Source organism: Sorex fumeus, unplaced genomic scaffold, assembly GCF_029834395.1.
Source record: "Sorex fumeus unplaced genomic scaffold, SorFum_2.1 ptg000034l, whole genome shotgun sequence".
NCBI classification, from domain to species: Eukaryota; Metazoa; Chordata; class Mammalia; order Eulipotyphla; family Soricidae; genus Sorex; species Sorex fumeus.
Window position 1 is genome coordinate 32,304,899 of NW_026606091.1, and position 132,758 is coordinate 32,437,656.

Below are 132,758 nucleotides of genomic sequence, written 5' to 3' on the forward strand. Positions count from 1 at the left end.
GCTAGAAGCAAGCAGTGTTGGACACGTGCCTTGACTACAAGGTTGTAAATTTAATCCCTGGTACCACCGCAGACGCAGATGCCAAAGGGGATCCTAGCAGCTGTGTGATTGGGGATGCCCAGAACTGTTCATGATACCAAGCCACCTGGTATGTGTGAGCCCCACCACAACCAAGGGGTATGATTCTCATATTTAACAAAAAGGGGTGTAAGCACCACAGCCAGGATGCCCAATCCCTGGTGAAAATGCATGTGACCAACATGGGGACTTCAGGTGGGCACATATAAAGCACGTCAGGGAAAGGAGCACAGGTCTCCGTGTGCACTGCAGCTGAGTGTGCGAGCACCATAACCCTCTGTGTGATCCCTGCAAGTGCCACGGTCAGGGGGATACTCACCCCCATGATCACAAAAGCAGCGGCAAAGTCAAGGGGGGAGCAATTGTCACTATCACCCTCTTCCTCCTCATAAACAAAACCAAAAATTACAAGTTGAACACTACTATAAACCTGTTACCTAAACTACAATTTTAAAAAAAAAATTGCAGAGGCCAGGGGCACTGAAGCTATAGTACAGTGGGTAGCACACTTGCCTTGTACATGGCCAAACTGGATTCGATCCCTGGCACCCCATATGGTCCCCCAAGCACTGTCGGGAGTGATTTCTGAGTGCAGAGCCAGGAGTAACTCCTGAGCATTTCTGGACAAATAAAATTTTTAAAAGTTTCTAGTCACACCTGGTGGTGCTCAGGGCTTACTCCTGGCTCTGTGCTCAGGGATCACACCTGGTGGGCTTGGGGGAATATGTGGGGTGCCAGGGAGCTGCATGCAAAACAAGCACCTTACTGCTATGCTACTCTCTCTCTCTCTCTCTCTCTCTCTCTCTCTCTCTCTCTCTCTCTCTCTCTCTCAAAGCAATTCACAGAGATAGTGCAAGGGTTAAGGTGCTTGTCAACCAACTTGATCTCCAGGACCTCATTGTCCATTGAGCACCAGTGGAACGTTCTGGCTTGGAGCTGGTGTTTCAGATGCTGATTCTACAATTTGGCAGAATCGGGACGTGTATCCTAGGACTTGTCTCCTCTTAGCTACGTGAATTGCATAAGAAACTTCATGCCCCTGAGCCTCAGGTTGCTCATCGGCGCTGATAGCATCTTTCATCATAGTGACGTCATCCCCAACGTGCTCTTAGCTCCCTCCCTGGCCCACTGGGTGTTAAGCGTCAGCGATTATTTACTATGGCTTTATGACGATGCACATCACAATACACACAACCTTTTCTCTATTTAGGGATTTTTTTGGGGGGGTGATGCCTGCCAAAGCAGTACTCGGGGCCCCAGGAGATGCTCGGCCAAGTGGGCCAGTGACTCAGAGCCAGAGTATGAGGATGTGGTGCTGCTTGGGCCCAACAGTGCTCAGGAGACCATGCGGTGCAGAGGATGGGGCATGAGCTGGGCACAAGCCTTGCCAACCTCTGTACTATCTCCCAGAGCCCCTAACTTGGGGATTTTCTCATGAGATGATTTACTGACATATTGCTAGTCCCTCCCGCACCCCCCCTTCCGTTTGTTATTGTCACAGTTGCTACTGTGATGACACAGCTCACTCGCTCAGCACTTCTGGTCTCACCGAGGGCTGCTCTCCTTTAGCCGTGATGCTGGCACACATGCTCAGTGTCAGTGCTCACTCTCAGTGCTAGCCAAGGTCACACTTCCTCTCTGTGACACTGGCACATCTTCTCAGCATGGTGCTCTCAGGGGGCATGCCCTTTTTGTGGTGTTCACACATGCCCCACACCCGGGGTGGTGGAGCAGGTGGAATCACTGGCAGCCGCAGGGACTGTGGAAGGCAGAGCAGCCAGATTCGAATGGCTGAACCGCTCAGAGGAGCATGTGGGGTAACAGGGATATGAACTCATGACCTACACTTGCAAGGCAAATGCTCTCAGTCCCTGAGCTATTCCTCCAGGCTGTAGGGATATATCTTTCTCTTGTTAATGTTAAATAAATCCAAACTTCCTACTGCTAGCTAAATACATACAGCTATTTTTCTATTTTCTTTATATAGTTACAGATATCTTAAAATAACAAGCATCTGCTTCCTCATGAGCCCTGGTATTGCCTGGCAGTTTTTCTCATCCAGGCCAAGAGAGAGCACTGAATGGTGGAGGGTCCTCAGGCTTCCATGTCTAATGGCTGGTTCCAGGTCAGCTGAAGGTGCCGTGTCTCACTATGCAGGCCAGAGGGAAAGGAAGGCTTGCGGGCGTGATAGTAGGAATCCCAGGAGGAAGCGAGAGCTAGTGTTAGGGCCAAATTCCTCCACCATGTTGACCAGCACTGTGTGCACAGTGCCCCTGACCACATGAGGCCACCTGTTCCCCCTGGGCTTGGTCACTAGCAAGCATTTGCACTCAGGTCGTCCCTCCTGACGGATGGTATCTTAGAGTGCAAACTTTTGGCTGGGCCAAACTTGGATACATGGCAAAAAAATTCAGGAAAGGGGGGAAAAGAGCCGAGTCCAGAGGGGTAGTCCAGTGGATAAAAAACTTGCTTTGCACGCTGCTGACCTAGGTTCAATCCCTGGCATTACTCATGGTCTCCCCTACCAAGTTCCATCACGGGTGATCCCTGAGCACAGAGCCAGGAGTAAGCCCTGAGCACTGCCAGGTGTGTCCTAGAAACACAAACCCCTGCCAGGAAAATTTTTTATAAGTCCAGCCCCGACTGGGGAGAGTTGACCCTGCTGGAGATCCCGGGGGCTCCTGATAACGTGCGCTGTGCCTCCAGGACTCAGCCCTCATGGGGCCCTCGGAATCTGAGCCTCTGAGTCTGTTACAGCCCCCACATCCCCAAGTGGCCCTGCACCCCCACCTGCCAACAGGCCGGCCTGCCCTTCCCTGGGACTGAGCCCCACCTCCCCAGCTCCAGGCCTCTGTGTGTGCCTCTGAGCTCAGCGCCCCCTTTTGGCAGGAGCCAGGGCCAGAGCTCACTGAATGCCAGGAGAGGAGAGCGAGCAGTGGGTGGAGCTGCCCAGAGAGCCGCTCCTGCAAGCAGAGACTCATCCTGAGGCCAGGTCTGCCGCCAATGCACAGCACAGGTTTGGCGAGTCCTGGGCCCAGATGCCCGGACCCTGACCCCAGGCGGCGGGCCTTCCCCGGTCCTTTCAGAAGGACAGAAAATGGCAGGGTACCCTCCGGACCAGCTGTCCAGGCTCAGCCCTTCACAAGCCCCACATGGGCTAGGCTCGGGAAGGACACCATGGTGGAGAGCCAGGCTTGCAGGCACGAGGCCTCGGGGTTGGACCTGGCACCACCATGCCAGTGGGATCCTTGCACACAACTGTCTGTGATGCCCACGTCTGAGTGTCATCTCACACACTGCAGTCAAACCTCAAGTGAGTGAAGCCGGTGATCTCTAGACATCATACCCGCCACGAAGGAAAGGCAGGAGGGCAGTATCTGCATTGCAAACCATAATGTCCAAAAGTAGAGAGTATGGGGAATATTGTCTGCCGTGGAAGCAGTGGGAGGGTAGGAAAAGGGGGGTATAGAGGGGATATTGGTGGTGGGGAATGTGCACTGGTGGAGGGATGGGTGTTTGATCATTGTGTGATTGTAACCCAAACATGAAAGCTTGTAACTATCTCACAGAGATTCAACAGCACTCCACTACAGCACTGTCCTCCCATTGTTCATCGATTTGCTCGAGCGGGCACCAGTAATGTCTCACAACAAATTGTGAGACTTTTTACTGTTTTTAGCATATCGAATACATCACGGGGAGCTTGCCAGGTTCTGCCGTGCGGGTGAGATGAGAGATACTCTCGGTAGCTTGCCGGGCTCTCCGAGAGGGACAGAGGAATCGAACCCGGGTCGGCTGTGTACAAGGCAAATGCCCTACCCGCTGTGCTATCGTGCCAGCCCAGTGAGTCAATAAAATTAAAAAATATATTAAAATTAAAAAATAAGTATCTGAAAAAAATTTTTTAAAGGCAAAAGGGAAAATATTCGAGGCAAAATAAAGCTGCTGTGACAATCATGATGTCTATCCCTGGTGTGAAGAATTATAAGACAGTGTTTCAGAGCTGAGTGTTTGGGTAGTCTTCTCAAAGCGAAAGCTGTTGAGCGGCAGAATATGGCTGACCTGCATACGTGAGACCTTGAGTTTGAACCCCAACATGACCCCCTATGGCAGAGTGTGGTCCCCAGATCCGATGGTGTGACCCCTGCACAATCTAGTGTGCAACTCCCAGCACATCAACGCAGGACAACAAGAACAAGGGGAAAGGGAGGAGAAATAAAGGACTGGGACGTGGCTTAGCAGAAGAGCATTTGCTTGCTTTGAATGTGTGAGGCCCTGGGTTTGATCCCTAGCACTGGAAATATTAATAATAATAATAACAATCACTGTAGCACTGTAGCACTGTCATCCTCTTGTTCATCGATTGCCTTGAGCAGACCCCAGTAACGTCTCCTTCGTCCTAGCCCTGAGATTTTAAAAAGTGCCACATTCAAGGCTCTTTCAGGGTCAGGAGAATGAGACCCATCACTGTCACTGGTTTTTGGCATATTGAATACGCCACGGGGAGTTTGCCAGACTCTGCCGTGTGGGCAGGATACTTTTGGTAGCCTGCCATGTTCTCTAGAGTAAGAACTAGATAATAAGAACTAGATAATAAGATGTCGTGCTTCTGGGAGCAGGGTTTTATAGTCTCTGGGTCTTGGCCATTGATGGGATTACACAGTGCCAGGGGCAGTTGGTGAGTGTAATGCTTACATACTGGAAGATGGGGGATCTGGGTGGAGGAAGCCCCAGTCCCAATCCGAGCAGGCTTGGAGATCTACACCCCGGGTCTCTCACACCTGGGTTCATCTGCCAGTTCCTTCATGCATGAGGCTCGTCCGAACGTGTGGAGAGTGGTCTTAAGTATGTCTGTGGCTGGAACCGGATGCTCACTTCGGCAGCACATATACTAAATAATAACAATAATAATAATAATACTAAAGAAGGGGCTGGAGAGATAGTACACTATCTCATTGGTTAAGGCCCTTGTCTTACACGCAGCTACCCCCACTTAGATCCATGGCATCGCTTATGGTCCCCTGAGCACTGCCATGAGTGATCCCTGAGTAAAGAGGCAGGAGTAAACCCTGAGCATCATCAGGTGTGGCCCTCTCCAAAACCTAAAGGAAGATGAAGAGAAAGAGGAGGAATATCCCTAGCACTTCATAGTCCCCGAGAACTGCTAGTAGGGATCCGCAAACCAAAAGCCAGGGAGTAAGTCCTGAGTACAGCAGGGTGTGGCCCCCAACCCCCAAAACAAGCAAACGAAATCCCCAAGTACATAAAAAATGAAAAACACAGAGAACATCCATGAGCTTTTGTCTCACCAACAGCACTGAAAGGCTTTAAAATTCATGGCTTGCTGCTTCTGTTCCCGGAGAACAAAGATTATTAAACTTGTTTATATGGGATTATTAAACTCACTTTAATACTCCTTTGCCTTTAGTTTAATTATTACTTTTACACTTTGGATTGCTTTAATAGATTCAGTAGATTAATAGATTACTTAAATAATACCACACCATCATTATAATGCTATAAAAGAAATGCAGAGATTTCCCCCAAAGAAGGGACAATGGCTATGTGATGAGACAGAAAGTTGGGGCAGGGACGTGGGGGTGGAGAGGACCATGGCCATGGGCAGGTGGCCTCCTGTCCACTGGATCCTCAGGTTGGGGCCACCTCCTGGTAACTCCCTTCCTAAAGCAGTCCCTTTCAAACTCGCAATGTTTCTGCAATAAAGACACAAAAGTAGAAGCCATCTGCCCGTTAGATTTGGGGGATCCTAGCCTCCTCAGGAAGCTGCCTATAGAGGAGAGGGACTAGAGAGAAGGCGCAGTGAATAGGGTGCTGGCCTTCCATGCGGCTGACCTGGCTTCATTCCCTGGCACCACAATGATCCCCTGAGCCCCATCCGGAGGGATCTCTGAGTAGCACTGTAGCACTGTCTTCCTCTTGTTCATCGATTTGCTCGAGCGGGCACCAGTAATGTCTTCTGGTGAAACTTGCTGTTACTGTTTTTGGCCTATCGAATACGCCACGGGGAGCTTGCCAGGCTCTGCCCTGTGGGTGGGATACTCTCGGTAGCTTGCCGGGCTCTTCAAGAGGGACGGAGGAATCGAACCCGGGTCGGCCACATGCAAGGCAAACACCCTACCTGCTGTGCTATCACTCTGAGTAAGAACCAGAAATAAGCCCCAAACACTGCCAGGTGTGGCCCCCAAACAAAAGCCTAAGGCTGGCTGTACAGGTAAGTTGGAGCGGAGTGGCAGAGAAGGGCATCACGGATGGCAATACAGAGCAAGGGGCGCAGCTCAGCAACTGCACGTGCCAAGCTCTCTGTTCTATCCCACCCTGTAGGGTGGGAACGGGGGAGTCCAAACCTTCCAAGATGGAGAAATACTTCAAAGTAGTAAATTGGAGAAAACACTTCAAAATGTTCTCTTTGAGGAATACCTCCAAAGAGAGCACGAGGCCCGAGTTCTAGCACCACATGCTCCCCAAACACCACCGAGAGTGACCCCTGAGCATCCAAGGGGTCACTGGGTGCCACTGGGTGTGACTCAAATCCCCCAACACACACACACACACACACACACACACACACACACACACACACACACACATCCCAAATGCATAGACAGGACCTAAGTTTACAGACACTGGAGAGGCCCAACACCATTTCCAAGGGACAGTCCTATAGGTCAGGGAGTTGCTGGCACCCACTTGCCCCAGGTCACGGAACCAGCATTGAGCAAAGCCAAAAGCAGCACTGGAGACGTCTAAGGAGTGCCCTTGCCCTGCGTCCAGCCAGCTCCCCAAGTAGGGCGGGAATGGGCTCTTCCACCCTGCCCGCTCCTTCTCCACCCAGTGGCTGCATTCCCATGTACTTCCACTCTGCCAAGTACAGTGGCCTGTGCTCAAACATTTGTAAGGACGGAGCCTCCAAGAAAGCAGCAGCGTTTCCTGGCATCTGCCTCTGCACTGGGGGAGGGGGTGTTGGTATCAAGCTGAGAAGGGGGTGGACCCCGCAGCCACGCAAGGCTCCTGAAGGCCTCAGTACATGGCTGACCAGTTCTGTAAACTTGAACACATTCCTTAACTTCGTATACACGAAGCATGTAGCCCAGTGCCAAGGACATGATCAAAGTGCAAAAACATATTTTTTTTAGTTTTGAGTTCTTATCTGTCTTCTGGGGAAACACCATAAAAAGAAAACTACCTGGGGTCAGAGACACAGTTCAGTGGGAAGGAGCCCACCAAGGTTCTATCCCCAGTATCCCCTATGGTCCCGTGAGCACCACCAGGAATGATTTCTGAGTGCAGAGCCAGGAGTAACCCCTGAGAAACACCGGATGTGACCCAAAAGCAAAATAGAAAAAAGCAAAAGGAAAAAAGAAAGAAAACAGAAATAACTGCAAACAGTTGATTTATGTCTTCTACTTCATTGTCTTTCTTCAAAGAATAAATCCATTCAAATCCACAAATCGTCGACTGCCATGTACCCACGTGCCCTGGGTACAACCTGGTTGTGTACCAAACCATCTCCACACAGCACTCGTCCATCTAAACTCTAGATGTGACTGACAACCATCAGCATTTCCAGGGGAAGGTGCTGTTGTGAAAAGCTGGGACAGGTGGGTCACATGCCAGAATCGCTCCAATTGCTCCAACCCCTGGAGTTTCCAGGCCAGAGAGTGAAAATAATCGGCTATCAAGGGCTCCTCCTACAGGCACCGAAGTGCAAAGACTGACATTCAAGAGGAGGGCATCTGGAAGGGCATTGCTGCGGGCAGAGAATGGGCTCCCTGCTTCCTTAGTGAACCCGAGGAACTGTTTCCAGGATGAACCCGAGGAACTGTAAGACTTGCTTGGAACCATGTCTCTTTCTGATGGATGGAACCTCAGCACCAGCAGCCTGCATTTTCCCCACAACAGCTTTTTTTTTTTAGTGAAACATCATGAGGTACATTTGTAGACTTACAAATTTTTGTGCTTGGGTTACAGTCATACAATGATCAAGTACCCCTCTACCAGTGCCCATTCTCCACCCCCACCAATCCCAGTATCCCTCCCACCCCCCCCCCCATCTCCCCATCCCACCTGCCTCTGTGGCAGGGCACTCCCCCCTGTTGTCTCTCTCCCCTTGGGTGCCGTGGTCTGCAAAAGAGACATTGGGTAGCAATCATGTTAGGTCCACAGTCCACCCTCAGCATGCATCTCCCACCCTGGGCGGATCCTCCCAACACCCTTCATTTAGTGCTCCCTTCTCTAGCTGAGCTGTCCTTACCCCCAGAGTGTGCGGCTGGCCACCAAGCCATGGAGTGAACCTCCTGGTATTTATCACAGCTATTCTTAGGTGTTAGTCTCCTACCCACAACAGCTTAGAAACAAAAGCTCAGAGGGGCTTCAAGGATTGGGCAGTTGGGGGGGGGGGGGTGGGCTGATCCTATGAGAAACAGCAGAAGAAATGGGACCACTCAGAGCAGAGAGGAAGAGCGGCTATGGAGACACCCTCACACACCCTCATGCAGGAGGGCGAGCAGTCCCAGCTACACGGCCCCACTGGTGGGGGTCAGTGACAAGTTTTATTTCACACGCGGGAAGAGCCCGTTACCCAGGATCTCTGCACACGCACAGTAAAAGTCCAGGTGTGGAGGCCTGGGTCGGAAAGCTTAAGCAGGGGTTTTGTCATAACCAAAGCTCGCTTAATCAAGCACACTGAGCTAGAGACTTGGTGGGGAAAAAAAATAATAAGTAGGTCTTTATTCACACCAGCTGACTGGGTCGGGGAGCTCGGTGAAACAAGCACCTGGAGCCATGAGCCAGGGATCAGAGGTCCCAAGAGCACTTTTAGAAAGCATATGCAGGGTCCAGGGTGGTCACCACTTTGCATGTTGCAGTGACCTGAGTTGGACCCCCTAGCACCGCATGAGCCCTGCTGGGTGACACTCTGGAGGTCCCCAGAATGATGGTGGCTGCCACGCTGTGAGCCCCAAGTACTAAACTGAGCTGTCCTCCCAGGTAGGTTTATGAGTGTCACCAGTGCCTGGGAGACAGCCCCCCACCCTCCGGCCAAATACTACTAATTTTTAAGACAAATGACATAAAAAATCAAACAAAAGGGTAGATTGTGCTACTCATCATCCTGTGCCCTAGTTCTGTTTTTTGTTGTTTTGGCTGTTTGGGTCACAGGCTCTTCACTCCTGGCTCTGCACTCAGGAATTATTCCTGGCGGTGCTCAGGGGACCATGTGGGATGCCGGGAATCGAATCCAAGAGGGCCTCATGCAAGGTATTACACCCATTGTACGATGGCTCTGGCCCCTGTACTCTAGTTCTGTATGACGGAGTCAGGGGCCGGTACACGGGGCCCCTGCTGGCTTTCTAACTTCCTGTGACTCTGGAATGATCTCGAGATACAGCACTTTTTTAAAAACCCTGCATGACATACTTCACCCCTAAGAGGTTCTGAGTTGCCCCAAAGGCAACCCGGCCTGTTTGGAGAGTGTACTGCCATCAGCCACACAAGACTCGGTGCAAGTATGAACAGGCAGCCGGGTTCATTTCGAAACCGTGATCAATCAGCTCGGAAGATTTACACTCGCGATTAGGGAGGCCTGTGTCGTGTTGACAGGTGTCTAATTTGGTTAGGCTGATCATAAATCTTCAATTATCTGGGCTCTCGTCATTAAAATCACCTATGGCTACACATTCTTACTACTGCTTCCTCAGGGGAGCTGGGGGCGGGCGGGGCGGGGGGGGGCATCTCAGAACCAGGCACTCACTCACTGCAGCGTGGCAGGTTGTTTAGGTCTTACTTCCTCCACTGTGATTTGCAATAAGAAACACATCTTGTTCCTTTTTTCTTTTTCCTTTTTTTCACTTTTCAGGGGGTTTGGGGTCACACCAAGCAGTGCTCTGGGAGTACTCTGGCTGTATGCTTGGAGGTCATGCCTAGCTGTGTTCAAAGGACACACCAGGGTAGGGGTTGAGGAGGGGGCAGAGGATGGGGGGGGGTGTTGAACCCTACATGCAAAGCATGTGCTTCAGACTGCTGAGTTCTCTCTCCAGGGGATTCATTTTTATCACTAAACCCCAACCCCCAGCAGGTACTCAGTAAATTGTCATAGTTCAAAGGAGGAAAAATTGTATGCGCGGTTATTATTTCCATGGGCCTGGGGGTAGATTTTTTTTTATTCTGAAGCAAAGATATTCAAAGAAATCTCAGAGATTTTACTTTAAAGTTAGGACCAATGTGCACCCACATATCCAGGTATTTAAAAAAACACTGGGGTATTTGATCATTGTATAATTGAAACCCAAGCACAAAAATTTGTAAGTCTACAACTGTACCTGATGGTGTCTCACTAATAAAAATTAAAAAATAAAAATAAATAAAAACACTGGGGTTTGTTTGTTTTTGCTTTTTTTGGGTAACACTCACACCCAGCGATGCTCAGGGTTTACTCCTGGATCTGCACTCAGGAATTACTCCTGGTGGTGCTTGGGGGACCATATGGGATGCTGGGGACTGAACTTGGGTCAGCTGTGTGCAAGGCAAATGCCCTACCTGCTATGCTATTGTTTCGGCCCTGAGCTATAGGTTTGACCTCTAAAGATCTCCTAACACCACTTAGTTTTGTTAGTTTCCAAAGATACAGTAGCACCATTTGATTTAGGACAAAGTTTAAAAGGCAGGCTTTTCCAGACAGCAAAACCAAGTGAATTATTCAACATATCTCCTTGCTTAAAAATCCCTGCCAGAACAACTTCCCAATCAGGACTAGAGAGAGTAGAGCGGGGAGGCTGTTTGCTTTGCACAGTTGACCCAGGTTGAATCCCTGGCACCTGATATGGTCCCCAGAATAGCGCCAGGAGTGATCCCTGAGTGCAGAGCCAGGAGAAACCCTTGAGTATCCGCTAGGTGTGGCCCAAAAACAAAGAGAAAGATCGACCTCCCAACTGTATCTCTGTTTCTTTCAGAAATCAGGGGCCCAGGGTACAGTTGGTGGGTAAAGGCACCACCTGACAGCGTGAGGCATGGGTTCAGTATCTGGGCTGCCCACATGGGCCCCGCAAAGCCCCCGGGGGCCTGCTGTCACTCAGCAGTGTGTTGTCTCTGGCACACAGCCCAGTGCAGGTGAGCACATGATGGGCAGCTCTGGGAACATGTGTGTGAGCACGACCCCGCCAACCCAACGAAGTGTGCACGACCCTTGGTCATCAAGAGGATGACAGTCTCCGAAGGAAAGGGGAGGAGATCTGCAGGGGACCTCCAAGCAATACTCCGGACTCATCACTAAATATACTCAGCCCCGTGTGCACCATGCGTAATGATGTAGCAGGCCTGGGGACTGCCAGGTCCACCCAAGGCTACACCTGGCAGTGCTCAGGGATCCGTGCAATGTCAGGGCTTGAGCTTTGGGCCTCTTGTACACGGGGTATGTGCTCCAGGTATTGAAGCTGTCTCCCTGGCCACCATGGTGGGGAAAATGGGGCACCAGGGGGACCTCTCAAAGGGTACTCCAGGAGCCTGGGAGCCCCTCCCAGTAATCCCAAGCCAACCAGACCGGAAGGCTGAATGCGAGGGTCCAAGGATGTGATGCTCAGTTTCCCAAGGGGCTGGAAATGACCAGGACCACACCTGTGGTGTTCAGAAGCCTCCAGGGCTACACCTGGCAAGGCTGGGGGTCTTGAGGTGCCAGGCATGGAGCTGGGGTTGGGTGCAGGCACAGCCCCAAGTCCCTGTACTACAATGGTTGGAGTCTATCACAAGTTTGTGGGGGAGGAGGGCATTTAGGACAGAGAAGGGACCACTATGATGATCACTGTCACTGTCACTGTCCTCCTGTTCATCGATTTGCTCAAGCGGGCCCAGTAACATCTCCACTGTGACAATTGTTACTGTGTTTGGCATATCGAATATGTCACAGGTAGCTTGCCAGGCTTTACCATGCGGGCAAGACACTCTCGGTAGCTTACCGGGCTCTCCGAGAGGAGTGGAGGAATCGAACTCAGGTCGGCCATGTTGGCCACTTGCAAAGCAAACACCCTGCCGGCTGTGCTATCGCTCCAGCCCACTATGATGATAATAGTTGGAAATGATCACACTGGACAAGAACTGAGTGCTAAAAGTAGGTAAAAGGATATAGATGATGACCTTCCAGTATCTGCATTGCAAACCACAATGCCCAAAAGGAGAGGGGTCGGGGGGAGTGCCTGCCACAGAGGCAGGCTGGTGGTGGGGAGGTGATGCGAAGAAACCTGGGACATTGGTGCTGGGACATGTACACTGGTGGAGGGACGGGTGTTGGAACACTGTATGACTGAATCCTGATCATGAGGTTTTGTAAGGGTTTCACAGTGATTCAATAAAAAAAAAATCTATGAAAAAAAATGAAAGATTTTGAAAGCAAAACAAAAAACCTGTGTTATCTTCCCAGCTTCCCTCTCAAAAAATGTCTATATACTTTTTAATAAAAGTTTGCATTTTTATTTTAAAATAAATTCTAAAAGAAGTTTAAGGCAGCAGTGCCTTGGCTATGCTATGACTAGGCCAAAGGTATACAACAGTTTCTCTGCGGTTAAGACCTCAGAAGTTTATTAAAATATACCGCTTTCAAATACACTGTTTGAACCACCCCAATAAATCGAAGCCGTGAAATCCCAAGGAGCCTCATCCTCCTGCGAAGCAGACACCTTGTGCTCGAGGCCATGGAATCCTGCAGTTGCCACCAGAGCCAAGCTGAGTTCCTAGGGTACTGTGGCCTCTGCGGCCTCCCCAGGGCCAGTCACCCCACCGGGCCCAGAAGCCGGCTGGATCCAGAGTACCTCGGCGAAGTTGTTGCCAAACCAGCAGGTGATGTGCACAGTGTCGACGGTGAAGTAGAAGAGGCGGTCCTGGCACAGCTTCCGGCGATACACGGACCTGGGGTCGGCCGCCAACACTGCCTCGATGGCCTGCCGGGCCTCCGCCGCCGACTGGAGGTACCTGAAGGGCGATGGCCCGCCACCTGCAATGAGACACACGCTCACTCGGCACCCGGCTCAATGCGTGCTGCTAAGAGGGCCAGAGTCCTCACGGAGATGCCACCAGGGCTGAGCTGTGCCCCCCGCACCCCGAATGTCATGGGCTGAACAGAAGACCACGCGGTGGTCTACCTTCGTCTCCCGATGTTCCTTTTCTCATCACCAAAATCTCACTTTCCTATGCCCTGTGTGAACTTGGAGTTTCTCGATGTGGCCTTCCCAGGGGACAGTGACAAGCAGGCAGCACATGGGGAGACCCTACACCCCCGAGCCTGGTTCAGAGTGGACAGAGGCTTACCCTGCCCACTGGCAAACGTCCCATATTTAAATCATCGTTCATGTTTTCTAACCTTAATAATAAAAAAAAAAATACTGTATTTTTAAACGCAGTCACCAAAACTGTAGAGCATGGGTGAAGGCATTTACCTTGTACGTGGCTGACCCTACTTTGATCCCCAGCACCACTTTGATCCCCTGAGCACCACTAGAAGTGATCCCTAAGCATAGCCGGGTGTGACCTAGAAACCGAAAAATAAATTCAAAAAATAAAAAAGCAGCTGTGACCTAGCTTTTAAAGGTGACAACCTAACTAACACACCCTGGCGACTGGGCCAGGCCCTTCCTGGTAGCCCAGAGCCACAAACAGTATCCCTGCTCCCAGCACCGGCAGCAGCAGGGGGAGAGCGGGCCCTTCCGACAGAGGGTCCTGTGTCAGGTAAGAGCCCCAGGTCACAAATGTGCAGCCATGAAGTAGAGCAGTCAAGCGGGAGCAGGCAGTAATAAGGTTCCTTTCCTACAAGGCTCAGAAATGACTCAAGCATTTTGTTCGGTTGGTTTTGTTCTTGGGCCACACCCAGCACTGCTCAGGGGTTACTCCTGGCTTGGCACTCAGAAATCGGTCCTGGTGGGCTCGGGGGACCATGTGGGACGCGGGGGACCAAACATGGGTCAGTTCGTTGCAAGGCAAACGCCCTATCCGCTGTACTAGTGCTCCAGTCCCTGAGGCATTACTTTAAAGACTCAAAGAATAAAAACCTTTCCACAACCATCCCTATTGGCAGTAGCAGGTCTGGCAGAAGCTCCCAAACTCCGTGGGGCTGCTCACGTGGCAAAGGCTCGCTTGCTTCACTGCCTGCATGGTTTCCTGACTCAGCCCAATGCCTCTTCTCTGCTCCCTTTCTGAACCCTTCTCTCCCACGGGGCCCACAGCATTTCTTCCAGTTCCTGTCCAGCACCAATTCCTCCTTATTTTGGATCCCTTGTTTTGGATCTTTCCTTGTTTCTAGATTTTTTTTTTTTTTTTTTTTTTGCTTTTTGGGTAAAACCCAGCGATGCACAGGGGTTACTCCTGGCTTTTGCACTCAGGAATTACTCCTGGCAGTGCTCAGGGGACCATATGAGTGCTGGGAATCGAACCTGGGTTGGCCACATCCAAGGCAAACACCCTACCCACTGTGCTATCACTCCAGCCCCTCTGGATTGAATTTCATGAACTGTTTCTTGCTCCTGTCCTGTCTCTAAATTCTGTTCTTAACTTCCTGTTTGATGGTTTGAATTCACAATTTCTATTTCTAACCTTCATTTAAAAAATCAGTAAGGCATATTATAACATCTCAGACACACCACACTGTAGTTTCCAAAACAGAACTTTCAGAAAAAAGGACAAACCGGAAAAGAGGAGTATACTCGGGGGAGCCCTTTGAGGTTCCACCCCCTCAAAAAACTTTAAGTCCCTTAAGAGCAGAAATCCTCCTCCCGCAGATGCCAGAGATGGAAGAATCTTCTTAAGCAAGACTTCGTCCAGAGAGGCCACTCCCACTGATGCTAACTGGGCAGTTCGATGTTCAGGCCTGGCAGAGCTAGGAGGCACCAAGGCTACCCTGGCAGTGCTAAGGGAGGCGGCGGAGCGGTCATCCAGTGTTAGGGGGTCAACCCTCGGCTGCGCACGAATGTCAGGCATGTGCTCTACTACCAAGCCGTCCCCCAGCCCTGTTAGCCTAACTTTTCTAATTAAAAGGCAATGTTAAAAATACATGCTTGAGGCTGGAGCAACAGCACAGTGGGTAGGGGGTTTGCCTTGCATGCGGCCAACCCAGGTTCGATTCCCAGCATCCCCTAAGGTCCCCCAGCACCTCCAGGAGTGATTCCTGAGTGCAGAGCCAGGAGTAACCCCTGAGCATCGTTGGGTGTGACCCAAAAAGAAAAAAATAAATGAAATAAATAAAAATATATGCTTGGTCTAACGGACACCCTCAGAGGAAATACGAACAGCACAACCCTTGAGTGGCAGGAGAAATCTGATGTCTCCTTGATAAAGGGGGGCGTGTTAATGAGACCGCTGTGTCCGCACACACCCCCCCTTCCTCCACTCTACCGTGCTACGTGGCATCTGCTGGGGGCTAAAAAAATTGGCTAGCAACCAGGCTCTGCACCTCTGCTAAGAACCACATGGCCAAAGGGGCCTTCTGTCTTCAGAGAAGGGGATGTCTCAGGTGCAGGATTCATGGGGGCAGTTTGTTTGTTTTAGAGCCATACTCTGCAGTGCTCAGGGCTTACTTCTGGCTCTCAGGAATCACTCCCATCAGGCTCAGGGAACCATATGGGCTACTGGGGATAAAACCTGGGTGGACCACGTGCACAGCGAATTGCCCTACCCACTAGATTACTGAGCCCGGACCCTGGGACGATTCATTCCTTGAGCTGTCGGTACCAAAAGTTATGCTATGAGCTACCTGACACTTAGGATCAGGACTGGAGACTTAGAACAGAAGTGAAGGTGCTCGTCCGGCAAGCAGCCTGTCCTGGTTTGATCCCTGGCAGCACCCGGTTCCCTGAGCCTTTCCATGGGGTCACCCCTTAAGTAGCAGCCGGCATAGCCCCAACCCATCCCCGCCCGCACATGGACTCTCTCTGTAGTCCAAAACCAATGGTAAAAGCTTATCTGCTAGAGCACAGAACAAGCACCCTCAGCGCCAGGCAGCCGTCTATAGACTGCCGCAGGCAAAGAGGAACCCCCACTCCTTCCTGGGGGGGTGGAGAGCCAGCAGTAGTGACAGGGTCGGGAAAAGATTCCTGAGTGAACAATATCAGCTGACAGCTGGGCCCGAGATCAGTACCTTCCAACTGCTCATGAAGGGCTCCTGGGTGCGCGGCGACGCCAAGAGCCTGCCCCATCACCCGGGCAGGGGCCCCCACTCACCTGCAGATCCAAGGTCCCGGAGTTGCATCTCTGCGTGAGGCGTGAACCGAACTTGCAAGGGAGCCACGGGGGCCTCCCTCACCCAGGCGGGCACGGCGCTGCACGGGGCTGCCCCGGTTGGTTCCCGGGGGGCCATCTCTGCTCTGATCCCCACTGGGGCCCAGGAGCCTGTCCCCTGGCCATCGCTGCCTTCCTCTGAAGCAGGCTGCTCCACGGCTGGCTCTGCCGACACACTCGGGCCCCAGTCGTGTCCCGATTCGGAGCCCAGCTCTGCGGCCACCTCCCAGCTTGGGGGTGAGGGCTGCGGGGCACAGGCTGTCTCGTTCGGCTTCCCGCCCTTCTCTCCTGCAGCCCCGTCCTCTGGGTACTGCGGCCTCCCCTCAGGGCCATCGTGGGGCCATAGTCCAGACAGTGCTGAGAGTCTGCCCTCAGAGCAGGGCACAGTTTCCAAATGGGGCTGGCGCTTCGGGGGGCTCGTGCTCCCGAGAGGTGCCGTCGGGCAGCTTTGGGGTGAGTCATAGTCTGCTATGTAGGGCTTTATGTCCAGGACAGGTGTGCCATGAATCATGTCGATCCCAGACAGGTACACGGCTCCATCTGCAATGGGAAAAACAGCCTTTTGGGAATGTGAACGAGGGGGACTGGGAGAGGGCCCCAGGCTCCAACACAGCATGGTCCCTCAAGCACCACTATATGGCCAAACACACCTTCCCCCACAAAAATAAAAGAAGAACCAAACAATGAAGAACAGTGGCAACAACTGTTCTTGCTGTCTCTCCAGCTTACTGACAACTGTGCCCTAGGCCGGGCCCCTACACAGGATGCGGGCACCTGGAAACCCTCCTATCCCGTACAGCTTCCTTACCCATTTACCTAGTTACCTACTGACCCCCATCAGTCCCCTCGACTAAGCAGAAAGGTCTGCCTGAGCCCCTTCTCCGTCTCCCGTGGAGCACTGGAGAGGGCAGCCTCATCCTTCCCACTCTGCTCCAGGCACATTCGAGTCCTTGCTGGATCTCTGTGGCACCACCAAAGGCATCACTGCAGCCAGTGGGTGCAGGGGTAGCCCATGAGACCCATTTCCCCAGGGGTGGGCGGCCCCTCCTCTCAGGCCAGGGTGACGGCACTCAACAGCTCTGCTGTCTATCACCTGGGCGCTCCCGTGTGCCTGCCTGTGCACACATGTGAGGGAGTGAGTACAGCCACGCTGCTGCATGGACTGTGGGCAAGGGCAAGGAGCTGCAGGTGGCCATGAGCAGCAAGGTGCTGGGGCCTCACTCCCATGACTGCCAGGAAGGGAATTCTACCAAGCCCGAGAGAACTCAGAAGCAGGACTGCCAGGGAAGGATTCACTCCAGCCGGCCCCCGAAGGTCAGCCTCGGTGAGACTGCTAGCAGAGGGCCTGGGGAAGCTCTTCGTTCGAACTCCTGGACAGAACAGCGTGTGCTGTCGGAACTAGCCAGTGCATGGTGACGCTCTGCACAGCACAGAAACTAAACACCCCACAGGCAGAGAGCATCAGGCAAGACTGCCTCCCACCACCACTGTTTGGCTCCTGTTGCTGGTGCAGAGTTTCTAACTTTGACTTAAGACTCAAAAACTGCACATGGTCCCACTCAAGTCTGTTTCCACTTAAGAAAAATAACTAGGGGCAGTTATTTAGTACAGAAGCACAGAAGATTAGGCACTCTCGCCTTCCTGCATCAGCTGCTTCCAAGCAGCCCCAGCGCCATCTTCAGCACTGCCTGTGGTTCCCTGAGCAACCGCCAGGGGTCACTCCTTAGCAGAGAGACAGGAATAGTCTGAGCACTCTGGATGTGGCTCAAACTAAGAAAAAATGATGAATAAAGGTATTTAATGTCTAAAATACACTTACGTTGAGTGAGCCTGCTCTGGGGTGGGGAGATGATTCTGGACTCTCCAAGAGTAAACTCTGCCTGAGAGTTTAAAGGACAGACAACACAGCACGGCGAAAGCTCGTGCAGTCTGACAGCCCCAGACTGACTTTCATTAGGCAAATGCTCTAACATCCAAGAGCCCGAGTTCCCACACCCATCAAAAACTGCTATAAAGCATCATACAAACACTAACCATTATCTGAAAGAGTGTTTATTTAGTGCATGGCAAGAGTGATGCATTTGCCATTTCCCCATTCCCCTGGACTCCCCTGTTAGAATGCCCAGGTCTTCTGTAAGGCAGGGACTTTCTGTTTTGTTCTGTTTCTTTTGTTCGGTTTTGGACCACACCCAGTTGTACTCAGTACTTATTCCTGACTCACTCCTGGCAGGTGTTTAAGGACCATATGAGATGCCAGGGAACAAACCCAGGTTAGCTGTGTGCAAGGCAAGAGCCCTACCTGCTGTACTAGTGATCCAGTCCCAATGAAGGCAGGGGTTTTTAAACCGGTTCGTTTAACTGCTGTACCCCCAGCATCCAAAACACTGCCTGGCACACAGCGCTCAACGGGTATGTGTGGGCTGCACAAGTGAGCATAAAATGTTCCAGGGTTAGGGGCTGGAGCAATAGCTCAGCAGGTAGGGCATTTGCCTTGCACATGGCCGACCAAGGTTTGATGCCCAGCATCCCATATGGTCCCCTGAGTACCGCCAGGGGTAATTCCTGAGTGCAGAGCCTGGAGTAACCCCTGTGCATCGCTGGGTGTGACCCAAAAAGCAAAAAAAAAAAAAAAAAAAAAGTTCCAGGATTATTGGTTCACCATCACAAATTGATAAACTCCAAACTGGATTGATGATGTACTTTTCTGGAAAACTGAATTGATGACAATGCAGCGAGGGGAGTTCAGGGAAAGGGCAAGCCAAATAACTGCTCTAAGCTATTTATCCCCCAATAATCCAAAAAGAACTCAAAGAATGTTTCTTTTATAAGACTGAAATAAATAAATAAATAAATAAAACTCCTGTGGTATCTCAGAAAAGGTAGGTCTTCCTCCTCCACCCTCTCTACCAACAAGCAGACTGGAGCCTGGACTGAGCTCCTGACTTCTAGTCTAAGAGCTGTTTCACCATCTGCTGCCAAAACATGCTGATTATGGGGTTGGAGTGATAGTACAGCATGCACGGCGATTGCCTTGCAAGCAGGCAACCCAGGTTCAATCCCTGGCATCCCAAATGGTTCCCTGAGCACTGCCAGGAGTGATTCCTGAGCATCGCCAGGTGTGGCCAAACTCCCATCCACCCACTCTCAAAACCAACAGACAAACAAAAAATCATGCTGATCTGGCTCAGACGGATTCAAGTGATCTGGTTCAGATGGATTCTGGAAAACCCAGCAAATTACAATGCAGCAAGAAGAGTTCTTCCAAATACATGGCTTATTTCAATGTAAAGCAATGGGATGCTTCCAAAACGGTATGGCCTGGCTCAGGAGCCAGTTTGTACATGAGCCTGTGGTTCAAGCCTTTGTGGGGTTTTAGACAGGGAGTTCCAGTCCAGCAGAAGTTCAGAATTGTCAGCGGCACTGGGCCTTAACACAAGCCTATCGACTCAATGCTGCTGGAAAATGCTGCCGTGGTAGCCCGTGCTTCCTGTCCCACATGTGGACAGTCTAAGGGCTACATTTGAAAGCCCACAGGAACTTAAAACAATTTTTCAGGAGGTGGGGGGGCCTGAGTAATAGCACAGTGGGTATGGCATTTGCCTTGTACATGGCTGACCCAGATCTGATCCCCCACACCCCATATGGTCCTCAAAGCTTTGCCAGGAATGATTTTTGAGTGGAGACAGAAGTAAGCCCTGATCAAAAAAAAAAAAAAAAAACTAGAACATGAGCTTCCATATGACCCAGCAATACCAATTCTGTACACTGCTGCCAGAATCTGGAAAAAATCCAAGTGCCCAAGAACAGACGAGTGGTTAAAGAAACTTTGGTACATCTGCACAATGGAATACTATGCAACTATTGGGAAACTTGAAGTCATGAAATTTGCTTATCAGTGGATGATCATGGATAATATCATGCTAAGCAAAATGAGTCAAAGAGAGACAGACATAGAATGAGTGCATCATTTGTAGAATATAAAATATCATAATATGAGACTAACACCCAGGTTCTGTAGAGACAGGGCCAAGAAGATTGCTCTACAGTTGGAAGCCTGGAAGCCTGTCTATGAGCTGGGAGAAAGGGCAGCTGGGATAGAGAAGGGATCACTAAGTCAACGGTGGTTGGAGGGATTGCTCGGGATGGGAGATGTGTGCTGAAAGAAAAGGACCAAACATGATGCCCTCTCATTATCTGTATTATAAACCATAATGCCCATAATTAGAGAGAAAGAGGGAAATTGCCACAGAAATGGGGGGAGGGGACACTGGGGACTTTGGTGATGGAAAATGTACACTGGTGAAGGGATGGGTGTTCGATCATTGTATGACTGAAACTCAAATATGAATGCTTTTTAAGTGTAGCTCACAATGATTCAATAAAAAAAAAAAAAAAGACGTAAGCCCTGAGCAGTCTGGTGAGGCCTCCAAACAAACAAAATAATTCAAATTATTAAGGAATTTATACCTCTGAATACATGCAATGATATAAACTAACTCTGAGCACCCAAGAGAGCTTTGTTTCAATGTGCCTGTATGCGACCATCCTTCTAATATTCCTTTGTTCGTTTCATTTTCTTCTATGTCTAAACGAATTGCAGCACAGGTTCTAATCTGAGTAAGAGCCAGTGGTAAATAGCAGGCAGACTTTATAAGACTACTTGTGGGTAGCCTTATAAAAATCACTAAGGCCAGAAACGCAACAGGTTACCTTCTACCTTTTCCAGCCTGGCCAGAGTCAGTCCAATTGCGTTGGGACGATGGGGGCTCCTTGTGGAAAACACTCCAGTCTTTGCACCATCCAGCCGAGGAGGCTGCACTTTGGCCTTACAGCTCAAATGACCATTCTTGTGAAAAACAAACAAAATCCTATTGAAAAAAACAAAACCAATGAGTGGAGAGGGGTGGGGGTGAGGGGGCAGGAAGCATAAGTCAGACTATCAAAATGATTTAAATGAAGACATTTTTTATTTTGCAAACATTACAAATAGGGGAAAAAAAGGCCTGAATAATATCAAAATTTCTATCAGTAGAAAAGAGTTAATATTTGGGGCGGAGTAATAGTATAGCGAGTAGGGCGTTTGCCTTGCACGAGGCCGACCAGAGTCTGATTCCAACATCCCATATGGTTCCCTGAACACCACCAGAAGTAATTTCTGAGTGCAGAGCAGGAGCAATCCCTGAGCACCATCAGGTGTGTCCCCTAGTCTCCCCGCTCCAAAAGTAATACCATTCCAATTTCTTATTTTGGGGTTACTCCTGGCTGTGCCCAGGACCTACTCCTGGCTCTGTGCTCAGGAATAACTCATGGCGTAGTCCAGGGAACGATACAGTGCCGGGGATTGAACCTAAATAAGCTGCTTGCAGGGTCCCCATTCCCATTCCTCAAAGAAGACCGGCTTATCTCTGAAGACAAGCAGTAATGAACAGGAGGAAATCAACAGGCCTTTGTCGCAAGAATGAAGCACAATGTTTACTAAGCACCTTCTCTATGCCAGGGAGCACACTGGGCGGTAAAACAAGCCCATGTTCTATCAGCAAGCCACATCCTCACTCAGCACTCAGCTAGATACTCACAGACATACTGCATTTCATCAGCATCACAACTGCAAGAAGTATAATTTCTCCCATTTGGGTCGGGGTGGGAGGGAGTGGGGGATGTGATCCAGGGATGGAACTCAGGCTTCACATATGTAAAGCAAGGCCATACTCCATTTTAAGGATGAAGACACTGAACCTCAGAAACGTTAAATGGGCCAGAGCGACAGGACAGGAGGCAGGGTGATTACCCTGCATGTGGCTGACCCAGGGCTTGATTTCTGGTTTCCCAATGATCCCCTGAGGCCTGCCAGGCTTGATCCCTGAGAAAAGAGCCAGGAGCAACCCCTAAGCAGCATCAGGTGTGGTCTAAAACAACAACAAACAGTGGACCAGAGAGATAGTACAGCAGTTAGGGCACTTGCCTTGCACAAGGCCAACCTGGATTCAATCCCCAGCATCCCATATGGTCCCCTAAGCACTGCCAGGAGTGATTCCTGAGTGCAGAGCCAGGGTTAAGGCCTGAGTACTACTAGGTATGGCTCCCTTTCTACCCCCTCCAAAAAAAAAAAAAAAAACACATGATCTCTTTCTAGAATTTTGAGTTTATTCTTTATAAAAGCGATGCTTTAATTCAATAGTACATAAACTTGGGTCAGAACATCAAGAAACTCATACGCCAAGAAAGGAAAAAACTTTTTAAGTTACAAAGAGCAATAGTCATGTACGGCATTTTTCTATTCTGCCCAAGTTCCCTCCCCCAAGAAATCATTAGTAATAAACTTTTAGAAAGCACTTTTAGGTCCTCACCAGTAAAATTAAGTGAATTCGGGCTGCAGATTTGGAGGTAAAGAAGAATGAACAGAGATCTTCAGGAAATAGTAACAGAAGTGCCACAAAGGCCTGAATGAGCAAAACTTATCTAAAGCTTCTCTGCCTCCTTTGTCTTTTTCAAAGAGTAAACTTAAGGGGCCAGAGAGAGATACAACAGTTAGGGCATTTGCGATCGAACCGACCAGGGTTTGATCCCCAGCATCTCACATAGTCCCCCAAGCACCACCAGGAGTAATTCCTGACTGCAGAGCCAAGAGGAACCCCTGAGCATCACCAGGTGTGGCCCAACAACAACAACAACGAAAGAGCAGACTTAATTCTTGTAGGCTATCGGGCAGAGTCTGTACAGATCAAGACAGTAAATATTTTAAGAGTTTTCAGGCTGACCAGTCTCTGTTGTAACAATCCAACCAGTTCTGCTGTCAGAACACAGGATATACACAAACAAATGGACACGGCTGTCTTCCCACACACTTGTTTATGAAAACAGGCGGTGGGTAATTCGATGCACCAGCAGCTGCTTGTACTCCCATGGCGCCAGAGGAAAGACTGATGACTCACAGGGGGGAATGGGGACTATCGACAGAACACAGGGCAGAAAAAACTCTATCACACCTAGAAAGACCACAAATGCCTCATCAGTGGTTCTGCAGCTCCCAAGCATCCATGAAAGTATCTGAGTCATGCAGACGACCAATCGCCTGCAGGAAGGCAGCAGAGGAGCTTCCCAGCAACAGCCAAGAGCAGTCCGCGTGGCACATTCCAAGACCACCTTTAAGTGGAATACTTTACAAGAGGCCACAACCAGGTGATCCTGGCTGTGTACTCCAGTGGGCTTGGGGGTCTATACGCAGTGCCAGGAACTGAACCTAGGTGGCCCACGTGCAAGGCAAGCACCCTACTTGCTGTACTATTGCTCTAGCCCCAACAAGAGGAAGTTCCGGCCCAAAGCACCCCTTCCAACTATAAAACAACTTACCAAACATGAGAAAATTGTTCTAATCCCATCAAGGAATGTTCAGGATTATTAAAAATGCTCTTTCTAATTCTCAAGCAAGCCCGTGAGTGGCTACAAATGGACGGCTGCCTTGGAGTACCATTCTTGACCGAGAAACAGGATTCCAAGTAGCCAATTGGTTCAGTTAATATATTCCCTACAGAAGAAAATTAGATAAAAAATAATTACTCAGTGGTCAAAGACATAGGAAAGCATATCTTCTTTAAAGCACTGATTTCAGTTTTTAAATCTTGCAGGTATTATGCAATTATAAAGTAAGATCCCTACAAGAGCATTGAACATCTTCATCCATTACAGACAGTGTTAGAGCCCTTTAAATGATATGCTGGAAAGAGTATGGGTAGAAAAATGAGTAGAAAAGAGGGAGCTTTAAGCAGAATTCTAGGCCTATAATTCAAATTCCATGCTATCACGATTGGTCTGTGACATTAACCAGGATTAGAAAAAAATTTAGAGGGAAATGTGCACCAATTAATGAGAATCATCACAGTATTCAGGGAACAATCTGGGTTGTCTCGGGGTGAAATATAAGGCAGAAAATGAAGAGTGGAGAAACAGTTGTATGGAATTTAAAAACTCTTTTCGTTTGAAAGCAACAGAACATATGAACCAAATGATTTAAGGGAGTTTATGGGACCGCTTACTAATAGAACTAAGGACAGATCTCTGGAGAAAAGGTGTCACCAAGTCTCTAGTGGTTTTCTCTGGGTGATGGCACTATTTGTTCTTCTACTAGCTTCCTCTAATTTCTAAATCTAATTAACACTGGACTGCGAAATTTAGGTCTAAAGGGTTTACTTTTCCATGTCAAGGAGATTGTACAATGGAGTAAGACTGCCTTCACTGAGACCAAACCTGAATCCCGGGCATTACATATCCCCAAGTAACACCAGGGGATCACTCCTGACCACAGAATCAGATACAGCCCCTGAGGAATGCCCCAAAATAAAAAAACACAAATAAAGAGTTCAGTATTTGGTGAAAAACAGAAGTGGGCTTTCAGTGGTTGGCCATGCAGGAATCTGGATTAAAATTGACCCTGGTGGTGTCCCCAGGTGACTATGAAGTGGGAAGGAAAAAGGCAGCAGCCTCGAGAAAAGAATCTACTGCTTTCTCTCTATTCACCTCTGCCACCAGGAGATCAGCTGGGTAGATCTAGGGCTGATAAGAATCAGCTACGAGCCTTGCTCCTTGCAGGAAATGAAAGTCAGTCCTAGACCTTATCCGGGCCTTTCAAGTTCTTCGCCTTTCTCTTAGAAAAAGGAGACGATGAACAGTAAAGTTAAAAAACAGTTTTCAGTCACTAGTTTTTGAGGAAGGGAGTTGGGGGGTGGGAGGGGAGAGAGACAGAGATAGAGACAGAGAATGTGTGCTCAAGAAAAATCATGGACTTCTTCAGGGTGGAGAGAGCTCGAGAGAAAGTGGACATCTCCAGAGAGGGAGTCCCAATACACATCCCAGCATCAGATATAAAAGTATGAAAATATTCATCTTAAGAGGGGAGATGCAGGCGACACATGCACTCAAGCAGACACATGGGCACAGGCAGTAGATGGGGTAGGGCAGTATGTGTGTGTGCGCTTCCTTGGTGCAAGTTGGCTTTCATAGGGTTTCGGCCAATCTGCCTTCCAGGGGGCTTTCTAGCCAGATAAGAGTCCACGGCTAGGGTGGTTGCATAGGAGGCAGAATTGGGAATAGACGGTATCCTCTTTGAGATTCCTTTTCTGGACTTGGTTCCTACTGGAGATTCTCTCAGAGGAAATGTCCAGCCTTCTCTGGTCTGTGCTGGCACCAGGTAAAGATCTTATCAGGTCTAGTTCCAATGCCCATAAGGTAGGTGAGGTTTTGCAGCCTTAGGGCTACAGGTTTTATTACATCCCAGGAATTCCTTGCATGAGGGGCCCTTCCCAATCTACCTGCCCGCCAAATTAAAAATGATGCACACCTAAAGCCTATGACGATATCCTAAACTATTACTTCAATTGTAAAATAAAAATGGTATATTCTGCTCTAAATGACGGCGTGAAAAATCTGATTCCACCCCATTCCCAGCTGAGTTCAAAACCATTTACCACCCACCATCCCGACCCCATTCCCTTTCTCCCTCACTTCCTAGCACGGCACACGCCAGCCGTGGCACTTATGCATCCCCCAAATTGGCCTAACAGGAGCCGTCCGCGGTCCAGCTCCCCTTAGGGTGCGAGCCTCAGGCCCTGGCCGGGCACGCGCGGTGACGTCACTCTGCAGGCCAGGTCACGTGGTGGCAGGCGCACGTGACCCGAGCCTGCGCACTGAGCGGGAGCCGGCGCGCGGCGCTTCCCGGTCTCGCGCCACACGTCCCGGTAATGCGGCGCGGCCGGCGGCTGTGCGGCGAGGGCGGCTCGGCGCGGCCGTTACCTGTCTCCAGCGCGGGCTTCACACACCCACACCCGGGGGTCGCTGTGGGCCGAGGCCCGGCCGCCTCCAGGCCGCGCATGGCTACGAGTCCCAGAGTGGCCCGCGCGGGCGTGCGCGCGCGTCCGGCACTTCCGCTTCCGGCCTCCCGCTGCGGCGCCTGCGCAGTCGCACCGCGCCCGTGTTTGCCCGCGTCTTCCCAGCGGGCGCGGCGGGGCCTCGTGGCTGCTGCCGCTGCCGCTGCCGACCTTGGCCGCTCGGAAGTTTCCGTACCCGGGAGGCGACCCAGACTAGCCTCGGTCCCCTTGCCGGACGAGGACCGCGGCGAGGGGGCGGCTGGGAGCCCACGAGCACCGCCCAGCCGGTGGCCCACAGGCGGGACGCGCGTCTGAGACAAAGGATGCGCCGCGCGGGGCCCCGTGGCCGGGCGCGCTCGCTCCGGGTCAGCGTGTGGCCGAGCCGCCAGTCCCCCCACCCCGCCCTCACAGCCTGTGGGGAAAAAGATGCGAGTGGCCCAGCCCCGGGTCAGAGAGTGGGAAAGTGGGGAGGGGAAATTGATTTGTTTCTGGGGGGGTAACTTGAAAAGGGGCGCCCAAACGTAAAAAAAAAAAAATACTACTTTTCCTCTGAGAAAACCTTTTGGGATCATTCTTAGTGGATTTTTGATAACCAGCAATACAAAAGCAATGACTTAGGGTCTGCCTTTGAGGCAGGCTTGGGTGGGGGTGGGATGGGTGTTGGAATATTCAATGTAAACGATTATTGTGAAGAACTTTAAAAAAAAATTGTTCCTGGTGGCCAGTCAGCCCTGCACGGATAAGAGCCTCTCCTATCCCCACACTTCACAGCCAGCTCTCCCCCCCACCCCAGAGAAGTCTCTCCTCAGACATGGTTGTTTCTGAGGGGATGGGTTTGGCCACACCTGGCTGCGTACCCCCAGGGGCGCTGGTGGTGCTCAGGGCGGGGGCTCTCCTGGGTGCTGAGGCGCCAACCCGGACGTGGCAGGAGAAGCTGTCCTCTGAACATCTCATTTGTCCGGGAGGAGGCAGGCGATCTCGAGACTTGAGCAGGGAAATGCAGCTTTTTGGAGGGAATTGCGGCTGATGGTGGCCAGGCCGCAGGGCCAATGGCAGCATTGTTTGCCCAAGCGCGCTGCAGCAGCGCGACAGTTGTTCCCGTGCGGGGCCGCGCCGCCGGGCCCGTCAGAGCCCCCCACTCGCCACCAGGTGGCGGTGCAGCGGGGAACAATTGAAGCAGCTGTTGCCCTTCCAGCGCCTTTATCCGCTGATCACTGCACAACATTCGTTACGGAGTGTGACAGTCGCTGAAGGAAAGAGGAGTGACGCAGGCTTAGCTATGTATATTTGGTTTTGGTGTGGGAGCCACACCCAACGGTGCTCAGAGGTCACTCCAAGCGGTGGTGGAAGCAACAAATGCAATACGGGGAATTGAACCCCAGTGCAGCGTTATGAAAGGAAGGGGCCTAAATCTCGCTACCGTCTTTCCAGCCCTCAAAGTGTTCCATTTTCAAAGGCCAAGGATGTTTTGAAGAAACAGTTTGGATCGTCAAAGATAAAAACTGGGTTTATTTTTATCTGACTTGGCTTCTACGCCAAATGCTAAGCCTTGTGTTTACCACCAACGGGAGCCAATTCAAACCATGCTGGTGACCAAAGCAAGTTAAGCCTGTGGAAACTAACCATGTTAATAAGTAATTTTGTCTTTAATGAGTGGGAGTATATTTTGCCTCAATTTCTGCTCTTGTGGGAATTAGCCAGGTGGAATTAGAGTTTCATTTTGTGGTGGTGTGGTGGGATTAAAAGATAGAGGAACAGCTGGGAGACAAGGGTTAGGGGACCAGAACTTGACCTGATCCAGATTCAATTCCCAGCACCATATGGACCTCCAGCGTTGTCAGGTACAACCCTGATGGGCCCAAGTATCCCTCTAACTCCAGTGCTGAAACAAAATGACCCAATTAGCTAAAAGTTGCAGATGAGGCCCTCAGAGCACTGTTTGGGATCTCCTGCCTGTCCCCTATGCCCCAGAAATATATATATGCATATATATGAGAGCAGACTGAGAACATAACTCAAGGGGCTGCAGCACGTGCTTTGTGAGGCCCCAAGTTTGGCCCCTGGCACTTCATGGACCCTGAGCACTGCCTGGGAGGCCCTCACCCTGCTCTGGTCTGGAGAGGCATCACATTGCAGAGAAGAGCATTGAACCAGTAGGCCAGGTATTTGGGGGGGGAGGTACTTGCAAGGTCCTTGAGGACTACTTGCAAAGGTCCTGTAAGAGAGAGAAAAAGAAAAGTTCATTCAGTCGCAAATGAAATGGGATGTGGACTGCCTGCCAGTCACCTGCGTGCAGGTGAAGGTGAGCAGCAGAGTACTTCGAAAGCTGGATTTTCCCCACTTGCAGTCTGATCCTTGAAGACTATTCTTAGGTGAAACTAAGGGAAGACAGGACCATACTTAGATTTTTAAGTCAGACTTCAAGATGACCCACCTAAAGGGCATTCCCTTTAAGCAGTAAATACAAGACTTAATTTTGTAGGGTTAGGGGCTGGAAGGGCAGCACTACTACATTCTGGTAGTTCTCAGGGCCTCTTTCAGCTTGGTGATCAGGAGACAATGTGGTGTTAGTAATCCAATCTGGAATTCCACTGCAAAGCCTATACTCGGCCTGTTGAGCTAGCCTTAGCTAAACCTGGGACTTAATGTGGCTTTCCTGAGTATTTTTTCTTATTTTGTCAAATTTGTGTATAAGGGACTTAAAAGATAATACAGAGGTTAACATTTGCCTTTCCTATGGCCAACTCAGGTTTGATCCCACAAGCACTAGACAGGAGTGATACATGAGCACAGAGCTAGGAGAAAGTCCTGAGCACTGCAGGATGTGAACCCCTAAGAAAACAAAACAAATTATATCTAAATGGGAACTGTTGGCAGAGCTGGAGAGGTAATACAGCAGATAAGGCACTTGCCTTGCAAGCAGCTGATCCAGGTTCAATCCTTTGCAACCTATTAGGTCCCCTGAGCCTGCCAAAAGTGATCCCTGAGCACAGAGTCAGGAGTAAACCCTGAACACAGTGGGATGTGGGCCACCCAAAAATAGAAACTATTGGCTTTACTCATTTGTATTTACTACTTTTAAGTTTGAAATTATTTTGTAATGTTTTTAATGTTTTCCATTGTCTTTTGAGATTTTATCTGTTCATGCATTGAAACATTACCCAGCATTATTGTGTTCATAATCTGTTGAGTCGATAATGTTTAGTACAGTTATTTCTGGCATTTGCCTAAATCTGAGTAGAACCAGGGATTCCTGAAATTCAGTAAAAAGCTAGTGTATGAGCTAGAAATACTTGTTCTGTTCAGATATTCATCCCAGAGAAAGTATAAACTAAGATATACACTTAATAAGACTACTTTGAATCAATCTGCTTGTATTTCCTCTTCAAAAAGTCCAGGTCATCACATGGAAACTGATGTATGTGGAACATTGTGTACAAGTTGTATGTTGGTTGACACACAGCTGATATCTTGAGTGTTTACCGTTTGTTGTCTAGGTGTCCATTTAAAAATTTCTGTGACATGAAACTCTTTTCTACAGGGTTGTTCAGAAACGACTCCAGGCTTCTTGTTTGGCAGTGCTCAAGGGACTGTGTGGTGCCAGGGATCAACTGCATGCTAAGCATGATCTCCAGTCCTCTGAGCCAGCTCCCAGCCCCACCCATTTTCTACATTTTAATTTATTGTTAACTTAAAGTTCATTCAGATGGTGCTCAACTCTACACTTGAACCACAAAATTAATCCACATTACCTGCCTTGCCAGATCTAGGTGGAAGTTGGAGGCTGATTTTAGGTTTCTATCTCCCATTCCTTCTGTAATATAAGAATTTATTTTTGTCCACCCAGAATTGTTACTTTAACCACTTAAAGGGATAGATTTTAGTCTGAAATATTCGAAAGCTTTTAAAAAGTATGTGAAAGTGTATATGGCAAAAATTAAAACCATGATTTTGAAATAAGACAAAGAGAAGTTGGTGCTATATTCGGTAGAAAGCTTGTATGTGGAAGGCTCTGGTTTGTAGCCCCAGCTACATACACACACGAGTATGTGTGTAAATAATCTGAAGAATGTTCCCCTTAAACATGATATTTTCCCCACTTTTCCTGCTCAGAATATATTGTTTGTTGAATGTAAAAAAAGCAGGTCAAGCCACAACTGAAGTTGTTTACTTAATTTTGTTTTGAGGCCACACCCAGTTGTTTTGAGAGCTTACAGGATCCATAGCTCAGGCTGGGTTCAAGAGACCATATGTGACGGAGATTGTACTCATCACTGCGTGCAAGGCAAGTGCCTTTATCTGCTGTGTGCTATCTTTTTTAAAGGTAAGCCCCATGCTTTTAAAGGTAAGATTGCTCTTTATGGAAAAGAATTACATGCTATTTAATTATGTAGCACCTTTTAAGTTATATGATTTGAGGTTTTTATTCTGTCAAGAATTCTTGATGGCTTGTGATTTATAAGACAACTCTTTCTGTAAGATCTAGGGATCCGCAAAAAAACAACAAAAAAAACCCCTAAAAACTAAATGTTTTTTGCAGGTGATCATCAGTCTACACTTTGAGAAACATTTCTATGGATGTGTTCTATGATTCACTGTCTAATTTGGGTGAAAGGTCTGTGTGAAAAATCAGCTTGACTTTTTTTCTGATTATTTTATATGCACTATCATAGATTCATGGATTTTTCAAATAGTAGTGAATACATTTACCATGAAAGGAAGGCAACACATTCGAGGAGTCATGTAGAACTTAAATTGTAACATCAAGGTTTCAAATCAAAACGAAAACTGTCTTAGAGGGTGGCAATGTGACTCAATACAGCACATACCTATATGTGTGAGGCCTGAGTTGTATCCCAGACACCACATGCACACCCTCTGCCCAGTAGCACCACCACCACTAGGTATAGCCATGGTGGCCCATGAGGATTTGGGGGCTTGAGCATCAGGTATTCAGGCCTACATTAATGTGAGTGGCCCCTGGCCCTTGTCACACCTATGGGCTTGGTCCCTGTGAAAAATATTTCCACGAAAATACTATAAGAACCAGAAATGCCACTCTTAGACATTTATGGAAAGAGTATAAAAATGTGTTTCAAAGATATTTATAACCCTATATTCATGGCAGCACTTTTTACAATAGCTAAAACATGGAAACAACCTAAATGTCTATCCATGGATAACTGGCTAAAGAAGCAGTGACATTTTAGACTCAATAGAATATAACTCTGCTACTATTAACAAATTTTGTCCCCATTTGGGATAAAAATGGATGGAAATTAGGTGATTAAGCCAAGTGAAATAAATTACTATTACCAGATGGTTTCACTTATATGTAGACTTTAAAGAAGGAAAATGGACTGGCAAAAAACAGTACATGGGACTGAAGCGATAGTACAGCAGGTAAGGCATTTACCTTGCACGCAGCCAACCCGGGTTCGATTCCCAGCCCCCTGAGCACCGCCAGGAGTAATTCCTGAGTGCAGAGCCTGGACTAACCCCTGCGCATTGCCAGGTATGACCCAAAAAGGGGAAAAAAAAAGTACAACTCCTAGACTCGATGAGCCCTGGGGGTTCAATCATTCAACTCTAGCTTCACATGAAAATTGAAGGAGCCCTGAGCACCACTGAGTGTGGCCGACTCCCCCAACACACACACACACACACACACACACACACACACACACACAAACACACACGCACACACACACACAAAATAATTTATCTGTGACTAGGTATTGCCCTCCACAAATGAATTTGAAGCCCCTGGTGAGCAGCAATTTTGACACCTTCCCTGGAGGTTCTAATACACTATGAGGGGTGAGAACCACTGTTTCACACCTAAGGACTGACTAGGACCCCCCATCTTGCTTTTTACTCTAGCCTCAGACCTAGGAGTAAGACCTCTATGGAGAGCACGTGCACCTGTGCCTTTTATTTGTGAAAATACACCCTTTGAGCCACCTATAACAATAGAAGTAAAACTAAAGACAGCCCCTCACATATCCCAGATTTTCCTGCCCGTCATAGTTAATACTTCTACCGTATTTTCATGTCATTTTAGATTGATTCTCACCATTATATATAAGTGTGCTAAAGCCCGCCACTCCAGGATCCAAGTCTTACTTCATTGCTCCAGTCAGCTACCATCTTAGGTATGCAAACTTCAGTCTAATAATAGAAGCATTTCCAGCTCACTAGCCCTGTTCCCCATGTACTCTCCCTACATTATCTGTGCGTTGCATGCACTTTGCATACAGAATGTGTCTAGAATTCACCCTTTTCTGTGACTTTCCAAAATGCTGTGATCCTCACCTCTACACAGTCTCTTCATTTTTCCCAGGCAAATGGGATTGACATTTGCTATTTTTATTTTGTTTTGTTTTATTCCCCCAGGGGACAAGATTAAATGCTTTGGTAGGCAAGGACTAGGTGTTATAGACCTTCTAACTCCCACAGTGCTTACCACACTTCATTCACAATGTAATGACAAATATTCAATGATGATTTAATGTACATTTTGCACAGATACAATGGTTAAAACCTAAAATTATAAAATCAAAATTTAAATATACAAACTTCACTCACCACCCCAAAAATATCTTTGAAGGAGTCCCAGACTAAGAATTGTTAAAATTAGCTGTATTAAAAAAAAGCCAACTCAAGCTAGAATAAAATATTAGTGCTATTATTAAAAAAGTGAACACAATTTACAAGGAAACTTATACTCTCCAGTTTCAAAAGTTTGTTCTTCACTTTTCTGCTCTTAAGAATTAATAGAAAAAAATCGAAGGAGGACCAGGAAGTTGTTTCAAGAGTCAGAGCACATGCCCAACATGTGCAAGACCTAGTCCGAGCTTGATCCCCAGCACCCTGAGCCCTCTCCCACCCAGTCCCCCGGGTGTAATATTATATATGTAAATATTTTATGTACATATTATATATATACACATATATAATGAAATAAGTCAGGGAAGATTTTTTTAAATTTGTTTGATTTTGTTTTGCTTTGGGGCCAGACCTGGCAGTACTTGGACTTACTCCTGTCTCTGTACTCAGGAATCACTCCTGTCAGGAAGCAGGGAACCAGATAGGGATGCTGGGGGTGGATCCCAGGTTTGCTGCCTGCAAGGCAAGCACCCTACTCATTGCATTATCTCTCTGGACCCTAAAGAGATGTTTTATAGGAGCTAAAGTCAATTCAGTATCCTTCTGATCTTTCTTTTCTATTCCCTCGGGTGGTGGGTGTGATTCAGTGGTAGAGTGCCTGCCTTGTGTCAGGCCCTGGTTTCAATTCCCAGCACTGCAAAAAAAAAATGATTTATTTTAATGGACTCAAATTCTTTCCCCCATTTCCTCCCTGTTGTTGCTGCTGCTGTGGTGTCTGGGCCACTTGGTTATAGTGCTCACATATATTTGGTGGCTCTCTCTCTCTCTCTCTCTCTCTTCCCCCCCCCCTCCTCCCTCCCTCCCTCCTGCACATCTGTGAGGCATGTAGTCTGTCATTCAGCAACTGTATCACTGTCATCCCGTTGATCATCGAATGACTCGAGCGGGCGCCAGTAACGTCTCTATACCTCCCAGCCGTGAGATTTTAGCAGCCTCTTCTTACTTGCCTTTTCCCAATGATTGGTGGCTCTTTCAGGGTCAGGGGATGAGACCTGTTGTCTTTACTGTATTTGGCATATCAAATACCCCACAGGGAGCTTGCCCATGCAGGCGGGATACTCTTAGTAGCTTGCCGGGCTCTCCAAGAGGCATATATTTATATATTTTTCCCTATGATTTGTAGCCTACTGTCTGAGCCCCATCAGATATGGTGTAGTAATTGTGGAAAATGGGTAGGAAGTACCTTATAATGTGTCACCAGCCACTTTGCAGTCCAGAAAGTGGCCTGGAGCGTGGTGGTGCTTGGGTTGTGGAGATTGGCTGCTGAGGCTGGGTCCCTTGGACTGGAGAGGGCTCTTACCCGCCCCACAGCCTGGAACAGCCATTCAGCAACATCTCCGAAAAAAAATAAATTTTGGGGTGTTTTTTTTTCTTTTTTTTTGAGGGAGTTGGTCTTTTGGTGATGCTGGGAATCCAACCCAGGTTCCCATACATGCAAGGCAAATGTCATCTGCTGAGTTCCATCCTCAGCCCTTAGCACATCTTAGCAGTGCTCTACTAGCAATCACACTCTTTGTTATGGCACCAGGGATCCCAAACAAAAAGAAACTCTACTTCCAAGCTGCCCCCTGGCGCCACCTTCTCTTCGTTCTCTTCTCTTCCCATCACTATCCTCACTCTAACATATGTGCACATACATATAAATACACTCACACACACACACACAACTATCAGGATATTGGTAAAGTCAGAAAGAAATGTGTTGGTCTTCCTTGCTGGCCTCTAAATGGAGAAAAAAATGGCTAAAATTAAATGTCAATGAATATGGTCAATACTTCTAATGTATAGCTTGTTTTTTTTTGGTGGGGGGGCCACACTGAGCCATTCTCAGGGGCTATACTCAGCTCATTAATTGGGGGTCATGGCAGAACTTGGAGGACCATTTGGTGCTGGCCACTGAACCCTAATCTCCCACACAAAAAGCATGCACTACAGCTCTTTGAGCCATTTCCTTGCCCTAGTTCTACAATACTTCTAAGAATATCACGCATATCACATATGTAGGTGTGTTTTAAGCTAAGATGGTTGAACATTGCTAAAACAAAACATAACTAAAGATGTCTTGTTCTGGATGAGATTCTTGAGGAGCGTTTGGACTTGCTGATGTCTCTGAGTCTTCAGCTTTGGGTTTTTCTTTTATTTCTGAAAGATAAGATAAAATAATAAATTCAATAAATGGTGCTGGAAACAATTGCCCGTTGAAAAGAAAACCCTAACTCACGGTAGTAAACTCATGCCTTGTATGTGTGAGACCCTGGGTTTGATTCCTGGCCTGTGTGATACCCAAAGCACATCTAGAAGTGAGCATGGCCAGGAGTGATCCCAAAGCACTGAACAGAGAATAACCTCCAACCACACTGATGGGTGTGGCCGCAAAACAAAACAACAAAAGAACCCATTGACTCACTCATGACACAAAAACAAATTTTGTATTAATTGAAGACTTACACAGTAACATCTCATAAGTATTGTAGAAATGTTAGATTTTTCTTAAAAACCTTAGAATGGGGATTAGAGCGTAGCACAGCAGGTAAGGCACTTGCCTTGCACGCGGCTGACCCAGGTTTGATTCCCAGCATCCCATATGGTCCCCTGAGCACTGCCAGGGGTAATTCTTGAGTGCAGAGCCAGGAGTGACCCCTGTGCATCGCCAGGTGTGACCAAAAAAAAAAAAAAAACTTTAGAATGATAAAGGCCTTTCTAAGCAAAACATAGACCAAAAACCATAAAGGAAAAGTTTGACAAGCTTGAATACCTAAAATTTTTAATTCTATATGACAAAAACAAAGTTAAACCATAAACAAATGGAAAAATATAACTAACATATAGTTAATGGTCTAAAAACTAAATATATATTCAATCAATCAAAATAGATATTTTAAATTAAAAATGGAATTGAGAAGGACTGGAGATGGAACCCAGAGGTAGAGCACTTGCCCTAGATTCAATCAAAGCAACTGTAAAAAATTAAGGAACTGGGGCTGGAGTAATAGCACAACAGTAGGACTTTTTCCGAGGTTCGATTCCCAGCATCCCGTATGGTTCCCCGAGCACTGCCAGAAGTAATGTGCAGAGCCAGGAGTAACCCCTGTGCATGGCCCAGTATGATCCAAAATGAAAAAAAAATTAATAAGGAACTAGGGGCCAGAGTGATAGTACAGCTTGTAGGGTGTTTGCCTTGCACGTGGCCGACCCAGGTTCAATCCCCAGCATCCCATATGGTCCCCCAAGCACTGCCAGCAGTAACTCCTGAGTACAGAGCCAGGAGTAATCCCTTAGCATTGCTGTGTGTGACCCTAAAAGAAAAAAAAATAAGGAACTAGCATTCACTAGGTAATCTTAAAAGAAAAATCCAAGTGAACCAAAGAGATGACTTAAAGGGTTGGGATGCAGATTTACATGAAGGAGCCATAGGTTCATCAGCCCAGAGCCAGTAATTCCCTGAACATGACTGGGAGGAACCCTTAGACATCAGACCCAACTGGGTGGGGCCCAAAAAAACCAAAGAGAAGATTGATTTAAGGTGGTCATAATAATCGTGAAAAGATGCTAAGTCATCAAAATGTAAAAATTCCAGCAATTAGAAGGCCTGGGGCTTAGTGGTAGAGATTTGCAAACATAAAGCTGTGGATTCAGCCTCCAGCACCACAAAAATTAATAGCTAAATAAACAAAATAAAACTTAAATTTTTATTTAATTAATTTGGTTTTGGGGTCATACCTGGTGGTGCTCAGGACTTTCTACTCAGAGATCACTCCTGGCAGGCTTACAGGACCATATGTGGTGCCAAGGGATTGAATATGAATTGACTATGTGCAAGACAAATGCTCTACCCACTGTATTACCACTTTGGCCTCAAAAAGAGTTTTGTTTAATTTTAGCAAAGATTTGTTAGTAAGGGATTGCTCCTAAGCAGTGCTCAGGGGATCAAGGGCTATAACTAAGGCAGGTGGTTTAATGTTTGGGCCCGGTGTTGGGGGTTCTCCAGAGCTATACCTGGCAGTGCTTATGTATTAGTGAGCACTACTATGTAGTGCCAGAATTGAACTTGACTTTGAACATGCAAGGCCTGTGTGCCTGCCCCCAAATTTCTCCCAGAACCAAGATTTTTTAAAAAATTGTGCTTATGTACAGTATTTATAAAATAACAACCAAAAAAAGGGAGGAGGATCACTGAGCGGTGCTCAGGGATTCCTGGTTCTGACCTGGGGGGTCACTCCTGGAAAATTTGAGGGCTTGAGCCTGGGTCTCTTGCATGTAGGGCATGCATCCAGCCCACGGAGCTCTCTCTCCGGTCCCCAAAATACTTTTTGCAGTCAAGTATTCTGTAAATGTATCTATTTTTAATGCCACCATTTCAATTCACCAGGGTTTATCCAAAGAAAATCATCAAACAAGTTTCCAGTATCCCACTTTTCTTATTTATAAAATAGGCATAATAATTACCTTCCCAGTAGTTTTTTAAAAATTGACTAGAATAATTATACAAAAGTTTTAATACAGTATCTAGCATATAGGAAATACCAGGCTCATTAAGTAACTGTTATTTCCAGTATGCTTATGGTACACTGTTAAATATAAAACTTGGGTGCTGGGGTGATAGTACAACAGAGCGGGCACTTGCCTTACACATAGTCAACCCAGGTTCCATCCCCAGAACCGGATATGATCTCCCAAGCCCATCAGGAGTTATCCCTAAGAATAGAGTCAGGAATAAGCCCTGAGCAACACCAGTTGTGTCCCCAAAACCAAAACAAAACAAAAATAAAATATTAAAACTTTGAAACTTGACAATAACCTTAACGTTCATTATACATAAACTAGCTAAATAAATGAATCTCCTCAAAACACAGTATTGCAGAATGGTGTCAAAAGGTGTCATTTTAAGATGGGCACAATCTAGATTGTATGTGGGAAAAATTAGGTTAAGAACTGAAAATAACTATTCTCATTTGTTAAAAAAGAAAAAAAAAACCTTAGCACTGGATAGGAGACATCATTACAGAGGAATTTTTATTCTATACTTAACTTACATTCTGTTTTAATTCATGATAATATTTTATATTATATTTATACATCACACTATTTTATAATAAGCAAAAGGTAGGTATTTCCTTTTGTTTGGCAAAACAAAATTGAGAACAAAATAGACACTAAGGGCTGGAGCTATAGTACAGTGGGGTTAGGGCATTTGTCTTGCATGTGGCTGACCCCAAGTTCAATTCCTGACTTCCTGAGTACTGCCAGTAGTAGTTCCTGAGTGCGGAGCCAGGAGTAACCCCTGAGCATCTCTGGGTATAGACCAAAAAGCAAAAGAGAGAGAGAGAGAGAGAGAGAGAGAGATTAATTCATTGCCCATATTAACCCTGGTGAATGGATTCAGATGTAAACCTTAGAATAAGATCTCTGTAATGATTACAACTGCTTTTCCAGTGGGATATTCCTCTGAGTACAAGTAGTACTTCTCAGACTGCATGAGCGTGCATGTGTGAATGCATGTTATATATATCTAGAGCCTGACACACGTGAGGCAAGTGCTCTGCCAATGACTTACTAGCGCCAAAGGTCTGTGATCCACTGTAATCTCATTGTTGTTAAGGGTTAGAGGGAGTCTGAGCAGTGGGGAGTAGGCTTCTCCCATATAAGCACGTGGAGCTGTTTTGGGACTGGAACTTGGGTCTCCTGCATGTAAAGCATGTGTTCCAGCCTGCGGAGTTGTCTCTCTGCCCTGTCGTTATCATTTATTAAAGATACTTCTTTAAAACCTTTATTAGTTGGACCCCATGTTTTTGTTATACTCATCTTTCAGGAGAAAGACTAAATAAACCATCAAAGGGATTTCTTTAGGAAACAGTGCCCCAGGGGCTGGAGAGAGAGCACAGGGTGAAAGCCCTTGTCTTTGGCTTGCTTGCAGCCAACCCTCGTTAGATTTCTGACTCCACATGTGGTCCCCCAGTACCACAAGGAATAATCCCTGAACACTGCTGTTTATGACTCAAACGCCCCCCCTCCCAGCACAAAAAGTAAAAAAAACACCCCACATAAATGCAACGAACTAAAAAAGAGAGAGAAAGAAATAGAAAACAGCCCCCTATTGAAGGCTATAGTCTGAAAGATTCAGCCCGATTTCTGTTTTGTTTTATATGTTTTGGTTTTGGGGTCATACCTAGTGACCAACTTACTCCTCCAGCTTATTCCTGACTCTGTGCTCATTGGGGTGCCATATGTGGTACCAGGGATCACACTAAGGTAGTCTACATGCATGACAAGTGCCTTAAACCCCTGTACTGTCTCTCAGTCCATTTCTTATGCTGCCTATTCTATTGTCAAAGATAAACATACGTTTTTGGTATGCTTCTGAAAACTTTTCAGGAACAAATATTTAAAGAATTTTTGGTCAATCCTACAAGAATAAGTTCCTTAGTTACAGGATCAGATTTAGCATCTTATTGTCTCCATCAGTACCCAGTACTGTGAATTTATTTGCCTTTAGTTCACCAGGAAACTTTAATTTTCAAGAAAAACCTCATTTATGAAAATTTCTTGTTAATCAAGACTTAACTGACCAGGGGCCGGAGCCATAGTACAGCGGGTAGGGCGTTTGCCTTGTACGCGGCTGACCAGGGTTCAATTCCTGGCATTCCATATGGCCCCCCCAGCACTGCCAGGAGTGATTCCTCAATGCAGAGCCAGGAGTAACCCCTGAACATCACTGCATGTGACCCAAAAAGTAAAAAAAAACAAAGCTTAATTATCCTTTAAAATATTTTGTACATTTTTCATCCTGATGTGTATATGCTTTAGTAGAAAGGTCTTCAGGTCCAGGTGTTTACTGGTATATTTGGTCCACTTTTCTTCACTACTAGACTTCCCCAAATGGATAAGTATGTACAAGTTTCTACTGTTTACACTTGGGTTTTTATTTTCTTTTATTATTTTGGAAATGTGCCAAGATAGCCATTGATTGAAAGACTTTTTTTTTTTAATTCTGGGCTGGAGCGATAGCACAGCGGGTAGGGCATTTGCCTTGCACTCAGCCGACCCAGGTTTGATTCCTGCATCCCTCTCGGAGAGCCCAGCAAGCTACCGAGAGTATCTCGCCCGCACGGCAAAGCCTGGCAAGCTACCGTGACGTATTCGATATGCCAAACACAGTAACAACAGGTCTCACAATGGAGACGTTACTGGGCCCGCTCAAGCAAATTGATGAACAACAGGAGGACAGGGACAATGACAGCATCTGAATCTAACTAAGGACATCAGTGGCATCAAACCCATGTAGGTACCTGGGTGATAATTTGGGATAGTCAAAGAAAGCTACAGCTCGCCTTCTGTGGGGCTTCACTTGTGTCTGTGCACCTGTAGGGAGCATCAGGTCCCAAGACACTGACTTATCCCCAGTAAACAGCAGCTACCCTGTGAAAGCATAAAGAATCTTAGATTTTCTCCTCCTATGTGTTAGGGTCTTGGCCTCCAGCCTACCTGTTTCTTGGTTTGCTTCCGGAAAGCATTCAGTAGGCACATCCTGATGTGTATATGCTTTAGTAGAAAGATCTTCAGGTCCAGGTGTTTCTTGATATAGTTCAGGGGAGCCATATTCAGGTCCTGATGTTTCATGATACATTTCAGGGGCACGGACTTCAGGCCCAGATTTTTCCCTGTACATTTCAGGGGCACAGACTGCAGGCCCAGGTGCCTCCTGGTACATTTCAGGAGCACAGACTTCAAGCCCAGGTGTTTCTTGGTATATTTCAGAGGCACAATTTTCAGGCCCATGTGTTTCTTGGTACTTTTCAGGGGCATAGACTTCAGGCCTAGGTGTTACCTGGTACATTTCAAGGGCACAATCTTCAGGCCCAGGTGTTTCTTGATCTATTTCAAGTGCATATTCTTCAGTCTTGGGTGTTTCTTGGATTGTTCTATCAGAGAGGGACTGAGGTCCAGAAGTTTCCTGGTACATTTTGTGAGAAGAGCATTCGGGTAGATCAGGTTCTGCGTAGGCTTTTCTAGAGAGGTCATTAGGCACAGCTATTTCTGGTTGTGTGTTTGGGAAGTAGCGTGCTGTCTCAGCTAGTTCCTGATCCTGCTCAACATTCCACTCCTCAGGTTCAACTCTTTCTTGCTGTAAGTCAGGATGGCAGCCTTCAGCTACATATAGGTCAGGGCATGTCTCAACAACGCATCTCTCTACATCTTGAACATCTTCAGATGTTTCAGGAAGAGGGGCCTTGGATATATCTACGTCTTGGCACGCTTGTGGAGAGAGATCTTCAGGTTTAGCTGTGTCATGGCACATTTTGAAAGGCGGGTCTTGAGGTACAGGTATTTCTTGACACATTTTAGGAGCTAGGTCCTCGGATTCAGCCAGATCTTGGCAAGTTTTAGAAGGCTGGTTTTGCACCACTATTTCTCGGTTCTCAGAAGAATCTTCCTGGCATGTAATGCTTTCTTGGCCTACTTCAGTCGAATATTTCTCAGGCACAGCTTCTGGGGGAGGTGGTACTGGAACAGGGGCTTCAGCGACATCCATAGGTGACTCAGTTTCTCTCTGTGTACGTGCTGCTGCTTTCTCAACCTTCTCCTTTAGTGGTGACTCCAGCACCACCTTTGGTTCTGTATTTTGTTTCTTTCTTCCTCTTCTTTCATTTTCCTTTCCAGTTTTCTGCCGCTTGCATTTTTTCTGCCCTCTGTGGAGAGATGAGAATTAGTGTTAGTAATGGGCAACAGAATTCAAATAAATGCTAGTAATAACAGTCTCAGGCCTCCTTTGCCTTATTTGTACAACCTGGAAAAAAATGCTTCATCTCTCTGGGCTGCCTCTATTTGTGCAATGAAGCCATCTGAGATGCTTGCAGTCATCCAGGGAAAACAAGTATTCTTCAGGGACTTTTTGTCTCTAAAGCCTTGCTCACCAGGAACGTTCTTTGTAGTTCACATGGAAGAGATAAGATACCTGCTTCAAGGTTGCCTATGAAAAACATCACTGATCTCATAAATGATTGGGGTTCTGATTCATATACAGGTTTGGTATGAATCTGATATGAGTCAGCCTCCCTGTGCTCTGGCAAAGAGACACATTTGTGTTCGTAAATCTGCAGTCTAGGCATGGCTCTGGGTCTGGGCAGCCAGCAGGACCGTGATGCAGACGGCTTGCTTAGCTCACACAGGATCTGGTGGAACGAATGCCAAGTAGCTGCAGTACACGTCAGATGAGATGTACTGGGAGCCGAGGCAAATCTGCAAAAACACTGCTGGAGTGAGAGGCTAGTGGAAAGGCCAAGTGTCCGTGTTCTACTTCCTTGGAACGAATGGCTAGACTGAAGATCTAGATGAAAGAATATGTACAGAAACCACAGCCAATGACAAATTGTTAGGTACTGCAAATATAACCAAATACAGATGGCTAATACAGATGGGCTGGGAGGGAGAAAAAGGTGCTATAAATAAGCATTGCATCACTTTTCTAAACCCATTGAAATTCTGAACCACTCGCTGCATTGGGAGCCTCCTCTGATACACTCAAAGGCGGAATTGCGGTCCTGCTAAAACTCCTCGAGGATTTATTACGAAGATCAGGCTGAAGGCAAGGCACATGGGCTGCTGACTCTCTATTTTGAAGGAAACTTATTTTTTCAGTAAGCTATCTGGAGATAACAAGAACAGTTCCCTATCTCTTTTCTGTACTCATAGTTCCTCAAAAATTAAAAAGTGTAATCCCTAAGCTGGCAGTGAGCCCCACTGGCTGGTATGGCTTTGTCTGTGGGAGACCAACATCAGGCCCAGGCACTGAGCCAGAAGGAGCTCCCAGTCCTGCAGAGTGACCCATAAACAAGCGTGTACTCCCTATTCTACCTTTGTTTTGTTTGAAAATATTCATATTTTTTAAAGATTGTCTCACTAGAATCAATTTAGTCGATAGAAATAAGGATATGTCTGTATGCCATAGGAAAGCTCAAATAAATATTAAAATAATGCAGAAGACAAATGAAATAATCCAAAATGATGCTTGTGGACCTCAGCACTCTGAAGTATAATTCCAAGTAACCAGGGTAACAAGATAAATTTTAAAGTTTTTGTTATATAATTTTTAAATTTGTTGTTGTTGTTGTTGTTTTGGGACCACTCTCAGCAGTTCTCAGGGCTTATTCCTGGCTCTGTACTCAGAAATTACTCTTGGTAGTATTCAGGGGAGATTATATGCAGTGTCAGTGTTCCGAACAATGGTCAGCTGTGTGCAAGAAAAGCATCTTACCCACTTTACTTTCCAGACCTGTTTACACTTTGTTTTGTTTTGGAGTCATACCCAGTGATGCTCAGGGCTTACTCCTGGCTCTGCATTCAGGAATTACTCCTGGCAGTGCTGGAGGGACCATATGGGATGCTGAGAATTGAACCTAGAACAGGCGCAGGCAAGTAAAGTGCCTTGCCCACTGTGCATCTATCTAACCCCTATTTATACATTTTAGAAGATAATGTAAATTCTTCTCTCACTTTTTTGGGGGGGCCTTTTTGGGGGGATTACACCCAGCAGTGGTCAGGGGTTACTTCCTGGCTCTGCATTCAGGAATTACTCCTGGTGGTGCTTGGGGGACCATATAAGATGCCGGGGATTGAACCCGAGCCCAGCCATGTGCAAGGAAAACTCCCTACCCTGGTACTATCTCTCCAGCCTATATGGTGAATTCTTTGGAAAACATTTATTACACTCAGTAGATCTAAATATTGTGTTACATAGATCTCTATATGAGGGAATCCAATAAAATGCCCCATGTTCTACCTGTTGGTTTTTCAAAAGATAGAAATATATATAGATGACCTAAAATTTAATCTGTACTGTGTCACTTAGCAACTGTGTGATTGTGAGTAATTCCCTTAAACACTCTATGCCTTGATTCTTTTATAGCTAACTTAAAAAGTATTTCCCCAGCCTCATGGTTGTTATAAGAATTGTATATAGGGGTTGGAACAATAATACAGTGATAAATAGTAAATTTTAAAAAGATATCCTGTGTGGATTAAAAAAGAAACATAAGTGAATAACTGGCCAAGTCATTGGAACTGGAGATTTTGTCCATAGAACTGAACATACAAGGGAAGAAGCCTCGGGGGGGGGCGCTTCACCAGTGGAGGGAAATGAACTCTCTGGTGATAGGTGTTGTGTTAAAATGATGTGTGCATGAAAAGTATGATTAACAGTACTTTAAATCATGGTATCTTAATAAAAATAGCGGGAAAAGGAAAAATGATAGAAAGATAAGTGTAGTGGACAGGTGTACTGTAGGTATGAAGTTAGAGTAGGATTGAAATATTTTCTGAGAATATGAAGGGAATTTTATTTCTTGAAATTGTACAATTGTGGATTATCTTAATTTCTGTTTTACAATTCAATGTTCGTAACACATCATTTTAACTCTATTAAAATACTGGCTGAAGCCATAGTAGAGCAGATAGGGCATTTGCCTTGCACACAATCAACCTGTGTTGGATCCCTGGCACCACATGTGGTCCCCCAGGCACCACCAGGAGTGATCCCTGAGCACTGCAAAGTATGTCCCCCCACAAAAAAAATGCTAAAACACATAAGTAAAAGCTAATATAATAAACCAAACTTTTTCTATCAAAAAAAGGGGGGGTACCAGAGCGGTAGTACAGTGGGAAGGACTTTTACCTTTCATGCAGCTGACACAGGTTCAATCCCCGCCATCCTATGTGGTCCCCCAAGCACCACCAGGAGCAATTTCTGAGTGCAGAACCAGGAGTAACCCCTGAGCATCACCAGATATGATTCAAAAAGCTCCCCATCCAGAAAAGAAAATAAAATACAGTGTTTCCTCTGTGACATTTACTTATTCTGCTTTCTCATGAAATCCTAACATCAATTTATATGTCCTTGTCCTTTACAAAAGTGGAGGATGGTGGGGTTAGCCCCAATGGCCGGATAGTACGGATCCAGGCTTCCCAGGTTGCCATTTTGGCTTCCATAGTACATTCTGCTGTTTCTCTGGGAAAGGTCTGTGGTTGCACTTTGTGGAGTGGCACAGTGAAAATGGCCCTCAATAGTACATTTCTCTCATGTCACCAGAGCAAGACCAACCTGTGGCCAAGACTCAGGAGCATGTCATCTGTTTCTGTGTCTTCCATAGTTGTGGTGTCCTGCACAGAAAGCTCAAGAGACACAGTCCTACTGGCACTATTAGACTTGCCCCACATTCCCTGGGCAAAGTCTATCCACCAGCTCAGAAACTTATCTGTGAGCCAAAAGGCCAATCTTTAAGTGGAGTTAGAAATGCAAAGGATCCCCACAGAGACAAGTGAGTGCTCTCTTCCTTATCCATGCTAGCACGAGAGAAACCAAGCAATGGTTGGAAGCTATTGAATAAAACTAGGAGAGTAGACCAGAGCGATAGTACAGTGGGTAGGACATTTGCCTTGCAAGTGGCCAACCCGGGCTCAATCCCTGGCATCCCATATGGTCCCCCAAGCACCACCAGGAGTGATTCCTGAGTGCAAAGCTAGGAAAAACCCCTAAACATCTCCAGTGAGACCAAAAACAAACTAGGGGAGCAATTTGGATTATATTCTACAACATCACTTGCTGTAGGGCCAGAGCATAGACATTTCAGTTATAAAGGTGACATTTACATTCTTGAAAAACCTCATCTTTTGCAAAATCCTCTAAAAATAGTTGAGATGGGGGAGGGAATAGAGCTTGGCCAAATGACTTAAATCCCATGCAACTTTTTAACATTAACAAAAATGAGCATTAGTCAGGAAGGCCACCGCTTGGATAATCCAGACAGGCAGTTTCATATAGCTTGAGATTGTGACGGTCAGTAAAATGCTGAGAAGCATTGGTTCAACACCAGCCTGCAGTCCATGGTTCCATGCAAATAAGGGCAGCGCTGAGAGCCTAGAAGCCTACCAGACATACCAGACCCAGTGGGGGGCTGTGCAAGGTGGGGGTTCTTCCCTGGGAGTGAACCCCAAATTCAGGCTCTGTGAACTACCCACATCAGCCAAACTGAAGCCTTATTTATTTCATCGCCATTATTTTGACTCCTTTGAACTAAGAAAAATCATATATCAATACAACTTTCTCATTACACAGACATCCACTCCTATTTACCAACTATATGTGAGCTCATTGAAAAATCCCTTGTGGCAGAAGAGACAGTTGTCCATTCCTGGAAGATAGATGCAGGCCTCTATAACCTTAAGGAGTGGTTTTTTTTTTTGGGGGGGGGGGAATGGAGCTATAGTACAATGGATAGGGCGCTTGCCTTGCAGCAACTGACCTGGGTTCAATCCCTAGCACCCCATATGGTCCCCTGAGAACCCCTAGGAGTGACCCCTGAGTGTAGAGCGAGGAGTAACTAGAGCATTTCAGGGTGTGGCCAAAAAATGAAAAAATTTGTTCAGGGGCCAGAGAGATAATGCAGCCTTAAAGCTGACCTAGGTTCTATCTCACACCTCACATGGTCTACCCTAAACTCTGCCAGGAGTGATCCCTAATCATGGAGCCAGGAGTAAGTCCTGAACACCACAGGGTATGGCCCAAAAGCTAAAAAAAAAAAAAAGATAAAGTGTGTTTAGTGATTCTTTAAGAGCAGTGAGTAGAACATCTGAGAATTCCTGTATGCAATTCTGGTTCTCATCCTAGTGGAGGAGAAGGGTTTTATTCTTGGTTTGGGAAGACCAGTGATGCTGCTATCTGCTATGCACAGGACAGCCTCCCACACAAAAAGGAATTCTCCTGGCCTATAGTATTCAGGCTGAGAAACCTGACTGAGTGGCTGGTGTACTGTTTGCTTTGTCCTGCCAACACGGCCACCCCTGCCCCCTTTCATCTCCAAGCACGCAGCCCCTCCCTCTGCTCTCATAGGCTCATTGCAGATGGGTGCAGGCCCACCCTGCATAGCTGGCCAGTGCACCAGTGCTCCAGCTCTGAGATGACAAATGGCCACGTGACCTGGACTGGAGACTGAGGTGCTCCCACACTCTCCATCACTGGTTTAGTCAACACTTGAGTTTACTCCACTGAGAGTTCATGATTTATTGGATAAGGCATTTCCTGGGAGAAATTCCTTATCAAACTGGGAGAATAAACCCAGAGATTTCCTCAGTGGTGCTTCCCACTTTCAACAAGATGCCTCCAAGTATAGGTTACTAAAGCCTGGAGCAGCTGAACACTAGGCTACAGCAATGTAATCTCATTGCTTGGTGCATTCTTGAATGAGACCACAGATACATTCTTTTCCTACACTAGCTCTCTGGCATTAGACAAATTTAACCCTTTGGGGGCTTGGCTTCCTTTCTTTTCTTCAAATAAGTCGATTAGCCCTAGTATGGGAACGTTGGAAAGATACTATTGAGCAAGTGAAAACTTTCAGGTCCTCTGGGCATTGAGCACAGGCTCCAGAAGTACCAGTTCTTTTTCCCCCAGCCTGTCGCCATGCCATACCTGAGTTGCAGTTGTGAAGTCTGCTGCTCTTGGGCTTCCGCTTTTCTCTTCCTGAGCTGTTCTCTGTTGCGCAAATTCCAACGTCCAGTAAATTCTGGTGGATCAAAGTGAACACATAGAGTAGTGAATTGTAGCAACTGTCAGCAAAATATCTTCCATCAAAGTGGTGGAATACAGATGCTGGATATTAGTTTTTCTCCTAGACGTTTAAGAACCAGAACAATGTACTACTTATCCTTTTACCTCTACAAAGAATGTCTAAGAACAGACATTCCATAAACTTTTTTTTATGAAAAGGTCAGTATTTGGAATCAGAAAGATGGTTCAAAAGACTGGCGTGGGGGCTTTGCATGCGGGGAGCCCAGGTTTGATCCCTGGAGCAAGATCCCCAGAGAGCCCACCCAGAGAAAAAGCAGATCGCCTTCCCAATATTTCAGTAGTCTCTGAACATTGCCAGGTGTGGCTAAAAAGTGAAAAAAAAAGAAAAAACCAGTATTTGCATGTAAGTGTGCTACCAACCTATTATGATTTTTTCAGAATATTTTTGTTGTACAATGAAAGCAAGCCAAACACCCTTAACATAATGATGTTTTGTTTTTTTTTGCTCTATTTTGGGGTCACACCTGAATGTGCTCAGGACATACTCCTCTAAGAAGTTCTACAGCACCTGTGCTTAGGGGTCATTTTGGTGGTACTCAGAGCATATGAAGTGCCAGTGTCAGCCTAATGCAAGGCAAGCACATTAACTACTGTATTATCTCTCTGGACCTTTATTTTATTCTTCAAAACCATCTGAATCCATGGGGCTGGAGCAATAGTACAGTGGGTAGGGCATTTGCCTTGCACATGGCTGACCTGGATTCGATTCCCAGAATCCCATGTGGTCCCCTGAGCACCACCAGGAGTAATTCCTGAGTAAAGAGCCAGGTGTAACCCCTGAGCACTGCCAGGTGTGACCCAAAAAGCAAAAAAAAAAAAAAAAACTGAACCCTATATTACACAAATTTGTTTTAATAGCATACCATAATTTTACCATTTATTAACCTGATGTATCAGAAATATTTTTCATGATGTTATTTTTATAACTACAACTTTAATGGCATGACAATCAAGTAAATGATTTTTACTTGATTTAGAAGTAAACAACCTATCATTTATGCAGTCCACTAGTTTGAGCATTTGTGTTGTTGCCTATTTTATTTTTTATTTTTTGCCTTTGTAGCTCAATCATAAGAATATTCATGCAATCAATTTTTTTCCTCTTGGATTTTTTTTCCATAGGATGGTGTTTCTTTGAAATTTCTTTGACATGTAAAAGGTATCATCAAAAAAAGTTTCCATGCAATTTTGAAAAAAGCCACTGAGTCTTCAATGTTTAACTTCTTAGAGGCTATAAAATTTCCCTGGGGCCCCAAATGCCAACATGCCCCTTGGACTACAGAACCTTTTTGGCAGTGGTCAGGATACATATAAGGCATTTGCTGTACATCCCTCATCCCTGTACAATTCTTAGGGCAGAAGTTTTGCGCTTGTTTTGTTAGTTCTTGGGACCAAATCTAGGGTGTTTATTTCACAGAACATAGGGTCTGCTACTGAATGTATCCCTGGCCATGACAGAGTTCCTTAATGGTGATCTTGGATACTTTTATTTTTACCGGTATCTAAATTACCATTTTCTTTCATTCTAAATATAGGTAATCATTTTAGCAGTATAATTCTTTGTCACCAAAAGAAATTATAGTTTTTCTTCCTAGCACAGTGCTATTGTTGCAGACACCTCAAAATGTCATTCACAAAAAAAATCATTCACTGGAGATTCTATAACTGACTCAATACAACAGTTATTGGATCACAATTGAATTTTGTTATCATGCATCTACACATACACACATAACACTATATCAGTTTTTCATTTTGAAAACTATCCTAACAATTTATTCCTTTGTATTCTTGTATACATCATCTTATATACTTAAAATATTTATTCTAAGGAGGAGTCCAGAGGCTCATCTGACTACCAAAGGGATTCACAACATAACAACATTTAGACACTATCTCGAGGCCTAGGGTTTTGCAAAACATTTTAAGAAAAGCTGTGTGAGCATAGATACAAAGACTCAGGGGAATGAGATTAGAGAATAATATAGTGATGTCCTCTCTCCAGGTCTCTTTCCCAAAGCTCTACCAAATATGCACCCCCATAGAAGTACACTATTCCGGGTATTTTCATTGTCTCTTATTTTAAACATTATCATTTATTCCTCGTATTTCATTCTCCCATTTAAGGTTCCTGAACATACTCAATTATGCCTCTTTTTCTTTTCAGATCCCTTTTTTAAAAGAGGAAATATTTATAGAGCCGTTTATTCCCAACAGCCCCCACCTTCCAAGACCTTCATTACCTGGAACATGGTTCTGTTCTTGCTGAGGAGCAGGTGTGTTCTGCAACGCCAGACGCGACTGGTCCTTTCCCAAATCCATCTTGCTTCTCTACCTTCCTGCTATTTGGTCTGACTTCTGCAAACAGGCTTTTTAAAAAAGATCAAAAGCAACTGACAGTTAAAAGCACACATTTGCACTTTACAAGTTCACTTGTCATTGCACTTCCCGCCTAAACGTTTTATCTGCTAGGACCACAGCTGCGGCTACTTCTGCTTTCCTTATCGCCTGGGACAGGTGTGAGGAGGGGGGATGGCCAGTGCTGGTGCAGGGTTCTCCTACTCCAGCACAGGTGCCAGACTTAGCATGCCCCAGGCTTCAAAACGGTTGTCATTTGGTCCTAGCTGCCAGCAAAGTGCTTGAGTCTGGCGATCCTTTTCACATCCGAGAGAGCATCGTGAAGAGAGAACTCAAGGTCTATCTAGGATCTAACTAACTCGCTTCCAGTCCCCAGGACAAGGCACCTCCCTTTCTGTGATCTCATGTTCGCCCTCCTCATTTGTGAAGTGGGCAAATGATTCTTGACCTTCCCACCTCACCCCCTTCTTGTCAAAGTGAGAAAAACAAATGAAAAAAATCTCAAATATGTGAAATTAATCTGGCACTATTTTCCGGCATATGGCATTTTCCCATCTGAATCATTTGCAAGACAATGTGCGCTTAGAGCTAAAGAACCAAAGAGCAGTCTGCGCACTGGATTGGCCACAAGTGACTCCAGAGAACTAGTAAAATTCGCTGTTACTCGTCCAGGAAAGTCCAATGAGCATTTCTTTTTCTTTCTTCTTCCTCCCCCCACCCTTTTTAGTAAAATAGTTTTATTCAGGTGACTGAGAGAAGAACAGGGAATTCCAAAAGAGAAGTACTACACACTCAAGATGGGATGTGGGCAGCTCTAGAGTGGAACATGCTAAGGAGATTTTCTTGATTAAAAGCATCACTACGCATGTCACAAAAATTAATTGAAGCCGACCTGGAGTAATAATACAGAGGGTGAGGCTGCTTGCCTTTTGCTAACCTGTGTTTGATCCCCAGCATCCCATATGGACGCCTAAGCACCAGCAGGAATGATTCCTGAATGCAGAGCCAGGTGTGGTTCCCCCCCACAAAAAAACTGATTCAAGTTAAAGAAATCACCTTATCACCAATGGGTTGCCACACTTAGGAAAATATGGAGCATTATGGTAGTTCAGCAGTGGGAAAGCATCCCTGAACACCCCAATTCAAACAGTTGGCCTAGGAGCAACTTGGTTAACAATATGGTGCTAAAGCCCATATCTTTAATATGGGACAATGCTGGTTTCTGCTTCCTGGTGTTATCTGGGGTTGATTGAATCAAATTATCCATAGAAGTAAAGCATTTTATACATGTCTGATACCTTTCTCTTTTTGGGGTCGGAGGTGTTGCCTGATATCTTTAAATGGCGAAGAATTAGATTATTTTTTATTAAAAACACATTTTAATAAGCCAAGTCATAATTTAAATCATTATTTCCTCAGTCAGTATAGCACTGGGGGTGGGGGTGGGGGTGGGGGTGGGGGCGGGGGGTTACTGGAATAAATTATCTGGGTCCTCTCTTTGTTCCCATAAAAAAGGTAGATTTCAAGGAAGATTTCTATTTATTTTTTTTCTGAAAAGGAGGCAATAGGCCAAATAAGTTTAAGAACCTCTAGTTCAAATGCATGGAAAAAAAAGAAAGTCTGAAGTGGGCCCTTTGTAAAGAGAAAACCTTGATAATGAACAGATTTCCCTAGTCCATGTACTCTTCAGGCTTTAGAATTAGGATGGCCCAGCAATCACCTCTTCCCTTCTTCCTGTTGTATATATTCAGAGAAACTGAGACCCAAGGAGGGAAAGGGGTTACCTGCCCCACGGTTTTTGCCTTCATGCCAATAGCATCTCTTACAGAGTAAAGCTGGGTCATCTCATGTTTGATCTCACACAGGAAGGAAAATGTCTGTGTGGTGTGAAGGTTTAAGTTTTTCAAACTCACCAAAAGGTGCTAAGAATTAAACATTCACGTGCTCAAAACCTAACCAAAACCACCAAAATTTAACTCAGCTTTACATAGGGTCAGATCCTAATGTTTTGGCTTTAATTTTCCCCCATCTTTCTCATAAGTCAGTCTCTAGCTAAAAATTGTGATAACTCCAGCAAGTCTCAGTTCAAAGAAGTTCTTCAGGGAATTGAAGGTGTCATTTGTAATTTATCACTTGGTAACTTAGGCTTTCAGATATGTTTCTCTAATCAAAAATAAATGAAAGCAACTGAAAGTTATAAAATAGAACTGTGAGGATTTAAACTGGCATTTTAAACTATTGATCCCTTAATTTGAGGTATTTTAATTCTTGCTGGTTAGGTAGTTTCTTAGACCAATGAAGAATTAAATTTCCAAATAACTCTAGGGAGCCTTACAAAAGACACAGAAGGTAATAGAATTACTTCTAGAATGTAGAATTCTCCAGGTATAGGAGAAGAGAGAATATAGAACAGAATTCACTTGGCGCTTTGAACACCGAATTCAGCTATACTGTGAGCCTTGGTGAGCGCCTCTCTGGGCCACACACTGCTGAGGGCTAAGGCTATGAAAACAGATGTTACCACCTTCTGGGCATTGTAGGTGCACGAGATAAGCCATCTTCACTTAAGGAAGGGACAGTGAGGGGATCTCTACCGTCACCACCTCCCATTGCCAGAGTGTGGAAGCACTATAAAAGAGGGGGTACTCAAGTAAACAGTCCATTAGGGCCCAAGATTGGGTGGAAGGAGCCTGTGGAGAGAGTCAAGAACAAACTAGATTGGAAGGCAGGCAAGGTGTCTGCTGTGATAAGCCTGCCAGAGCGGGGACTTGTCTGGGACAGAAATAGCAAGCACAGTAAGTCCACAAAGCCGTAACAGATTGTCCCTTCTCTCTACAGACAACCCTAGCGTCCTCCCCAGACTAGGAGCTGATGAGCCCCAAGGTCAGCTAATGTTAAGGAACGTGGCCTCCTGGGAGAGTTCTTTGCAGGTGTGCACAAAACCTCCCCCCAGGCCAGGCAGGCAGCCCCCCACTCCCCAGTCACCTTTCTGCCTCCACCCGGGAACCTGGTGGGAGGCCAGGCCCAGAGCAGTCCCCATGCACGCCCTGGCTTCTGAACGCAGGGCCAGCTTCTTGAGTGTGCAGCCAGGGGACTGGGCTTTGCGCACTAGAGGGTGATGCTGTTGTGACTTAATAATAGCCCCATCATCTGCCCAGAGCCCTTTCTTCTGTCATTCTCGGGCACTGTCAAATGTGCAGTTAGACAACAAAATAGCAAAAGCCTTTATGCCCTTGGGCCACAGGGCCCAAAGCTGCTTTTTTGTTGTTGTTGTTGTTTTCTCTTTCTTTCTCTTTATTTCCTTCTTTTTTTTTTCTTTTTTCTTTTTCCTAAGCATCCAAATTCTTTAATAAAGCAGGGTCCAGGTTAGTTTTCTGTAGCCATGGCTGGTCCTTCTGTGTTCCACATGCTTGAACTTGCAGCCCTTGGAGCACATGTAGGGGTTAATGTGACTGTGTGGGGTCCCAGGAACCTTGCCAAAATGCCTCTGAATCTCCTGGCCTTTGCAGGGGCCAGAGAGCAGGACAGTTCCCCAGCTTCTGGAGGAATCCAGGGCCAGCTGATCAAAGGTTGGGATTTGGCCTCCGGCCTTGAGGATGCAAGTGTGGGCCCGGGCAGTCACACAGGACAGTTTGGGCACCTCCTGGATGTGTCCATCAATGGGTCAGATTCATGTATGGTCTTCAGCACAGCCTGGTTGAATGTGGAGTTCCTGGCCCGAAACCGGTTGAGTTTGACCCACAGCCTTGGGTAGATGCCCTGGTACTTGGGATCCTTGCACTGCTACACCTTTAGGTCTTTGTGGTGGTGGTAATCAACTCCCACGGTGGCACCTGCACTTCTGCCAAGTCTGGAAAGGACTCTCACTCTCTTTCCCTCCCTTATGTCTCTCTTTTATTTCTCTTTCTCTCTTTCTCTCTCTCTCTCTCTCTCTCTCTCTCTCTCTCTCTCTCTCTCTCTCTCTCTTTCTCTCTCTCTTTCTCTCTCTCTCTCATATGCTGGTAGTTCCATGGATTGAACCCAGGGCCTCTTACATACAAAACAGTTAAAGAACAGCTATATCCCCAGCCCACAGCGCCTGCAGAGGTAATAAATAAATGAAACATGTAATGCCTCAGGTGGTAGTGAGTGCTTTGAAGAAAACAGGGCAGGCAGTGACAGGGTGGGGATTGGGGAGGAAGTTTATGGTAGGCACTATTTTAAATCTAGTCTTTAGGGAGGACTAGACCTGATAGGGAATGATTGGGCAGAACTGAAGGAGGGCAGGGGCCAGCCATACTTCTCTCCAGAGTGGTGTGTTCCAGGCAGAGGGGCAGCAGCAGGCCTGGAGAGAGGGTCTGAGAGCAGGTGGGTCTAGGGTGGAAGATTATTTCCCCTTGTCAAGATTTCTATTCTGAGCTGGATTGTCATGGGGTAGTTCTGGACAGCATGGATGAGATGTTCAATCTATTTTATTATATTTATTTCTATCCTTGGTATGGGGACCATGCCTGGCAGTGCTTAGGGCTTACTCTGTGTTCGGGGATTCAGTAACCACTCCTAGTGGGGCTCACAGGAGCATACATGGTGATAGGATGAAATCAGAATTAGCTGTCTGAAAGGCAGGCACCTTAACCCCTGGATTGCCTCTCTGCTTCCCACCTTCCTTTATTTTAAAAAGATGATTCTGTCTATAGTCTGGAGAAGAGACAGGGGAGGAGGAGAAGGAAATGGGGAAACCAGCTAGAAGGATCGTGCAGTCATTTAGCTCAGAGATAACCATGACTCGGACTGTACAATAAGTTGCTGGTAAACCAGATGTGCAGTAAGCTATATACTTAGGTATACCCTATTGACAGATAAGGTACACCCTACCATGCTGAGCAGAGTCCCACGACACTTGATTTGACATGCCCATACCTAGAGTATGCAGGACACAAGAACACTGCCTGGACATGTACAAAAATGAGCAAAGGGATTAATGGGGAATAGGACAGGGAAAGGAGGAGGGGCGCTGGAAGGCAGTAAAGTGTACTGCAAACCACAGTGCCAAAAGTTAAAATACATATTTTTAAAAGTGCCTCAGGGTCAGGTTCAGTAGGTAGGGCATTTGCCTTGCATGTGGCTGACCCAGATTCAATCCCCAGCATCCCATATAGTCACTCGAGCACCACCAGGAATTAGTCCTGAGTCTTGAGCCATGAGTAACCTCTGAGCATTCCAAAACCAAAAATAAAATACAATTTTTTAAAAACTGCCTGTCATAGAGGCAGATGGGGGGTAGGAAGGAAACCGGGGGGGTGGGGGTATTGATGGAGGGAAGTGGGCATTGGTGAAGGGATGGGTGTTGGAACATCATGTGTCTAAAACCCAATCATGAATAACTACTTTATAGTCCACAATTACTAATTTTTTTAAAGGAGTAAAAGTGTTCTGGGGACATGACTCAGTGATACTGCACTTGCCTTGCTGTGTGAGACCTTGGGTTTAATCCAAATACAAAAACATGAAAAAGAACAAATGGTATGTCTGTGGAATTTGAGGGGAATCACTAAATTCTTTTTTCCCTTTGTTTTGTTTTTGTTTTGGGCTACACCTGGCTCTGTCCTCAGGGATCACTCCCAGCAATGCTTGGGGGTGGCTGCGGAAGGACCTTATGTGGTGGAGGTCTGCAAGGCAGGCATCTTACCAGCTCTACTGTCTCTCCAGCTCCATCACTAAATTCGTTCTAACCCTCATTTTCCTTTCCTTGTAACAGGGAATGGGAATGCTTCGCGGAGACTCTGGGAAGATACAGGAGCACAGGGAAGCTGTACTCACAGCATAGAAAACCCTGGGAAGAGACTCATGCCCTGATTGGGGTGAGGTAAACTGGGCGTCTGAGAGTCTGTTCCAAAGATGCCCCTGGCTACCTTCCCAGAGTGCATTTGGGTGAAAGGGGCAGAAGGGCGGGTATTGAATTGTACGACTGTATATTCTCACGAGTGGTGCTTCTTTGCTAAAACACCTTTTGAAAGCACTTGAATTCTAGGAGTGGCTCAGGCTTAGCTTCCTTCCTTCCATGGCACAGAGAGTTTCTGGTTTCCCTCGTGCTGGGTCTGTTAACGTGTGATAAAAGTGCTCTGTCTCTGCACAAAACAGATGCCCTGGCACATGTCCAGATAGCATGTTCTAGAACTGTGGCATTGCTGTCACCTCTCCATCTAGTTTGTTCCAGACTCACCCCTGCATTCTCTGCCACCAAGATGACTTCTGTCATTCAATGCATGGCTACCTAGCCCCTCTGGGTAAATTGAAGCGAGGTGGTATACCTCTGGCAGAAGAACTCTGCTGCCACCTCAAGCCACCATCCCCTCTCTGGCCTGAACTGTCACTTTAGCACTGTCCTCCCATTGTTCATCAATTTGCTCGAGCGGGCACCAGTAACGTCTCCATTGCGAAACTTCTTGTTACTGCTTTTTTGGCATATCAAATACATCACAGGTAGCTTGCCAGGCTTTGCTGTGTGAGCAGGACACTCTTGGTAGTTTGCCAGGCTCTCCGAGAGGGACGGAGGAATCGAACCCAGGTCATGCGAGGCAAATGCCCTACCCACTGTGCTATCGCTCCAGCCCCCTTACTGCTCTTGTCTGGTGTCCCCTGCACCCTCCCACCCTCACCCTCCACTGCCCGTTGCCATCACAAAGCCTTTGATGACAGTGATGCTGCTGCCAAAGATGACGTGCTACAAACACATTATAGGGCCTAGCATTTCCCCTATATGACACCTTTAGTTCTTCCCCCCCCAGAATGGTTGAAAATTCTTTCCCCATTTTTTTTTTTGGATGAGGAAACTGATTTAAGGGGGTGAGGCTGGGGCCAGAGTGGTAGTGAGGTAGGTAAAGTGCTTGACTGTCATGCTGCTGGCCTCTGTTAGTCTCTGGGAACCCCATACAGTTCCTCGAGCTCCCCAGGAGTGACTCTTGAGTGCAGAGCCAGGAGTAACCCCTGAGCATCACCAGGTATGGCCCCAAATTTAAAAAAAATTAAAAAGAAATCAAAACACAGGCATTGAACCTGGCCCCACGTTGCATGCCTCTAAGTGGTGGTTTGGATCTAAGCAGCCATACACTGAAACACCCTGTCTCTTACCATACTATTTTCAAATCGAATAAAATCAGGCCACAATTTATTTTCCTTTTCTGGTCGCCTCTCCTTTGTGTTCTCCCTTTTCCTGCAATGTATTGACTACTCTGTGCCCCAAACTATGCAAGGTACTGGGCAAAGTACAAGGCAGATATAGACAACAGTATACCCAGCAAATTCCAGAAACACAGAGGAGGGATGAGGGCTCTATGAGCCAGAGAGTAAGGACGTCAAAGAAATCTCATAACACAAGAGTTTGAACTCAGCTTTGAAAGATGAATTGGCATTATGATGCAGCAAGGCCGAGAGGAACAAACAGGCTGAAAGATACTATATACGTTTATTAAGGTACACTCTGTGAACCTTGGTCACTCGTTAAAACTCTTCCAACCTGGTGCCTCTCATTTTGGGGGGTGGGGGGTAGCGGGGGAGGGGAGAAGGAGGAAGGCGGAGTAAAGAAAACACAGTAAAGGGGGAAACAGATAATCATAACAGACCCTGAGTAGACCTATGGAACTGAGTTTGCTAAGGGGAGTGAGAGGGGATCTGGAGACTGTGGAAGGGCACTGACATTCTGAAGGAGGGGTGGGGAGAGTAGGCTTAGCAACATTACCTGAAATAATATTATTGACAGTTGTAAGTCACAGTGCCAAAATTTTTAAGAAAGAAATGTTATTAAAAGTGATGCGATTGGGGGCTGGAGTGATAGCATAGCGGGTAGGGCATTTGCCTTGCACGCGGCCGACCCGGGTTCAATTCCCAGCATCCCATATGGTCCCCTGAGCTACCGCCAGGAATAATTCCTGAGCTCAGAGCCAGGAGCAACCCCTGTGCATCGCCAGGTGTGATCCAAAAAAAAAAAAAAACAAGTGACACGATTACAAAAGAAAAAAAAAACTATTTCTTGAAAGCAGAACACTGCAGTGTGCTGTCTCTCATTAAGACTGTCCAGGTGCTTTTAAAAACATATTTGTGGGATTGGGGTGATAGTACAGTGGGGAGGGCATTTTGCCTTGCATTTGGCTGACCCGGGTTTGATCCCCGGCATCCCATATGGTTCCCCCAAGTACTGCCAAGAGTAATTCCTGTCTGCAGAGCCAGGAGCAACCTCTGAGCATCGCTGAATATGGCCCCAAAACAAAACAAAACAAACAGAAAAAAGAGTAAAAGAGTATTGTGAGGAATTGGGGGCACACCTGACAGTGCTCAGGGCCTATTCCTGGCTCTGTGCTCAGAGTTATCCCTGGCAGTGATTGGGGTAACTGTGGTGCCATAGATTGATCATATGTGCTTTACCCACTGTACTATCTCTCTGGCCCCCCGAGTCTTAGTAAATGAAGTAGAACCACCAAAAAATAAAGCTAAGCCAGGCACAAGTATAAATCAATAACATCAATACTATTGTAAATTATGAACAATAGAAAAAGATTTGGAAGGAAACCAAAAAAGGCTAAGCAAGCCATTTGCTTTATGTTACAGATCAGGGAGATGCAGAGAGAGGCAATATTCCCCAGACTTATGGGTCATGGAAGCTGAGTCCAGATCTCAGAGTTCTACCGTTGTCCCTTCACCTGACTGGTATTTCAAACATTTCTTCCCTTTTTGTATCGGGGGTAGAGGTGGGTCATGCTTGGTGGTGCCAGTCAGAGTCAGCCTGTGCCCATATGTGCCATTTTGTGTCACTCAGTGTCCATGCCTGCTGGTGCTAGCCTTGCCTTGCCAACCTGTGCTGGACAATGCCACCTGCACCAACTTGTTCCAGAATGTGCCAACCTGTGTCAAGTGGTGCTAGTCTGTGCCAGGAGGTGCCAACCTGTACCATTCTGTGCCTTCTTGAGCCACCCTTGCCAGGTGGTACTAGAAGTTGTCTGTAGGTGCCAATCTGTGCTTGTCTATGAACACCTATGTCAGACAGTGCCAGCCTGTTCCAGGTGATGCCAAGAAGTGCCATTCTTGTCCTTGCCAACCTGTGCCAAGTAGTGCCATCTGTGCCAGTCAGTGCCAACTTGTGCCAGCCTTGTCATGAGGAGCCAGTCTGTGCTAGGAATTGCCAGTCGGTATTTTTTGGTTGTTGGGCCACACCCAGTTGTGCTCAGGACTTAGTCCTGGCTCTGCTCATTCCTGGATGTGCTCAGGGGACCATATGCTATGCTGGGGAATAAGCCTGGGTTGGCTTCTTTGTTCAAGGCAAGCATCTTATCCACTGTACTAACTGTCTAGCCTGTAGCATTTTATGTCTAAGACAAGAGTAGGACAGAGAATATTTTCTTTTTTTTTAGTTTCAGAGTTGTTCACAGTAATTGGTTACATTCAATATTTCAACACCAATCCCATCACCATTACACCTTTCCACCATTATTTCAAGTTTTCCCACTACCACCCAAGCCAGCCCAAAGCTAAATAATTTATTTTGTATTAGAGAATATATTTTTACCTTTTTTTTTATGGGTCACACTCAATGATGCTAGGGGTCAAACCCAGGCAAAGCGTGCCCTCAAGCCCATTGCAATTATTGTACTCTTATCAGTCCTCACCTGTTCTTTTGACAGAAATAACATCAAGAAGTTTAGTCAAGGAAGTTTCATCAGGAGCTAAGTCAAGAGGAGCATACGGTCCAAGGAAAGGATCCTGGGTTGTGTTTCCTGAGAATCATTGGTGTGATCCCAACACTTGTTGCTGTTGATACCAGACTTAGAATGAATGTCTTGAGTCTATTTTATGAATCTATAGCACTCTAGGTAGTTGTAAGTATGCAGTTCAAATTTTATTGAGGCTCTAATATGAACTTTTGATGCAAAGGAACTCATTTCCTAGGTGCTTCACTACAATTTTCCCCCATATCCTGTGGTGCTCCAGACTTATTCCTGGCATGGTTCAAGGGACTACATGCAGTGCCAGGAATCGAACCAGTATCAGCTGCGCTCAAGACAGACCTTAACCAACCCCTGTACACTCTCTCCAGCCCTCATTACATTTGTATACTGCTCAGGTCAAAAGGAAACTACCCTACCTGGGCTAGACCTCACATAACCAATGAAGTTACATACCTAGCCTTGCTTTCTAGAGCTACACCTACATTTGTAGGTATAGAAACTGTACCTGTGTTCTTTCTAGCCAAGATTTCAAACTGCTGACCTGTGGGTGTTTTAAGAATGCCTTTTGGTCTTATTTCATAGCATTTAAAAATCTCTAATTCGTTTCCAACATTAAAACATCATGAGCTTTGGGGACTGGAGTGATAGCACAGTAGGTAGGGAGTTTGCCTTGCACACAACTGACCCAGGTTCGATTCCCAGCATCCAATATGGTCCCTCAAGCTCCGCCAAGAGTAATTCCTGAGCACAAGGGCCAGTAGTAACCCCTGTGCATTGCTGGGTGTGACCCAGAAAGAAAAAAAGCATCATGAGCCTTTTTGTGTGCTTTCTGTTTCTGTTTTTGGGTCACACCTGTTTTAGAAGCTGCTCCCAGTTCTGTGCTTGGAGATGACTCCTGGGGACTGGGCAGTGCTGGTCTTCCAACTCACCTTCCTGCACACAAAGTATGTGCTCATCAGTTCTTTGAGCCATCTCTTCAGCCCTAATACTTTTTTTTTTTAACAAATTGTTTCTGTCTTCTGAAAGAGTGAAAACAATCCATGTGTCACGGCCTCTCCAATGGATTCTCATTTTTCTGGTTTGTCTTTGTTTAGGGGCCACATCCAGTGGTGCTCAGGGGGTACTCTCAGTTCCATGCTCCAGGGCTGTTCCTTACTGTCTGGGGTTGGGGTGGGGAACCAAACGTGGGCCTCCAGCATGTAAAATACACACTTAGTTCTTTGAATAGTTGTGTATTGAATAATTTCTGTTCTCCCCTCACCCCCCCCCCACAACACGCACACCCAGATGGACTCAGAGATCACTCTTGGAGGTGCCTGGGGAACCATATGCAGTGCCAGGAATTGAGCCAGAGTGGCTGCATGCAAGGCAAATGCCCTACCCACTATAGTATCTTTCCAGCCCCTGACCTTCCCTCTGGGGGTGGCACTTAAAATAGGCTCAAGTCTCTCTGGATGAACTTTGTCTCTGCTTCTGGGAGATTTCCACACACACACCTGACCCTTAAGCTTTACATCCGTATTTCCCCTACACAGTCGTAGGATGGGGATGTGAGCTCCCCTCTTCTGGCTCTGATTCGCATGAGGAGATAACCCAGCTCCCTCTCAGCTCTTAGACTCTCTAAAAAATGTATGGATACACATTTAACAAGTCCTGAGAGTAGATCTCTTTCATTTACTTTTTATGGCTAACCATTTTCCCTCTGTCAGAAACAACAGCCTGGCGGAGGCAGGGTTGATATTAAATGTTATCACATGTGGTTAGCTATCCCACTTTTTTTTTATTGTTTAACAGCTCTTCAGGCTCTAAGATTTGGATTCCTTAATTTAATAATCTAAAAAGAATTATATATACATGAGGTTGTAAGGATTTGGTGAAACAGCGTAGAGACTTTTAACTATTACATGTTAGGTATCAGTCTAACATATTATCAGTTAGATTGATATTAACATTGGAAAGCTATGTATGTGTCGGCACAAACTGGAACTCTCTGGAAGTCTGGCATGGGATGGCATCACCTGGCAAAGCTGGCACCAACTGGCACCAGTAACACTGGTCAGCACAGACTGATATGTGTGGCACAGGTTTGCATAGACTGGGACATTTGGCATAGGTTGGCATGGAATGTCATTGTATGGCATGACCTGGCAAGGTTGGCATGGTCTATCACCGACTGGCACAGTTCAGCATGTACTGGCACAGCACTGAATTATGTCCATCCAAGTAAACCTAAATTTCCCTTTGTGGTGGCTGGCTTATAATCCAGAAGATACAGCACAAACAACCCAACTCCACTTTCTGCTACTTGTCCACTCAAGTAACATATGAATCAGCTAGAACTCTCTAGTCTCTGTATTTCCCCTAATTCTTCGCTGCTTGGAGTTTTTACTACTCTGAAATAGAATATGTACCAGAATCTAAAATGGTGCTTTAGTTCCATTGATTTGGAAGCTGCGACTTCCTACTTTGAGCAGCTGCTGTCCACTGGAGCTAGGATTGGAGAGTTAGAATAACCTAGCTCAGCCCCAGCTCGCTGAGAAGGGCCACTGCAGCCCCTCACTGCCTTCCTAATGTTCCCATCCGGTGCCTGGCAGAGGGCTGCTAGAACTGCTGCCCCTCGGTGGACAGAGATGGCAACTGCACCGAGCTTACCTGTCACCCAGGTCAGGCTCTGGGCCCTAGCCCAGTCCTTCAGGCAGAGCCTGCCTTGCTCCCTGATTCTGACACTCTGTTCCTCCCACCCCGCTAAACCTTCTTCTGGGTGAGCTAGCACTGGGGACGTTTGCATACCAAACACTTAGCTAATTGATATTCTGTCGCAATCTGCTCAACAAATGTTAGGCTTTTTTGTATTTGGAGTTTTTTTTTTCCTTTTCTCATGACACTTTGGTTATATTTTTAGCCAGGTTGGGAAGGGAAAAGGAGTGACTTTAGCAGGCAGGAAATGGATTGCCAGGTCTCTCTGCCTGGCATTCTCAACGAGCACCTTCCACAGATGGAGCCCTGGAGGGGGCCAGCTCTGGCTCTACTGGCATATGCACAGCCTGGCCAAATGTGTCATCATGAGGACCAAGACACCCCTGGTACTTGTTACCCATCCTGGTGCACACCCTCGGCTCGGTTCAAGGAAGCCAGCCGGGCTCTGCTAGGAAAGATACCTGTGTGGGAGTCCTATTAGCATAGTCTGACGCTCCCTGGGAAAAAAGGAGGTAGCAGGCTCGGTTCTGCCCTGTGTGAGGAGCCACACCGCCCCATCAGCAATAAGCCCCGCCTTATCCTTACACTTCAGTGCTGGAATGTTCTCGGCAATCAAGAAATTAAAACCAACCCAGATGGACAGACCATTCCCCAAGACTGCCAGCAGCCTCCCGAATTCCCCATAACTCTCCTCTCCAAAAGGCCTCAGACTTCACAGGGAAAATAAACATGGGATGTTATTCTTTACTACTGCTAGATACCCTTTATCATTAAAACTGGGCGCTGCGTCTCACTGCTCAGGAAATAAGAGCGAACAGAAGCGGTTATCACCCTGAAAAGCATGTGGGACAGCGGACAGGGCCTGGGCTCTTGAATCAGAAGATAGTGGGGGTATCTGTTTGCACAGAGCTGCTATCAGCGCGGTCGGTACTCAGTTCAGAAGGATGCACAGCTCTTTGTTCTCATGCAAGGAGGCCGGGGAGGGTCTCACCAGACACTAACAGCCTGGTCCATCCAACCAAGGCTGACTTTGTTTTCTAGTAAACCCTACACCTCCGCTGACCTGCAGAAAGCCCCCTCTGTAACTCACTACCAAATATGGCACCCAAATGAACTGTGTCTTCATGTCCTCTACAGAGAAACGGAGTGAACATTCATCAACTCAGTCAATGTAGTTTCCCCTTAATGGGAATGAAATTAAGGCCAGTACTACAGGATGTCAGTTGTGCTTTCTAGTCTGATATAGAAATTATGTATGTCCTTGTCTCACAGAAGAAGGAAATAAATGCTCAGGTAATAGAGCAGTGTGTTTTGGGGCACAGAAGTGGAAAGAAGATTGGGGACCAGGCAATGAGGATGGAATGAGTAATATGTTTCCAACTTCTGGTAAGGGATTCTGGGCCGGGCTGGAGAGCTACTTATTTTGGAAACTACTTGCAAGCTAATAATTATGCTTTATAGGGTTATCTGAATTTGGGGCACTGTAAACACTGAAATTCACAGAATTTCAGAGCTTGGAGAAGACTTTTAAAGTTATGTAGTCAGAAAACATTTTTTATTTTAAAATTTGCTAAAGAAACCCCAGAAGGGGCTGGAGAGATAATATAGAAGGTAAAGTGCTAGCTTTGGAAGGGGCCAACCCAAGTTTGATCCCCATCATCCCATAAAATCCTCCAAATATCATCAGGAATAATTCCTGAGTGCAGAGCCAGGAGTAACCCCTGAGCATCACCAGATATAGCCCCCCCCCAAAACCAGAAACCCCAGATGAGATTTTTTTTTTTTTGCTTTTTGGGTCACACCCGGCAATGCACAGGGGTTACTCCTGGCTCATGCACTCAGGAATTACCCCTAGTGGTGCCCGGGGGACCATATGGGATGCTGGGAATCGAACCCGGGTTGGCTGCGTGCAAGGCAAACACCCTACCCGCTGTGCTATCACTCCAACCCCCCAGATGAGATTTTTAAATAAACCCATATGTCACAGTTCTGATGATTACTTCACAATCTGAAGAAAGTCATTTTGTTTTTATGGCCTTTGCTCAAAATATGAGCCAGTCACTTCACCTCTCTGGATATTGGTTTCCTTCTACATTAAAAAGGGGGGAAAAGAGATGGGGTCCAAGCAATAATATAGCAGGTAGATTGCTTACCTTGCTTGTGGCCAACTCAGGTTCAATCCCTGGCACCCCATATAATCTCCCGAGCCCTGCCAGGAGTGATCCCTAAGCACAAAACCAGGCATAAGCCCTGAGCACCACCAGGTGTGTGGGCCCCTCCCCACCAAAACGTGAGGAGGTGGTGAGATAGTAAAACGGGTAAGGTGCTTTCCTTGCACGTGGCTGACCCAAATTTGATCCCGTAGGACCCCAGAGTTCCCTGTGCACCACCGGGAGTGACCCATAAACGCAAAGACAGAAGTAAAACCTGGGCACTGCTGGGTGTGGCTCAAAACTAAAAAATGAAAGAAATCCACTGCTGCTCTGTCTCGCCTGTGCCCCAGGACACGTACTAAGTGAAAGATGCTGAGACAAGTGGAAACCCGTGGGAGTCAATAGACATGGGGTACTTTGCAAAACTAAAAGAGTTGTCGGTGGGGTGCTGTGGCTTTATACATCAGTACCAGAAAGGCCAACACTTTTAACTATGACCTGAACTAGACTAAAACACTAGATCCCTAGCCAGCGACACCCCCATGGCTTCCAGCCTTTCCTCTGTTTAAAGGGGTTTCTGCCCCTTACTCATAAGCCTCCCCATAACGACCCCCACAGGTGGGTTCCCTATGAGAGAATTCTCCAAGGGGGTTGAGGGATTGTCTCTGTTTCTTCTCACACAACAATGGTGACCAACAGGGAGTCTCTAAGTGGCAACAGCTGTGGGCCTCTTCCTTTACCCCTTCATCCTCCTTAACGGCCAGTGCCACTAGGCCAAGGTGAAGCCCACGGGCGTGACAGCTGGAGCCAGCTCCACGTGGGCTCCTCCTCCTCATCTTAGCTCTTCGGCACAGCAGAACCCCACACAGGCCCTGAGTGTGGTGCGTTCTGACAGGCCTGCAGCAAGCATTATGAGTCAGACTCTGTGTTGGCTGCCAGTGCCAGAGGGGGTGGGGGGAAACATGAGTCACAGGGGCTGCCGGCCCTTGACACCTCACAGGCTAGGGGGAGAAAGAGACCCAGCAGGAAGGTCACATACAAGATGTGTGAAGTGACGGTCAGAGCCCCCCCGCAGGGTTGGGACGCAGCCCAGGGATCTCGTCAATCTGAGAGGACTCCTCAGAGAGGAGGCTTAGAATGAACCTTAACGGGATCTAGAAATGCCACAGGGGTTCAAAAGGAGGGGAGCAAAAAGCACAGGATGAAAGGACTCCTTGGCAGGTCCCATCACAGGATGGCAGGAATGGGTGCACAGGAAGAGCTGAGATGAGAGGTCACTGGGGGCCGAGGGGAGGCTCTGAGGTCATAGGGAGCCCCTTGGAGGACTTCAGGGAGGAGAGCATCAAGGCAGGATGTTCTTACAGCAAAGAAGATCAATTAACTGGGGGACAGGGGGAGATATTGAAGGAAGAGGCAGATTCCAAAGAGATTGGGGAGGTGGAATCTTTAGATCTTATGAGAAATTCCAAGAGCTGATGGCACAGGAAATTAAAAGAGAAAGCAAGGACCCTGCAAATTGAGTGAGGGCCTACAGGTGAGACGATGCTATATCTTATTCCAAGTCACAGACTGGAATTTCAACTTTTTTACTGCGTGGCCAAGGTAGCCTAGAGAATACATCTCAATGGGAGGTCAAAAGCTTCTGTTGATAATGGTTTGTTATAGCGATGGAGGTGGACCCGGCAGATCTGGAGAGTTGATTCCCATTCTTGCACCTTTCTACCCCATGTCTTAGCTCCATGTCAACTACCCCATGTCAACTACTCCATGTCAACTACTCCATTTCTACCCCATGTCAATTAATTGTCTGAAGAAAATGCTTTTCAGGCTAGAGATTGAACACAATCAGCTGTGGTGCATTCTTTGAAGGCAAGGGGTCTGGGTTTGATGCTGGCACCACATATGGTCCTTTAAGCCCCACCAGGAGTGAGTCTGTGCACTGCCCAGGATGGCCCAGAAACAGAAACAAAAGAACCACATAACTCAGAAAAAAAGGGGTGGGGGGAGTACATGGCATAACTCAGGCTGCCTATGGCAAATAATTAGATCCTGCACAGGGGGAATCTCCTGCAAGATATTTGAGTTGGGTCTTGTGAGTTTTGAGGAAAATTGTGGGTGCACAGAACTCGAGCGTTTGGTGGCTGAGAACCGTTCCCCTGGCCGGTCCATGGCGAGGGACAGATGAAGGACTGGGGGAACGGAGAAACGGCCTGGGCCCCAGGCTAGTCAGTAGTCAGTTTGTTTCTCTCTCCTCCCCACCCCAGCATAGTCCAATCTCTCTCTTACACCACAACCTTAGTCATAGTTTTGGTCATAGTCCCAGTCATCATTGTTCCCTCATCCTCTTTCTCATAGTCCTCCTCTTTCTAGTCTAGTCCTTATCTTCTTAGTACTAGTCTAGTCCCCTCTTACCCCTTACAGCCTAGTTATATATAGAAATCATAGATCATAGTTATATATAGAAATCATACACAAAGGTGGGGTTAAACATTGTCTTAACAATTAACAGATGTAAAGCCGCTCCTTCAGGGGAAGTTCTAGGAGATTAACTCAAGGACAAAATATTATCTGAGGGTTCAGCACTCTAGACTACTAGAAGATCCACTCAAGGACGGGATTCCATGCAGGGTGTGTTGCTTTCTCCTTTCCTCAGCTAGTAATCCATTTAAACATAGTGAATTTATTTCTTTATTATAATATTTCTAGTCATTTTGTATGAACACAGAGCTGTACTAAGCTTAAAGTTTGGCTCTTCCTGGGGACATCTCACTATATATCCCAGACTACAGTGTTCAGGCCAGGTTAGTCTTTCCTAATCTCAGCAGGATCCTTATTCAGTTACTTCCTTTTGGGTCATGACCATTTGTTCCATGGCCATGCTCTTAACTTATACTTATGGTGCTTACCTTGTCCCCTTTCGATGCGAGGGTAGCTTACAGCTTTCCCTGGGTCCATCCAGTCCCTTCGTTGGGACCTTCCTTATGGGGGTGTTAGGAAGTAAGGGCAACTGAGGCTTAAGTCAGGTAAATATGACAGATGCTCAGGAGTAAATATTATGTGGAATCAGTTAACTCCCATGTTACAAAACCATAGCATCAACTGTATTCCTGTGTCTATCCAAAAAGAATATTGCTAAACCATGCAAATGACATAAAGGAAAGAGAAAAGCAATATAGAATTGTTAGTGCTTGATGGAACGGGGTGTGCCTCAGGAGCACTGTTGTGGGAGAAGCTCAATAAACATAAGCTCCCTGCGGGAGAAGCAAGGATAACCGAATGTTGTCCAACAGGATCTTTAAAGAAATAAGAAGAAAAATAAGTATACTCATTTAATAAATATACCAGGTATAACCCTTTTTGGGATGGAGTGATAGCACAGCGGTAGGGCATTTGCCTTGCGTGCAGCCAGCCCGGTCAACTCGGGTTCGATTCCTCCACCTCTCTCAGAGAGCCCGGCAAGCTACCAAGAGTATCTCGCCCGCACAGCAAAGCATGGCAAGCTACCCGTGATGTATTCAATATGCCAAACACAGTAACAATAAGTCTCACGATGGAGACGTTACTGGGCCCGCTCGAGCAAATCGATGAACAACGGGAGGGCAGTGCAGTGCTACAGCCCTTTTTAAGAAGAGTATCTAGAATAACATAGAGTGGAACTATACAGTAGAACTTTTTGCAACAATCAAAGTGCTCATCTGTACGAGGCAACACTGCTCACCTACAACCAATGAATACTTGAGTCATGTTCTATAGCATACGTGTAACTGAGGAGCTTCCTAAGACTCAGTTTAAGTGCACTCAACTCGCTGGTTGTGACATTGCTCCTGGCTGCCATATTGAACCATGCAGCCCTGAGTCCACTTTGCACGCCCAGATTCTGTTCCATGGGTTCATTTCTTGTTTAATTTCCTTGCACCCCTGGCCTGTCTCTGTTGCCTTCTGACTAGTCCCTCCAGGTGGATGTATTAATTAGTTCCCACCTAGCTTCCAACACGGCTCTGGTTCCGGGGATCTTCTCTTTCACCGAAGAACCATCATCAAGCCTCCCTGATGTGTGCAGGTATATCAGCCTCCGTCAAGTAGCTGCAGGAAATCCACTGCTCTACCATTAGCTACTTGGCCAGACCTTATGAGCTGCCTCCTTTTAACCACTTTGGTTGTTTGTTTTGTTTTGCTTTGCTTTTTGGGTCACACCTGGCAATGCTCAGGGCTTACTCCTGGCTCTGCACTCAGGAATTACTCCTGGCAGTGCACAGGTGCCTATATGGGATGTCGGGGATCAAACCCAGCTCAGCTGCATGCAAGGCAAATGCCCTACATACAGTATTATTGCTCTGGTCCCCACTTTGCTTTCTTTCATGACTCTTTAATCAGCATCTGAGTAATCTGGAACATTCTTTCCTTCCTATTGCATTTGAGTTAAAGGACAGAAAAGCTGGGACAAAAATATGTGCGCATGGAGGTGCAGAGGAGTGGTTATAACAGGTTCGATGAATACTTTGGTTCTTTATTTTGAGGGATTGATACCTAGTGAGTTTGAGTCCTGCTTTCAGAGATCGTTCCTGGAAGGGCTTAGGGGATCATATGTGGTGTGACTCTATCCCTGACACCACATATGATCCCCTAAGCCCTTCCAGGAACAATCTCTGAGTACAGATTCAGGAGTAAGCCCTGAACACTACCAAGTAGGGGTGGCCCAAAATCTGAACACAAATAAATCTGGTGTGACCTCTTATTGTCTAGTTCTCACTCTCAGATAACGTGACAGGCTACCGAGAGAGCCCTGCTTGCACAGCAGAGTCTGGCAGGCTCCCCGTGGCGTTTTTTTTTTTTTATTAGTGAAACACCATGAGGTACACCGTGGCGTATTTGATATGCCAAAACCCAGTAACAATGATGGGTCTCATTCCCCTGACCCTGACAGAGCCTCCACTTGCTAAAATCTCAGAGCTAGGATGAATGGAGACGTTACTGGTGCCTGCTCGAGGAAATTGATGAACAGTGGGATGACAGTGATGCAGTGACAGTGAGCTCGAAGTGTGGGTGTGTGACGCATGTGTTCGGTGGCCAAGAGCAGCATCCCCACTTCAGCCAGTCGATAGTGGATGGATGAGATAGCAACAGATGAATGAAGAAATGGGGCCATAGGCTGGTTGGTAGTGAGTGACCATTTATTCAATCTCACAGTGTAGTTATATAGAAATTGTGAAGGGTGGGGGTTCACATAGCTGTGGTTGGACTTACCATAACAATAAACAGATGTAAAGTCCTTCCTTCAGAGTAGTTCTTCTAGGAGATTAACTCAAGGATGAAATCTCATCTAGTGTTTCAGCATTCTAGATTACTAGGAGATCCTACAAGGGTGGGATTCCATCTAAGGGCGTATTGCATCCTCCTTTCCTTGGCTAGTGATCCATTTATCACTGTATCACTATCATCCTGTTGTTCGTCAGTTGCCTTGAGCAGGCCCCAGTAACGTCTCCTTCGTCCTAGCCCTGAGATTTTAAAAAGTGCCACATTCAAGGCTCTTTCAGGGTCAGGAGAATGAGACCCATCATTGTTACTGGTTTTTGGCATATTGAATACACCACGGGGAGTTGTAATCCATTTAAGCCATCATTAAATTTACTCCTTAGAAATATTTCTAGTCATTTTGTATGAACACAATTGGAGACATACTAAGCTTAAAGAGTGGCTATTCCTGGGGGCATCTCACTATATATCCTAGACTACAGTCCTCAGGCCAGGTTAGTCGTTCCTAACCCCAAAAGGGTCCTTATTCAGTTACTTCTTTTTGGGTCATGACAGAGTTTGTTCCATGACCGTGTTCTTAACTTATACTTCTTACGGCATTTAGCCTGTCCCTTTTCTATGCTTACAGCATGCCCTGGGTCCATCCAGTCTCTTCGTCAGGACTCTCCTTTTGGGGATGTTAGGAAGTAAGGGCAACTGAGGCTTAAGTCAGGTAAATGTGATGGATGCCCAGGAGTAAATATTATTTGGAGTCAACTAATTCCCATGTTACAAAAGCATAGCATCAACTGTCTTCCCTTGTCTATACAAAAAATACATCACTAAACCATGCAAAGGACATAAAGAGAAAAGCAATATAGGATTAGGAGTACCTGGTGAAACTGGTGTGCCTCAGGAGCACTGTTGTGGGAGTAACTCAATAAACCTAAGCTCTCTGTGGGAGGAGCAAGGACAATGCCCAAGGAGCAATGTTATCCCACAGTCTAGGTCTAGGTCAGAGAAAGTATGGAGTATAAGGCACTTGTGTCTTGCAAGCAGCTGTTTACAGCTGACCCTGTTTACCACATATGGTCTCCTGTGCACAGATCCAGGAATAGTTCCTGAGCCCCACCAGATATTCACACACGCACAAATTAGGACTATAATTAAGTGGCAGAATATATGCCTTGCCTGTATGAAGTGTGGCGTTCAATTCCAAAAAGCATGATCTAAAGAGAGGCACCAGAGAGCTAGCCCAGTAAGCTGAGTGCATGCATGCCTTACCTGCGGGAGGCCCCAACTCCAGCCCCAAAAATATGTAGTCCCTTGAACACCACCAGGAGCACTAAATTGACTTTGACCAAACTTCCAAAACAAACAAACAAACAAACAAACAAGGCCATGAGAGCTGGTACAGGGGTTAAGGGACATGCCTTGCATGCAATCAACCCCAGTTCATCCTGGCACGACATATAGTCCCCTGAGCTCACCAGGAGTGATCCCAGAGCACTGGTCAGGAGTAAGACCTGAGCACAACGCTAGGAGTAAGCCATGAGCACAGAGGCAGGAGTAAGACCTGAAGCCAGAGCTTCCATGAGCACAGACAGAGATAGAAGCCCTGAGCACAGAATGAGTAATCCATGAGCACAGAGGCAGGAGTAAGTCCTGACACCAAAGCTAGGGAATAATCCATGAGCACAGACAGAGATAAAAGTAAGCCCTGAGCACAGAGCGAGGAGTCAGCCCTGAGCACAGAGTCAGGAGTCAGCCCTGAGCACAGCCGAGTATGACCCTAAACAAAGAAGAGAATGTTGTTGAGTGACGACAGTGGTGAAAGAACCTGTAAGCCTATCATAGAGTCTTGGACCACTGAGCTTTGGGGTCGTACTCCATGAGGTCAGGGTCTCTGCCCTCAACCTCTGAAGTGAGGTCCCGACAGAGCAGACATGCTGGAAGGCTTCCAAAGCCAGGTCAGGGGACACTCAAGCAACTCTCAGTTCTGTCTGAAGGAAACATTTCCCATGGTCAGCGCTGGGATTCGGGCAGTCGAACCTGCAATGGAAGAGATTGGTTAGAGAGCGTGGAAGGACAATGTCAAACACGCCCCCAAAGACAAGACAGCCTGCTCAAATATTGATCGTCTCCACGGTGATGGGCAGCTGAATCCAAACGTGTAGCAGGGCCCTCCACAATTGACCCTGTTTGGCTTACAGGTTCTATATTGAGTGTCTGACACTTCTCCTTCTAGCCCAGCATTCTGATTCAATACCCTTGGCTCCTCGCAAGTGGGAAACAGGTTTCAAGCACAGAACCTCTAGCACGGAGCAGAATGTGAATATAATTTTAGCTCCTGAGCAAAAGAAAAAAAAAGGGTCTCACAATAGCGTCAGTACAGGGCGCACATTAACATTTGAATATGTCGTATAATAAGCATGCTAATTACGCTGAGAAGAATACTCGGAGAAAAAAATGAGCGGGGATCGTTAGAGGAGAAAGGGGCTAGCAATTTATGGCACGGCTGCTGCTTGGTATTCAGAAGTACACAGTGGCTCTCATCACAGGTAAAATGTCATTACAGTGATTAGAAAATGCGATGCAAGTGGTAGGAAATGATGAGAATTTTATTGAAGATAAGTTCATTGCTTTTTTTTTAACTACATTCAGATTTAGCACTAACAAGGCACAGCACAGTCCAGGTTTGGTTGTTTGGGTCCTTTGAGCAGTTTTGGTGTGAACCCATGGCTAATTGGAACTTTGTAGACATTGCCATGCAGGCAGAGTTCAAGGGATCTGAAGGGCTGAGATGGGGAAGGGGCATGGAGACATGAGAACCATCCTGGGCTGGAATGGAAGCTTTTAGGGAGTTGGAGGGGGGGGTGCTAGTGCCCCACTGGGATGCCCGATCAGGAATTCTCCGTTCTGGTCTGAGAAAAGCAGTGGGATGCCAATATTCCTTCAGGGGCTTCAGGATGAGATCAATATTACTTACATAGTAATAGTAAGATGTAATTAGGCTTTTTCATGTTAAGAAAGGACCCTTTATTGGAATAAAAAAAAATTCCTCCACATACCCTGTTGTGTCCGTTGTGTGCATTTAAGGGCTCTGCCTCCCACACCTGCAGGGAAGCCCTGCTGGCCCTTCAGCGGCTCTTTGATCTGCCTAAGTATTACTCTGGGTGACTGTCAGGCGGGTCCCTGCCTGTACTTTTTACCTTCCAGCTTTTTTAATTTCTCCAAATCAGAAGGGCTGGAGAGATAGATAGTACAGCAGGTAAGGCACTTGCTTTGCATGCAGTTGGCCTGGGTTCAATCCCCTGGCACCCCATCTGATTTCCCAAGAACCGCCAAGAGTGATCCCAGAATCAGGGATAAGCCCTGAGCACTGCTCGGTGTGACCCCCCAAACAGAACCAATTCAGAGCAAATACAAAAAGCAAATACTATCAAAACCACGTTTTAATAGTGGGTGTCCAGTCTGGAGCCTTTGGCCCATTCCAGCTTTTTTTTTTTTTTGGCTTTTTGGGTCACACCTGGTGATGCACAGGGGTTACTCCTGGCTCTGCACTCAGAAGTTACTCCTGGCAGTGCTCAGGGGACCATATGGGATACTGGGAATCGAACTCGGGTTGGGCCGCATGCAAGGCAAACACCCTACCCGCTGTGCTATCTCTCCAGCCCCCCCATTCCAGCTTTGAATGCAGTGTAGTAAAACCTTTCTTAATAATCAACCAGACCCATCCCATGACCCCTTTCCATTTCCTCTGATTTGCTTGATTTCCCTGATCTCTCAAACATCGAAGTTCCCTCTTGTTGGAGAGAGTCCCTAGCCTGTCCCTGACCTTTTACTGGGCTCTCCTCAATAAGCCAAATGTTTTTATTAGCATTTGTGAGACTCACAAGGGGCAGCTGAGACATAAAATTAAAAAAGACTTCTCAGTTTTGCATGGACAGGGTTCCCTGAGTGCCCATGTGACAAGGGCCCCTGGGCCCCAGCTTGTGCCCATCCGTCATTGACCTGGGTCAGGAGCACCATCAGCAGTGTCACCACATCTGTCAGGGTTGTGGGGAAGTGGGTAGCTCCTTCCAGGGGCTTCTCCCTGTTCCCAGGACTGCCGTTCCTCTGGTTCACGAACAGCTGGCTGTCTTGCTCAGCTGTGGGCTGTGAACCTTTGCAGTATATTCTTTACTCAGCATTCAAAGCTAAATTATAATGTTCTGTAAGAGAGCATGGACGGAATCCCTCCTCCCCCCTTTGATGTCCCCTAGACTGCCTGGCACAGATGGCACAATCTGGCACATGTTGGCCAGATACTGACATGGGTTGGCATAGTCTGGCACATGTTGACACTACCTGAAATAGGCTGCTACAAGTGGCATATACAGGCATCACCTGGGACAGAATAGCCCTGACTGGCACAGGTTGGAACTGCCTGGCACAGAATGGAATGTGCAGTCACAGGTTAACACATATTGGTATTGTCTGGCATGTATTGGCATGAGTTGGCACTAGCTGGTGCTAATTTGAATGCTGGCACAGACTGGGAAGGCTCACATAAGTTGTTGGTGCCTGGCATCAACTGGCTCTGATGGGCACAGGTTCACGCCACTTTTCACATGTTGGCACAGACTGGCACAGGATGACATCGCCCAACACAAGCACTGGTTGATGTTGGTTGTCGTTGGCACTGTCTGGCACAGATTGACCCAATCTGGCACTGGATGGCACCACCTAGCACAAGTTGGTACAGCCTGACACAGGATGGAAGATGAAATCATACCCTTTACTGCTAGGTGGGTGGGTCTGGAAAGTACTGTGTTGAGTGAAGTTGGGAGAGGAACAGACACAGGATGATCTTCTCATATATGTGGGATATACAGAAACGAAGTAGGGGAATAACAAATACTCAAAGCAACAGAAACTTGAATCTGGAGTACTAGTACAATTGGTAGGGGGCTTGCCTTGCATGCAGCTGTGCCTGGCCCCATCCCCAGCAGCACATATGGTCCTCCAGCCCCTCTAGCCCACCAGGAGTGATCCCTGAGCACAGAGGCAGGAGTAAGCCCTGAGCACCACTGGGTGTACCCCTTTCCACCCTCTCCTACCCCATCCCTGCAAAGTAAAAAAAAAATAGAAGAAGTAAAGAAATGGGAAAGGAGCTTCAAGGAAGAGAACAGTTTGCCCTGGAGTGAAAGAGGACCTCTGCTCTCTGAAAGGTACATGTTTGTTTTTCGTTTCGTTTTGTTTTGTTTTAGTTTTTATTAGTGAAACACCTTGAGGTACAGTTGAAAGTAGACTATAGACCAAACATGATTGCCACTCAATGCTCTTTTGTTTTTGGTTTTTGCTTGTTTTCAGGATCACTCCATCACTCCCAGCGATGCTCCAGGGCCTATGCAGTAGAGGAAGGGTGGGAAGGAATGGAAGCTGAGTGTCAGCACACTGAGCATCTCCAGAGCCTCCCAGCCTCTGCCCTTCTGCCTAGTTAAAGGGCCGGGTGTCCCAAGTCCAGCACTGCTCCAAGCCCATTTCTTCTGCCATTTGTCCACTGACTTTCCATTTCCTAATGTTGCCCAGAACTGGTAGGGGTGTGTAGCAGAAACAAACAGAAGAACGGAAAAAGAAGGTTTAGAAATAGACTTAATGGGTCAGAGCCATAATACAATGGGTTGGGCATTTGCCTCGCATGTGGCTGACCCAGGTTTGATCCCCAGCATCCCAGTAGGTCCCCCACACCAGGAGGAAGTAATTCCTGCATGCAGAGCCAGGAGTAACCCCTGAACACCTAAGCATCAGTGTGTGTGATCCTTGAAAAAAGAAAGAAATATGAGAAGAAATATAAGAAGAAACAGGAATTAGTAGTAGGTTAAAAAAAAAAGATATAGTAGATTAAAAAAAATAAGATTAATGGAGAAAACGGTGATTTAATAAATGGTCTTGGAGGCCTGAGCGATAGTACAGCAGATAAGGCCCTTGCCTTGGGCGCTGCTGAGCCGGGTTTGATCACCGGCATTCCATATGGCCCCGCAAGCACTGCCAGGAGTCATTTCTGATTGCTGAGCCAGAAGTAACCCCTGAGCATCGCCCCCAAAGGTGTGGCCCCCAAACAAAAACAAAACCAAAACAATGGTCTTGGGACAACTAGTCAGTAAAAATAAAGAAAATGAGAAAATTTCCTCAAATACTGCATTAAAATACAAGTCTATGTAGATCAAAAATTTTGCATAAAAGAGTGAAACTAGAAGTGCCAGAGGGAAATACCTAATCTTGGGTGGGAAAGAAGTCAGGACAGGAAAGGAGATTGAGGGCTTGTCCTTAATAGCTATCCTTCCCCCTTCCCTTCCCTTTGTAGTTGTGGTTGTTGCTGTCTGGGGTTCACATACTTGCCAGTGGTACTCACTGGGACTTGCATACTGGGGGCACAGTGCACCAGGCAGGCAGTCTGCTTAGTTATTAGTTATAAGCTCAGCCCCAGGGGGGCTGGGGTGATAGCACAGCGGGTAGGGCGTTTGCCTTGCATGCGGCCGACTTGGGTTCTATTCCCAGCATCCCGTATGGTCCCCTGATCCCCTGAGCACCGCCAGGAGTAATTCCTGAGTGCAGAGACAGGAGTAACCCCTGTGCATCGCTGAGTGGGACCCAAAAAGCAAAAAAAAAAAAAAAAAAAAAAAAAACCTCAGCCCCAGTAGTTACTAGTTATAAACTGGAAAAAAAAATCTTATATATACCTGTGTGTGTGTGTGTGTGTGTGTGTGTGTGTGTGTGCCATGTCAGGGCTAGAGCAATAGTACAACAGGTAGGATTTCATGATTGCACGTGGCCAATCTGGGTTCAATCACCGGCATCCCATATGGTCCCCCAGCACTGCCAGGAATAATTCCTGAGAACAGAGGCAGGAGTAACCCCTGAGTATCTCTGGGTGTAAGAGCCACCCCCCCCCCCAAAAAAAGCATGCAGTGTCCATACTTCAGGGCTGAAGAGGTAGCACAGCAGATAGAACACTTGCCTTGTACACAGCCTACATGGATTTAATCCCTGTCACTACAGAGGGCCCCCTGAGACCCACAGGGAGTGATCCCTGAGCACAGAGCCAGGAGTAAGCCCTGTGCACAGCTTGGTATAGGTCCCAAACTTTTCCCAAAATAAATAAATAGCATTAAAAATAATGATAAAACGGACAATTTTAGTAGTTCAGTATATTTGCATATATATAAATATATAAATATATATGCCTATATACATATTTTCCATCCCTCTCAGAGCCCGGCAAGCTGCTGAGAGTATCCTGCCTGCATGGCAGAGCCTAGCAGGCTACCCGTGGCGTATTCAATATGCCAAAAACAGTAACAATAACGGGTCTCATTCCCCTGACCCTGAAAGAGCCTCCAACATGGCAGAGTTGGGAAGGAAGAGAGGAGAGGCTGTTAAAATCTCAGGGCTGGGACACATGGAGACGTTACTGGTGCCCGCTCGAGCAAGTGGATGAATAACGGGATGACAGTGCTACGGTGCTACAGCGCAGTGTATTTGCAGAACTGTGTGTTCATCACCACAGTCAAATCCAGAGCATTTCTATTCCCCTGAAGAACACTCCACTACTCCCACTTAGCAGTCACCCCTCTCACTCCCAGGCCTTGCCACTAATAATCCCCTTTCTGTCCCTATAGCTTTGGCACTGGTATTTGTTTCAGACAGTTCCTGTCACTTCCTATAAAGGGCATCGCATAGCACTGGGGGATTTGGGGGTAGGGGGCTTGGGTATGGTTCCCATCACTCTGAGCAACACTCGGCAGGGTCCTTTGTGACGATACATCACGATCACGATCATCCTGTTGTTCGTCGATTGCCTCAAGCAGGCACCAATAATGTCTCCTTCGCCCTAGCCCTGAGATTTTAAAAAGTGCATATTCGAGACTCTTTCAGGGTTAGGAGAATGAGACCCAACATTGTTACTGGTATTTGGCATACTGGGTACACCATGGGGAGTTTGCCAGACTCTGCTGTGTGGGCAGGTTACATTCGGTAGCCTGCCAGGTTGTCCAAAGTATATGATACATAGCCCAATGCTTTATTCCTCTTTTGGGCCAAATACCCATTGTGTGTAAGTGCTCACTTCTTGCTTCCTTCTGTGAACAGGAAGCCAGTTCTGTAGGCTAGAGATCTGAAGCTGGTGTAACTGGATTAACATCAGTGTTAACACAAGTTGTGCTCCTTGTTGGAGGCTCGGGGGCACATCCAGGTTCTTCCTTTCTCCAGATGGCAGTGACCATTGGCCTGCGTGGAGGCAGTGACTCCCTTCCTCCTGCAGAGCCAGCCCCAGCAGCAAGAGCCCGGCACACCCCAAGACCATGGAGCCAATCCCTCTTGGAATCAGATCTCTTTCTTCCTTTCTGTTCTGCTTCCTACGCAGCTCAGGAAGGAGTTTGGTGACTTCTTTTTCCCTTCAGTGTTGGAGCTGGAAGCCCTAGCCCTGCGGGCTCATGTACCCCTGAACATAATTCTGGTCTGACTTCTTTCCTTTTTTTTTTTTTGTTTGCTTGTTTGTTTTGGGCCACACCTGGTGATGCTCAGGGGTTACTCCGATACCCCTGGCTCTGCACTCAGGAATCACTCCTGGCAGTGCTCGGGGACCACATGGGATGCTGGGAATCGAACCCAGGTCGACTGCGTGCTGTGCTGTCAATCTTGTCCCTCCTTTTTTTTTTTTTTTTGGAACTGTGGGATGGGGATGGGGTCTCCCAAGCAGGAGGCCTGGGGAGGCAATTGGTAGGCTCCCAGCCTGCCAGGTCTAAGGTTCAATGCCTGAGCCCAGGGATATGGTTCTACTCTGACCTTCAGTGCCCTGATACCTGGGTCACCTTGTGGAAGGCCTCTAGGGCTGCTCCTGGCAATGATGCCTGGGGACCCTGTGTGTGGTACTGGGAATCAAACCTGGGTTTGGCACACAAAGGCCAATGCCCTCCAGGCTATGTTATCTCCTGACCCTCTTCTTTTGTTTGTTTTTTTGTTTGAGGATTTGGGGGCCACACCCAGTCTTACTCAGGGATCATTCCTGGCAGTACTCAGGAGATCATAGTCAAGGACTGAACCAGGGATTGGCTGTGTGCAGGGCCAGCTCTTCACCTCTGTTCTATCTCTCCAGCCCTTCTTATTCAACTTTCTGAAGAACTGCCAAGCTGTTTCCTAAAGAACTGATACTGTTTTACATTCCCAACAGCACTTCATGGTCGCTGTTTGTCATTTTTATGGGCACACACGCTCTAGGGGCATGAAGTAGCACCTATTGTTGATTTTCATTATCTAATGACTAATAATGTTAAGCATCTTTTCCTGTGCTAAGTGACCATTTGCATATTTTCCTTGGAAAACTACTGATTCAAATTCTTTGCCCATTTTAAACTGGGCTACTAATCTTTTCATCATCGACTTCGGAAAGTTCTTCATGTATTCTGAATACAGATCACATTATTAGCTTTATGATTTGCAAATACTTTCTCCTGTCCTATTTTCTATCTGTTTGGTGTTTGTGTGGGAGGGGCTGCTCCAAAGCAGTACTCAGGGGGCTCTGGTGAGGGGGACCCACTCTGAGTCGACCAAGTTGGCTGTTTAATGCTAGGGCCTGAGGATGCAGGGCACCTTGGGCCCTGGTGTTCTTTGGTGCCTACGAGATCAGACCTGGCAATGCTGAGGGGACCATGTGGTATAAAGGGATGGAAGTGGGGCTGTCCACATACCAGATCAGCACTTTAAACTCTGGATTCCCTCTCTCTCTCTCTCTCTCTCTCCCACCCACCCCTCCCCCTTCATTTTTCGTTTCTCTTTCTTGATGGTGTCCTCTGAAGCATAAAGACTTTTAATTTGGGGGCTGGAGTGATAGCACAGCAGGTACGGACGGCGTTTGCCTTGCATATGGCAGACCCAGGTTCGATTCCCAGCATCCCATATGGTCCTCTGAGCACCCCAGGAGTAATTCCTGAGTGCAGAGCCAGGAGTAACCCCTGTGCATTGCCAGGTGTGACCCAAAAAACAAACAAACAAACAAAAAAGACTTTCATTTTGATTAGGTAAAATTTATCTCTTTCTTCCTTAAATTTTGTTTGTTCTGCTTCTGGTGTCTTAAGAACGTTTTGCCTAATCTAAGGTCATGAAGATTTACTCTTTTATTTTCTGCTTAGTTTTCGCTCTTATATTTAAGTCTACGACCCATTTTGAGTTCATTTTTATATTTGGTGTTAGGTAGAGGTTCAAATTTATTCTTCTGCATGTAGATATAGAATAATCCCAAGACAGCTTGTTAAGAAGCATTTTCTTTTCACACTGAATTGGCACCCTTAGGTTTTCAAGCAAGGTTTTCCACCTTGTCATTAGTTGAAAACAAACTGATAAAGATATTTTTATTTATTTCCCAAGCACCAAGAGCTCAGCTAGATCTCTCCACAGCTCCTCCTGATGATCTTTAAAAGATAATAAGTGGTTTAGGCAGGAGTGAGAGGTTAGCATTGTGGTAGTGGGAGTATAAGACAGCCTCTAACAGGCAATTTGCTAGACATAACCGGATTCCAAGCTGAATAAACTGAACCCTGATTCAGGATCTTTACTTCTAGGAATTCCTTTCAAGGAGTTAATTACATAAAAATGCTCTATATTGTCCTGGACAATTGGGTAAAGCTAGATGTCTCTGTAGGAGACCAGGTAAACCAATGAGGCTTCAGTGAAATATCATGCATTCTTTAAAATGATAAAGTGATAAGCGATAAGGTAATTTAAAGGGCCAGAAATATGGTTTAAGGGGCTGGAGCAATAGTACAGTGGGTAGGGCATTTGCCTTGCATGCGGCCGACCGGGGTTCAATCCCCAGGATCCCATATGGTCCCCAAGCACTGCCAGGAATAGTTCCTGAGTGGAGAGCCAGGAGTAACCCCTGAGCGGTGCTGGTGTGACCCCAAAGGCAAAACAATAAATAGATTATTTAAGGCACAAGGATGAAGCTACTTGACTTGCATTCAGCCAACAGTGATTAGATCCAATGGTACCACGTGGTCCCCAGTACCACAGGAAGTGACCCTCAGCCCCCAGCACAGAGCCAGTAGTAGCCCCTGCATACTGCTGGTATGGTCCGCCTCCCACCCCATCCCCCAAAACAATGAATAGGGGTTGGACCTACAATACAAAAGTGGGTAGGGCACTTGCCTTGCATGCATCCAACCCAGATTCAATTCCTGGCATCCCGTATGGCACCCTGAGCAGCACTGGGTGTGGTCCCAAAACAAAACGAAAAGTCAAACCAAAACTGAAGTGGGACCAGAGAGATGGCCCTAAGGGGCAGAGTGTCCTTTGCACGCAGGAGGCCCAGATTTGATCCCCAGAATCACAGGGTTTCCTGAGCACTGAGCTGAGGGTAGCTGCCACACATTGCTAGGTGTGTTCCAGAATCTCCTCCAAGGAAGCTAAAATGATAAATTAGGGGCTGGAGAGATAGCTGGTAGGGTGCTTGCCTTGCACATGGTCCACCGAGGTTCTGCCCTCAGCATCCCAGAATTCCACATGGTTCCCTGAGCACCACCAGGAGAGATTCCTGAATGCAGTGCCAGGAGTAACCCTTAGTACTGCCGGGTGTGGCCAAAGAAGAGAGAGAGAGAGAGAGAGAGAGAGAGAGAGAGAGAGAGAGAGAGAGAGAGAGAGAGAGATTAGGCTTATATTTGTTGGTTTGGAGCAATTTCTATATATCTGTGATGCTTAGTGAATACTGCTTAGTGAATAAAAACATTTCAAGGCATTGTTTTCAGTGGCATTCCATTTGTATAGTTTTATATATGCCTTTATAGTCACAGAGATAGCTCAGAAAATAGTCACCTGAATGTTTACAATGACTTTGGGTAATAATTTGGTTGGTTTTAATTTTCCTTATTTTTATTTTTTGCATTGCATGAATTTGCTTACATGAATATGTATTTCTATTTAGAAAAAGAAAAACTATTTTTATTTTGTAGAAGACTGTTCTCAAGAAATATGTGTTGTAGAACACTATTCAATGGCATAGAAATAAGTTTATAATATAACATATTGCTAAGTGAAAGCAGGCTATAGTACCATCTTTGGAAAAAATATTGAATGTATCACGTTTCCTAGGAACAATGGAATTTTTTCATTACCTACTATTTCTGAAATAAGGATGTCTCTTGTAATCGATATATTTAATGGCGCTAAATACCACCCCCAACCCCCCACCCCACCCCCAGCTCCCTGGAAAGCTGTTATTAATGTGATGCTGCTTCTGGCAATCTGAGACCTGAGAAAGCGCGTATGTGGGTGGGGAAAAGACTGGAGGAACAGACACCAGCCCGAGAGCAGAGCTCGGTCCCCACCCGTAGACCGAGTCTGTGCTAAGTGCCCTGAGCAGTTTTCTATCACACAGGCACAGCAGAAAACAAGAAACCAGGCCACCGGCTTCTGGTCTTCAGGGAAGTCAAGTATGAGGGATTAGGGGGTTCCTCTTCATCCAAAGAGAAGAGCAGCCAGTTTGGGGACATACGCATCTCCTCAGGCACATGGGGTCCATAGAGAGGGTCGTGGTCTGCCATAGGCACCTCCTCAGGTGCCCACCCAGGCGCCTCTGGCCGGGCAGGGGCTGGCGAGGCGAGTGGGTGGCAGATGGTGGCAGAGCTGTGAGCAGGCGGGGTCTCTGGGGTGGCGCTTCACTCAGTGGACAGGGAAATCCCCGCGCGGCAGCAGAGGTCCAGATGGCGGGGACGCTGGCTAATGGGGAGAGAGGCATGCAACACTGGAGGGGCTCAGGTGCGGGGCGTGGTTTGAAACAGAAAGTGGGTGCGTTCCTCTTGTCGGTTTGAGGTAACTCTTCCTCTTCGGTCAGAGGGCCAGGGTAACTGGAGGCGAGGAAGGACAGTGAGCACAAGGGGTGATGATTCACTGTAGGGTTTCCATAGTCCTCCCCACCCCCCACGCCCCACCTCCAGCCACAGGGAGCTCCAGCCTCTGCTGAGGGTAGGGAGAGTCTTGGGCTTGGAGTGCCAGTGCCTGCGCCAAGTAGGAGCTCCCCCACTTAATCACATCTGATCCTCACAATAGTCCCCAGAGACAGCCTGGGCCCACAGAGGTGGCATGGTCTGACCTCACGCAGAGGCCGAGTCCCTTCTCTAAAAAAGGAAATGCACTCATGATCATAATGGGCCCCTGGATTAAAAATAAATAGCACTATAGCACTGTAGCACTGTCCTCCCATTGTTCGTCGATTTGCTCCAGTGGGCCCAGTTAACATTGTGAGACTTGTTACTGTGGCTGGAGGCGATAGCACAGCGCGTAAGGCATTTGCCTTGCACATGGCCGACCCAGTCGGCCCAGGTTCGATTCCTCCGCCCCTCTCAGAGAGCCCAGCAAGCTACTGAAGGCAAAGCCTGGCAAGCTACCTGGGATGCCAAAAATAAATACATAAATAAAAATAAGCTTAAAAGAAAAAATCAGTACTCATCCAACATTTTAAAAAATGTGTACCAGAAGCGGGCAGGGTGCTTTAAAAAAATGTGTACCAGAAGCAGGCAGGGTGCTTGACTTGCATACACAGCTGAACCAGGTTCAATCCCCAGCATCCCATATGGTCCACGGAGCCCACCAGGAGTAAGCCATGAGCACTGCAGGGTGTGGCCCCCCAAACAAAAAGTACTGTGTGTGGGAGTGGAGGAGAAGCATCAAGAATATACACCTGTACACTAGGTTGGGGACTAGGTTTCAGAACTAAGGACTTAATTTGTTGTTCCCATTGTAATTGCAGGGCACACACCCAGGAGTACTCACCGAGACTCTAGGGCCATACCCTGTAGGGCTGGAACCAGGCGTAGCGTGCCAGGGGCGAAACTCATGGTCTCACACATACATGGCATATGCTCTACATTTTCTCAGTATGTGTGTGTGGTGCCCGGGGCGTCCTCCTGGCTCTGCACTCAGGGATCACTGCTGGTGGGGCTCAGGGAACCATATGGGGTGCTGGGGTCGGAACCCAGGTCAGCCACATACAAAGCAAGCCCAAGCCCTCTACCCACTGTGCTATCTCTCCTGCCTGTATTCTGCCGTTTGAGACACATCCCTGGAGCAAGGAATTTAATATTTGGGAGGGAAGGGAAAGGTAGCCACTCCAGGGGCCCTGTGATGCCAAACATTGAGGCTGGGAGTTTATTTTTTATATTTTATCTTCTTTTTGGGGGGGGCGGGGAGAGGAAGCACACCCAGTGATGTTCAGGAGTTACTCCTGGCTCTGCACTCAGGAGTCACTCCTGGTGGCGCTCAGGGGACCATAGGGTGTGCTGGTCATCGAACCCAGGTCAGCTACGTGCAAGGTAAACGCCCTACCCCCTGTACCATCTCTCCAGCCCCCTTATTTTATCATTCTACTCCGCTTACTGCCACTCCCACGATGCACATGTGTATACACACAGAGACAGCATGTCGGTCTCATTAAAGCAGAGAAAAGTTGTTTTCAGAAGCAGCTGTGAGGACTAGTGGATCAAAGTAAAGACAGTGAATTCCAGTGAGACCTTAATGACAGAGAAATCCAGGTTCTTACTAGCTATGTGAGTTCCACTTGGTTTCCCTGAGCCTGTTTCCTAAACAATGAAGGGATTAGAGCCTTGTCCCAGTGAGCTGTTGCTAGGATTAACTGAGATACAACGTACAAGAAAGGTCCAAGCTCTGTGCTTGGAATGGGGCCTGCAGAGTGAGGGCTGCTGTCGTAAACCTGCCTCTGCCTACAGCCGGCTCTTCTTGCTGCTGGAAGGCCGAGCAGGCAGGCAGCAGTCCCAGCACGCAGGAAGGACCTGTGGGTTTCCGAGGCCACAGGCTGGGCACTCTTGCTGGGCCTTCCCTCCCACACACCTGCCACGCCATCGTCCTTTTCTGCCATCTGGAGACTATTCGGACCTCCACTACCTGCAACTCCCTCCCTGTGTCTCAGCAATCACATCTGCCCAGAGAGTGGTTATGATGTTGCTTTCAATGTGAGCATCCAATTGCCAAGCTCCTGTGTTTGAAGGAAGGTCCAGGCTCCCACTCTCCATCCATGTCCTCCAGAAATATCTGAGTTCACAATTCAGTTGAAAATTCCTTTTTGGAGTTGTTTTGGGGGCCATACCCACTGGTGCTCAGGGCTTACTCCTGGCTCTGCACTCAGGAATTGCTCCTGGCAGGAATTGCCCTCCCTTTTGTACTCTCTCTGGCTCTGAAAATTCCTTTCTTGTTTTTAAGAGTTTTTTTTTTTTTTTGTAACAAGTAATTATCACTTTATTTTTAAATTGATTTCATTATTTAAAAATTGATTTATTTAATGGGACTAGAGCAATAGCACAGCGGGTAGGGCGTTTGCCTTGCACACAGCCTACCTGGGTTCAATTCCCAGCATCCCATATGGTCCCCTGAGCACCACTAGGAGTGATTTCTGAGTGCAAAGACAGGAGTAACCTCTGAGCATCGCCAGGTGTGACCCAAAATGCAAAAAAAAAAAAAAATTGATTTGATATAAGGGGCTGGGAAGATAGTTCGGGGGTCAGTGGTGTATGCTGTGCATGTTTGTCAATCCCTGGCACATGATCTCCCCCCTGCACTGTGGGTGAGGCCCTGGTGGTCTCCCAGCACCACTGTAGTGGTTCTTGTGGACCCCCGGCTCCAAATACGGCTGCATCAACAGGCCCTAGCACTAAACCATCCTGTCTGGTGGGCTAAGTACTGCCCAGAGTAGCCCTCAGGTTCCCTGGGCACTAGTTGGGAGGACTGCCTCTGGAAAACAAAACAAAGTTGATTTAAGTATCAGTGAAAGTTGAATTTACCCTCAATTCCTGGCTGATGAATACTGATGGGAGCGATCACTGAACGATCTCCGGAGTGTGCAAGACATCCGGAGTTGAGGCTTTAGCTCCTTCATGCTGTCCGACTGCCTAAACGGATGTGTACAGACACACATCATGCTGTGGACACCCCGGGAGCAGAGGGACAGTGGAGGCACGTGAGCGGGAGAGAGGAGGAGGAAAGGCAGCACTGAGTGTTGAGAGTACAGTAACATGAGGCCGGGAGGAAGCAATGGTGGCTGGCCACACACTCTGTGTTAGATGGTGTACGCTGCCCTGGGCTTAATCCCCAACACCCCGGCCCTAGAATACCCATTTCCTCACCCTGTGTTAGGCATCAATCTTAAGCACTTACTGTGCTGAAAAGGCACCCACTCTGCTAACCTGGTTCCAAAGCCACTTTAATCAGTGCCGATGTGGGAGCTGTTTCCTGTCATCTTCAGATTTATGAGAGGGTGTCCATTTGTAGCCACAAAGTTTGACCTGCTGGGGCTGAGGCAGTGGAGGTGGGGAGCAGATTCAAGGCATGAATAGCAGCCTCAGAGCAATCTGCCAGGTTACTGGGGAGCTTACAGGATTACACCCTCATTCCGATTAACAGGCCATGTTAAGACTCAAAGGATGCCCAAAACGAACACTCAATACAGTGAGTGTTCAATATAGTGTCAAGCACTCAATATATATGGTGCTTGGGGGACTATATGGGATGCCGGGGATTGAACCCCGGTCGGCCACGTGCAAGGCAAACACCCTACCCACTGTGCTATCTCTCCGGCCCCACACTCAATATATTTAAAAAATTTTTTTTTATTAGTGAAACACCATGAGGTACAGTTGTAGACTTACAAACTTTCATGCTTGGGTTTTAATCATACAATGATCAAGTATCCCTCCCTCCACCAGTGCCCATTCTCCACCACCAATGATCCTAGTAGCCCTCCCACCCCCACACCCCATCCCCCCACCCCATCCTGCCTCTGTGTCGGGGACTTCCTTTTTGCTCACCCTTTCCTTCAGGGTCTTGTAGTCTGCAATAGACATATTGAGTGGCCATACACTCAATGTTTTTATTACTCATTGGGCAAACATTTCTCATCAATGGAAGAGAATCACCCACAGTTCAGGCTTCCTAACAATTTTTCACTTTTCCTTATTCTTTCCCAACCCTCACTCAAATAAATCCCTAAATCTATGGACATAGCAATACTGGCATATTAGGTGTGATGTTTTCTTTTTTCTCCCACGCAGATGCATACCCAGAATGATGCTAAAGGACAGCAACATTCAGAACCAGGGCACTGGGACAACAGCCCCTTCAGACTTGGGGACCACAGTCCAAAGGAAGAGGTTGGCAGGGCAGCGGGACACACCCTGTTCTGCCTGTGTTATTCATGCCTCTGGCCATGAAGCCCGACAAAGCCGCATGTCACTGAAACACACACTCTTTGTTCACAGAGGTGCATGCCAGCACCGGCTGTGTGCAAGGGGACAGTCCCTGGTCTGTAGTCCCCATTCCTCGCGCTCTCTTTACTTTCTTTTTATGTGCTGCCTATTGTGGCTGTGTGTATCAATGACTTCAAGCTTAGTTTTAGGAAACACAAAGCCCCTGAGAACACGGGCCAACAGTGGTCTGCTTTCTCTTGGAGCTGCCAGGTAACACCTCAAATACTGAGCTACTCAACCCTCATCTCCATCAGCAACTTTTGTGCCTGCAAGGTGAGGTCTGCTTACTGTTTGGCATAGGGTGGGTGGAGGAGAGGCACTCTACGGGGTTCCTCCTGGCAGTGCTCGGGGGGACCATATAGGATAGCAGGGATTGAACCTGGGTTGGCAGCATGCAAGGCCAATGCCCTCCCCGTTGTACTATTGCTTCAGCCACACACACACACACACACACACACACACACCACCCCAACATTTCTAAAGCAGGTGCTATTCCATGGCTCAGTTCGGGCAGAGCAGGGGTGGAGACAGCCCCTGCTCAGCCACGCAGTTTCAGGATCCTGAGCTTCACAGCCTCCTCTGTAAAACCATGAAAAGGCAGTCTGCATGACACAGTTATCCAAGGACTACAGGAGAAAGAACATTATCAAGTCCTAAAAGTGTGCTCCATTAGGACTGCAGTGACAGTACAATGGGTCAGACGCTTGGCTTGCTGTGGGCAACCTAGGTAGTACCAGGTGTGGTCCAAAAACCAAAAATAAATGTGTGCTCCATCACTGCCTTTTTGTTTATCTGTTTTTTTTTGGAGGGAGGGGGGAATCAAACCTGGTTCTATCCTCAGAGATCACTCCTGGCTGAGCGGGGGCACTCTACAAGTAGCTGAACTGGGGGACCCAAGCCAGGTCAACCACATGCAAGGCAATCACCATCCCCCTAGAATTCTCTCTCTCTCTAGCCCCCACCCCTGCTTTTCTAGCTCTTGTCCCTGAGCTTACCGGGTTTTGAAGAAAACCTTCATCTCTGGCCCCTGAAGCTCTAAAAACTTTATGAAGGCTGTGAAGCCCTGAAAGCCCCTCTTTTCCCAGAGAAGGGTGCTAAAACCAACACTGAAATTACAATTCAGGAAACACACCACAAAGCTTTTAAACCTTCTCCATCAGCTGTTTAAAAACTTTGAAAGTCCAATTCATTTGATATGTTAAAAATCGATGAGGGTTTTTTCTTGTTTTTTTTTTTTTCCCCTGCTACCCAATTTTACTTGGGTAACAATGGGAGGCACGTGTTGCTGAACTTCATGGGAGGCCTTAGGGTCAAAGCACAGAAGCGTTTCTCCGCTCATGTTCGCTCTTGATCTTTGGAGCGGCCGCCTGTGCTGGAAATCCTGGAGGCATCCTATTTGAGTCGGGACGGCGGTTTTCCAGGCTGAATATACATACACAGCGACACAGACCTTCTCCCCACTTCCCCAGGATGAATATATATATAACGATCCGTACCCCCAGGGCTCTCCCCCATCCGCTCCGACTACGGCACCTGGCTCTTCCTGGCTGAGGCCCCCAGAGCTCCATCGGGACCCAAGGCTACCTGCTGAGCTCCGCCGGAACCAAACCACCCCGAATTTACACCTCTGGGCGGAGGGGAAAAGTAGGGGAACCACCACCACGCTACAGTACACGGAGGCTCCAGCAGAAACGCTAATTGCTGCCTTGGCGCGCTGCGAGACAGCTCCAGGAGGTGCTGGGGCGGGGAGGGTCCCCTGCCTCCCCCATGGCTCTGCACGTGGCCGGGCTGCATGGCGTCACGCGGCACGACCCCGGCCCTCGGGGAGACGGCCCGCTAGGGGCACGTCCTCGATCCCTCGCGGTGGTGGTTGGGGGCCCACCCTGATGTTGGCTCCGGGCTATGGGGCGTGCGTGGGGGGCGGGGGGCGGGAGCGGAAAGTAACCCTGAGCCGCGAGTCCCGCGCGCTCGGTGCCCATCTCCCGCCCGGAACCGGCCGGGCCAGGCCGACCTCTCCACTGCCCCCTGCCCAGGCCCAAGCGAAGCCTGCCCCAGCCCCCAGCCCCCCAGCCCGGGCGAGCCAGCAGGCTGGAGGCGCGCCCCGGCGGCAGCGAGGCGGGGCCCGGGGGTCGCAGGGAGGGCTGGGGTGGGGGGAGGAAGGGGGCTGGGCGGGAGGTTCTTACATCAGCCGGCCCACGTGCAGGCGGGCCGGCCGGCGCGGGGCGGGGCGGGGCGCGAGGGGCGGGGCGGGCGGCGCGCGGCGGCCGGGCCCCCGGGGCTGCGCCTTTTCCGCGGCGCTCGCCTCGCCCCGCCCCGCCCGCGCCTTCTCCCCGCCCCGTCCCGGGTGCCGCCGCGGTGGCGGCCGAGAGCCGAGCGGCGCCGCGCGGGCCCGCGTGTGGGAGAGAGAGCGAGCCTGGGCCGGCCGCCCGCCTCGCCGCGTCGCCGCGTCGGGCGCAGTGCGGGCCCGCGGCCGGGGGCGGCAGTAGAGAGCCGGCGCCGCGCTCCTGCCCCCTTCCTTTTCCCTCCATGGTTTCTCTCCGCTCCCGCGAGTAACTTGGCTCCGGGGGCTCCGCTCCGCCCGCCCGGGACCGCGCCGCCGCCGCCGCCGCCGCCAGCCCCGCGCGCGCGACCCCCGCGCCCCGCGCCGCCGCCGCCGGCTCTCGCTGCGCCGGCCGGGCCGCGCCGGCCCCTCCGCCCCCGCCGCCGAAAGTTAGTTGGGAGAGGGGGGGACGAGGGCACCATGGACATGAAGAGGAGGATCCACCTGGAGCTGCGGAACCGGACCCCGGCCGCGGTAAGCGGAGCGCCGACCGCCCCCCCCGCCTCGCCGCCGCTCGGGGGTCGCCGCCGCCGCCGGCGCCCGCGCCCCTCGGGTGACTTGCATGTCATGGTGGCCACCTGCGGGGGGCCCGGCGCCCCCGGCCCCCGGCGCGGGGCACGGCGCGGCTCGCGGGCTCGGACGGGGACGGCGGGCGGGGAAAAGCGGGCGCGGAGGGGGGAGCGAGCGCGCGGGATTAACTCTTTGGCCCCCGCGGCCGTCCCGGGGCCGGCGGTGGCGGCGGCCGGGAGCGCGGGGGTGGGGGTGGGGGGCGGCGGGCGGCCAAGTTGGCGCGGCGCGGCGGGCCGCGGGGCTGCCCCGAGCGGCGGGCGCGGCGCGGGGTTGTGTAACGCCGGGAGCCATGTTTGCCGGGGATGCGCGGCCGGGCCGGGCTGGGCCGGGCCGGGCCGGGCCGGGCCTGGCCGGGGGGGGGGGGGCTCGCTCGGCGCCGAGCTCCGCGCGCCTCGGGTCGGCTCCGCGCGGGCGGCGGGTCGGGCCCCGGCGGGCGCCAAAACGCGCACCGGCTTTTTTCTCTTTTTTTTTTTCCCCCTTGAAATAATATTTCCGAGCTGGGGGACTGCGGAGAGCGAGGGGGTCGGGGAGGACGTAGCCCCCCGCGGAGAGCCGGGGGGTCTCGGGGCGGGCGCGGCCGGGGCGGGGGAGGGGCGAGCCCGGGCGGCGGAGGTGGCGCAACCGCCGCCCCTCCCGAGGCCAAGTTTGAAAAAAGGACGCGCTTCCCGCCATTTTTCAAGCCTAAAAATACAACTTTCTCCCTCCCTCCCTCCCCCACACGCCGCCGCCGCGGCCGCCATCCGTCTCCCCCCACGCGGGCCCCGCGCGGCCTGGCCCCGCCGCCGCCTCCCGCGCCCGGCCCGGTCGGACCCCGCGTCCCTGCGGCCGGGCTCCTGCGCAAGCGGGCAGCGCGGGGCCGGCTGGCCCGGCCCGGCCCGGCCCCGGCGCGCCTCAGCCCCGCGACGCAGCGCCATGTTGGCGGGCGGGCGGGCGCGCGTGCGTCTCCCTCCGCCGCCTCAGGAGCGCGGGCCCGCGGGCGCGGCGCGGCCCGGCCCGGCTTAAAAGGGCGACGCGGGCGGCCGCTTCCGCGCGGGGCCGGCCTGGCGGGCGGGCGGGCGGGCGGCCCTGGGCGGCGCACGTGCTGCGGCGCGGCGGCCCTTTAAGAGTCGCCGCCTTCTCCTTTCCCGCCGCCTGGCGCGGCCCGACGGGCTCCGCGTTGCCCGCCCGGGTGAGTGGCCATGGCCAGCCCGGCCCCGGGCCAGTCGCGTGCCGTCAGGTGGCCGCGGAATTAAGTTGCGGACTCGTGTGTGTGGGGGGGTTGGGGGGGGCTTCGGCGGGCGACCCGCAGCGTTTCCGACCCGGCGTGGCCCCCCACCGCGTGGCCGTCCTGAGCGTGTCGTCGGGCGCCCGGGGCCGCCTTCCAGGTTGCCCGGGCACCCCAGGCCGGCCCCCCCCACCCCCACCCATTCATCCCCTGGCGGTCAGACATTTTGTGTCGGCCACGTGCTAGGACCTGCACGCCGCGCCCCCGCCCCGGGAGCTTGCACCCCGACCCTGGCTGCGCGGGGGCGTGGGGCACCGGCCCACGGGTTCGGTACCTCGGGACCCAGAATTTTGACCTCCTGGAGGGGGGGGGCGGGGGGGGGAGGTGTGCGGTTCCCGCTCCCCCGGGCTTTTTGTGTGCACGTCGGAGCGAACACGCGGCGCCGCTCGGGAGGCGCGCGGCCGCTCGCAGGTACAGCACCCCCCGGGACGCGGCGCTGCTGCCCGGGTCTGCGGCGGCGACGGGGCTGGGGGGTGGGGGCGGTGATGGGGGTAGGAGGGGAGGATCCAGAGGACGCACACTGCCCATTCTCCCAAGAAACGGGCTTAGTGGAGTCAGGAGGATGCGACCTAAAATTGAAGTGCTTCTCACGGGGTGAGGGTGGAGGTGGGTTGAAGATTTTGAAGGACGTTAAAAAGGTAAATGCAGTGCAGGGCACAGAATAAAAAAGGCCAAAGAAAGAGCCCTAAGATGCCGCTTTCAAAAAGCCAAAGTCGCTCACGTGGCTGCTGGTAGGCCACTGCACGGGGCCCCTGGGCCCCAGGAGGCAGCGGGTCCTTTGGGGGAAACAGGGCGGATCCCTGCTGGGGTATTTTTTTGGGGGGGTTGATTTTGCTTTTTGGGTCACATCAGAAATGCTCAAAGGTTACTTCTGGCTCTGCACTCAGGGATTACTCCTGATGCTGCTGGGGCCGGGGGGGGGGGGGGGGACACGCCGTATGGAATGCTGGGGATCGAAACGGATCGATCTCGTGGAAGGCAAATGCCCTATCGGCAGTACCGTCGCTCCGGCCCCCCTTGCGGTGTTGAATGCGCTGGTGAACCATGGAGGGAGAGCCTGAGCACAGAGGGTTCTTCTGTTGCCCCCTCCCCAGGTGTCAAGTAGGGAGCATGGTCAGACCTTTATTAAGGCCTGGTGAATTTTTGCTGCATGTTTTATGGTCTTTTGTTTTCTTGGAGTTTGAGGAAGACCCTGGCTGCCTTAACTTTGGGGGAGCTTCCATGGGCTCTGAGCACGTGCTTTGCATGGAGGCCGCCCAGGGGGATGGATCCCTGGCGCCACGTGGTCCCCTAGCACCAGCTGCAGGGTGTGGTCCCAAAACTCCAAAAGAGGGGGGAGCACATGGGTCTTTCATAGGTTTAGTTTACAGTATATTTAAATCTTTATTTCTTAATAAACACAGATAATGCTCATCTCCCTAAGGGGAAGGCTGGTGAAGAAATACTTAATTGAATTCCATTTTTCCATGAGAGGAATGTTGTCATGGTGGGGGAAAAATTTCTTTAATCTGTCATTTTAAAAATAATGTTGAATAATGGACACTTTATGGGCCTGAGAAAGTACAGTGTGTGGCTTACGGGGTTCAAGAGCTCTGCCCTTGTGAGCCTCAAGAAAAGTAGGGAGTGTTTAATGCATTGTACAGTCTGCTTCATTGAGAATAAAATGGTGCTTGAACATACCACTTACACAGAGAAACGGATGCTGCTTTCAGCAGTGGGTGAGGGGGGACTGATGCCAGTGGCTTACTTTGCTACTCATCAGACTTTATTGCTTTCCAGAATTGGGGGAAATGACCTGTTGTTCCTTATGCTGGACTCTGATTGCATGGACGTTTGAGCATCTCATTAACTCCTTATCTAGGAGCTACTGGCCTGGGTAGTAATTAGCTCTGATTTTTGTTGTTCATTAGAAAGCCAGGCAGTTGGTGTGATACATAATCTATTGAAACATTTTTGGACTGTATATGCTGGACATATATGTTCCATGGAGGAATCTTAGTCCAACTTTACTGGGAAAATAATTTTTTTTTCTTTTAGAGGCTGAAATGATAGTACAGCCGGTAGGCTGCATACTCTGAATGACCAACTTGAGGTGCCATCTCCCCAGCACCACCAGGAAAGATTTGTTTAACTTAAATCTTAAAGTTTTTTTCTCAACTTTTGCGCTTAGGTTTATAGTGTTTTTTTTTTAATTTTTTTAAATTTTTTTTTTTTTTAGGTTTTTAATTGATCACATAGCAACTGGTTGCATTAAATTTTTCAGGGCCAGAGCGATAGTATAGTGGGCAGGGCCTTGTATGCGCTGGCCCCGGATTCCTGGTATCCCGTTATGGTCCCTTGAGTGCAGAGCCAGGAGTAACCCCACAGTATCACTGGGGGTTGACCCAAAAGCCAAAATAACAATAATTTTCATCAAAGTGACAGATAACAGAAATACTAGAATTAGAGTAAAAAAACCTACACATACAGGCCCATCATATACTTAAACATCCTAATATTTCAGGCAGAATGATTTTTTTTCTAAACTCAGATTATGAGTACTATCTTGTTATAGACAGGCATGCAAATAGCAAACATCTTTTTGTGCCTATTTTATACCCTTGTTGATAATAACTGTGTAGAACATAATTTGACCAGCCCCGGTGACTTTTACTGCCATAAATCCTGAAGGGGGCAGAATAATTTTATTTAGTGGTAGAGCACTTTATATGAAGTGCTGCATTTTCTTCCTTGGCATCAGGTGAACCTATAATTACCTCTTGGTATACCCCTGGTGGCTCCCAGCACCACTAGGGAGGGTGGGGGGAGGAGAAAGTATTTAAATGGAAATTCTGCCAAATCGATTTTCGAAATAGTTCCTGTCTTTTCCTACCCACCAATAAGATGTGGATGTTCCCCTCATGCCAACAAGTTCTGTCACCTAAGCACTTCGGAGAACTTTTAAATAATAGTAGGGTGCGGGACCAGAGCGATAGTCCAGCAGGTAGGTGTTTCCTTGCATGCGGCCAACCCGGGTTTGATCCCCAGCAGCCCCTATGGTCCCCCAGCACGGCCAGGAGTAATTCCTGAGCATTTCTGGGTGTGACCCAAAAAGAAAGAAAATAGGGTGTGAGGTTTGCTCATTGGTCTACTGAGAAGGATAGGGATTGACAAAGGATAGTGGAAGTTCTTTGAGGGAAAGGGGCTGGGCTACACCACTGCTGAATTCTGACTTTCTCCTGCCTCTGCTCAGGGGTCTTTCCTGGTGGGGCTCATATGTAGTGCTGGGATCCAGCTGGGCTCAGTCGCATGTGGCGTAGGCTCCAGCCCCAGGTGTTTTTCTTTTTAAATATTCCTATGTCACCACCATCATGCATTACCTGCTTTTTGAATTCATGTACTGACTCAAAAAATTATCTTTAATTCCTCCATATGCCCTTTCTGCTCTTAAGACAAACCTCTGGTAAGGTAGGTTTTTGGGTGTGGTTTTTTTTTCCTTGTTGGGTCACACCCAGCGATGCACAGGTTACTCCTGGTTCATGCACTCAGCAGTTACTACTGGCCGTGCTCAGGGGACCATATGGGACGCTGGGAATCAAACCCGGGTTGGCTGGCTGAGTGCAAGGCAAACACCCTACCCGCTGTGCTATCACTCCAGCCCTTGGTAAAGTAGGTTTTTTGTTTGTTTGTTTTGGGACCACATGATCCGAGTGGTGCTTTTTGTGTACAAGGCCTGCTCCCCTTTTCCTGTGCCTTAACATATGGAACCACCATCCTCCGCATGTGCTCTCCCTTTTGAGCTATGTTGTGATGGGGGCTTAATCTTTCCTTTGAAAAGAAATAGCGTAGAGGGCCAGAGTGATAATACAGGACACTCTATTAATTAAGATTAATTAATTAAGGACAGCGTACTTACCCTTGCGTGCGGCTGATCCGGGCTTGATCCCCAGCATCCCATGCGGTCCCTGAGCCCAACCAGGAGTGATGCCTGAATGCAGAGCCAGGAGTAGCCCCCAACTCTGTTGGGTGTGGCCCCCCAAAACAAACAGGCTTTCGGTTTTTAGATTTTTATTTTAAATTCGTGTTGGAAAAGGAGCTCGTTTATCGGAAAATGAGAAATGAACTGTGGATTTGTCCCCCAAGACTAAAAGCTTTCTTCAAGCAGAAGGCTCGCTCAGTCTCTTGGGCCCAGGGGCACCCTGAGACAGCTGTGCTCACACTCAAATGCCTGCTTAACTTTCCCCTTCCCCCTTTCTATGTGCACCCTATTCCACAGTTCAGTCTTTTCTTTGTAAGGTTTCTGCATTCCTTCACTCAGGAAGGATGTGGGAGAGGAGAGTTGAGACACCCCTACCACCTGACTCCAGACCTTTCCACCAGGGGCCAGTTGAGCATGTTAATGGGCTGGAGGGCTAGATGGCTGGCTTTCCTGGATGTCTTCCTCGGCCGGACCCTTCCTTCCTCTGCTTTCTGCTGTGGCTGTTGGCTGGGGCTCCGTTCTGAGGGCAGTGCATTTCTTTATCCCAGCCCTTCTGGAGAAGAGGCATGTCTTCTGCACAGAGCCAAGCAGTCCTCTGCCCTACTCATCCCAGTAAATTCTGTTGTCTCCTCAAGGAGAAAATGAAAAGTCTCTTGTGAGCTGTCCCTAAACTTTCTGCTTTCCCACTTAATTATAAACTCACCTATACCGGTATCCCTCCTTGCCTTTGCCATGGGAAGAGCTGCCTCGCCTCCAGCAAGAATAGCTTATTACTGTAGTTGTGCAACTTTTTCTTCTTATATACACACGCATAATTTTCTGTTTATTTTTGGCTTATTTTGTGGTTGGAGGGGAGGAGTAGAGATTCAGTGTGATTTGGTTGGTCTTCAGTGTTTCTTTGAGGTGTTTTATTTATTTTGGCCCTGGTGCCACACCTGGCAGTGCTTGGGAACCGTGTGGGATACCAGGGAGGGAGCCCGGTGGATCATATGCAAGGGAAGCTGTATTATGTCTCTGGCCCTTTAGATTTTTTTTCCCTTACCTGGGTAAACAGCAGGAAAAAGATAATAAATTCAAATAGCTAGAATTTCTTTATGTCAGGATAGATCACAAAATCAAGTCAAATATATTGGAAGATAATTTTTTGTGGCATTAGAAGATGTCATTTCAGATAATTTCTTCAGCCATTAAATGTGTTTAAAATAGAAAAATGGTAATAAAAAGTAAAAAATTAAAAAAATAAAATAGGGAAATGGTCATGGATAATGTGTGTTCAGTAATTATAAGAGGGATCCTTATTTTTTAATATTCCTGTGCTATCTCTGGCCCCCAATACTGTAAGGTTTTTGATAACTGGTCAAAGTGTAATTCTTTAATCATTATGTAGTGAAGCAAGGTAGTTTTTATTTCGACTTAGGTATGAGGGAAGAGAAGGAAAGAAAGTCTGTATTCAAGAGAACACAGGCTTCTCCTGGAATGACAAAAGCAAAAAGACATGAGATGCATGTTCAAGGAGAGCATGGCTGGAAGAGCAAGCCCTAAGTTGGAAGAAATGTCCAACAGGTGTTTTGACCCAGTGATCTTCAAGTTACAATGTCTTAATGGCAGCAGGCTAAGTCTTTCAATTCCTTCTCACTTGGCCTTTGGCGTACAAGTGTCAGTGTCATGCTGTAAGATTCTGTGTCTGATGTAGTTCGGGAGACTACCCAGTGGGTATTCACTGTCATGTAAAACAACACATGGGCTGGGCAATGGCAGTTCGTCTTTTTATTGGTCTTGGGGTGGGTGGCTTTTGGGACCGAGTGAAGCCAGTATTAGCTCAAGCACTACATCTGGCCTGTGCACAGGGGTTCTGGGAGCACCGTGTATGTGGAAGGGCCTTCTGCATGGGGAAGGTGTGCTCACTGCTCTGGGCTCACTCTCGCACCCTGGCCCCCCTAGTACCAATGCATGCTTGTAAAATTTGGATAGAAGTAAACGTAAAAATGCTCATTGTTCCTCTACTCCCTTCTGCCAGAAGTTACCCCTTCAGCATTTGCTACGTTCATGTGCTGCTCTAAGCAACTCCTTGATACTCTGGGATGCCCCTATTTTGCAGATAGGAGACTAAGGCACAGGTGAGGTGACTTGGTAACACACAGGTTAAGTGGTAGGGCCAGGATTTGATCCTAGGCGTATGTCTCCAGAGTGAGGGGAGCTCAGCTGATCTCAAGTTTCTAGACGTCTCCAGGGTCCTATTCCAGTAGGAAAGGAAGCAGCAAAGGGTGTAAGAAATCTGTGCTTCCCTAGCCAGGGCTTTTGAAAAAGCGGTGGACACAGAGTAGTGAGAAGTCCTAAGAAGAGGGGGTAAGATGAGAAGGGGCCAGAGAGAGAGTCCAGCCGGCTAAGGTGCTTTCCTTGCACCGGTTTGATACCCCACATTCCCATATGATCCCCGAGCATCGTCAGCTGTGGTCCAAAAACAAAAGAAGTGGGTAAGATAAGGTTGTGGTGTTGTAGGTACCATTGGTTCTACATCTGTTTACTCTTCTGTAAATAAATGGGAGATAGGTACGTGATACAAAGAATGAGTAAGTTCCTCATAAATGACAGCAATTACTAGGGTAATGTTCTCGAAATTTATATGGGAGGATGAAGACATTACTCACTCCTAATCTCATTTTAGAAGGATCAGCATCTTCCCACAAACATGCTTAATTCATGCTGCTAAATATTGACAGCTGCTCTGTACAAATGTCTCTGATAGTTAAAGCTAATTTACGTCACTATAAGTTGATCAGCCATGTTATTAAAACGCCAAGTTTCCTAGTCACGCAATCTATACAGTAGCATCGCACTGTAGCGCTGTCCTCCTGTTGTTCATTGACTTGCTCGAGCGGGCCCAGGAACGTCTCCATTGTGAGACTTGTTATTGTGTTTGGCATATCGAATACAGGTAGCTTGCTGGGCTCTCCAAGAGGGGCGGAGGAATTGAACCTGGCTCGGCCGGCTGGGCGCGCGCAAGGCAAACGCCCTACCTGCCTGGTGTGATATCGCTCCAGCCCAATCTATACAGTAGACTGTTAAATAATGACTGTAGAATCTTCAGTAGGGGCCAGAGTTTATGCAGGAGGTAACACACTGAGCTTGCATGAGATCAACCCCAGTTTGATCCTTGAAACCACAAGGACTGTCTGGTGTGACCCAGTATCCCTTCCCCAGTCTAAAGGCGAATTTTGAATTTTGGTGCCACAAAAGGAGATTTTGTGCCCTGAAAATAATTAATGTTCTTTTGCCTAGATTCCCTAAAAATTTTCCTCACATACAACCTAAATCTGTTTTTGGGGGTCCAAATTCTGTGTTGGGGGTCAGAGCAGTGGTACAGCAGTTAGCGTGCTTGCCTTGTTTGTACACAGCTGACCTGGGTTTGATCCCTGGCACCCCTTGAGCATTGCCAGGTGGGGCCCCAAAACAATAAAAATGCTGTGCTGGAGGTCTATCCAGGGATCTATCTAGGATGCAAGACCAAATGCCCTAACTTCCTTCCCCAGTACTATTTTTCTGGCCCCTCATGCTTGTTTTCAATTAAAACATATTGCATCTTTTTTTGTGTGTGTGCTTTTGGGGTCACACCCGGCGATGCAAAGGGGTTACTCTTGGCTCTTCACTCAGAAATTACTCCTGGTGGTGTGCTAGGGGACCATATGGGATGCTGGGAATCGAACCCGGATTGGCCGTCTGCAAGGCAGTCACCCTACCCGCTGTGCTATCGGTCCAGCCCCAAAACCTATTGCATCTTGAGATTGATTCCTAGTGTGGAAATACTAGTGAAGACTACTGAAATCAGAAATGTGTGGTGCAGAAGAAATCTATTGCTAGTCTTAATGATCTTAATTTAAAAAAGTTTTCCTTGCATCCATATCCTGACCTTTGAAGGCTGACTCAGTTTGAAGGAAAGGAGTATGTTTACCCCTCGGTTGTTTTGAATTTGAACCACACCCAGCAGTGCCTAGGGCCCCAATAGCAGGGTTCAGGGGAACCAGGGAGTGAACCAGAATCTCATGCATCCAAAGAATCTGTTTCAGCCCACTGAACTCTAGCTCTCCAGTCCCTTTACTTGACATTTGTAAGTAGATGAAGCCACTTCAAATGGATGACAGAAGGAACAGAGAGAATATAGTTTGTACACTTGTGTTTAGATATAATTTGGGTCCATTCCATCCATATATTCTAAGGCTTAATCGTTTTTCATTTTATAACTGATCTGTGTCTAGAAGTTAACTTGATACAGTTTTTTTCTTATGTATTTATGATTGGAATTTTACTTTGTTTTCTGTGTTATTAAGATTTTGCACCTTTTTTGTTTTGTTATCCACAGGTTCGAGAACTTGTCTTGGACAATTGCAAATCAAAAGATGGAAAAATTGAGGGCTTGACGGATGAATTTGTGAATTTAGAGTTACTCAGTTTAATAAACGTATGCTTGAGTTCAGTTTCAGATCTCCCCAAACTACCTAAATTGAAAAAGGTAAGTGCTGTAACAGCCGAAGAGAATTATCCTGGGATGGGAAGAGAAGAATATACAGTTTTAAAACCAGTGAGGAAGCATTTTTAGTATAACAAACCACGTGGCCTTCAGTACTGGGCAGATCTGGGGCTGAATTCCGGTTCTGTCAGTTCCCTACAGGGTGATCTCTCTACAGGCCTAGTTTATCTCCCAAAGATACAATTTCCTCCCCTGTAAACTGGTGAATGCTGAATGACCGTGTAGGATTACTGTGATGTTTGGAAATTACCCATGTTGGATGCTCATAGATGATTCTTGTGGTTTCTGGACCATACCTGGTAGTACTGTTTCCTCAGCCCCTAGAATCTGTATCTTATATGTACTCACTCAGTACCATTTTTATTACATAGGAAAGGTTATGTAGTCACTGCCAAATTCTCCACTGTTTCCCTTTGCTTGGGAACTTAACTTGAATCTTTGTTTAGGTGAGGACACACCCAGCAGTTCTTGGGAGCACTCCTTATCGTGCTCAGGAGACCCTGTGGTGCTGGGGATTGAATCAGGGTTGACTGCGTGCAAGCAAGGCTAGTGCCTTCCTGTATTCTCTCCAGCCCTGTAATCATACTTAATCAAAGGGTAGGCAGGCTATTATATAGGCATCTAGTCATATTGCTGGGGGGAGGGTATTAAAAAAATTTTTTTAATTACACAAAAAGTATATTTAAAACCCGAAGTGCTTTGGGAGGATGCGCCCCACCCAGAGATTCTGCAAAAATTTTATCATGAATGTCACAATTTTCTGAAATCATGTACTGATTTCATTTGGGATTAACTATACCTCTGTTTTGGTAACCTTGTTATCTTAAAGACTGAGGTTCCCAGATTTAATTGGTATACTGCCCCCAATCAGAAAAAAAAACACCAGAAAGTACCTTCTAATTGCCCCAGTGCTCCTACTTTGCCTTCCTCCAACCCCCCCACCCCCGGCCTAACTAGAGTCCCCAGGATTGGCAAAGGGCATGTTATCTTTCCAGGAGGCAAATACTTCTCTGAGATAACAGAAACAGATGGCAAAGCTGTTGAAAGATGGTGACAGATGTGTATATCTCATGTGTGAAAGTCTGAGCAAAAAAAAGTGGCCTCTTTATTTTGATTGCTAAAATGTCAGTTAATACTTGTCTTTGATTATAAAGTTGTTTATAAACAGACAGTAACTACTTCAGTGGAACATGCCATTGAAAGGAAAAACTTGAAGTGTGCAATTTTTTCTGAATTAAATATTTGGGGCTGATGGTACAGCAGCCGGTAGGATACTTGATTTACCCATGACCTGCCCAGGAGTGATCCCTAAGTGCAGAGAATCAGGAGTAAGACCTGAGCACTGCTAGGTGACCCTGCTTCTTTCCTTTTTTTTTTTCCCTCTCACTAATTGGGTCACACCTGGTTGTTCTTAGGGACAATTTCTCACTCAGAGCCCAGAGGAACACGTGGTTTTGGGAATCCAGTTCTGGGCTCCATGCAAGGCATTGTTCTGGCCCATTAAGGATTTTCCTCCTTCTGAATTTTGGGGTTTTGGTCCACACCCGGTAGTGCTCCAAGAACACCCCTTGCTCTGTCTCAGCTAACTCGTGGGATGCTCAGGGAACCTCACAGTGGTAGGATTGAACCCAAATGTGTACTTGATTCTTCGATCTCTCTGTCTCTCTCCTCTTTCCTCTGTCATCTCTCTCCTCTCTCCCCTCTCTCTCCCCTTCTGAAGTATTTGTACAGCATCTCAGCAGTGATGTTTTTGCAGTGTGTGTGTGTGTGTGTGTGTTGGAGATTGCACAAATTTGCAGTGTGTGTATGTGCTGCCACTGAAACACACCCTTGGCCCCTTTGTTGCTTTTTGCTTTTTGAATAAATTCTTTCCATAAATATATATATAATCTTTTTTGAGTTCTATTCTGCATCATGGATTATTTTAATTGCATGCCAAAAAACTAGAATAGTGGAGCTGCCTGGACTGCAGAGTCTAGCTGGTCTGGCATCAGATCATAGACTTACCTTTGTAACAGCTGTGTCATCTGGAGCAAGTGGCATAGTCACTTCAGTTCATTTTCCTCATCCAAATGGGGTTAAAAATTCTACTTTAGCCCATAGGATTATTGTGAGATTCCGTGGGTTTATAAATTGTGCTTCAAACAGTGCCTAGTATTTAAGCACTGTAAGGGTTACATAGACTTGGTTACTATTGTTGTTGCCTCTTAAAATAGAGAATTGAAACCAGCCACTGTTGCCCAAGTTTTCTCAACTGCAGAATAAAGTCTGAATTAGATAGTTTGAACTATCCAGGCTCCGGTTTCTTTACTCTTAGGGTTCGAACATTCTTGATTTAAGACTCTTTTCTTCATTGGCGCACACTTGCTCTGCTACTTGACGTGCAGCTAAGAAATTAGAGCAGGTTCTTATAAAGGCTAGTGCCAGGTTTATACACGACGTGGCCTCAGGGGACTAGGTTTCATCAATCCTGAAGTTATTGCTCCACTTCTTTTCCAGAGACTACCCTCCAACACACATACACACACACCTTTGAAATAACATTCTCCAGTGACTTTCATATGTTGGTACTGTACAGAACCAGATTAGGTTCTGTGGACATATTTCAAGCTTTGCTTGGCATGCAGAATAAACTGCTTTAGAATGCATGGGCCATTTACCCTTCCTGGCAAGTATGGAGTATTAAACGATTCAAAGAATTTTAATCTGCTCTGACCTACTTTTTAGGTTAGGACATGTGTTCAGTGATGTTAGAGGCCAGTTCTCTAGCAAACTGTTATGATTAGTTAGTTAAGAAAGCACAGCTCGGCCAGCTGGGTATCCTAGGGGAAAGAACAATTCAGATAGAAAGGGGAACACCAAGTGGAGGGTGTTTGGAGGATCCTCCCAGGAGGGGAGATGCAGGTTGAAAGTAGACTGGACTGAACATGTTCACCACTCAATGCCTCTTTGGCTGATCACAGCGCCCAGGAGGAGAGAGAGAACAGGGGGGAATGCCCTGCCACGGTGGCAGGGGGGGATGGGAGGATGGGGGGGAGGGATATTATCCTGGTGGTGGAAAATGGGCACTGGCGGAGGGATGGGTATTTGATCGTGGTATGACCGAGATCCAAGCACAAAAATTTGTAAATCTACAACTGTACCTCATGTCGTTTCACTAATAAAAAAGAAAAAAAAAAAGAAAGCACAGCTCTCTTGGGGCAGAGAGCTGCTACTCACTTGGCTAACCCTGGTTCCATCCCTGGTAACATACACCACCTGAGCACCAGCAGGAGTGACCCCTGAGCACTCCTGGGTGTGGCCCCAGAATGGTGGGGGGCGTCAACACAGTTCTCATCCCATCTCTTCCATAGTGTTGATGGAATTTAAAAACTATCAGTTTGGGCCTAAACAAGATGAATATGTATGCCCAGCTATAATTTGATCTTGATAAACATTTGCTATTTGTGCTGCCTGGGTGATGTTTGTGTCTCTCTTTTATTCTTACAGCTTGAGCTGAGTGAAAATAGAGTCTTTGGAGGTCTGGACATGCTAGCAGAAAATCTTCCAAATCTTACACATCTAAACTTGAGTGGAAATAAACTGAAAGATATCAGCACCTTGGAGCCTTTGGTAAGTAATTGAAAATTTGAAACCAAGAGGTTTTGGTCATGTTCATTTTCATATTTCTTTTTTGTAAGGGCAGTGACTGACAATGATTTTTTTTAATGCTTTCCCCTATTTTGCTGGTGCTAGAGATTGAACCCAGGGCCTAACATGAAAGGCAGACACACAACCACTAAGCCACATCCCTAGCCAATGTTTTTATATTTTAGTGTAAGCTCAATTGTGTCCTTGTGGCTGTGCTCTCTGTGTGATAGTGTGACAGCTTCCTTTAAGAGAATCTTTTTATACTTTTTAAAATTGATAGGTTGACTGTAGCTACTTAAATATTACCTTGAATCTATTTCCCTAGGTTAGCTAGGCTCTTTTCTCACATGTGCATTTTAGAGAAGAGGCTATTTTCATTGAGTGGCATATCTGAACTGAAAATGGAATGCTGTAAGGGCAGCATCAGCAAGTTTGGGGGGTTTCTGTGTAAGTGGCTGCTCTTGTGCTTTAGCTGGGTCACTGCTGTGTACTTTTTACCTGGGAATCCCCAAAGGTGGTATGGTGAGCTTTGGAAAGTTGTAGTCCAGTTGGGTTATAGACTTGGGTGGGCTGTGTGACCTTGGTCAAAATGCTTCTTCTCTCTGGGCCTCAGTTTCCTCTCATGAAGCAGGGACCAAAGTAATCCTGCTGCACCCACCTCGCTTAGGAGTTCTAAAAATAAGGGACTCTTCTTAATTTGTTTTAAGGAAAACTGTATTGGTCCAGGCCACATAAGTTCTGAGCAGCCGGAAAAGAGCTTGTCCATGCATAGGCTAATGTGGGTGTGGGGCAGAGCCCTAGGCTACTCTGCTGATTGCCCTTTAGAGAGATCTATCAATTTAATTTTGTTAAACAATATAATTCTCCAATACAACGTTCTATAAATGTGGCATGGAGATAGAATCCATTTTAATAAGGCCAATTGAATTCAGACTTGGTTTATATCAATGTTTTGGTAAAAGTCACCCTTATTTGATTGGCAAACATTGATGGGGAGTGGTTAGATAGCAGATAGGAGCTATCTTTTGGGATCCTTAGCACCCTAAAGTTTTAAAAATACTCGTATTTTCATTACAGCTTGGGAAGATGCAGATTTGTGATCTATTTTAATGAAGGTGGAAGGCTTTTTTTTTTTTCCAGAATTAATAGGTTCGCTTCCTTCCTAATAATTGAAGTTCCGTCTCAGTGTCTGTATAATTACCTTAGCCAAATCCCTTCATTTTTATATTAAGGTGGACCATACTTAATTCATATTTCTGATAAAATTGGGGGCCTGTACTTTTGCCCCTTTTGTTAGTGGTATATCCAAACAGGTGTGAGACTTCCTAAATTTTACTAATTCTAGTCTTTTTCTCCAATCTCCAATTCCAATGTTGAGCAAATATTTGCCAAATTTGGCCACATTCCAGAACGTTAACATTTGCTTACTGTATCCTCCCAGTCTAGTGAAGAGAGAATGACCGTGGGTGTGGGTTAGCTATACACAACCCCCGTCCCATCCAGTCCTGAGAATATGTGTTCTTTAGCAATGAGGAGATTGTGTTTAGAAAACATTTTTTTGCTTGCTTGCTTTGGTGTGGGGGGTGGAAGGTCAGACCTGGTGATGCTCAGGGGTTATTCCCAGCTCTGCAGTCAGGAACTATTCTTGGCAGTGCTCAGGGGGCCATTTGGAATGATGGGGATCAAACCCGGGTCAGCCATGTGCAAGGCAAGTGCCCTACCTGCTGTGCTATCTCTAGCCCCTAGAAAACATCATTTCTAAACTGCAGGATAAGCAATAGAGAAGGGACTCAAATTTGACCTTCATTAATTTTTGGACTACATCCGGCAGTGCTCTGGGCTTACTCATGGCTCTGCACTTGTGGTTTGGGGCACAGGATACCATGTGGGGTAGATGCTGGGGATTGAACTCCGATTGGATGTTTGTAAGGCAAGGACCTACCCACCATACTGTTGTTCCAGCCCACACTCCACCATTCTTGTTAGCAAGAATACAAAATCAAATCACTACCAAGTTTCCCAATCAGACATCTAAGTTTGACTTTTGTTTGTCTTGTGAGGACAGGCTAGATTCAACTTCACCACACATAGGAACCCATTTTCCCCCAGTAGTACAGAGTGTCCTCGAGCACCTTTCTTTGCTTAGATCACTGGCTTTTGCCTTTTTTTTTTGCGGTAACCAGAGTCTTTTACAGACCGTCCCAGAAACAAGAAGAGGATGCTGTGTGGGCTATGTCTGTTAGGGTTGTCCTGACCAGGCTATTAATGTGTGAGGGCCGTTTGGAGGCTGTGATAGTCTCTGGTCCCCAGGAAGAATGAGAAAGTCTAGTTGTGCTTGCTATTTTTGGAGGGCCTGTCAGTGAAATACTGTAGGCAGTAGTGGATGTTTAATATATGTGATCCTCAAGAACTATTTCTACATAGTAGGGAGAACTTTTATGCAGGAGGAGGCTGAGGCTTGGGAGAGACTGAGTCCCTTGTCCAGAGTCACACACACTTGGCTACCAAGGGGCAGTCGGAGTGCCTTGTGCACAGGGCTGTTTAGAAAAGCCAGAATGCCCACCACTCGCTTTTATTCACTATTCAGATTTCTGGGGGTGCTAGTTGGGCTCAAAGAGTTATATAACTTGGAATAAGCAGAAATTGTAGCAGAGAAGATGAAGGTTTAGTGGGGGAAGGTTGGGTTCATTTTGACATCTGAAAGTATTTTCAGTGGGGAAAAACACCATGCTCATCCTCATTAACCACATACATTTTGAACACCGTCTACTTTGAGCCCAGTTCTTACAGCCAATGCAATGATTGTGAATGCCTCTGCTTGCTACAGGGACATTAATCGAGAGACAAAGAAGGCATCAATTCAAACTTCCTTGGACACCTTTTTTAAGCGACCTGGGCCATCCAAATCATCCCCCAAAGCCCTTCTAAATTCTAAGAAGGCAAGCAAAATTATTGTTAATAAAATGTTTAATGTTTATTATGGCTAGCCTGTTAGTTTTAGACCAAGTTTTCTGGTACGGAAGATTTGTGGTGGTTTGTTTTGTTTTGTTTTTTTGTCTGAAGCAGTATTAACACATTACATTGAGATTCTGAATAATCTGTATAGTGTTTTGGGTCTTAAAGCACAATTTTAAACTGTATGCCATTTAAAAATACTGCAGTTAGTTGGAATTTTGTTAATTTGCTCTTCGTTTCCTGGTATAGTGTTTAGACGTACTCCAGTTGTCATTAATGAGCCCGCTCTCAGGAAGTTGCTGAATACCCACCAGATGCAGTTTCAGAAATGGGAGGCTGGGAAACCCTGTGTGCCAGGCCAGGGGCACTGTAAAGCATTAGTAAAGAACAGGTGGCATCTCCAAGTTTGTGTGTCCTTTTTTAAGGAAAACCTTTTGAAAGGGAGGTGGCTAATCCCTTTGAAGACTTTTTTTAATTTTGCCTTTTGGGTCACACCCGGCAATGCACAGGGGTTACTCCTGGCTCTGCGCTCAGGAATTACCCCTGGCGGTGCTCAGGGGACCATATGGGATGCTGGGAATCAAACCCGGCTTGGCCGCGTGCAAGGCAAACGCCCTACCCGCTGTGCTATTATAGCTCCAGCCCCGCCTTTGGAGAATTTTTAGACGGCCTTTTTGGAAAAGCTGCCTAAATGTACTTGTGGTTGTGTTTTAGCGGGCATAAAACGAGCCATTCTGTGAAGAGAGTTCTAGGTATGCAAGTTATTTATCTGGGTGTGGTTATTTATCATCCAACTGGGAATAACCGTGAATAGATTGGTCTTAGGGTCTGGGAAAAGGGTGCAGCTACTCAGGTCCTGCAGTGCTCCAGGATATACTTGGTGGTACACCTGGGGCTCTGGTGCTGAGGTTGGATCTCCAGCCCTGATGCTTGCAGAGTGAACCACTGAGTTGTCTTCCTGGACCTCAGGGCATGCCCAGTAGGGAACCTTGATGTAAAAACAGCTCTCTGATAAAACGAGAAGGGCTGTGGAACAGCTTTCTTAAGAACTCAGGATTGAATTACCCAAGCACATTATTGGAGCCATAGTCTAGGGTCATTGTTTACGTTTTCAACCTCTGCCTGTTGCCATAACTTTGCTCTGTATTCTTTGCCTGGCTTGGTGTTTCCTAGAACTACTCAGAGTAAAATGAGTGTGGGAATTTCTTTGGTCAGGAAGATGAGAATTCTGTAAAGTGCAGGGATCAGCAACTTTCTCTTAAAGAGACTGACTATACCCAGATCCCTTAGGCCATTTAATCTGTCTCCACTACTCAGCTTTGCCATTGTAGTTTGCACAAAGCTATACATAGTACATAAACAAATGGGTGTGGCTGTGTTCCAACAGAACTCACTTTACAAAAACAGAAAGAAATGGGCATTTCTTCCCAGGTCCTTGGGAATGTTGAAACAGTTTTCCCAGTGAAGCATCAAGACTTCGTGAAGCAAAATTAGTATTTGTAACTTTATGGACAAATGGACAATAGAAGTGCTTCTTCCTTAGAGCATATCAAGCCTTTCCTGTTTCAGAAAAAACATAAGTTCACACTAATGATGATATATATAGATATAGATAAATATACACACAGACATGTATTCAGGACATAATACCCAAAAAAGCAACAAATTATAGAGTACTTGACTTTATACACTTTACAGACCTGCCGCCTCTTCTCCCTCTGAGGTTCTGCAGTCATTCCTTGTTATATCTCCTCCGCCCTCCAAATTCCTTAATTTACTGTCTTTATAACTGGTACACTGGTGTATTAAGATCAAGTGAAGATCCGAGTAAAATACAATGGCATTTTCTTAGCTACTTTGGCTGCTCAGAAAAATGCTTGCTCAAGTTTTTAAATTTTGATTTTTAAGTGGGTAAAAATGGGGTTCAAAATAAATCGAGGCATGGTAACACCAGTTTTATTTCAGAAAATAATCCTTTTAGGTGTCAGTCTCAACATTAAAAGAAAAGATTGTAGTGTTCCTGACATAATTTTTTATAATTATAAGCAGTATCTCAGCTGTTTGTTTCCATTTTGTTTCTGTGTTTGGGGCCACACCCAGTGATACCCCTGGCTCTGCGCTCAGGAAGTACTCCTGGAAGTGTGCAGGGGACAGTGTGGGATAGGATACTGAGAACTGAGCACGGTTCAGGTTGTCTGCATGCGTGACAGCGCCCCTGCCTGCTGTACTGTCTCTGGCTTCCCTTTACTCCCCCAGCCTGTATTGATTCCTGACATGCTGGACAATACCCACACTGCCACACTCGAATACATGTCTTTTTCATAGTGTTGTCCTTCTTTTCCCCAAGTAGAAATCTCAAGCATTATGAAAGTGGATGGATTGACTGAATTTCCTCCCCACACCACCACTCCCGGAGCATTAAAGACTGTGCTTCAGACTCAGCATGTTTTTACTGGCCATCTGATTACATGAATGTGAATGCTCAGTTTTAAAACAAATTTGACTGATGCAGAAAAAGATAGTTCTTTATGGTAGATACAGGAGGAGACGAGTAGTTAAATATAGTGGCCTAATACTAAACATTGCACAGATCAGAATTGCTTTTACTTGTTCAAGGCTGAGTGAGTAATTGAGCACAAGGCTAATTTAAAACCAGAACGTAGACTCTCTTGCCTCTTTAGGAAACGGGTTTATTGCTCATATTCTTTTGATTTAGAAGGTGTGTTTTTACCTTTTCTTCAGAAAAAGTTGGGGTGTCTCAAAAGTCTGGATCTGTTTAACTGTGAAATTACTAACCTGAATGACTACCGAGAGAGTGTCTTCAAGCTCTTGCCCCAGCTGACTTACCTGGATGGTTATGACCGAGAGGATAGAGAAGCTCCTGATTCAGATACTGAGGTGGATGGTGCAGACGAAGAGGAGGAGGATGAGGGTGAGTAATTAATGAATCTAATTTCCGCCTTTCTAGTAAAACTATTGATGTTCTTGCTTGAAAAATAATATGTGCATCTAGGCATTCCATTAGGTTTGGAACCTGGCGCCTCAAAATTTTAAAGTTTGGGGGCCATTATAAAGGTAAAGGTAAAGGCCCTCCCGTTGATCGTCGATTTGCTCGAGCGGGCCCAGTAACGTCTCCATTGGAGACTTTGTTGTTACTGTGTCTGGCATATCGAATACTCTCGGTAGCTTGCCGGGCTCTCCGAGAGGGGCGGAGGAATCGAACTCGGGTCGGCCATGTTGGCCATTATAGCTTTCAAATAATTAAAATGGTTGCTCCACTCCCAACTCCCACCCCCCCGGTTTTTTTGGGTTATACCCAGCAGTGCTCAGGGGTTGCTCCTGGCTCTGAGCTCAGGAATTACTCCTGGCAGTGGCTCGGGGGAATCAAACCCAGTTCAGCTGCATCCCAAGGTAAACACCCTACCCACTGTACAACCACACCGACCCCTAAAATAGTTGCTCATTAAGTCTTGAATTTGCAGCCTTAGCAAATTATGAACTTCAGATGATTGATGTTCTTGGAGTTCCTGACTTAAAAGGATGTTTATGTTGTGTCTTTGCTCCCTTTACCAGCTAAGTATGTTCAGAAAGCATTTCCTCCCCTGCAGGCTAGATTAGGTTTCTAGAAGATTCCATCAGTCCCTCACCTATCTCTTCTGGAGCATTTGTCATTATGCTTTTGCCCCTTTGGACCAGGCTGTGATTATCTTAGGTGGGGATGTCTTTCATTTCTTTATTCACAGGGCCAGACACTTGGTAATAGGTGCTCCGTACATGTGGGATCTTTGTGTTCTTTCAACATAAAATCTCCTTCCTTCGTGTATTTGTTTATGTGATTGATGCCTATGATGAAAACGCACTGGCTTTAGTAGAAGCAGAGTAATTAGTTCTGCATCAGAGTAGGAAAAACACAACTGTACATTTGTGGTGTTACTATATTTAAAGCTCTTTGCCTTGGGGGGCCCACACCCCAGCGATGCTCAGGGCTTACTCCAGACTCGGCACTTGGAAGTTAACTCTTGGTGGCTCTGGGGAACAATATGGGATTCCAGGGATGAACTCAGGTCAGCCGCATCCAAGGCAAGCATCCTCCCCACTGTGCTATCTCTCTAGCCCATCCAAAGCCTTGTTTAACTGTCTTGTTGGTGTTTGGGACCGTGTGGCTTGGAGGAACAAGCCCCAGCCTCCCTCAGGAAGTGCATTCCCTCTGCTGTAGAACTCTTTTTTTTTTCTTTTTGGGTCACACCCAGCGATGCTCAGGGATTATTCCTCAGGAATTATTCCTGGCGGTGCTTGGGGGACCATATGGGATGCCGGGGATCAAACCCAGGTCGGCCGCATGCAAGGCAAACGCCCTACCCGCTGTGCTGTCGCTCCGGCCCCTGGCTGTAGAACTCCTGACACATTTTACAGTGTTGTGGCTGAGGAACTACAAAAAGAGTTGGAGTATAAAGTATATAGTATAAAGACACAGTCACGTTTCATCTTGTTCCAAATGTGTCACTTATTCCCTTTTTTGCAGGTCCTCATTTAAGTCCAAAAGACCATTGTTCCTTTTGCCACCTAAGGGTCGAATGGGCATGCGTAGACTTCTTGGAGGATGGTATAGTGAGGGTGAAGAGTAATCAGGGGAAAAATACGTGAAGGCTGTGAGATGGCACAATGGACTGAATTCATGCTTTATATGCAGGAGCCCTGGGTTCTGTTCCCAGCACTGCCCAGTTGTCTGAGTACTATTAGATGTGATGCCAAAACATAAATGAAGGTTTGAGTCTTATGTATGTGTCAGACATAAATGCTATGGGAAGGGGCTGTTCTCTAAATGTTAAACAATCATTACTCAGGATAATCATAAATAATCATAACTAAATTATAAATTAGCAGAGTAATGGAGAAAGGGCACCCGGTGATAGGAGGTCTGGCAAGGTTACCTAACTAGGCGTTTCTTAAACTGAGAGTTGTGTAACTGTGAAGGTCACACAAAATTTGGCAGCATCACAAGATTTCTGAACATCCAAAATTAATTAAAAACTAAGAATGTAATGAATGGAACTGAGGTGTTTCTGGCAGCATTCATTCATGTTGCATTTCTTGGGACAGAGGTCGAAAATTGTTTCCGAAGCTTCATCTCAGGAAGTGATCTTTCGCTGAGGCTGAGTCAGCGCTGCTGAAGCAGAGAGAAGAGAAAGGGAATAGGCCAGGAGGGTCCAGGACTGGAGGAATAGGGACTGCTAGGCGAGAAGCTTTGCCACATGCGGTGGACACATAACACCGGGCCAATTAGCCACTGTGGAACCAACTTCCTGGCCTCTGCTTTCTCTTCCTCTTAGGAAGTTTCTGATTTCTCCCCAGAAGTTAAGGGAGTCTCCCAGCTTCCTGATTTAGACAGCGAACTTTGTGGTAGTGCCTCTATCGTAAAGAAACTTTAACGGAGACAGAACAGTAGTGCAGTGGGTTGGGATCTTGCCTTGTACTCAGCCAGCGCGGGTTTAAATCCTGACAGCACATAGATCCCAGAGCCCGCCCGAAGTGATCCCTGAGTACAGAGCCAGGAGTAAGCCCTGAGCATTTGTCTGTCCTGCCACTGCCCAGGGGCGGGGGGACTTAACAATGGAAATTTATTTTATTTTGTTTATTTTAAGATTTTGTTTTCAAAAGGTTGTTCACATTAATTTGATTACAGTTACATTCAGTATATCAACACCAGTCCCACCACCATTATTTCGAATTTTCCCACCACCGTTCAAGCGTGCCTGCCACAGGCAGATTCTAGATAATTTTGATTGCTTATTATGGATATCATATGAGGTTCTGTGGCCGTGCCCTCCTGGAATTCTAAATATGTAAATGATTGGGGTCTAGAGACATTACTGTAGGGAGCTAGTCGATTTTGAGATTGATTTGTGAGTCTCTGGATCAAGGCAGGTGGTGCACTTAAATATGTCCCGGAAGCAGTTTGTGGGTGTGGCAGCCAGGACCCTGAAGGGGCAGGGGAATGGGAAGGGATGAACCAACTCCTCTGCCATGTGGCCTGGCGTCTTCAGAGCCTATTCCTATACTCCTGTACCTGGGTTTTTCTTCTGTAAGTTTGTGATGACCAGGGGTTCATCTGGAGTGGGCGGAGAGGGGACACCTACTCTATCTGAGGAGCCCCAGAGAAATCACCTCAGCACGGAGTCCGGAGTTCCGACGAATACTTAAGACAAAGCCACAATACTTTGCCATAAGTATTTTGGCTTCCACCTACCTCACCAGGACTCTGGAACATCAGGTTTTACGGACTTGGGTGGAAACCTGGGCAGCTGCAGTGTCACTGTTTACCTCAGAATCTATCCGGAGGACCAAGCCAAGGCTCCCAATGCTTTGCCGGGTGTGCCCACAGGACATCAAGGGTATTAAATTCCTTTCGGACTTTCAGATGGAGAGGATGAGGAGGATGAAGAGGATGAGGATGGTGAAGAGGAAGAGTTTGATGATGAAGAGGATGAAGACGAAGATGAAGACGTAGAAGGGGAAGAGGATGAAGACGAAGTCAGTGGGGAGGTCAGTGTGTCTTTGCTGTTCTGCTTATTTATAACTAAAAGTGTACAAGTCCTAAAGAAAGCGATGTACTTGTGAACAGCACATTATGAATCTGATGAACTGAGCTTTGTCCTCATGTAAGAAACAGTAAGTGGACTATTTGGATGCAAATTAGCCGTGGTGCTTGTGCAGTTCATTCATTGCGTGAATTGTATATTTAGCGTAATATACGCTGGCTGTGACAGGATTGCACAGTTAAATAAGGACATGGTCCCTCGACTGAAACAGCAGGTGGTCTGGTTTTTGGAAAACGCATTCATCCACCATCCAAGGAGCTGAATGTGTAGCAGGACAGGAGGAAAAAGAGTAACTTCATTTGTTTGGTTCTGCTTGATACGGCTTTTGCTTTTTTTTTTCCCCCCTGCCACACCTGGTGATGCTCAGGGTTTGTTCCAGCATGTTGCTTGAGATTGTTCCCTGTGGTAGAGCTGGAAGTGGAACACAGTTCTCCCTCATGAATGCTACTAGTTATATCTCTGGCCTGTGTTGTTTAATTTTTATTTCAGGGAGAGTTATAGAAATAGGAAAGTGAAAATAAAGGTTAACAATTGAAATGTTCTTTGTAGTGAAAAAGGCTGAGCATTTGTATTTCGTGGGTATTAAATGTATTTCACATATAGTCAGTGAAATGAAACTCCTGAAATGGGTTTTGGTTGTTGTATTTTGTCTTTTTTATTGATGGGGGGGGGGGTAATAACCCTTGTTGTTTAGTGTCTGCTTGCTCAGGAAACCAGGTTCAATCCTGTGTACCAGGAATTGAACCTGGGCCTCTTCCACGCAAAGGATATTATCTAATCTGTTGTCACTCCAGCATTTTATAAGGGGATTATAGAAATCTCTATTCTGTCTTGCTTTGAAATTCAAGGGTTTTTTTGGGGGGGGGGTGAGGGGGAAGGGAATAGCGTTGGGAGGGCACACCCAACAGTGCTCAAGGCTACTCCTGGCTATGTGCTCAGGGGCCCATATATGATGGCAGGGATTCTGACATATTCAAGGCAGTCTCCTTAACTCCTGCGGGGGAGGGGTCGGGCTCCAGTCCCCAGGTCCAATTTTTTAAAAAAATAATTTCTTGAGCATTCATTGTAACTTGCATCATATTACTAAAATCAGGCAAATAATTTAAGTGGATTGACATGGAGAGTATCATGCAAAAGTGAAATGAGTCAGAAAGAGGGACACAGAATGACTGCACTAATTTGTGGAACTTAAAGTTACACAATGGGAGAATAACACCCAAGGATAGTAGAGATAAGGGCCAGGAGGATTGCTCCACGAAGCCGGCCTCACATGCTGGGGGGAAAGGCAGCTGAGATAGAGAGGGACCACTAAGTAAAGGATGTTTGGAGGGCCCACTCAGGATGAGAGATGCGTGCTGACAGTAGACTATAGACTGAACATGATGGCCACCTAATATCTGTATTGTAAACCATAACACCCAAAAGGAAAGGGAGTAAAAGGGAATATGCTTGCCACAGAGGCGGAGGGTGAGGGGTAGCGGGAGAGATACTGGGAACATTGGTGGTGGAGAACAAGCACTGGTGGAGGGATAGGTACTCGATCGTTGTATGACCGAAACGTAAGCACGAAAGTTTGTAAGTCTGTAACTGCACCTCACGGTGATTCATTAAAATTTTTTAAATAAAATCAGGCAAATAAAATGCATGATTTTAAAAAGGAGTTACTTTGATTGTTTTCATGATGGTAGGGATTGAAGTTTTACTTCACACTTGGGTAAAAATAACACTATGCGCTTTACATATACTAGGAAGAAGAATTTCATGATGGAGAAGTAGATGAAGAAGATGAGGATGAAGATGAAGACGAAGATGAAGGTGGGTCTAATGCATGCACTTCATTTCTCTTTAAACAGTGAGAGGGATAATGTCGATCTTAAATTCTGAAATCACAGGGAAGAATATTCACTGTCCTTTTCATTGGTGGTCTTCATCCCGCCTGTCTCTTCAGCCTTGGCATTGCCGCCGCAACTGATTCACGCAGAGACTAGGACAGGCATGGGCTCCTAACCTCGGTCCCCATGTTTCACCTGTGTTTTTCAGACACCGTTATATGGGTTACTGCCCGGCAAGTAAGGTGTTTGGAATTCCTTGACTAATAAAGATCTTCAATGATCGGGTAGTTTTTGCTGGATATAGAAAGAGCGCCCTTTCAGGAGAGCCACACGCTCTTCGTGCTCGCCACACTTCCTCTTGGAGAGCTTCCTTGCACCCGCTGCACTGCAGGGCCTGCCGGTGGCTTTATCTCAGCATCTGCAGTGCGAGGGGGGCCTGCCCCTACTTTCAGGGAGCATCTGGGAATATAATGGAACACAAATCTAGTTATTTTATTGAAATAACTAGGAAATTTTACTAGTTGAGCAAGTCAGGCAAGTGTTATTTCAAATACTGAAAGAGTCTAAGAAACCCCTAATTAGTTTCTGGCTTCCTGCAGTTTGAGTTTTACCATGTTCTAAGCTAAATACTTCTTAACTTTGTACAGTTATCCAAACTGACCCTTGTATGGGATTGGTGCCCTTGTTCCTACTTGACCAATAAGGATATAGACTTAGGAGGCTAAGTAGCCTGTCAGTGGGCCTCACCAACAAAAGGCCAGCTCTTTCCAGAGAGCTTCATACACGTTTCAGTGACTTCTGATGTCTCACCATTGGAGCCAGCAAGAGTAAGAAAAAGGAGAAAGATCTGGAAGACAGCAGCTCCGGATTGAGGAAATGAGTTTCTTTTTGTTTGCTGTGATTTTTAGACACTGCTCTGCATTTTCATCCTCCTTCATGGAACTATTAATGCCTATTTCTAAATTAGCAGTCTGTCACATGATGTACATGAGAAAATTTACATCGTTTGCCCCCAACTATCAAGAAGTTTGTTAATACTGGCTGTGGTGGGAACTTTGGTAGTATGCTTTTCCAGTTGTCTCAAAGAGGTTTGTGTTGTGTGTTTGTGTGCAGAAGAGGAAGAAAGCGGAAAAGGTGAAAAGAGGAAGAGAGAAACAGATGATGAAGGAGAAGAAGATTAAGACCCCAAATAAACTGCAAAAACAAACTGTTCAGTATTGGTTGGACTGCTCATGGATTTGGTAGCTGTTAAAAAAAATGGTAGCTGTGATTTAAAAAAAAAAAGTAAAAAAAATAAAACACCCAGATAACCCAGATACCCAAAGAGCCAAAGAATAGTTCCTGTGACATTCCGCCTTCCTTCACTTAGTCCCTCTTGGAAACCCACAACCAGGCTTGGGGGTTTCATCCCAACAAAATTGTCATAAGCATTGTTAGGTTTTGTGTAAGATTCTTGCTGTAGCGTGGGTAGCTGTCACTGGGGAGGCATCCACCTGTGGCTACCAGTTACACTGAGATTGTAACAGCATTTTTACTTTCTGTACAACAACAAAGCTTTGTAAATAAAATCTTAACATTTTGGGTCTGTTTTCTTCATGGTTTTCCTTTTTTTTTTTAATGTTTCATTTTATTTTTCTTTTACTTTAGGACATTTTGTGTGACAACTTCCCAAAAAGTATTTTTTAAGACTTTAAGTGAAATAAACACATTACTCTTTGGTAAAGTCTAGTTGTATGCATTTTTAAATTAGATTTTGTAAACTTTTCGTTAAAAGCAAATTAAAGAGTCCATGAGACAGTATGGAGGTTAGGGCACGTAGTAGGCACCTCGTGGTTCCCCCAGCACAACAGCGGGGGGCTGGGTGTCCACGGCTCGATAGGTCCTGTGAAGCACAGCATCTCGGGCCCCTGACTGGACCAGTAGCCCGATAAACTGGGACTCACCAGTGGGGCCCCCAGAGCTCCCGGGAGTGCATTGCCCCGCCCCAAAGGTTGGTTATTGAGGGGAAATGTGTAAGTGTATAGGACCTTTGAGTAATTCTCATGGTTGATAACTGAAGACTAGTTTTTGCATAATAATGTTTCATTACCCCCAAGAGTAAAATGTTAGAATCAAAGACAAATGAACTGCGGAAAAGGATAGTATTGAGAGAATGCTCACTGGCCCTTGGGAACGGGGTGTCCCCGCCTGGCGGCCCCCAAGATATCCCAAGGGGACCTAGGGTGAAAGTTGTGTATGAGATCAGAGGCCAACCAGCAGGAGGATGGGGGTGAAGCCCCCCTCCCCCAGCACTGTGTGCACCTGGAGTAGACCCCAAACATGTCGGGGTCTGGGTGCTCTGAATTCTAGTTCTGCCGCTGCTTTCCCGCACGACCCTCTACTGACCTCGACTCCCTCTCAGTCTAAAATTGAGAGGGTGTGACCAGTTCTGAAGGCCGTGACCTCAGGAGGGAAGGTCAGAGGAAGAAAGCCCTGCACTGAAGCTCCATACAAAGCTTGATTGACAGGCAAATGGCAAGTGGCTTGTTACCCAGACAAGCATGCTAAGGAGGAAAGATAGATGAAAGGCCTTAAACTTTCTTAGAGGGATTGGCGGGGAGGGGGAGCGTCCTGCAGTTCCAAATGGTTATAAAAGTGAGCAGTGTGGGGTTATTTTAGAATTTTTTGGTAGTGGGTATTCAAGGCTTCTTTTAAGAACGCTATAGTTACTGGGACGGGGAGGGGTGTACATGTGTAAAAGCAAGGTGAGAGAGGGGAATCTAATTTGAATTTACTACATGTCACTGTGGGCTGAAGCAATAGCACAGCGGGTAGGGCGTTTGCTTTGCACATGGTCCACCCGGGTTCAATTCCTCCGTCCCACACGGCAGAGCCTGGCAAGCTCTCTGGCATATTTGATATGCCAAAAACAGTAACAGGTCTCACAATGGGGATGTTACTGATGCCCACTCGAGCAAATTCATAAACAACGGGAGTACAGTGCTACATGTCACTGTAGCACCCTTCACCCCCCAGATGATGGACTTTAAAATCATTTTATCTAGAAAATGGGATTTGTGTCTTGTAAAGAAGATGAAAGAAAATTGAATTTGATTGTGGTTCTTTTGGTTTTGCTTTTGGAGCCAGAGGCACTCAGGACTTCCTCTTACCTCTGCACTCTGAAATCACTCCTGGTAGGCTGGTAGATTCAGGGACCAGCCATATCGGATGCCAGGGATCAAGCCCACGTCTGCCCTGCGCAAGGCAAACACCCTAACTTCTGTGCTATCACCTGGCCCCGATTTATGATTTAATACTGATTTTCACCTGTAAATCTTAACCTCACTTGGAAACTTTTTCCAGTGGTTTATACATACTGTCAGGTATCCAGACATTTATTGCTGCATTTTTAAGCTTACAGGACTTCTATTATCTACTTAGCGTCTACGGTATAACCGGCTCCTTAGCTATTGGAGACAGACAATTCAGCTCTGGAATGTTGACAGCAAACCAGGAATAGAGAAAGGACTGGGAGTGATATTTATGGAGAACTGAAAAGTCTAGTCGTGAGACTGGAAGGGTGGCCTCTAGAATAGGGCAGTCTCCTAGAAAGGAAGGCTTTTATGTCACACCAGCAGATTTCAGTAGGCTTTAGAAACAGGAATGGCGAACGAAGGGAAGAGCTGATGAACAAACGTTGGCCCCAAATACCCTGATTTGACTAGAAAATGGCAGTTGGGGACCAGGGGCCTTGAGCTGGCAGCTGTGGAGGTCAAGCCTTTGGTCTGCATTCACTTAAGATACCAGTTTGAACCATCATGTGACTAATAAAATTTATTGAATTATCAAGACGGGGTTTCGTTCCCATTATGGTTTTAACATTCTTTTTCAGGTTGAAGAGATATAGTTCACAGTAATGGCAAGACAGACCACATGCTTGGCATGTGAAAGCCCCAAATTCAGTCTAGGACCACATGATCCCCTCAAAAAACAATAGAGCCAATTGTGACCTAAAAGAATAAATTTGACTCCAGAAACCTATGGCGTACTTTCCTTTTTAAATTTTTTTTAATTGAATCACTGTGAGACCCTTACAAAGCTGTCAGTCATACAGTATTCCAACACCCATCCCTCCACCAGTGTACATTCCCCAGCACCAGTGTCCTCAGTTTCCCTCCATTACCCTCCTCTCTTTTTTCTCTTTTTTCTCTTCCATCCTCCCTGAGTGTGTTTTCTCCCTCTTCCTCTCTTTCTCTCTCTCCCTCTCTCTCCCCTCCCCCCCCCCTCTCCCCCCAGCCCCCACCCTTCAGCATTCTGACTGCTGGTCTGAGATTGAGCTGCTCATACTGCTTTGGAGCCACACCCAGCAGTGCTGGGGTTACTCCTGCCTCTGTACTAAGATCAGTCTTGGCAGTGCTTGGGGAACCACGTAAGGATGCCTGGGATTGTGCCCCAGTTGGCCACAAACAAGCAAACACCGTGTTGTCTGGTCCCCCTAGAGACTTTTGTGTGTGTGTGTCCTTTTTGGGTCACACCCAGCAATGCTCAGGGGTTACTCCTGGCTCTGCACTCAGGAATTACTCCTGGCTGTGCTCAGGGGACCATACGGGATGCTGGGGATCGAGCCCAGATCCGCCGCGTGCAAGGCAAACACCCTACCCACTGTGCTATCGCTCTGGCCCCCCCAGAGACTTTTAATCTCACCTTGTCACTACCCCTCTGAGCTACAACCTTGACCCATGTTTCTGTTTCTGCTCAGGGATCACTGCTGGCTGGGTGCAGTAGACATAGTGGTGCTGGGGATTGAACCTGGGTAGCTGAGTGCCCTACCCGCTGTACTATTTCTCCAGCCCCCTCGGCCTGTTCTTAGTCCTGGAGTGATGGGGTCACAGAGCATCTATATTTCTGGGGCGCTCCAGTCACATCGGAAGGAAATCTTAATTGATGGGTTTGCTTCGCACTCTGCACATGCAAGCAGGATAGGAGCTACGAGAGAGGGGGTAAGTAGCTGTGACTTGCTTCCTTGGATATTCAGCTCCCATACATCTGTTCTATGGCCTGAACCCTGGGTGGCATGATGAAGTGCTGAAGCAGGTTGTTTTTTTTAACTGAAAAGCTTGGGGCCAGGAGATGGTTTCATACATTGACCCAGGCAGAGTGTGCCACCAGTTGGTTCACACTCGGATGTCCCATCAAACAGACTATCCCAACAGAAATGGTTATTGTTGCTGATGTTGCATATTACACTTGAGTTTGGTGACATACATTAACGCTGAGCACTAGGTGGGGATGGTTCTAGCAGTTTCATTTCTGGCATTCGGCCGCACCTCATCCTGCTGGACAATGGTGAGTGGACCTCGAAGGGACCCTGGGGCTGTGATGTGTTTTCTCCAATCCTATCAAGTTGTAGGAGGGTTTGTTCCTTGAGATCAAAAGGATGTTTACTACATAAAACACACGTGGGCAACCTCCATCACAAATACAGCTGTGCAGAGAGGAAGCACGCCCAGGACACAGGTGGGGAGTTGTGGGTTAAGATTCAGGGACTGGGAATATCATCAAGCTCTGCATCCTCTCATTTATTTTATTTTTGTGTATGATCGTTTTTTAAGTTTATATTTTTAATAGTCTCTTGCCCCCGCGCCTGGCTGTCCTCACCAGGACCTCTTGGAGGAGGGAAGGTTGAGTTTCCCTCTCCGCCCCGAGCAGAGCCCTGGCAGCTGAAGACCTCCGGGACCCAGCCACAGCCATGCTGAGACCACTCTTCAACTGGGAACACCTGTAAAGATGATTAGAGGCTACCCCAAAAGCCTCCATCCCTCTCGGAGAGCCCGGCAAGCTACTGAGAGTATCCCGCCCGCATGGCAGAGCCTGGCAAGCTACCTGTGGCGTACTCGATATGCCAAAAACAGTAAGAATGATGGTCCTCATTCCTCTGACCCTGAAAGAGCCCCCAGTATGCCATTGGGCTACACTAGCACATGACAGGGATGAATGGAGACGTTACTGGCGCCTGCTCGAGCAAACCGATGAACAACAGGGGTGATAGTGATAGTGATTTTTATAGAGTTGTGCACAATAATTTGTTACATTCAATATTCCAACACCAATCCCACCACCATTACACCTTCCCACCACCATTATCTCAAATTTTCCTACCACTGCCCAAGCCTGCCCCAAAGGCAGATCCTAAATAATGTAATTTGTATTGCTTTTTGTGAATAATCCGCTAAAAATAATCCAAAAAAGTTTTCATAGAGGAAAGTGTGTGAAGATTGTTGTATCTTACCCTGGAGAAATTAAGCTCTTGTATCAGAGATTACTAACATGTTGTTACAGGTTGGGCCTTATATACTTTTTTTTTTTAATCCTTCTATTTTATTTTACACCCCATCAAATGTAATGTGCTACTTCTGGTACTTACGTCGGTGGCTTAGAGAAGGATTCTATGGCCGCCGCACTCCAGGAATTCTAAATTTTAAATTGGATGATATAGAGCTAGAGTTAAATTTTTAACTGGATGGTAACTTTGGGGTCTGGAGGCACCTCTGCAGTTTGTTGCTCTCTTGAGATTTATTTGTGAGTCTCTGGGTCATGGCTGTCAATGAGCTTATATGGTACCAGGGGCAGTTCGTGGGCGTGACTGCCAGGCTCTTGAAAGAAGAGGGAGGTGGGGGAGGTCGCTCATTCTCCGCTCCGTGAGAGCCTGGGGATTTCGGTCACAAGTCCTGCATACCTGGTGTTTCAGTAGATTCATTCTCATGCATGAGGCTCCTTCCAAGCGTGTGGAGATTGGCTGTGAGCATGGCAGCGAATGGGTTCTGGAAGCTTTTGACTGCCCCCACTCCTGAGTGCCCTGGATGAGATTCAGCCTGTCACAGGGTCTGGGGCACACTCCCATTTTCAAGTGTGTTAATGCAGTGGCTGCAGTGACCCTCGGCTGTGGGGCTTGCTGCTGGTTTAGCTGATGAACCAGGCCCCAAAGTTTCAGCCTTTTCTGCTACCTCCAGGACTACAGCTGCAGATTCTCATCCATCCCCTCAGGTAAGGGGCATTCACAGGGAATAGAATGGATTCTTAAATCTCATAGACCTTTCGGAGGAGGATAGAATCTCGCTTGCCAAGGATCTGCTAGCACCACAGGCGTGATCCCAGCCAGAGTCTGGAAGCAGTGTGTGTAGCTTGAGCACATCTGCTTCCAGTATCTCTGTGCCCCAGCTGCCCTGTTCCAGGGACCCCTGGAAGCCGATGGCAAAGAGTGAGTGGAACGTGGAGGCAAACATGAGCTTCTCCTGGGAGGTGAGGCAGAGTCGGCCAAATCCAATGGACACTGGCTAATTTCTGGAATTGCCTGGGTATTCCTGAAACTCCTTCCCATCAGCTGTGTACTTGCTATTCGCATCCGAACCACTGATGGGCAGCACTGCGTGGTGGCATTGCAGCGGGGAGGTGGAGGGTGAGCCAAGCCTCACTGGCACCGGGACCCCGCAGGGGTGGCACATCCGGAGTTGTGTATTTTTTTTTTGCGGGAGGGGGTAATACCCAGCGATGCTCAGGGGTGTTACTCCTGGCTCTGTACTCAGGAATTACTCCTGACGGTGCTCGGGGGACCATATGGGATGCTGGGACTCGAATTGGGGTCGGCCACATGCTAGGCAAACACCCTACCCGCTGTGCTATCGCTCCAGCCCCAACTGAGTTGTGCTTTTAATGAAGTTTTAATGAAGCTGCTGTGTTGACACAAGAGCATCATGTTACCAGCGATACCAGCAGCTTCATACTTGGGCTCGGCCTGCTGAACAGTTGTTCTGTATGGCTACCAGGGATAGCAGCAAGTTTAGAAGGTCTTCCCAGCATCAATTAAGTCATGCGCAGCGTTGAGAGGGAGGGCATCCGTGGGACAGAAAATCCGAGTTACCTAGTCTGATGAAGGGGACTTCACCCCAGGCCAGGAGAGGGGTGGGGTAAGTGGATCCCATCCCCCACCCGTCTGTCCCCCAGCCCCTGGGAAGGATTTGTGGAGGGGAGGTGTGGAAAGAGGAAGGGCATCCTCAGCCCAGACTGGCCATTGCTGATATTGGTCTTCTCTGTGAGCTTTCAGTCTCCCAATAGGGGACCCAGTGAAGGCACCTTGTCATTCCACAGTGCCAATCTGGGGCTATGCTCCAAATTCCAACGAGCAACAAGGCCGCCTTGGGTTGTTCCTTGGGCTGTTCCTCGAGGTACCTCCTGACCTTTTCAAGGAGTAGGTAATGGGCTGAAGTGGAAAGTGTCAGTACTGCTTGGGTTGGAGAAGAGATTAGAGGTGTTTGTTTCTGTTATCTGGACCCAGATAAACAAGAGAAGAGCTGTATTCCAGGCTGGTAGGAAGTAGGATATGTTAGAAAAACCAACAAGATTAGAGTTTAATTTCCTTTACAAGTCTGTCCTGAAAAGTTCTAAAGACTGGCAAAAGCTTGAGCAGGACTGATGTGTGCCACTAGGGGGCACTGACTACTTGTGTTGGCAGAAATGATCAAATGCCAGTTACTGAGGATTTCCCCATCTCCCCCACTTTGGTATAGCCTGGAATAAAGGTCACTAAAACTCATTAGGGAACTACTGGTTCTGGGTCTGCCACACTGGAAGGCTGTATTATATACTTTTACCAGTGGACATCTGGGTTGCTTCCACTTTGGGGCTCTTGTAAACGTTGTCACTGTGATTATTTACATTCAAGTTTTGGTGTAGATATAGACTTTCATTTCTTTTGAGTGTCTAAGAGTGGAGTTGTGGGGTCAAATGGCAGGTATGGAAGAACTTCCAAACTGCTTTCTCAAAGTTCCTGTGCTGGCTGCCTTTCATCATCGGGATACGAAGGTTGCAGTGTCCTGTAGCCTTGGAAGTATCTGTCTTTCCAATTCTAGACAGCGAGGGGCCGGGAATGGGGCTCAGTAATAGACCACACATGCCTGGCACCTGCATATGATGCCAGCACCAACCAAAGTAAAATAATATAATAAATAAACCAATTTCTAAACATCCTTTTATCTCGTGAAATATTTTTAATTTTTTCCCTTTCTTTTAGTCTTTGGGCCACAGCTGGTGGTGCTCAGGACTCAGGGCTCACTCCTGGCAGGGCTGGGGGGACCATCTGGAGAGCCAGGGTTCGAACCCAGGTTGGCCCCATGAAGGACAAGTGCTGTAGGCACGTGTGTGCTTTAGGCCACAACCAACAGTGACCAGGGAGGCCCTCCTGATTCTATATCAGGACTCACACCTGACTCTGTGGTTACACCTGGTGGTACTTAAGGAACCATCTGCATTGTGGGAACGGAACCACTGTGACCACAGCCAGGTGCAAGTGCCCCGGCCTCTGTACTATCTCCCCACACTGTGGTTCTGAGTTTTCCTGAGGATGAAGAATTGGGTTTTTTTTTTTTGTTTTTTTTTTTTTTTTTTTGGTTAGTGCTTGAGGGCTGGAGCAATAGCACAGCAGGTAAGGCGTTTGCCTTGCAAGCGGCCAACATGGCCGACCCGAGTTCGATTCCTCCGCCCCTCTCAGAGAGCCCGGCAAGCTACCGAGAGTATCTTGCCTGCACGGAAAAGCCTGGCAAGCTACCCGTGACATATTCAATATGCCAAACACAGTAACAATTGTCACAATGGAGACGTTACTGGGCCCGCTCGAGCAAATCGATGAACAACAGGAGGACAGTGGACAGTGACAGTGATGGGATTAAACCCAGGTGCCAACATGTGTGGTCTGCTCTGAGCCTCGTTCCTGGTCCCTAAATGTCTAAATTGGAAAGACAGAAACAAGGCTTTAAGATACTGGAGCCCTTTTTTTTTTATTAATTATTTTTGTCACACCTGGCAATGCACAGGGGTTACTCCTGGTTCTGCACTCAGAATTACCCCTGGAGGTGCTCAGGGGACAATATGGGATACTGGGAATCGAACCTGGGTCGGCCGTGTGCAAGGCAAATGCCCTACCCACTGTAGTATTGCTCCAGGCCCACTAGAGCCCTAATATACGAATGATGGAGCATCTTTTCATGTGCTTATTGGTCCAAATGTTATCTGAAGCATAGTTAGCACTGGACTCCCCTGCGTGCTCTTTGCAGGTGGAGACCCAGTTGCTGAGGTGTGTTCTGATACACTGTGCTATCTTCTGACAGGGCTGTGAGTTAAGAAGGGAGGCAATGAGACCTGCTGTGCCACGCTGGCGAGAAGTCTGGGACACTCCAGACATTTGTTTATTCATACTTGTTTGATTGGGGTTTTGTTGAGGGGCTCATATTTGGAGGTGCTGGGGTGGGGTGGATACTCCCTGCTTGATGCTCAACAGTCTCTCCCAGTATTGCTGAGAGGACTGTGCGGTGCTAGGGAGTGAACCCGGGTCTCCAGCTTGCATTCCGCATTCTGAAGTTTTAGGCTGACTCTGACCCCATTGAAGCCTTGTTCGTGGACAAAGTTCTCCAGGCAAGGGAAAGGGGTGAAAAGTAACACAAGTCTGGGAACTAATTTAGGTGTGTGGTTTTTTCGCTTTTTTGGGGGGGGGGTCACACCCAGCAATGCACAGGGGTTACTCCTGGCTCATGCACTCAGGAATTACTCCTGGCGGTGCTGGGGGACCATATGGGATGCTGGAAATCGAATCCGGGTCGGCCGCGTGCAAGGCAAATGCCCTACCCACTGTGCTCTTGCTCCAGCCCGAAGGTATGTGGTTTTTCATTTTTATTTTTTTAATTTTGGGAGCTACACTTTTTTTTTTTTTTTTTTTTTTTTTTTGCTTTTGGGGTCACACCCGATGATGCTCAGGAGTTACTCCTGGCTTTGCACTCAGGAATTATTCCTGGCAGAGCTCGGGGGACCATATGGGATGCTGGGAATGGAACCCGAACCGGCCGGTGCAAGGCAAACGCCCTGCCTGCTGTGCTATCTCTCCAGCCCCAGGGAGCTACACCTTTTGGATCACTCCTGGTGGATTCAGGAGATCTATGAGGATTGAATCAGGGACTGAACTCAGGTCAGCTCTGTGTCCTAACTGCCGTACTGTCTCTCATGTCTCTCAGGCCCCCTAGCTCTGAGAACTCTTAGGACTTTCGGGTGAGAAGAGGAAGTGGAGACTCACACAATGGCCTAACACTGGGAGGAGATCCGGCTCAAAACAGGCTGAGCATGTCAGGACAGCTCTGGGAGAAGGAAGGTCCCGGATGCTGGAGCCATTGCACAGTGGGCAAGGCATTTGTTTTGCTGCACCGGTATGGTCCCCTGAGTTCAGAGTCAGGAGTAACCCCTGAGCATTGCTGGGTGTGGCCCAAAAACCTGAAGGGAAAAAAAAAAAAACAACAGGAAAGTTCCTAAAGGGTCTCAGGGAGTGAAAAGTAGCAGCCAGGGAGCAGAATCTGGGAAATGATTCTCCCTTAGGGGCTCTTCCAGGAGTCCCACATTTCTTCTCCTGCACTGTAGCACTGTCCTCCTGTTCATCAATTTGCTCAAGTGGGTACCAGTATCATCTCCATTGTGAGATTTGTTTTTACTGTTTTTGCATATCAAATATGCTACAGGGAGCTTTCTAGGCTCTGCCTTACAGGGCGGGATACTCTCAGTAGCTTGCCAGGCTCTCTGAAAGGGATGGAGGAATCAAACCCGGGTCAGCTGCATGCAAGGTAAATGTGCTATTTTCCAGCCCTCCTCCTGCAGGCATCCTTACTGTCCCCTGGTGGAGTCAGGGAAATTTCTCAGCAGGGATAGACATGGGAAAGGAAATTAGACTTATTCTAAACCTAGTGGTTTTCAGGACACTAAAGGGTGTCTGTGCTCAGTGGGGAACTAGGGCAAGACGATATCATTTGCTTTTTTTTTTTTTTGGGGGGGGTCACACCCTGCGATGCACAGGGTTACTCCTGGCTCTGCACTCAGAAATTACTCCTGGTGGTGCTCAGGGGGCCATATGGGATGCTGGGAATCGAACCGGGGTCAACTGCGTGCAAGGCAAACACCCTACCTGCTGTGCTATTGCTCCAGCCTCCATCATTTGCTTTTTTGTGTTTGTTTCGGTGCCGCACTTGAAAGCTCTCAGGGATTACTCCCGGCTCTGTGTTCATGGATCACTGCTGAACCTAGGGAACCACATGGGGTGCTGGGGGGTGGGGGGACCCAATCCAGGTCAGCCACATGTGAGGCAAGTGCCTTATCCACTGGACTATCTCTTTCCAACCCAGGAGATGACCCTTTGGGGCAGAAGTTTCAGCTTAAATATCAACGCTCCTTCAGACCCATCTGATTCATCCATCTAAAGGAGGCTCCAGTGCTGAGGAGATGGAACAGGTGTTAAGGTGCTGCTCTGTACACGCCAGGCCAGGGTCCCTCCCCCAGTGCCACATAAGGTCCCCTGAGCACTGCCAGGAGCCATCCCTGAGTGCAGAGCCAAGAGTAAGCCCTGAGCACCACCCGTGTGGCCTAAAACAATATAAAAGTAGGTTCGTTTGTTGGTCTCTTGTTTTCTCCATTGTCCTTGCTTTTCTTCTCCGTGATATTACGCGCATGTATGACTAGGGTGCTTTTGTTCTCTTTTGTTAAACTGCAAACTGTATTTTACTATACACCCCAAGTCTGGGCAAGGGACCACACTATTTGCTGTTCCATCCTGACTCAGTCCCTGGCCCACAAAAGGCTTTCAGGAATGACTTACTGAATTTGTTGGGCAGCAGTTGCAAAATAGGGGTAGAAAAAAAAAGTGTCTGCCAGGTCAGAACGATTCCACTGAGAAAGTATGAGTGAACTCTGCCTCACCTCTCCACACCCCCGCCCTGTGTGACGGATGGGCCTTTTCTCCGGGGACAGAAAACCGTGATGCGTATGCCACACAGCTGACAACACTGAGGAAAAAGAAGAGGGTGTGCCTAGAAATGGAACAACTGAGAATCTGGAGAGACGCAGACTTCTGGGTCACTGGACACACAGGCAGCTCCTTGGCAACTGGGGCCAGAGAGCTTGGGGAAAGTCAGTACTTCACTTCTTCCTCAGAGGAACTTTCCAGAAAGCAGGTTTCAAGAGCCAATCAGGGAGTGGTCATGTTTACCCAGGAGGCTGAATGTGGCCTGAGAAGTGAACGTTCGTAGCCAGTGTGATGTGTGGCCTTGGCCATCTGTCCCTTGGCTGCAGCACTGGCTCCTTTCAAAGCTGCTTGCTGGCACCTTCCACTGTGAGGAAGTCCTGGGCTTGCAGCTGGTGATATGGGGAAGCGATCCAGGCCCTGCTGGACACAGAGATAGCTCAAGGCACCATTGCTGCCTGAGACCCAGTTCATGCATCAGCTGGTTCCGGATCCGGAGGAGCTCAGAGTCTAGAGAGAATAACAGTCACAGGGAGAGGAAGTTCCCATTCAGGGTGATAAGAGTTAAAGGAGGGGGTTCTATGGGAACCCTGAGAAGGTTGTTGGGGGAAATTAGAGCCAGTTCAGAGAGGAAGTGACTGACACTGACGGACTTGCAAAAGGTGGCTGGGGAGAGCTCAGCCTGATGGGGCAGAGCACTGAGGGGCATGGAGGAGTGAGGGCACTTGCCTTGCCCTCAGCCCACCGTGGTTTGATTCCCTGGCACAACAGGTGTGGTCCCCTGAGCACCACGAGGATTGATCCCAGGTCGCAGAGCAGGACTGAGCCCTGAGCGTAACCAGGTGTGGCCTGCAAACAAAACACGGTGGCACATGCTCTAGGAGTTAGCGTGCAGAGTCCCCTGAGAGAATGGCCTATGGTTTCCTTGGAAAGGGGAAAGCACCCAGCCCAGCACACCAGGGAGATGCAATCTCCTCTCCTTCGCTTGCTCCCTCCAGGACTCCAGGCACAACCTTTCAGAACCCAACCCTGGGACCCCAAGGGTCGTTTCTGAACTTGAGTACCAAGTTTTATTATAAAAAAATAATAACGTGGCAGAATTTCTCTTGGACCCCAAGCAAGGTTGAGTCATCTGGGGCACCCTGGAAGGGGCTGGGTGAACCCACCCTCCATCCGAATAGAGTCCCAGCAATTGAAAACCCCACACTTCACAATTGCTCCCATGCTCCCAGCCGAACTCCACTGCTCGGATGAGCCTCATCCAGAAATTAATCTGTTGACAAACTCAGATATGCGGCTTTTGTGACTGAAATCTCCAGGCTTTTACAGAGTCAGGAGTGGGCTACCTCTCCCCACTCTCCTTGTACTTCTGGAGGCCCCCATCAGTCACGCACATGCCCCAAACAGCACTGTCTGTAGCACTGTCCTCCCGTTGTTCATCGATTTTGCTCAAGCGGGCACCAGTAACGTCTCACAACAAAGCAATCATTCAGTTAAAATTTAACTCCAGATGTATCACCCCACTAAAAACACGAGACTTCCTGGAGCAGCAACTCAAAGTCTACAACACAGATAAATCAGGAGTAGCATAGCCGACTGGATGGGATGTAATGTAAAAGGCAGCCAATCTCGATTCACAAAACGGAAATACAGAAGGCTTAACCTGTAACATTTTAGTAATCTCTCATCCAAGGGCTCCATGGTGAGATACAACAATCTTCACTAATTTTCTTCTAAGGAAATATTTTTTTAAAAATTTTTATTAGTGAGACACCATGAGGTACAGTTGTAGACTTACAAACTTTTGTGCTTGGGTTTCAATTATACAATGATCAAATACCCATCCCTCCACCAGTGCCCACTCTCTATCACCACGGATCCCAGTATCCCTCCCACTCCCCATCTCCCCCATCCCACCCTGCCTCTGAGGCAGGACATTCCCTTTTGTTCTCTCTCTCCTTTTGGGTGTTGTGGTCCACAAGAGGCATTGAGTGGCAATCATGTTCAGTCTATAGTCTACTTTCAGCATGCATCTCCCATCCTGGGAAGAAAACATTTTTTGATCATCCTTTTAGCAAATTATTGATAACAAGCACTGTCTGTAGCACTGTCCTCCTGTTGTTCATCGATTTTGCTCAAGCGGGCACCAGTAACGTCTCACAACAAATTGTGAGACTTGTTGCTACTGTGTTTGGCATATCAGATACATCACGAGGAGCTTGCCAGGCTTTGTCATGAGGGCGAGATACTCTCGGTAGCTTGCTGGGCTCTCTGAGAGAGGAGGAGGAATCGAACCCGGGTCAGCCATGTGCAAGGCAAATGCCTTACCCACTGTGCTATTATTGAGGGCCTGCTATGGGGGGAGACTTGGGGAGTGGTTGGGAAAATTTAAAATAATGATAGTGGGATTGGTGTTGGTATAGTCAATATAATGGTGGTGGAAAGGTGCAATGGTGATGGGATTGGTGTTGGACTATTCAATGTCTGTAACTAACCTGATGTCTTAATAAAGGTATAAAACACGAAAAATAAAAAATAAATAAACTACCTCCCCTAGGACACCAAATCTATCCTTGGTGGCCTCCACGCCCTGACTTCCACGGGTTTCTCCTCATTCTTAGGACTGCCCTGGGCCTTTGAATGGGGCATGTGTGTCCTCCCTTCCTCAGGACACATCCTGGTTTCCGGCACCTGCTTCTAGGCCTTTCCCTCCATTTCTTCAGGGCAGCCAGCCAAAGCACTTCCTGCCACGCTGTCTCTGAGCACTTGTCTCCCACTGCCATCCCTCTAAGTCTCTCCCCCTCGCCCCCACAGTTTTTAAACACTGTGATTTACAGAGTTGTTCATGATGCAATTTGTTACAGGCATTCAATATTCCAACCCCAATCCCACCACCACTGTCACCTTCCCTTCACTGTTGTCTCCATTTTCCCAACCACCCCTCATGCCTGCCCCCAGAGCAGGGCCATGATCATTTGTTTATTTTATTTATTTTTTGCTTTTTGGGCCACACCCAGCGATGCACAGGGGTTATTCCTGGCTCTGCACTCAAGAATTACTCCTGGTGATGCTCAGGGGACCATATGAGAGGCTGGGAATCGAACTTGGGTCGGCCTCCTGGAAGGCAAATGCCCTACCCACTGTACTATCACTCTAGTCCCCACAATCATTTACTTTATATTGCTTGTAACTACTAAACAGCTAGCGAAATGATCAAAAAAATATTTCAGTCAAAGAAAATTTGTGAAAATTATTGTATCTCACAGTGAGGACAGTTAAGTCTTTGTCTGAGGGTTTACCAGGATGTTGTTGCAGATTAAGCCTTCCATGTTAATGTTTTCATTGGTCAAGACTGGTTGGCTTGGGCTGGAGCCATAGCACAGCAGGTAGGGCGTTTGCCTTGCGTGCGGCCAACCTGGGTTCGATTCCCAGCATCCCATATGGTCCCCTGACCACCGCCAGGGGTAATTCCTGAGTGTAGAGCCAGGAGTAACCCCTGTGCATTGCAGGGTGTGACCCAAAAAGCAAAAAAAAAAAAAAAAAAAAAAAAATTGGTTGGTTTTTTTTTTTAATTGATTCACCATGAGGTACAGTAACAAAGCTTTCACGTCTGAGCTTCCATCATACAGTCATCAAACACCCATCCCTTCCCCAGTGCACCTTTTCCACCCCCAAAATCCCCAGATTCCCACCCCTCTCATTTCACACCTACCCCTGCCGGTGTGGCAGGCATTTTGTACAATTCTCTCTACTTTGGTTACCTTCGATATTTAGAGACCAGTCGCACCACCACTAATACCTGCCAAAAAGGCAATGCTAGACAATGTGTTTTGTATTGCTTGTGACGGATACAATATAATGTTCTAGGTATTCTAAAATTTTAATAATTAGAGTCTGAAGAGATCGCTGCAGCAAGTTGCTCGGGTCCGAGATTCGTTTGTGTATTTCTGGATCCTGGCTGTGTGGGAGCTTAAGTAGACGGTGGCCAGTTATAGTGTCATCTCGGAGTCCCATCAGGGCGGGGGTTGGTGGGGAGAAGAAGGGCCCACTCCTCCCCTGTCCTGTGAGGCCTGGCGTAGAAGACTGGTGGGCTTCTGTGTTACATTCCCATCCAATCTGGTGTGGTGCTCCTACTGGGATGTTAGTATTGTAGAGTTTGGAGATGTCGCTCCAGAAAATCCAGAATATTTAACTAGGCATTCTGGCTGGAGGCATGAATGCTGGGGTACGAAGGTGGCTGGCAAGGCTTTGGGTAGGGCTTTGGGTAGGAACTTGACCCACCCCATGCCAGGATTGCCTCAGAGGTCTCTGGCAGGACAGGGCGTGGGGGAAATTTTTGCAGCTTTTTGATCTCTTTTGAGATTTATTTATGAGTCTCTGGATCAGGCTGGTAGATGAGCTTACCTGGCATGGGTGGTGAGCTGTGGGTGTGGCTGCAGGAGCTTCTGGAGAAGTCCGGAGGAGGTGGGGTGTCCTCTACCTTTTCCACACGCAGATGACCTCTGGGCTCCTAGCCAAGCATTCCCTCCCAGCTTCAGACCTGCCTCCTAACCCCGTGAGCAACTTCACTTGCTCCTTGTGCCAACAAGCCCCAAACCGACTCTTGTATCTCACCCTCTCTGTTGTTGGTACTTTGCTGATGATTCTGAATGATCTGCTGGAAAAGTGATTTTATTTTGCTCTTCCCCTTTCAAACTGATTGTTGTTTCTCAATTTTGTGTGCAAGCACCGAAGAGAGACAGTATGTGTGTGCATGTGTGTGTGTGTGTGGGGGGGGGGTGTTCTAATCATTCAGGGCTTTCTGGATGGCTCGAGCGGGCCCAGTAACGTCTCCATTGGAGACTTTGTTGTTACTGTGTCTGGCATATCGAATACTCTCGGTAGCTTGCCGGGCTCTCCGAGAGGGGCGGAGGAATCGAACAGGTCGGCCATGTTGGCTGCGTGCAAGGCAGACCCGCTGTGCTATCGCTCCAATTATTCAATGGATGGCATTGAATAAATTTAGTGGAACTTTTTTAATGCTTGTTTTGGGGGTACACCCACCAGTGCTAAGGGCACAGTCCTGGATCTGTGACCCACTCTTGGCTGTGACCACTCGGGACACTCCTGGCAGTGCTCAGAGAACCCTATGGGGTGCTGCGGATTGAATCCGGGTAGGGCTTGTATATGCAAAGCAAATGCCTTAACTCGCTGCATTCTCTCTAACCCAGAAACCTCTTTCCTTGTCTTTCTTCGCTTTTTGGGTCACACCCAGCGATGCACAGGGGTTACTCCTGGCTCTTCAACCAGGAATTACCCCTGGCGGTGCTCGGGGGACCATATGGGATGCTGGGAATCGAACCCAGGTCGGCTGCGTGCAAGGCAAACATCCTACCCGCTGT

The 132,758-nt window shown here is 47.4% G+C and overlaps 3 protein-coding genes and 1 pseudogene across 3 annotated transcripts; 1 reads left to right on the forward strand and 3 right to left on the reverse strand.

The window, feature by feature from the left end:
* Nucleotides 1-12,661: 12,661 nt before the first annotated feature.
* On the reverse strand, nt 12,662-26,244 carry TRMO (tRNA methyltransferase O). The gene is made up of 5 exons (XM_056117235.1): nt 26,134-26,244; nt 23,698-23,872; nt 21,058-21,215; nt 16,291-16,887; nt 12,662-13,075 (listed from the first exon to the last, which is right to left on the reverse strand). Exons 1-5 carry the CDS (start codon nt 26,210-26,212, stop codon nt 12,816-12,818), a joined length of 1,269 nt encoding a protein of 422 aa, XP_055973210.1. The 5' UTR covers nt 26,213-26,244; the 3' UTR covers nt 12,662-12,815.
* Nucleotides 26,245-34,838: 8,594 nt separating this feature from the next.
* On the reverse strand, nt 34,839-50,189 carry HEMGN (hemogen). The gene is made up of 4 exons (XM_056117071.1): nt 49,740-50,189; nt 47,338-47,431; nt 40,359-41,563; nt 34,839-35,018 (listed from the first exon to the last, which is right to left on the reverse strand). Exons 1-4 carry the CDS (start codon nt 49,816-49,818, stop codon nt 34,912-34,914), a joined length of 1,485 nt encoding a protein of 494 aa, XP_055973046.1. The 5' UTR covers nt 49,819-50,189; the 3' UTR covers nt 34,839-34,911.
* A 3,011-nt stretch (nt 50,190-53,200) lies between these two features.
* LOC130026632 (60S ribosomal protein L18-like) lies at nt 53,201-84,542 on the reverse strand (annotated as a pseudogene).
* A 4,802-nt stretch (nt 84,543-89,344) lies between these two features.
* On the forward strand, nt 89,345-116,156 carry ANP32B (acidic nuclear phosphoprotein 32 family member B). Its single transcript, XM_056117074.1, has 7 exons — nt 89,345-89,716; nt 99,392-99,541; nt 103,049-103,171; nt 108,887-109,076; nt 112,563-112,687; nt 114,492-114,558; nt 115,689-116,156. Exons 1-7 carry the CDS (start codon nt 89,663-89,665, stop codon nt 115,754-115,756), a joined length of 777 nt encoding a protein of 258 aa, XP_055973049.1. The 5' UTR covers nt 89,345-89,662; the 3' UTR covers nt 115,757-116,156.
* Nucleotides 116,157-132,758: the final 16,602 nt, after the last annotated feature.

Coding starts and splice junctions, on each gene's coding strand:
- HEMGN (XM_056117071.1), bottom strand. CDS start 49,818: ATGGATTTGGGAAAGGACCAGTCGCGTCTGGCGTTGCAGAACACACCT. Junction 41,564..47,337: donor ACTTCACAACTGCAACTCAG/GTATGGCATGGC, acceptor ATCTCTCCACAG/AGGGCAGAAAAAATGCAAGC. Junction 35,019..40,358: donor GGAAGCAAACCAAGAAACAG/GTAGGCTGGAGG, acceptor CTTATCTTTCAG/AAATAAAAGAAAAACCCAAA.
- ANP32B (XM_056117074.1), top strand. CDS start 89,663: ATGGACATGAAGAGGAGGATCCACCTGGAGCTGCGGAACCGGACCCCG. Junction 89,717..99,391: donor GGAACCGGACCCCGGCCGCG/GTAAGCGGAGCG, acceptor TGTTATCCACAG/GTTCGAGAACTTGTCTTGGA. Junction 114,559..115,688: donor AGATGAAGACGAAGATGAAG/GTGGGTCTAATG, acceptor GTTTGTGTGCAG/AAGAGGAAGAAAGCGGAAAA.
- TRMO (XM_056117235.1), bottom strand. CDS start 26,212: ATGCGCGGCCTGGAGGCGGCCGGGCCTCGGCCCACAGCGACCCCCGGG. Junction 23,873..26,133: donor GAAGCCCGCGCTGGAGACAG/GTAACGGCCGCG, acceptor TTTCTTCTGTAG/GGAATATATTAACTGAACCA. Junction 13,076..16,290: donor CCGGGACCTTGGATCTGCAG/GTGAGTGGGGGC, acceptor GTCTCATTGCAG/GTGGCGGGCCATCGCCCTTC.